This window comes from Solenopsis invicta, chromosome 9 (genome assembly GCF_016802725.1).
Source record: "Solenopsis invicta isolate M01_SB chromosome 9, UNIL_Sinv_3.0, whole genome shotgun sequence".
In the NCBI taxonomy this organism is placed as follows: Eukaryota; Metazoa; Arthropoda; class Insecta; order Hymenoptera; family Formicidae; genus Solenopsis; species Solenopsis invicta.
This window is the reverse complement of record NC_052672.1, coordinates 3993774-4137952: the sequence shown is the minus strand read 5'-3', so window position 1 is coordinate 4137952 and position 144179 is coordinate 3993774. Positions and strand designations below refer to the sequence as shown.

Below are 144179 nucleotides of genomic sequence, written 5' to 3'. Positions count from 1 at the left end.
CATTAAGCATATTTTCGCTAAAGCTTTCTGATCTCTTCGTTTCTTCTCGACTTCTAAAGTTGTGTCTTCTTCAGGATAACCCTCTATCGCAGCCCACAAATTTTCATGAATCAGGGTCATCTTCATGCCGAATTTCCAGCTATTGTAACTTTCGCGTCCTTCTAGCTTTTCAAAAGCAAGATGAATTGCCGATTCACTCATTTTAATGCTCGGCAGACGTGAATCTATTTAACTGATTAAATACGGCAAGATTAAACCTGATAGAAACTTAGATCCTGCTTGAACTTCTGTCTATCCGTTTTTGTGTCTGGTTTTCTATCCGTTTCTTATATTCGTCTCAATTAATCTATATGGGAGCTTCTGGGCCCATAACCTGTTGGAATTCTTGATTTATTTAATTAACGAATTACACTATAGAGAATATAAAAGAACGTATACAGAACACGCACGATCTTGATGACAGACATAAGACAAGTGACACATATGTAATACATAGCAACGATATAGAAATCATATTGAACATGTATCGTTAGCTTATTTCATACAGCACCAACACTCTTTTATATTTACTAGATTAAATTATTAATTCTAACATATATATATATATAACGTCTTATTATATATATAATATGGCAAATAAGTACATATATGTCCTTACATTACCATTTGTATAGCACGTCTCATTTTAGAAAATAATCTAGAAAACATTTGAGGTAAATGTCCATCAAATCACGCGCAAAAAGGAGTCCTATAGCGCAAGCAAAATCTTGTCCTAGTGCGTTATTATACAAGCAACAAATCGCCAGCATATTGTGCATGATGCTTTCATATATTATACGCATATTGCATGCACATGTTATTAGCGTATTGCTTGCACAATATATATGCATATTGCTTGTTGATTTGACATGCATCTCACATGTTTATGACAAGAGTGTTACAAGCAAAATTTGCTGGCGATTTGTTGCTTAAGTGACGACGCAGTTGAATAAGGTTTTGCTTACGTTGTAGGAATCTCTTTTGCGCGTGATTTGCTGGACGTTCACTCGCAAAATGTTATCTGGGACATTTTGAGCTGCCATCTCCGCGTAGTCTGCAACGCATTCTATCTCAAATTCCATTTGAAACAGGAATAAACAAAGTCCTTTTGGATCAATTAAAAATTAAAATAGACGAAATGCACGAACGAAATAGATATGCTTCACTAATTTTTGACAAAATGTCTTTGAGCAAATTAAGGTTATCATTATGAAGCTCACAAACAAATCATTAGTGGTTACGAGGATTTAGGTGAATTGGGATGAACTGTGAATGGAGCTAATCATGCACTTGTTTTCATGATTCGTGGTATACGCAAATCATGGAAACAAGTGGTAGCTTATTATTTTACAGCAAATAACATATCCTGCAATAATCTCAAATTTCTAATAAAACATATAATTGAACAGCTTACAGGATATTGGCGTTAAAATCAAGGCTGCAATTTGTGATCAAGGCTCAACTCAACGAAGAGCCTTGTTAGAATTGAGCCAACAAAATAACATCGTACAAACATCGTACACGTTCATGGTTCGATCCGAAGAAATTGTAATAATCTTCGATGTTCCCCATTTATTAAAGAACACACGTAATGCCTTACTCCGATCGGATATAAAATTTGATACACATAAAACTGCTAAATTTACATATATTTATAATGTTTTTAAAATTGATCAACAATTTCCATTTAAATTGCTATATAACTTGAAAGAAAGCGCCTTTAACTTTAAGGATTCATATTTAAAAATGAAGGTACGAGTAGCTGCACGCCAATTGAGCCGAAATGTTGCAAATGCAATTAACGTTTGGTCAGTTAGCAACATGAATGATATGTTCCCAGAAGCATTACAAACGGCAGAATTTGTTGAACTCATTGATAATCTTTTCGATTCATTAAATGGGTGGACCACATTACCAAAACACGGGAAAATTTACAACTGCTGTTTGCGAAATGACTCGCCTCATTTAGATTTATGGAATAAAGTTTTATTGCAAATACCAAAATGGGAGTTATTTGATAAAGTTACGGGAAAAAACGTTACAAACACATATCAATTCGTTAAAGGTTGGGAAATAAGCATAAGATCTATTATTACATTATGGAATTCTTTACAAACGGTCGGTTGTAAATATTTAAATTTAAGGAACCTCAACCAAGATTCCATAGAAAATTTATTTGGCCAAATTCGACAGCACGGAATTTCGAATACTGCTCCTACATGCCATCAGTTTATAGCTACGTTGAAAACTGTAGTATTAAATAATCTTTCAGGACCAATTACAAAAACTGCAAATTGTAAAGACGATTACACTGAAAATGTGTGCAGTTTTCGTAATTTTATAAAAAAATGTCACAATTAATTCTAAAAAAAAAATAAAGATGATGAAAATGAAAATTTTGAAAATATAATTGATTGCATTCCCGAATGGACAGAAAAATTTAACACTGATGCTGATCAAGTTCTTAGTTACGTATCCGGTTATATTTTAAAAAAATTCTCATTCCCGATAATTGTTCGCAATGTCGAGTCGATTTATTGGCTACAGAAAAATTACCACATCATTTGTTCACGACATTCAAAGAATACTCTCCTACTGTCGATGCTTTGTATCCAAGCAATAAAGTAATTATACTAGTACAAAATCTCCACGATAAATTATACAAATTTTGTGATATAAACGGTCATAAGAACAAACTGAAATTAATCTTTAAAGATGCATTTTTCAAGAACTGTGTGAGTACTTTTTGCTCATTTCACAGATGTGATAAAATAATAGTTGACAAAAGTTTACCATTTTTATTATTTAAATATGTTAAAGATAAACTTAAAAAAAACCACAGCAATTAAGTTCTGGCCATTTTGGTAAAGTTAAACATTTTATGGTAGCAAAGTGTTATTTATTTAAATAATTTGCAATACCAAAAAAGTCGCACAAATAGTGATATTATTTAGGCAACTAATAAAAACTGTTTTTATTTTTATTGTCCTTGTCACATTTATTATTTTTGTTTTGTGACAAGAAACTTTATAATAATTTCGTTTTTTTTATTATATATTATAAGTACAATTTTGAAAGGTGCTAATATTATCAATGTTAGTATTCTATGCGCTTAGCAGTCAATATTCTTATGATCTTTTAATAGTAATATTATTGTTTATATTAGGCAACTAACAAAGACTGTTTTTTTTATTGTCCTTGTCACATTTGTGATTTTTATTTTGTGACAAGAAACTTTATAATAATTTGGTTTCTTTTACTATATATTATAAAAGTACAGTTTTGAAAGGTGCTAATATTATCAATGTTAGTATTCTATGCGCTTAGCAGTCAATGTTCCTATGATGTTTCTTTAATATTTTTTTTACAAAATTTCTAAATAGTATTTAGAAATAAGTTATATCTGTAAGAATTTTAAGAATTTAATATTGTAAGTGAGCAATCGGTTCACTCGGTATAAATTTCGAATCGGCCGCCACTGGGGTGGCGTTGTCAGCGGATTGCTGCTAGAGTCCCTAGAAGTAGAGAGTCTGGACATCTCGGGGTTCCACGTGATTGGATGCACGTGATTGTGCACCTAAAATGGCAGCACCAATACGGATCCCTGTTTAATCTTCTTTAGCCAATGCGATAACAGCATACAACACGTTCAAGTGCACACAATGATAAACATTCACACACATAAAGCTCACGTACATACACTGACATATTCATCACCGACATTTTAGGGGCAGATGTCCAGACTCTCTACTTCTAGGGACTCTAATTGCTGCCTGCGTATTGCTTGCCTGATTGGCTGTGTGGGTCACGTGACCTTCTGTCTCGTGCCCCAATTGGTTTTGCGAACCACGTGGACATATACCGCCATGCGATTGGCCCTGCGGTCTCTCTCGTGGGTGTATCATCGCAAGCGTCAGACTCGTCGAAGCTCTCGTCAAGTGCGGCATGGCCGCCACGTTTTTCTGTACACGACCGGTGAATAAAGTCGGTTCTGCCATTGTACTCCTAGTGCGCAGTTAATTCCTGTTACCCTCCTTTCCGTGGGTACTTCCGGCTCCTGACACACGAGGGATCGTGACGAGATATTTCCTTACCTAGTATTTTCCGGCTCGCACGTTCTCCTCTCCTTTGTGAGGCGGGATTTTGAAATCCTTTCGGCCCGCTCTTACAATGGCCTTGTTTACACCAAGCCTTTGATACGCGTACTAACTAGTAATTTTCTATTAAATTATTTTAATTTCGGCAATAAATTTAAAAAATAGTATATTAAGTTGGTACAATATGAATCAAGATAATTAAATATATGTATTATGTATACACGCATTGTCGAAAGTAAGACTAATTAATAGAAAGTTACGAGTTAGTACGCGTATCAAGTGCTCGGTGTAAACTAGGCCAATGTAACGACTAAATTTTATTGGTCGTTACGTTAATCATAAACTGTAAGTATGTAGAAAGATAGCGACTTCTTAGTTTGGAAAATTTCCCCATGGACAGAATCAAATTCCGTGGGTGTACGATTCCACGGAATCATGTAACTCACTCATGAGCGGAAATATGAACTTTTTTACGTGAACTTTTTCGCCATCAGGGGGTCAATCATCTGTTTGTTTTCTGTTCCTGAACTCCCTGAATTAGTGTGCACTTAAAATGAAATAGGTATATATTTGAAAGCTAGTGAAAGCAAGATGGAACGTTCCAGTGCAGTCTAGTGCAGGAATAGAAAACAAGCCTCATGTAATTTCATGTGGAACTTTTCACGTTTCACTTTTCACTTTTCATGTTTCACTTTTCATTTTTCAGAGAGTTCACGTGAATCTTTTCACGCACAGCGATTATAGGCTTGTTTTCTATTCCTGCACTAGACTGCACTGGAACGTTCCTTCTTGTTTTCACTAACTTTCAAATATATATCTATTTCACTTTAAGTGCACACTAATTCAGGGAGTTCAGGAACAGAAAACAAACGGTATGTATGAATAATGCGCGGAAGTTTAGTTTGCGTTCCGAAATTCACCATTAGAGGCTCTGTCATTGCAACTGTGGCAGCACGCGCTGGACAAGCGCGTCGCGCCAAGCCACTAGTCCAATCACAAAACCGAACAGGCTTGCACATGCGCACCGACAAGAGCGCTGCGAAGAGGAAGAACCCGGCCAACGAGAACTCTCTTTCTTCGCTTGGCCTTCTTCGTGCGTGGATAGTGCTCTCACGTTGATATCGTATCAGCAGTATTAATATCCAAATTGTGTAACATTAATGACAATCATCCAAAGATCAACCAAATAAACATTACGGCGAGTATACAAGACTGAATAGTGATTGTATGATAAAGATATTGAATAAAAAGGCTATCGTTTTTAACCATATATATCTTTCCGCACTCCCGCCATTACGATCACGCCACGTGTTCTAAAAATATATATCCACGTGTTCAAAAATTATATGGTACGACGCCATATAAATTGGTGACCGCCCGACGTGATCGCGAGTGCTGAGGCAAAAATACAATCCGGGCGAAGCTTCCTACAATGCCAGTCGACCGCTCACCGCCACGGAACAACACGAGCTCGGAGACGACTACCCACGACGCACCAGGTCCATCGACGGAGGATCGTTTCGCGATGCCGCTCGCTAGCAATCATGATGTTAACGGAATAAGTGCCCACGCGCTGACGAACTTAAAAATACCGCCTTTCTGGAAAGACGACCCAGCTCTCTGGTTTGCACAGATCGAGATGGCTTTCGAAATATCAAGAATATCGAGCGATAAGACGAAATTCAACTATACGGTTCTAAATCTCGACCAATCTGTGATGCCCTTCGTGTCCGACATCGTGCGTAAACCGCCCGAGGAAAGGAAGTACGAAACCCTGTAAGGCTGCGTTCAGATTCTCCACCCGGTGAGTGATCTCTGGGTGACTGGGTAAATGGGCGGAGCTAATGAAAAGCTCCCTAGTGGTTTATGGAATCTGAACGCACTCTCAAACATTGGGTGTGTTTAGCAAATAACGCTGAGAAATAGTAACATAAATATCTCAGATTCAGAATAAATTACATAATAAATTAAGATAAACGATAAAGATAATACATAAATATTTTACTATGAATATTTTTATCAATATAACTAAAGTAGATGAAAATTAAATATTAGTAGAATAGGACGAATCAATTTAAACAATGAAAATAAATTTTTATTTTAACAAATTAGATGAAGATATATATTGCGCATATCATCTATTATATGTATAGGCTTGTTTTCTATTCCTGCACTAGACTGCACTGGAACGTTCCTTCTTGTTTTTACTAACTTTCAAATATATATCTATTTCACTTTAAGTGCACACTAATTCAGGAACAGAAAACAAACAGTATATTTTATTAGTATCAGAAAATATTTAATAATACTAAAAATCTTTAACATACTAATCTCAAATATAAATATTTATATAACGGTTTTGTGAGACTGTAGACCAAGAAACCTTACATTAATAGAATAAAAGATTAATATTTATTAATCTGTAATTACATAAACAGAATAATAAACAAAACGTTTAAACTTTACTTGGCTATTAACGTTTTTCTTTATTATATTTATACATTTTAATTTTTATTTACTATAATATTTATTTACTATATTTTAAATTAAATTTATTTTTTTATTTTAAATTTGTTTTAAATATACGAGCTTTATCACAAATATATAAATTTTTATAGCGATACATTTTGGAACGCACCTTTACGTCACCCACCCGTTTCACCCGGCTCAAGGACCCATGTGGTTTTTCCACTCTCTCGGGATAGACAGAGTGATAAAGTGAACGACCCACCTAATGTCCGGTAGGGGCACTCTAAAGAAATCTGAACGCTCTTTAGGTGCCTGGGTGCACTCGGGTGGGGAATCTGAACGCAGCCAAAGGTAGAATCATCTCCACATTCGACGAGACCTCCGAATCTAAACTTAGAAAGATGCTTCGTGGACGCGAACTCGGAAGCGAAAAGCCATCGCATTTCCTCCAGTGGATGCGAAACCTATCCGGTGACCAGATTAGCAACGACGTCCTACGCACTCTGTTCCTCGAGCACATGCCGCAAAACGTGCGTGGCATATTAGCAGCAGCCGCCAGCCAGGATTTAGCGCAGCTAGCAACGTTAGCCGACAAAGTCGCAGAAGCATTCAACACGACCAATCAGGTAATGGCAGTGACGGCATGCGAACAACAATCGACGCCCGACAGTGGAAGGCTAGCCGACGAGGTGAAACAAATTAAAGACCAACTGGAGGCACTGAGCGTACAGCTGAAGGAAAACAACGAACGAGGACGCAGTCGCACGCGAAGCAGGTCCAGGCCACGATACCACTCATCAAGGTCGAAGGGACGCATCGTAAATATCGGCACATGCTACTACCACCGAAAATTTGGCGCGCAGGCCTATTGCTGCCGGAAACCATGTGACTGGAAGGCACCGCTTCCGGCTACGTCACCTACGACGTCAGCGACAAAGGAAAACTAAGTGAGCCGACGGCAGTGGAAGCGGCGACCGCCGGCACGCACCAAAGCCGCAGGTTAATTATAACAGACAGGGTAACGTCAACTCCATTCTTAATTGATACGGGCGCAGACGTATCTATAATACCAAAGAGACTATTCGCCAAACGAGCGTTTCCAAGCGAACTAAAACTGTACGCAGCAAACAGCACAAGTATCGATACATACGGCGAGAAAACTCTCACATTGAACTTAAATTTAAGACGCCCTTACACATGGTCATTTATTATCGCAGATACCAAGCACGCAATAATCGGTGCCGACTTCCTTAGTCATCATAACCTATTGGTAGATCTAGCAAACCAAAGGCTGATTGACAGAGAAACTTCGCTCCAAGTATACGGACGAATTACCACAAATAACACACGAACTCTTTCGACCATCCAGCCAGCATGCAAGTTCAACGAACTACTTAACGAATTCGCGGATGTCACACGAGTTGTGCCGAAGAAACCAACACAGAAGGAAGTAATGCATCAAATCATTACACAAGGCCAACCAGTCGCGGAACGACCCAGACGCTTGACTCCCGAACAATATCGCATTGCCAAAGCCGAATTCGAGACTATGGTAAGAGAGGGGATCTGCAGACCTTCGTCGAGCCCATGGGCAAGCCCTTTGCACATGGTGAAAAAGAAAAATGGAGACTGGCGACCGTGCGGTGACTATCGCCGACTGAATGCAGCTACATTACCTGACCGATATCCTGTACCTCACATCCAGGATTTTTCGTCGAAGCTTGCTGGATGCAAAGTATTCTCCAAGCTGGACCTAACCAAGGCCTACCACCAAATTCCAGTAGCACCAGAAGACGTGCCTAAAACAGCGGTAACAACTCCGTTTGGCCTCTTCGAGTTCCTAGTGATGCCATTCGGATTGAGAAATTCCGCCCAAACGTTCCAACGCTATTTGGACACAGCTCTCCGTGGATTGACATGTTGCCATGGCTACATTGATGACATAATCGTGGCATCCGAAGACAAAGCACAGCATAGATCTCACTTAAAAGATGTTTTTGAACGACTTCGTAAGTATGGCTTAGCCATTAATCTATCTAAGTCTGTTCTAGGTACCACCAAAGTTGAATACCTCGGATACCTAGTAGACTAGTATGGCGTGAAACCGCTATCGCAACGCATCGAAGCCTTGAAGAACTACCAAAAACCCGCAGATAGAACTCAACTGCGCAGATTTCTCGGAATTGTCAATTTTTACAGAAGATTTGTTCCACACGCAGCCGAGGCGCAAGCACCACTGCATGCACTATTAAAAGGCGCGAAAAAGAGAGATCGCAGACCGATTAATTGGAACCAAGAAACCACCAAGGCCTTCGAGGAAGTTAAAAGTCAGCTAACTCAAGCAACGCTACTTGCACATCCAACGGAGAATACGCCACTCACGCTAACATGCGACGCATCAGATACAGCGATGGGTGCAGCACTGGAACAGAAAGTCAACGACAACTGGCAACCAATCGGATTCTTCTCTAAGAAGTTATCGCCTACACAACAGAAGTATAGCACATACGACCGTGAACTACTTTCCATTTATTCTGGCCTTAAATTCTTTCGCCACATGATCGAAGGTAGGAGCCTAGTGATCAAGACCGATCATAAACCTCTTATCTATGCATTTAGCCAGCAATCGAGCAAAGCTACGCCAAGACAATTTAGACAGCTAAGCTATATTGCACAATTCACTACGCAGATAGTCCATGTTGCAGGCCAAGAAAACGTAGTTGCAGACGCCCTATCACGGTTGGAGACAATCTCACTTCCTGTAATCGTATATAACCATATATATCTTTCCGCACTCCCGCCATTACGATCACGCCACGTGTTCTAAAAATATATATCCACGTGTTCAAAAATTATATGGTACGACGCCATACAACTATCAAGCGATCGTGAAAAAGGTTTCTACCTGCTTTTACAGTATAACTTTTACTGTAAAAATTTTATTATATAAAAAGAAATTGTAAAAAAATATTCATAAATAAATAGCAATATTTCTTAGTTATATTGCATAAACTTAATTTACAAATATAATATATATTACATTTATTTTTAATGATCCATATATTGTAACTATTTTATTATGTAGTAATCTAATACTCAAAATTACATTGTAAATTAATTCAAACATTGTTTTTTAAAATTAATTTTAATTAGTTTCTCATGTGTGCAAATTTTAAAGTAAATTAATTTCATTAGTTATTAAATTTAACTTTGTTTAATTAAAAAATATTGAATAATTTAGAATACGGACCTTGATCAAAACTGAATTCTCCGCTCACACATGTATTTTCCAAATTTATAAGTTATAAACACTTACATGATTGATTAATATTCTATTTCACAAGACGCATTTTTCTTATATCATTGTGTATCAAAACGCGTTAAAGTATATTTTTATCTAAATTTGCATTTGATGAAGCCTTATTCTATATAATTATCAAAATATCAATTTGTCAAATATAAATATCAAACCTAATTACATCACAAAAGCATTATTTTTATTTATGTTTGTATTACTTTATCCTATCAACGCAATGCAATACCAAAAAGATTAACCTCTTCAATAATACCTCTTCAAACCTGTTGCCACACTGTTACCACACTTTCATTCTTATTTCAAAATACATACAATTTATTAATTCTCTAAATTTTCACCTTTTCGCCACCACGGCTGATGGCGAAAAAGTTCACGTGAAAAAGTTCATATTTCCGCTCATGAGTGAATTACATGATTCCGTGGAATCGTACATGATCGTGCAGTTCACGTGAAACTTTTCACTTTTCACGTTTCCGCCCTAGGGGAAATGTTACATGATAGACCCCGCCGTGATGGCAAAAAGATGAAAATTTAGGGAATTAATAAATTGTATGTATTTTGAAATAAAAATGAAAGTGTGGTAACAGTGTGGTAACAGTGTGGTAACAGTTTGAAGAGGTATTATTGAAGAGGTTAACCTTTTTGGTATTGCATTGCGTTGATAGGATAAAGTAATACATACATAAATAAAAATAATGCTTTTGTGATATAATTAGGTTTGATATTTATATTTGACAAATTGATATTTTGATAATTATATAGAATGAGGTCTCATCAAATGCAAATTTAGATAAAAATATACTTTAACGTGTTTTGATACACAATGATATAAGAAAGGTGCGTCTTGTGAAATAGAATATTAATCAATCATATATGTGTTTATAACTTATAAATTTGGAAAATACATGTGTGAGCGGAGAATTCAGTTTTGATCAAAGTCTGTATTCTAAATTATTCAATATTTTTTAATTAAACAAAATTAAATTTAATGACTAATAAAATTAATTTACTTTAAAATTTGCATAAATATAAAACTAATTTAAAGTTATTTTTGAAAAACATTGTATTAAATTACAATGTAATTTTTAGAATTAGATTACTACATAATAAAATAGTTGTTACAATATATGGATCATCAAAAATAAATGTAATATATATTATATTTGTAAAATAAGTTTATGCAATATAACTAAGAAATATTGCTATTTAGTTATGAATATATTTTTTTACAATTTCTTTTTTTATATAAATAAATTTTTACACTAAAAGTTATACTATAAAAGCAGGTAGAAATCTTTTTCATGACGGTTTAGGCTGCGGTCCATTTGACGCTACAAATGTTTCGAAGCGTTTGATTAACCAATCAGAACAATGAATTTTACAAATTGACCAATCAAAGAATACTTTGAAGCATTTATAGCGTCAAGTGGACCGTACCCTTAATAGCGATGACAGAATAAAGCCTCTAAAGGCTGAATTTAGGAACGCAACCTAAACTTCCGCGCATTATCCATACATAATCGCTGTGCGTGAAAAGATTCACGTGAACTCTCTATGAGTGAAAAATGAAAAGTGAAAAGTGAAACGTGAAATTACGTGATTGACCCCCTGGACATCTGCCCCTAAAATGTCGGTGATGAATATGTCAGTATATGTATGTGAGCTTTGTGTGTTTATCATTGTGTGCATTTGAACGTGTGTATGCTGTCATCGCATTGACTAAAGAGAATTAAACAGAGATCCGTATTGGTGCTGCCATTTTAGGTGCACAATCACGTGCATCCAATCACGTGGAACCCCAAGATGTCCAGACTCTCTACTTCTAGGGACTCTACATTACGCCCCTCCACCGTGCCGCCACACTAGACCGAGCGGGAGGGACCCAGATGCTCACAGACCCAATTGGACACCACCAATCACGTAATCTAATCTAACTCAACCAACGGAAATACTCTAGGCATCGGCCGCTATAATTGGTGGTGTCCAATTGGGTCTGTGAGCATCTGGGTCCCTCCCTTCGTTTGCTAGTCGTTTTCTAGTGTTTGCATGTTTTTTTGTTTTGTTTGCATATTAATTAGTTTAAACAAAAAATCGAAAATAAAATTTGGACAAATTTGGACAAGTAAAAAGCTGTTTTAGCCTTTACCTCGTGATTTCCTGAATAATTCAGTGTCGAACCGTTTGCTAATTCCGAATATATAAGTATTATTCTAATTATATCGATAAATAATGTAATAATTCATTTATTCATAAATGGGATTTCTATAGTAACTTTAGCCCTAGTAACTTTCTAGGTGACTCGATGCGCATGCGCTAGTTTTATCCCCAGTAAAATCTGTGGGTGGCATACCTCTACAACTGCATAAGAATCCGGTGTGATTGTACTATCTTTTTCAAAATTGTTATATCTGTTAGAGCCAGTTTCACAACTTAGTTTAACCGGAGTTTAAACCTTTAAACTTGGTTTACGGTAAATATTGTGTCCCACAACTGTCTTAAACCTCGATTAACGTTGTTAAACTGCGGTTAAAGCATGAAGGAAGATTAAGGAGAGGGAACTGCAGAGATTGAAAGTGGTCACGAAAAATGTTCCGCGTTCTGCCATGTTTGTCCACTGGAAGAACTAGGACCATAGCGTCGCCATCTTGGACTGATTTTATCCTTGTTGTTTACCAAGTGTTAGATAAAGATAAAATTGCTGGCATTCGTCCTGGGCACGTATTACGCATTTGTTCGGAATCGATTCCGATCGGAATTATTCCGTTTTCCCCTAAATTTCTATTGTGTTTTCTAGGGAAAACGGAATAATTCCGATCGGAATCGATTCCGAACAAATGCATAATACGTGCCCTGGAATGGTTTTGACAGTTTTTTGTTAAAAGGTTATAAATACATGTTACAATATAAGTGGAAAATTTTTTAATGTAATATAATAAAAAAAATAATAGTATAAATGTTTTAAATGTAACACGGAATGTGTTGATAGGTATGCTAAAGTAATATATAAGTAAAGATAAAATATAAATAAATAAAAATTCTATAAACAATATATAATTGCATAGTATTTATTATAATAGTGTTATGAAATCTATTTCAGAGAGGAAATATCGCCAGAGTGTGAAATATATATATATATATATATATATATATATTGTTACGTCCGACGGTGGCACAATATACTCACGCGCACTCACGCACAATAAATAATTGAGCAGACTCTTTGAAAGAAACTGAGACGTTTATTAGAACACGTCTGTCACCGAAACGAGGCTCCAGACGACAGCAACATAACAACAACCGTCGTCAACGAGCAACCGTCAACTCATTACTATCGATTACATAAACTATACGGTGACATATTACAAATATCGCACGACCGTAACACTGCCCCCCTTCTTTAAAGTTGTCGTCCCGACAACCAAGCTGGAAGGCTTGTTCTTCCAGAGATCATGAAGCTGCGAAACCTCTTCTTCAAAACGGAACCTTCTTGCTTCAATCTTTGCTCGTACAAAACTCTTCATCTTAATTCTTGAGTGCTTCTTTCTTGATTCTTCGGACAAGGGGGGGAAAGAAATTAACTTTCAGGGACCCAACGCTCTAAAGGCTCCCATGTCCCCGCCTCGGCATTTGCCTCCAAGCCCACGGGAAAACCCTGAATCAAAAACCGGGGCGAGGCGGTCTTCTTAAAAAAAAAACTCGTTGACCTCCCTTTACGCGTCGACCTTGCAAGCCTCCAAACTGAAATAAAAAAAATAAAATCCGACAAGTGCTCAATTTACAAAACATTAGTTTGCCTCTCTCTCTCTCTCACCCCCCCCTCGATTTAGAAGAAAAATAATCCTCAGAATCCCTTCCCCCCAAGGCGAAGATTTCCAGAGAGGATTTCTGTTCCCCCGCTCTACCCTGGGCTTCTGCCTCAGGTTACCGAGCATCGTCCCTTCCTGTAAACCTTAATTGACGACCTTCTGCTCTACCTTGGGCTTCTGCCACAAGTTACCGAGCGTCGTCTATTCTCTCAATCAAAATTCCATGACGATCTCCCGCTCTACCCTGGGCTTCTGCCTCAGGTTACCGAGCATCGTCCCTTCCTGTAAACCTTAATCGACGACCTTCTGCTCTACCTTGGGCTTCTGCCACAAGTTACCGAGCGTCGTCCCCAAACAAATTTTCTATAACAGAAGTTCCGTAGAACTTCCATTATCTGAACGTAAACAAGAATAATTCCCCCCAAATAAATTTCGGGCCCTGATTCCCTATTCACACTCTAAACGTCTTTCCGAATACGGTGCTAATCTGTCCGCATGCACAACCTTTCTTCTATGTCTCAATGATTTTTGAATACTGAACACTACCTCGCTAAGTTTTCTTACTATTTCATAAGGACCTTCCCAATTCCTTTGTAATTTAGGAGCCTTTCCTTTTACCCTATGAGGATTAAACAGCCAAACCTTTTGCCCTTCCTGAAAAAGAACCTGTCTAACTCCTCGATCATATCTGTTTTTTATTCGAGAAGATCTAAGATCCATCCGCTCCCTAACGTTATTATGAATAAATTCCATTTTCCTTCTTAATCCACTAACATAATCTTCATTAGAATCTACTTCAGACTCTGGAAGACTACCCCGCAGCAAATCTAAAGGAAGTCTCAAATCTCGGGCAAAGCACAACTCGGCAGGAGTAACACCAGTGGCCTCATGCTTCGAAGATCTATAAGCTAAAAGAAACATTGGAACCCAATGATCCCAATCTCGTTGATTCTCGGAAATAAATTTTGATAAATAACCAATTATAGTTTGATGTTGTCGTTCTACTTGCCCATCAGACTGAGAATCTAAGGGAGTCGTTCTCGTTTTCTTAATTTCAAGCAAACTCATTAATTCCGAGAACATCTTAGATTCAAAATTTCTTCCTTGATCAGTATGGATCTCCATAGGAACTCCATATCGAGAAATAACCTCCTTAACGAGAACCTCTGCCATTGTCCTGGTCCTAATGTTCCTAAGCGGAAAAGCCTCCATCCACTTGGAGAAACAATCAACGATAACAAGTAAATACTTATTTCCAAAGAAGGTAGAAGGAAGAGGCCCAAGTATGTCCATCTGTATTCTCTCAAATGGAGCTCCCACATTGTAGACTTGTAAAGGGGATTTCCCCTTTCCGGAAGGACCCTTCTTGGAAACACAAATTTTACAAGTTCTACACCAATCTTCTACATCTTGCTTGCAGGTCGCCCAGAAAAACCTCTTACGGATTTTCTCTAAAGTCTTATTAACTCCAAAATGACCTCCAGTAGAAGAATCATGCGCTTCTTCCAAAATCCGCTTAATTCGCTTGCGCGGAACAACAAGTTGGAAAATGTTGAATTTTGAATTTGAAGATTCCCATCTTTTATAAAGAACTCCATTCCTTAAAACAAGCGCATCCCAATACGACCAGTAAATCTTGCAAGAAGGATCTTTAGAAATAATCTCCGTCCAAGAAGGTCGTTCTCCCGAGACCTTGCTTTGATAAATAAAAGAAATACCAGGATCCCCTTTCTGATCTTCACGCCACCCCTCCAAATTTTCTCCTTCTAGAATCAATCATCCAACAGTCTCTTTTTCAAATAAGGTGTTCTTCAATTCCACTTTAGTACAATATTGACATCTGTAATCCTCACATAATCGCCTAGAAAGACCGTCAGCATTCTTATGACACTGACCCCTCCGATGGATAATTTCAAATTCATACTGCTGAAGCCTTTCCATCCAACGAGCCAATTGACCCTCTAACTCCTTAAAGGACATTAACCATCTTAAAGAAGCATGATCTGTACGGACCATAAACTTTCGTCCATAAAGATAATGATGAAAAGTTTTTATTGAATCAACAATAGCTAATAATTCCCGACGCGTTGTACAATAATTCCTTTCAGCCTTAGAAAATACTCGGCTAAAATAAGCAATCACTTTTTCCTTTCCGTCTTGTGCCTGTGACAAGACTGCACCAATTCCCGTATTCGAAGCGTCAGTATCAAGAATAAATTCCCCATCCCCTTTTGGAAAAGAAAGAATAGGAGATGATGTTAATATTTGTTTTAATTTATCAAAAGCTCTTTGACATTCCTCGTCCCAAAAGAATCTAACTTGATTTTCAGTTAAAACATATAACGGTTTTGCTATGGACGAGAATCCTTTAACAAATATCCGATAATATGAGCAAAATCCCAGAAAACTTCGAATATACTTCTTATTATGCGGAACTGGCCAATCCCTCACAGTCACAATCTTTTCAGGGTCCGTTGCAACGCCCTCAGCTGATATAACATGACCTAAATATTTAATACTCTTTCCAAAAAGAACACATTTTTTAGGATTAATTTTTAAATTTGCAGAGCGTACCCGAAGAAAAACTTCCCTCAAATTCTTTATCATTTCCCCAAAATTTTTCCCGAATACAATAACATCATCAAGATAAACTAAGCAAATTTTTGATAATAAATTTTGTAAAATCTTTTCCATTAATCTCTCAAAAGTTGCGGGGGCGTTACAAAGACCGAAAGGCATAACATTAAATTCCCAAAGACCGTTACCGATAGAAAAAGCAGTCTTTTCTTTATCCCTTGGATGAATTTTTACCTGCCAGTAACCGCTTTTTAAATCCAAAGAGGAAAACAAATCGTTACCTGTTAATTGATCGAAAATGTCATCAATTCTAGGCAAAGGAAAAGAATCTTTCTTAGTGACATCCATTTAACTTCCTGTAGTCAACACAAAATCTGATTGTTCCATCCTTTTTTTTACCATAACCGCCGGCGAAACCCAGGGACTCTGAGATTCCTTGATAACTCCATGTGCCTTCATGTCCTGAATAATTTTATCTACCTCTCCTCGTAAATGGATTGGAATTCGACGAGGTACCTGTTTAATTGGGGAAGAATCTTTTACATTGATCTCATGTTTGACAACATCACAATTCCCTGCAACAATTTCATCAGAAAACACATCTCGAAATTCAAACAAAAATTCCGCAAAAATTTTCTTCTGACTGTCATTTAAATTTTTTGAATCTTTAATGAAAAGTTCTTTCAAAATTTCAGGAATCTCTTTAAAACAACTTTCCACACGAGAACATCTTAAAATATTTGTTTCACCAGATAAAGATTGACCCTTAAAAACGAAATCAAACACATTTCCTAAATTCATTTTTTTAAGAAAATCCACTCCTAAGATGCAATCATCGCTAATGTCCGCAATTAACATTGGCATTTCTACAGAAAAGATTCCAAGCCGAACTCTTACAATTGTTTTGTATTTAATCAAAATTCTTTCCCCCGTAGGATATTTCAAATCACCATCAAAAATCTCAACTTTTCGCTTACCTAACTCAACAAAATTTCTATTCAAAATTGATACATCAGAGCCCGTATCTATTTTAAAGATACAATGTTTATTATCTGCTTCCCCGGAATAACAAAATTCATCAAGATCACACTTAATTCTATTTAATTTAAAAAAACGTTTAAATTCTCTCCCCGTAACTTTCGGGGCTCCCCGTTCTTTAGTCAAACTCGCCCCGTCAAGTTCAACTATTCCGAGTTTTCCGATTTCCCGGGACATTCAAAACGTAAATGCCCCTCCTTTCCGCAAAGCCAACATTCCGTTCGATTTTTACTCACAAAATTCCCTCTATATTTATTTCCTCCTACAAATTTATTTTCACCTTCATTTTTACCTCGTTTTTCCTCGTTCCCAAAACCACCCTCTTTTTTTCTAAAATCAAAATTATTTCCTTTTCTTTTAAAAGAATTAAAATTACTTCCCGCTTTTCGTTCAAAATTATTTTCTTGAATAGATTTTATTGTCTTAGCTCTTTCTATCGCCACTTTCAAAGATGTCATTCCTTCTAACTGGAGGGTTCTCCTCACATACCCATCTGATATTGAAGAAACAAATTGCGCACAAGCAATCTTGTCTCGAACAGAATGTGGGCATTCAGGATATGCAAGCTGAGATAATCTCTCTATATCCGTTCCAAAGGCAGCAAAATTTTCCCCAAATTTCTGCCTTCTATTCGTAAATTGACAGTAGTAACTCTGTAATGAATGAGTTTCTCCGAATCGTAATTCTAATTTCGATTTTAATTCTGCGAATTCCAAACTTTCTAAATCTTGTATATTTTCTAACACCGCGCGAGCTTTCCCTCTTAAACATGACACAAGCACGGCAGTTTTCATTTCCTGATCCCATCGATTTGCCCGAGCGATAAGGTTAAATTGCGACAAGAATTCGCGCAATGAGGTACTTCCATCGTACGTATCCGGTTTTAATTTAAACGAAGTTCGTGAAGTTACCCGCTCTCCCGCGATCGCGTCAATTTCACTCTCAAGAGGCATATCATTTTGCACACTCGCATTCCCGATTAAATTCGCGGCATTATCATTAGAAAGACTTAGCTGGTTTTCCCGAAGATGCCGAAACTCCTCCTCTCGCTGTCGCAAGAGCGTTGCAAGATCTTCCTGTTGCCGTAATTGCAACGCGCGCTCCTCACGCATTTGCCTCAACTTCTTCAACGTCGTCCGGAGAAGCGTCTCCGCGTTCGATGTTTCACTACTAAAATTCTCCAACGTCCGTTCAACGACATCCTCTGTCGTTCGTTCGACGGCATCGCCCGAAGACTGCATGCATGGGCGTTCGTCATCTCGTAGAGATTGCTCCGCAAACGTTGTAGAACGCGTGCACATCCCCTTTCGTGGGCTCCGTGATATAAAAGCCATTGCTCGTCGTTCAAATCGGACGAGCCCCCAAATTGTTACGTCCGACGGTGGCACAAGACACTCACGCGCACTCACGCACAATAAATAATTGAGCAGACTCTTTGAAAGAAACTGAGACGTTTATTAGAACACGTCTGTCACCGAAACGAGGCTCCAGACGACAGCAACATAAAAACAACCGTCGTCAACGAGCAACCGTCAACTCATTACTATCGATTACATAAACTATACGGTGACATATTACAAATATCGCACGACCGTAACAATATAATATATATATTACGTAATCAATGAATGAATATTGAATGAAATTAGAAAATTGAAAAGAATATATATATATATATATATATATATATATATATATATACATAATTATATATATTGCTACAGAAAGAGGTAATTACTAATATCTTATATATTTATTTACACACCATTACATATAAATACTCAAATAATAATTTGTTATTTGTTATTAAAATAATATGAAACATGTCTCAAAATGATGATGACAAAAATAATGGCAAATTGCTATTTGGGTAGTCATATAAAATAAGCAAAAATAAAGTACTAATAAGTAAAAATATTAATATTACTTCGAAAATAATATGCTTCATTATTTTGTAGCTTTTGACAAAGAATGGAACTTGAAAAAGATGGACACAATAGTTTTAAATACTTGCAAGATAATTTGGAGTTGACTACACTTCCTTCTACAAAATGGAGTTATTCAAAAGGAAATGAAATGTTTTTTGGTTTCCAAAAGGTAGAAAGTGATTATAATGTAAGAAAAAGAATTGCTTTTTTTGCAAAATGGACAGATTAATATTTATATAGATGATAAGATTCATTTTCTTTCAAAATTTATTGTAATTTCAAGTATTGAGGATTTAAATGAATTATTACAAGTTCTTGATAAATTATAAAAATGTTATATAAAAATACACAATGTCATGCTATAACTTCAATTTAATATCATTTTAAAGATCACACATAATTAACATGATTTGAGCACAAAATATGATATATATATATATATATATATATATATATATGTATGTATGTATATTTACACATATGTAATATATAAATTTTAAGCATATATATACATATATACACACACATATATATATATATATATTAAATGGATAAAGATAAATATAAATAAATAGATTAAGCATATATATGTGTATGTATATATATATATATATATATGTGTATATATATATATATATATATATATATATATATATATATATATATATAGAATACAGTAATATATAAATTTTAAAGTTTAAACAACTTGATAACCTGATGACATATATATGTATTATTAAATGATATTTTTTTCTGATTATGATACGAGTAATGTCTGAGCAATGCGTGCATATACATTACATGAATTTTTAAAAAATGATATCAACATATGTGTATGCTGAATTCGTAACATGACATCAATTTTCTACTCAAAAGTCTACTACTTAGGAAATATTTCTGAAATCATGAAAAAAAGAGTTTGTTTTTATAAATATAAGTACATGTGTGTGTATATGTATGTATATATATATATATATTAGATGAAGACAGGAATTGAAATTGTAAATCTAAAAATATTGTTTGAAAATGAATTATATATATTTAAAATAAACACATTTTGAATGTAACATTACAATAAACTGTATTACATATATATAAAAAAATATAACAATGTATTTAGAAAATAAACAGTTTTATATTTATATTTTCAAAATTTTTATGTGTACAGTTTAATGCTTTTTGGTGAGTGCTTCTTTTTATTTTAACGATTTCTTCCAATTTTTCTTTTGTATCATAGTTTCAACCGCATTTGTTTGTTCAATTTTATTATTATTCATAACATTTGAGAGACTTTGTTTTACTAATTTGGAACATTTTCTTTTCTCTTTTCTTTTTCCATATTATCATTTTTGTTCGCTTGTTTGACTAAGAAGAACATTCTTGTAGTTAAATAGAAACGAATAATATTTTTAGTAAAATCATAATTATGTTCTTCGCATCCGAGAAAATTTATGGAAATTTTTTCTTCGTCTATTAAGTTTATTATGTCAAATAATGTGTTGGCATTAATTTCGCCACATTGTGTAGCTTCTATTATTCCTTTTTCTAAAGTTGAAAGTAAATCAAATAAGATTACAGAAGGATTTATTAAATATCCTTTTGATTTTAAGTAAATTAATTTATGTCTCTCTGGTATTTCATTATTTGATTGTATAATCAATGTTTTCAAACATTCTTCGCACTTGTTATTGTTTATGCAAAACCTGTTTCCTTTTCTTGCTACATATCCAGCAATATATGTTAGAACGTAATCAGAGGTAGTATACATATGCGAATCATGGTCATTAAGAAGCGATGGGATATATGCTAAAACATCAGTATTTCTTCCTCTGTCTAGAATAGTATCTATTTGACTTATCCATTGTTCTTGTCTTTCTTCAATATCTTTTATATCTTTAATCTTTAAAAGAATATCCATCAATTCTGCAGTAGATACATTAGAACCTTTTGGTGGTTTTACAAGAGAATAAGACGATATTAATCTGTACATTTGTATGAATAATTGAGAGTCAGGATGATCGTTGCAACCACAAGCATTTCTCATCATTCCAAAAAATCTCTGCAAACGTCATTATAAATTAGATTTTACAAATTTTATTTATATTTAAAAAAGATGCATTTAAAAAAAATAGTAATTTTACCTCCAAATTGTCTTGATTTAATCTAGATGTCATTAGAAATTGAAATTCTCATTTATTAATCAAGAAAGTACAAATTTCAAGAGTAGCTTTGAGAGAAATTTTTAATCCGTAGCAAGTTTGATCCGTTATAAAACTATAATTCATTTTTTTAGCTTCGTTTTCCCATTCCACTAAAAATGTTAAAAAATCTTCGATATTCTGAAAAATTAAAACAAATATTAATATAAGAGGTCATATACAATAAACATTTAAATTTATTACAATTTTGTATAATTAAACACTAAAAGTCATAATTACTACATCATACAATTACTTGCAATGTTTACACTTATACAATTACCTTATACATTTCGTTACCCGGTTGTAATGAATACTTAATACTTCGACTATTCATCGCAGTAATTAATGCATTTACTCTTTTGCATAAATTTATCGATCCATCAGCATCATTCAAATCATGATAAAGATTTGTCTCTTTGTATATTTGCATAGTAGGTGCCACTTTAAAAAACTATTAAAAATTGTTGTCATATACATTACTTTATTATGTTAAATTTTACATATTATACATATTTGAAATTGCTACATACGTACTCGAAATGCCATTGCTACATTCATTTTTTGATAATATTTAGGTTTGATATGGTTTTCATCCAAACGAAAACTAGATTTTAAATTAAAACCGTGAGGATTTTCATTAGTAAGTATTGCATACCAATGTTTTAAAGAAACTACTCCATCCGGAGTCTGTAAGTAACAAAGAGTAATAATATTAAATGTTAAATTTCAACTATGAAATGTGTAATTATTACATTATCGCACTAATACAAATAAATATGAACAATAAAATAAAAATATTGATTAAATATAATATTGATTTTTATTGCATGATAATTTTAATCATAAAATTAAGTAACAAAAAAAATGTGTATGTGCTGTCAATTAAGATGTTTTAATTATTCTTTGATATCAATTTTTTAATACAATTATTATGTAAAAAACCTATATGTACATCAAAATCTTAATGCTGAAATAATATCTTGTGTGGTTTTACATTTTATTTTTAATTCTTTTAAGTTGTGTACTTCCCGTTATTTTAAGTTGTAAATGCAGCTCTTAAATAGCTCTTAAAAAGAAGTAATAACACAAAACCAAATTTCCTCCCACTTCAGAACAATTGTTTATTGTATATATGTATATAATATATATATATATATATAAAAGTAAAAAACGTATATAGAATAATACGTCGCGTGCGTGCGCGCGCGCGCGCGCGTTGCAACTCTGATCCGCGACAAGAAAATCTGAAATCGTTTCGCTAAGCTGTGCAGTGTTGCCGGCTTGTGCAGTGTTGCCGGCTTGTAATGAGAGAAATCAAGAACGCTCGAGACAGAAGAGGATAGGTCGAGAAGAATAGACTGCTTGAGAAAGAAAAAGACAGTAGAACTCCTCACGCATCTTTCTTACTTGACGCTGGGTCGAGAGAGAAAGCATGATGTTACATAGACTTATGACAACCGCGGTGTCCTCGCCGTTACGGATGTCGATCGAGTACACGTGTATTGGTCGACGATAGTTAGTGTGCACGGAGCGCCGTTCTAGGCGCTTTGTTACATCCTATTAGGGTTTTTCTACTAAAAAATATTCTCGTTTTTGTTGGCGATGAGACAAAAATTTTTCAATATTGCGGGGACTCGGCGATCCCTAATCAAAAATTTCATGATTATGTAGTATTCATTCGTAAATTTACTACATACAGCAAAACCATAGAACCGGCTATTTAGACATTCTCGAGAAAATAATAAAATATTTCTAGCACCTATAGTAACATTACGAAGAAGAATTACTAGTTTGCATGCGTGGAAAAACATTGACTACCCAAGCAGAACAAGGAGTCATCACGACATCAAAATGATATCAAAGTGACTACATAATGATCATTAAAAGTCACTTTTCAATCAATTACGATTCATTTTAATGTGATTTTGACACAATTGTGTCAAATTAGTATGATATAAAAATTATTTTTACAACTTATATATATAACAATTTTTAAAAAATATTAGTAAGTTTATAAACGCTCTTTTATTATCAATTCAATTAAATTTTCTCAAGAATACAAAAGATATAGTCGCCATAAAAATTTACAATGAGGAACGTCAAAAAAAAGTATTAAAATTGTGACATATTTTTTGTGTCGAAATTGAAGTTAATATAATTGTAGAGAAGCATTTTTGAATTTATTGATTTTTTTTTAATACTACACTTTACAAAAAAAAAAAATCTTGTCCCGAGGAATCGAACCTGAAATCTTCAGCATAACAGTCAAGAATCATGAACATCCTCAGAGAGGTCCGTTTACAATTCTTTTTCCGTATTGATACTATAGCTGCTGAAAGTATTTTATCATTTTCTCAAGAATGCTTGAATAGTCGGTTATACACATGTGTAATAATAATAATAATGTATCTGTATTGAAAATATTTATTCATAAAATAAAAATATTTACTCATCAAAGTCGATAGAAATAAAAACTATGTATAAATGAGTTTCTTTCTTTATACTTTTCTTATTTTACTTTATGTTATCTTTAGCGAAAACTGTAGTCAGTATCAGACTATGCACCATATTCGGTTTTCAATTTGCCATTCGCATGAATTTACTAAGTAATGCGCACGGTGGGATCCTCGCAAAGTGTGCGTGCACTTGTCATATAGTATGTGCTGATGTATCAATCGTGCTCTTAGATTCTACGAAATCTAAGAGCATGAATCATTATGAATCAATCAATTCGTAATGATTTTTATTGTAATGAGATGCAATAATCTCTCGTACCAAGTATATAACGTTACTGTATACGATCCGCGAACTTTCGAATGGTAAGATTTCTACGGTACATATCTGTAAATGTATAAATGGTGCATAGCCTGATACTTAATTTATGATACTTTTGTCATTTACTCTTTAATTTTGTGTAATGAATATATTTCTTTTGAAAAATGGATGTCATAGATAGACGACAGGTTCTGCGTCCAGAGCAAAAAATTGATAGTGCACGTTTAAAAAAAATAAAGAGGGAATTTAAAAAATTAACATTTTCTAATAAGTGTTCTGTATAAAATGTTCAAGCTTTGACATGTGAAATCTGTATTCTAAAAATGAATAAATTTATGAGAAAGGTATGAGATCATGCAGTTGATGTTCCGAATCTACCCTACAAAATAATCAACCCTAAAAAAGTCTATCCTTTATTTATTTTTGTATTACGGTTGCGTTTCAAAATTCACTGTTAGTATTGTAAATCTACATTATAGGTAACGTCTACAGTATACGAAATTATAGATTTCTAGTACTAACAGTGAATTTTGAAACGCAGAATGCCAAGAAGTTCAAGCCAAAGCAGATAATCTGCTTGCAGAGTTGTATTTGACAGGAAACCTAACCTATTATCGCTTAGCTTAGATTCAATCCAATCGATCGATAAACAGATCGATTGCTTCGTCCGACTTGAACACTGCCATCTGTCAAAATACAGGGCAACTAATTGTCTGCTTTCTTCTGCTGTGATCACCTCAGATCAGCTGTGAGATACCGGCATCGGACGTACGTATTCTCACAAATTTTTGGTCAGGCTAATCTTTTATATTACACTTCTAAATCAAATTCCGAAAATTTTACGTTGTTCCGGCGTTTAATTTGCACCTCATAGTGCACTCATTTTGTAGGAAAAGGCTGTCAAATATTTATATTAAGCGAATATAGACACCCGTTGACAGCTCTAGATTACAGAGCCTGCTAAGATTAGATAAAAAAGATATTAATTTAACGTTTTTGGCATAAAGTGGAGCGCTGTGAGCTACATTAATTTTTATACTTTAATTGTGGAGAAGGATTTTGAAATCCGTAAATGCAATTAGAAGATAAGCACGACCGAAAATTAATCATGTTTTGTCGGTAAAAAAGGACTATGTTAAGCATCCCCTTAATACCTAATTATCGTCAACTCGAATATACATTTCTCACTTTATCAATATTATATGTAGATGTTAGTGTATATACTTATTCTTTTGGTTGATTATTTATTTATATATTGGAAGTTTATATGTGTATTTATGTGTTTAACCGTTTGTTTATTTACACGCATACAATTAATTTAAAATTAATATAATCATTAAAAATCAAAAAACAAGAACAACTAAGTTTCACAAAACAATTAATTCATGATATATAAATGGTGAAACTATTATAAAAGTAGTGTTATACAGAGTGGGATGCGTGGTTTACACCCAGTCAGCAAAATGTTAGCACTGTGTCGGCAGGCTGGCGGCAGATTCGATCACGACGTGTTGACAGACTGAACTCAACTGATCTCAAATTCTGCTTATGTTCTGTTAACAGAACCTGTTGATATTTTATGTCAGCAGAATGACAGCACCAGACGAGCACGCCGTGCTGTTAGCACGTGACGCCAGATAGGCGGCAGAGTGATATGCGCAACACAATTTGACGGCAGACTGCTAGCACAAATCGAGCACGCCGTGCTGACAAGTTCTGACGTCACGCTGGCAGCAAAAATCAAGCATTTTGTATTTAAAATTTTCAAAAATTTTTATTATAAAAAAGTTTTTTTTAGTTTTCTTGCAGATATTATTCTTATTTTTATTATAGGTTAATCTAATTTGCATATATTTTATTTTACTAATTACGATTACGCATTATTTTACAATTTTTAAAAACGCATTAGCGCCGGCGGGATTCGAACCTAAAATTTCGGGACAATAACCTAATACGCTAACACTGAGCTAATCGTACACTTGTAATATCATTAATAAAAAGTTATATTTAAAGTAAAGCTGATTTAAACAGGAAGAAACTTACAGTTACGTGTTGAGTATCGCACAAACATTCTCACTAATCCTTTGATTTAGTCTTAAATATTTTTAAAATTAATTATATAAACTATATAATTAAATAATTAAAACCCATTTTAGACTAATATAGTCAAGAAAACAACAATTGAAAATAGTACGGGAGCATGAAAAAACATTATTGACGTAAAAAGTATGCTGACAAAAATCAATTTTGCAACTAATTGTTATAAACAAATTACTAAAAATTGACTGTAGAGAAAAACTGATTACTCCAATCGATTCTTTGGGAAAACTGACTCAAGAAACATATATAACACTTTCTTAATTGTTATAAACAAATTAATTGCAAAATTTATTTTTGCAACGTTCCTTTAGTAATTTTTCCCGTAAAATCGATTGGAGTAATCAGTTTTTCTCTACAGTCAATTTTTAGTAATTTGTTTATACCAATTAGTTGCAAAATTGAGTTTTGAAAAGTTTTTTTACATCAGTAATGTTTTTTCATGCTTTAGTCCTATTTCCAATTCCAATTTTTTTGAATATTTTTGTTAGTCAGACTATGGCCAGGAACGGGTTTTAATTATTTATATATGCGGGCAGATGCAGATAGAAATCTGGACAAATACATGCGGATAGATACGAATAGGATTTCTATACGCAATCACGGACAGGTGCAGATAGAAATTGCGGCGTATAGAATGCAAACAGAAACAGACAGAACATATGCATAAAGAAATTGATTTGTCCAATAATTAAGCAAATGCATAAGAAAATGGATCAATCACTTTCTTTATGCATATGTTATTTATGCGTGCAATTATGCAAGTTTGTCTGAAAAGGCCCTTAATAAATTCATGAAGAGTTACGTCACAATTTAAAAATTAATATGCAGAACAGCACGGGGTGCTCGATTTGTGATGTCAGTTTGCCGTCAGATTATGTTACGCAGGTTATGCTTGAATTGTGCTGTCAATCTGATGTCACGTTCTCTTAGCACGGGGTGCTCGATTGGTGCTAACAATCTGCCGTTAGATTGTGTTGTGCAGGTCTTGCTCTAATTCTGTCGCATATCTAACATAAGCTGCTGCCAGTCTGCTGTTAGATTGTCACGTAGATCTGGCTCGTTTTTTGCCGCCAATCTGACGTCAGATCTTGTCAGCACGCGGTGCTCGATTTCTGCTACCAGTCTGCCGTTAGATTGTGTTGCGCAGGTTATGCTTGATTTCTGCCGCCAATCTGACAACAGTCCTGTCAACACTATGTGCTCGATTTTTGCTGAAATTAAATGTCAACAGTTTCTGTCCAATTTCTGACAGCAGTTTGCTGACACCGCAGATATTGCAGAGTCTGTGTGAAATCTGTTGCCTTTCTGGTAACAGAAGGTGATAGCAGACTCTCCGAATAATCTGTTTGTTCACGTTTGGCTGACGGGGCACACTTACGTGTCTAACATCTGATTAATACCTAATTATCGTCAACTCGAATAGACATTTCTCACTTTATCAATATTATATGCAGATGTTGGTGTAAGTACTTATTCGTTTGGTTGATTATTTATTTATGTATTGGAAGTTTATATATATATTTATGTGTTTAATCGTTTGTTTATTTACATGCATACAATTAATTTAAAATTAACTATAATCATTAAAAATCTAAATAAAGAACAATTAAGTTTCACAAATCAATTCATGATTTATAAATGGTGAAACTATTATACAAATAGTATTATACAGAGTGAGATACGTGGTTATGCACTCGCGTATTTAACATCTGAATATACACTTCTCACTGTACCGGTGTTATAGGTAGATGTAGGCTATATATTTATTTGTTTGGTTAATTATTTATTTGTATATATGAAGTTTATGTGTATTTATAGGTTTAACTGTCGGTTTATTTACATATATAAAATATAAAAAAAAAACCTTTTCTATCAGAATATACTCCACAATCGAACAACACATAATATCAAATCTTGTTCGGTCTCTGAGAGACCCGATTGCTGAAGTCGACTTTCCGTTTGAATTTGAGCATTGCTATTTTTTCGGATTGACCCCAAAATGCCGAAAAAAAAAATTATAATACCAATAACAAACACCTCAATTCAAAACACTCTACCCAGGGGGGAGGGAAGATGCGAGGCAGGAAGGCCTCTTCCTCCCCCCTAGAGGGAAAAAGCCTTAACAAAAAGGCAAAGAGCGGTAACATGAATACTGCTGGCATTACCCACAGTCGATCCCTTTCTCTTTCACCATACGAGTTAAACATTGAACTTTTAGATGTCCCAGAGGATGAGACTCGGGATCTCTCAGAAGCCAGACCTAACTCTACACCCTCTAAAAGGGATTTACAGGAAACAACTAATAAAGATAAAATTTCTACCAATAATGACTCTCCTCATCAACTACAATCTTCTGGTATACTGAGTGATGATTGTATACCGATGTCACGGGTTATTGAGATTGTGGGTGCTCCTGCCCCTCTGTTTTCTTCTCCTTCCTCCTCCATGAATCCAAATACTCTCAGAGAGCATTCTAGTCCAGCTAAGACTTCTAACCAAGAAGACGGTGCACGGAAAATAGCAAATCCTAAAGATAGCAACTTATACAGAAATAACTCAAATGAGAAAGAGGTAAACCCTCCTTATCCTACCTCCTACGATCTTGGAAAACGGCGTTCACAAATTATTGAACAACAGCTGAACAACAAATACAACACAAACTATAGCTCTCCTTACGTGGTCCTCATTGAGGATGCTGATCCGGACTGGAATCTTGGCAACTTGCATCCGCTGGGGATCGGCAGAGAAATTTTTGAAGCTGGGGCAAGGGATGTTGAGGGGATTAGAAAGACGGGACGTCGTACAGTGGAAATTCGGTACAGACACCTTGAGGATGCCAACAGATTTGCAAAAAAGAGCCTCATCAATAAACCTGACTGGATAGCCTACATTCCAAATTACAGAATATTTAGATTTGGGGTAATTAGAGGAGTAGACCCGTCTTTTGACCTCGAAGAAATCTCAGACATCATTAAAACACAAAATACAGCTATTAAAATCGGCTCCATCGAGAGACTAAAATACTGGGACAAAGACAATGAAGTCCTTAGAGACTCCTCCTCGATTAAGATAGGATTCGCAGGTGATCTATTATCAGAATACATTTCTGTTTATTGGAATAGACTCAAGGTCTCTCCATTTATCCCTCCCATCAAGAAGTGCAAAAATTGCTTGCGCTGGGGACATTTAAGCTTCGCCTGTAGGAATAGGAACGCCCAGACCATCGTTGACAATCTAGTGACCTCATGCAATGCATGTCAGGTCTCACATTACATTTGGGACACCAAATGTCTACACTTCAAACGACTTAAATTAATCAATACAGTCATGGCACACTGTAACACCAACAATATCACGGCCAAAAAAAATTATCAAAAATAGAGGCATAACCGAGATCTCGCAAGTCAAGACGGATTTAAAATCCTCAATTTATTCTAGACAAGTATCTAGTATGGGAGATTTTCCAATAAACAAACACAGACGGAAAACGAAATCCTTACCGGAGATCCACCTGGTCCGCAAGGACCAGAAAAGGACCTCGGAACATAGGGAAATAAGATCACTTTCTTCCAAAAATAAACTCGCGACTTCTACCATCTCGAGCAAATTACGAAATATAGATACGAACACACCAGAAGAACGATCTTTCGGGAATCTTGCCCACTCAAGACAGGGTCCTTGCACATCTTACACAGACCTTGAAGGGAATTCTAATCTGTCCTCCTATTTTGAAACTAAAACTAGCATAGCATACCAAACGAAGAATACAAATATTAACACACAGTCTCTGGACTATATAAACGATAAAACATTAATCGAGTCTCTGCCCAATATCTGTGGAGGACAAATCAGCTCCCCAGACGATATCAGAGTTCTAGAAGAAATAAATAAAATGATCCAATGGAAGGAGTTAATCCTCTTAGATCTCATCAAAATTAATCTAGAAAGAACACGCTCGAGTAAGGAAAGACTATTAACCAATTACCTCAATAAAATTTCCGCAAATATAAACTTAAATAAATATAATTTAAATTTAGATTACTTGAATTAATCAATTTATATCACTATTACAACTTATAACCTACCCAAATCATAAGCTTAAGTCTCGAGTCACAATAAGCAAAATGATTAAATTACTCCAATGGAACTGTAGAGGTATCAAAAACAAATACAACGAATTTAGCAATATTCTATTAAACTACGATATAATCTGCCTTCAAGAGACTTGGCTTCACTCAAAAGATATTCTAAGATTTAATAATTATGTCACTTTTAGAATTGATAGATTGGACAACTTCCAGGGAGGAGGGGTAGCCATAATATGCAAAAACGTGCTAGATCCCATACTACATAAAACAGAAAGTACCACAAACCATTCGGACCTGGAGGTGGTATGCATATCATGTCAAATTGATGAGTTCTCTTTGGATAGAATATCTGTTATATCTATATACAGACCACCAGATATTTGCATCACTAAAAACATATGGACAGATCTATTAGAACTAACGGGTACTAACAATATCCCCACCCATGCGATCTTATGCGGAGACTTCAACGGGCATCATCCCGCATGGGGATCTTCCAGACAAAATGGAGTGGGGAAGACTCTGAGTGAGGTCATATTTTCCTCTTCATTCAGAATACTAAACGACGGACAGGCTACCAGAATTTTGGTGAACTCTGAACATAAAAGCACATCTGACCTCTCTCTTTCTAACATCGATTTCATGGAAATAAATTGGAACATTTGTGAGAAAGTGATGGGCAGCGACCACTTTCCCATTATAATAGATCTGTATAATCCACGGAAAAATTCGGCTCTTAACCACGGCGAAGGCCTTTCCCCCAAAGGGAAAAAAGGTAAATTGATACTCAAAGATTTCGACACTAAAAAATACGCCAAAGTATGGCATGAGACAAAATTAGACCTCAACAAAGACAGCCTCACGGGAGCAGAAGCTTATACACTCTGGTACCAAAACATGCTAAACTGTCTCCTTAAAGCAGGAGCCACTACAATAAGTGAACAAAATATCAAACAGGTTTTTGATCCCGCAAGTAAACAAATCGTAAACATAAATCTGAATAACCAATCTATTTATAAGTCAAAAAATAGGGAAAAAACAATACGGAAACATTCCAAGATGTGGTGGGATGAGGAATGTGACAATGCAGTAACGATAAGAAAGGAAGCATTTATCAACCTAACTTCTAACTCTTCCAGAGAAACCTTGAGAGAGTATAGAAAAGTCTCAAACGAAACCAGGAAAACATTGGCCAAAAGGAAAAAAGAGAATTTTAGAAATATGGTTAACGACCTCTCTAAAGGGCCGTCGATCCAAAAATTTTGGGATAAGGTCGGACAATTCAAGAGAAGTGCTATCTTGAACACTTATCCTTCTCCCACAAAAAGCAAAAGAGAATTTATTGATAAGTTTATCGAGGAATTTGCTCCTCCTGGAGTTGCTCACGACTTCAAAACTAAACAATTCAAAGGGGTGGGTGCCGATAGCGCACATCCCGATAGCCCACCAACCAATCATATTGACTTATCTAACCCAACCTACGGAAAATCTCTACCATTGTGAGTGGTTTGTGTGCTATCGGGACCCACCCAATTCAAAGTACCTTCCTCTGAACCTCTCTCTCAGAGTTGCCGTCAGCCTTTCACAGTCCGAGAAACGACAACAATTATCAACAACAGTAAGATCAAAAGTAGTCCTGGCAGAGACCTGGGGGTCGATTGTGTATCATGTAACTAGAGTGAAAATTACAAAAGTGAGCGAATTCACTAGGTATTGACCAATAAAATAATAAATACTCTAGTAAATTTGTTCACTTTTGTCATTTTCACTCTAGTTACATGATACACAATCGACCCCCTGATCAGTTACCACATCCTAAAAAATTCGCCTCATGAGGCAATTGCTTACCTAACAGAGTGCTTTAACAAAATTATCCGAGACGGATCGTTCCCTTCTCAATGGCATGACTTCTCGATTACACTGATTAAAAAACCGAACAACAACAGTTATAGACCTATCGCTTTAGCTTCATGTACACTAAAAATATTAGAGAAACTAATCAAGATAAGATTGGAGAGACTCGTGGAATTGGACTTCGTTCTACCAAAGTGTCAGTTCGGATTCAGAAGAGGAAGATCCTGCGACAACTGTCTAGCACTCTTAAACCTTGAAATATACAAAGCCTTCTCAGAAAACAAAACAACCGGCGGTCTATTTTTAGACATTAAAAGGGCTTACGACAACATCAACCCAGCAATACTAATAGAAATCATAAATAAATTACGATTATCTAGGGGATATAAATCATTCATCAGCAACTTACTAAGCCCCAGGTCTGTCAACTTCTATTCGGAGGGGAGATTCTATGGCACTAGAACCATTTTTAAAGGAGTCCCGCAGGGTCTCGTTCTAAGTCCTTTACTTTTCAATATCTATGTAAAAGACATTCTACATTTTGTACTTCATAATTGCAAAACCATACAATTTGCAGATGATATAGCTATCCTGTGCTCTGATAAGGCACCAATAACGATCCACATTGACAAAGGCCTTTTCCAATCTACATAAATGGTTGGATTCTATTGGATTAACAGTATCTACAACCAAGACCTAACTCTGCTTCTTTCACAGGAAACGTAACACGACAATTCCTTCAAACATTACGGTACCTAGTGGCTCCATAAGTAATAAATTGCAGATCAAATACTTAAGGATATACTTGGATTCTGGCCTCAGGTAGAGACCTCATTTGGCAGCGGCAAAGATTAAGGCATTTAAGTTTATGAATATCCTGAAATGGCTTGCAGGGAAAAATTGGGGCATCACAGTAACGGACGCGATGAATTTTATTAATACCACTATTAGAACTCAAGCTCTTTGGGGCACCATCTGGTACAACAGCTCATGCAAAACCCATCTGAAGATAATCGACAACTTATTGGGATCAGCATATAAAATAGCATTGGGATTACCCAGATTCACCTCTACCAAAGTAGAATGGGCCATATCCAATCAATGGTCAACATCGAGATTTATCTCCACACAATGTGATAAGCGAATTCTAAAATCCTTTCAGTTGAAAAATATGGAAATAATTAACAAAATTGAGAATTTTGCCACAAAAATTTCCCTTACGAGAATCCCAGATAGAAACGTTCCATTCGTTGTGAACAGATGGCCGTCAGTTAAGCACTTCCTTTCCTCTTTATACAAATAGGAGGTCCATCCCTGTTTTGCATACCTTTTCCAGGTGGAATATCATGAGATTGATATAGACTACAAATCTGGTTTAGCAGCTCTCTCCGCGGGAACGTCAGGGGATATTAACTTGATATTTGACTGCGGGGTCTCCAGTCGGAGATCCTGTGACAATGAAATAGATATTTACACGGACGGATCTAGATCTTGCCTTGCGGAGGGCAGGAACATTAACTCGAATCTTCCTCAGGATAATTTCTCGGTGGGCTATTCCATTCATATCCCCTCGCATAATCTAAATTACAAATTCAAAATCAACGCTATATCATCCTCCTTTAGAGCGGAGGCCCTTGCAATCTACAAATCCATAGAGACAGCCATTGATTTGGGGATCAAAGCTATCAACATTTGCACGGATTCAAAGAGTACTCTGAATGCTCTGAAATCCTGCGCTGAGAATAAATATAAATCACACATTAAAATGTTGGATCCGACTATTCAAGATCTTTACCTTTTCATTCTAACATGCCAAAAAAGGGAATTATTGTCGGTCAGATTTACATGGTGTCCTGCGCATAAGGGCATAACGGGAAACGAGAGGGCCGACGAGCTGGTCAAGGAAGGATCACTCAGTGGTGCGTTACTGAAAAACAGGATCTTTTTTAGAGAGTGTATGAGCTGCCTAACAAAAAAATATAAATCTATAGATACAGAACACTTTATGGCTACCTATGATCATTCTGGCAAATACTATTTTCAATATTTTAGCAACATTAACTCCAGAAGACTTTTGAAATACAGACTAGACAGGGTTTCCTTTGGCAGGCTGACGAGAATAATCTCTAACTCGTGCTTCTCTGGGGAGGTACTGTACAGAATCGGTAGAGCGAAGTCTCCCGCATGCCCATGCGGATTTGAGAATCAAAACGTTAACCACATTTTTTGGGCTTGCCCTTTAATAATAACAGAAAGCAATAAAATGATATGTGACCTTAAAAGCATGGAGCTTCAGTTTCCCCTTTCTGTGGAGTATGTCCTCAATAACATAAACTTTAAGATTACTAGAGTTGTACAAAAATTTCTATCTATAATCTCAAAAGAATACAATATTTCACTCTAAGACGGATTGCAGAATCTGAACAGAATAGGGGAAAGAGAAAGGAAGTAGACGGTACGAAAAAAAAGGATAATATTTTTTCCTTATTCTATGTACTCACTTTAATACTCGATCTAAACTTAGTAAATTTATGCCAACATTTGTGCTTCTGGGAGTCCTCTCTGTTCCCAGATTGCCGGGGAGAAGGGGACAAAACGCGGATTGAAAAATCAAAACACTGGAGAACCTATTACTAGGATTCCTGGCCAAAATCCAACAAAGGAAGTAAAGAACTATTGGTACTTAGATTCCTCTGTAGTCTGATATCCAGGACCTCCTAAAGAAGAAGAAGATCATTGGCTTGCAAAGATCAGCAGAGAGGTTAGTTTAATTTCTTGTATTTTAATTATTTATAAAATAATTGTCATGATGTATTATTGATTAAAATATTATTTACTGACAATAATTTTGATTTTAAAATAGAAATTGAAGAGCACAAGAACTTCCAAAGATTGAAAATTATTAACTGCAAAGTTTGTTTGTAGGATAAATTTTTTGATATCGCCAATATTGATATTATTTTTTTATAATCTTACACTTATTTAATTTTGTATAAAATAAATATGAAATTATATTATAATTATATTTAATAAAACAATTTAACATTTGTAAGCATACCAGCTAAGCTACTGTAGCCTCTCTAACTACTTAAACAGAATAAATTTTATCATGCACTCATAGTGCACACAAATGGATATAATCTAATTTACTTACAATTAATAATTTACAATTAATTAAAACTTGCGATTTTTAGCTTTACGGAATTTTTGGAAATCTATCTTTTGTTTCCTATTTTAAAATAAAAATTATTGTTAGTAAATATTATTTTAATAATAGATGATTAGAATTATTTTAATAAATAATACGTCATTAAAATAATTTTATAAATAATTAAATTACAAGAAATTAAAACTATAATCTCCGATGGTCTCTGCAAGCTAACGAAATCACAAACTCAACTTTTATTACGGAACACAGGGTAGTTAGTTACAGTGTTACCAACTTTATTATTAAAAGGGATATTTTCGATAGAACTTTCGGAATACACCCTTATTGTAAAAAACCTGTATAGTGTAATTACATCAGTTACATTCATTAATTTAAGTTCCTAAAATTTGGCGATTTTCTTGGCGAGAATTCACACCAATAAAATGGCGATATCCAACCAATTATGTTCGCCGATCGATAAGCAAGTCTACATTCCAAAAACCATCAAAGAAAATGTGTTGCAACCTTTTAGCTCACGACTGTACACCCAAGTGCTGGATTCACACTGCATCCGACGTGCGTCGTACGACGCTCCGCAACCAATCAGAAAGCAGGATTTTGCTTCGTACCATCGGACCGCTTGGCCGTCCGTTATCATCCGACGTCGGACGAAATGTTGGTCATGATTCAACATTTGTCGTACGATAACGCAGCGCAACCCTCCAAATCTGGACAAAATTCGGAAAAAATAGTTTGCTCATCTTGATGCATTATAAAATTTATGTCATTAATGTTTTCATAGTATATGTTTTGCGAATGTTTTGTGAATATTATAATACTAAATTGACGAAATTGTATACAAAATGGATAACGAAATTGAGGTAAGCAAAATATATAAAACTAAAAATTAATATTATCCAATAATGTAAAAATAAAATATGTATAATAAATTAATACGTAATTATAATGAAATTAATTATGTTATAGAGTTATGTTTGCAAACTTTTGCTTTTACATCCTGTAACAAAGATCTATTAAAATAATTAATACAAATTGAGAATTTTTAATTGTTTTCAATCGTTTTAAATTAATTCGTTTAATTCTTAATCTTTAAAAATGCGAATTGAAATAAATTCTTTATTCTGTCATCTACCAATTTATATGAATGCATTTTAATGCTCTTATATTTTATATACTATCCAGACAACATAACATATTCAAAAGACATCCAGAGGATATCCTTTGGACATCTTCTAGAAATGAGTGCTGTTTGGGCATTAAAAATAAGGAAGTGAATTTGTATTTCATGATTTTCAGGAGACTTGTGAATTTTGCTTTCAAGCAATCCATTATGGTAGGGAGCATATATGTTATAGTGATGTGATAGATTCATCACAGCAACAAGACGTTAATGAGCCGTTAACGATAATTCAAGATATGGAAAGTTTTATTGAAACAGTGGAACAGACTCGAATACTATGGGATCATACAATTCCGTACGCAAAGAGAGGAGCAGCCAGTATTAAAAAGGCATGGGCTGATATAGACAAAATGTTTAGTAAGTTTTATCATGGTATTACAAATTTTTTTCCTTAAAGTAAATATAAAAAAAGTTGATTCAAAGTTTTTATCTGTTGATTATTATAGGAATATATAACAATTAAAAAAATTCAATAGTATAATTCTTAAACTTTGAATGTTGTTAATATAATAAAAATATAAAAAATATGTATTATTTAGACGTAGTATCTGGGACATCACAAATCAAATGGTGGAATTTACGGGATACGTATGTCCGTAAATTAACGGAACAAAAAAAGTATGTCGCAAGTGGCAGCGCTGCTTCATGCAGACCGAAAAAAGAAATGTGGCCTTACTTTGAAATGATGGCATTTCTACGTCCATGTGTGTCTTTTAAACGGTAAGTAATATTTATGACTGGTTGTTTGATTTGTAATGTAAAAGTATTTATCATATTATATAGATACAATAAAATGTGTATATTCTTTAGAACTTACAGTAATATTGAGGCTTCAATTGAAAATAGAAGTTCATGTTCAGAAAAACAGGGTCACTCGTCGTCAAGTGACAACCAAACGACACCGTTTAAGAAGCCAATAGAAAGATATTCTCAGGAATTTCTTCATGATAAAAGATATGAAAGTACGGTTTAAAATAAAAAGTTCTATAAAATCATATATTGTTTTATGTATTCAAAAAAGCTGGTTTGCTTACTGTTAAGGTGCTTTTTCACGCTGGACGCTTAATTTCAGCGTCAGAAGATATTATGCGATCAAAAATCACTGCAATAATTTGTTATTTTTCGCCACATGATGTCTTCTGATGCTGAAACTGAACGTCGAGCGTCAGCGTGAAAAAGCACCTTTATTAATGTATTTTAAAATTATATATTATAGGTTCTCACGGAGTACAGTCGTTAAAAACTTTATCCGATCGCGCTTATCCCCTGACTCCGAGTCCTACTGGCTCATCAACTAGTACCAGTGATTCTTCTGAAAAACGTAAAAATCTGAATTTACTAATCTATTAATAATTAATTTTCTTTTTGTATTTTTTATAAGTACTTTTTTTTCAGCAAAACGAGCACGTAAAACAAAAGTCTCAACAAGTGACCAATTATCACCTTTAGAGTCCAATTTGATAAATCAACTGCAAATAACGGATACGGCTCTTAGCAATTTATCAACATCAGATTCACTAGATCCGGTAATCACATTTACCAATTATTTAGGATCGCGAATGAAACAATTATCAAAAGAAAAATTTGATATTTTTCAAAGAAGAGTTTTAATGGAGTTGTTCAAAGTTGAAGACGAATGAATTACAATATAATGTATATATAATTCGTTTTCAACTTTAAACAACTCCATATATAATGTATTTTATTATATTTATATATTATATAATATCCGTCTTCATATATTATATGTATTTTATTATAGTATAATACTTTTAGATAACTTTTAATTTTTTGCATCCTTATAATGAATGATTTGTGCACCGCTTAAGGAAAAAAATAATTTGACAAATCCTAAATATACATTTATTATATGTTATATAAAATTACTAGACATAGTTACTTATTCGGTAATATCAACTTTACAATTCATTTTGTTTTTTTACATTTAATTATAAATATCCAGTTACATTTAATCAGATATAATTAGATAAAATTTGATTTGTATATATACATGACTGTGATTATATATAATTGTACAAGATCAATTATGACCAATTTTCTTGCATGACCACACGTGATGATCCATGTATTGTTTTGATAAAAATATACTATATAGATGAGATAAAGATCAGCCACTACTATGTGTGATTAAATTAATTAGTCTTTTTATAATATTATAATATCCCTAATTATGTTCTAATTGTGCAATATAATTATGTTGCCAATTTAAAGCACCTTCATTTTGAAAATATAACGCAAATGTATCTCTGATATTAGATGCATATTGAGAATGGGCATTTGCTCCTGCCATTCTTATACTATTAATATTAGCAACATCATGTTGTCTCCAGTGGCCTGGTACTATATTTCCTTCACTGTTAACATAGTCTCCATATCCTGATGGATTGTATTCTGATTTTGGGATTAAAAAATTGTGAAGACATACTGAAGCTTTAATTATTGAAATTGTTGTTTCAAGCGAAGTGTTCATTTGCCTTCTGAAAATTCTCCACCGTGCAGCCATAATACCGAAAGAGTTTTCAACAACGCCCCTTGCTCTACTGAGTCGATAATTAAATATTTCTTTTGTATCAGTTAATCGTTTGCCTGGATATGGGCGTAAAGTGTATTCGTTCAGTTGGAACGCAGCATCTGCTACTAACATATAAGGTACAGGCTGTGGTATGTTAGGGTGGAGTGGTGATGCAGTTGGTAAATCCATTTCCTTATTGGCAAATCGTTGTCCCATCACAGAATTCCGAAAAGTTCCACCATCACTATGCCGACCTTGTGCACCAATATCGACCATAAGAAAGCGGAAGGAGGCAGAAGCAACTGCCATCAAGACAACACTATACTGGCCCTTGTAGTTATAGTACGTTGAACCTGAATGTTCTGGTGCCTATGAATATTTTGAATTAAATACGGTTTTTTAATAAAACTAAATATTATAAATAAACTTAAAAATTAAAATTTAGAAATAATTTCAATATTGACACTTATGAAATCTTATTAAATACATTCCTAACAAAAAAAGTAATCAAGCAATAAAATATCATTCTTAGTATACCATTAATCAAAGTAAAATTAAAGAAAAATAGTATCAAATATTCTTATCGAAATAGAGATTTCGATTTCTTTATAAAAAAATATTTCATACATTCGGCTTATTAATTTGTAAAACTACATTATAAAAATCTCTATAAAAATTTTTTAAGAACTATTTCTTTATTCAAAATTACTTGTATTACAACATGTTTTCCATCGATGGCACCTATGCAATGGGGGAAGTTCCATCGGTTTTCAAATTCATTGGCTATCTCTAACCAGCCTTTCTCAGATGATTGGAACAATTCTTTTGGACTTAATGCAGTCCAAATAGCTTCGCAGGTTTCACGAATAATACATGTCGCTGTGCTTCTTCCTATTCTATACAACATTGCCATAGATGACAAAAGATCTCCGGACGACAAGTAACTGCAAGAGAATATAACATTTTGTCAGTCAATATGTTTTAATTGTCTGTTAATTATTTACAAACACTACAAATACGCACAGCACAACACCATGTTGGATATATTTTAATTTAAAACTTACCGAAGTGTTAAACTTAATCTCAAATGAGGAGGAAGTGGTTTTCGAAAATTAGTTGACGTCTTTGTAATCAATGGAGTAATCAATTCCAATAATTCATAAAACGTATTTGGTGACATACGCATATAATTATGATACCATTCCATATCATACAATGCCATTTCTAATACAAGGTTGGTTGCTGCTCCTTGTTCATTTCTTCTAGTATTAGTAGGGCGAATCCAGTACCGTCTTTTCCTTCTTCTGTTTTGCATCCGTTTATCATTAATATATTTTAGAATACTTTGCAATAATATTTTTCTTCTAATTAAAAGTAATTTTTTTTTATCCATTGAAAATATAGTAATATAAAAACGTTTATTAATAAAATTTTTCGTTGTTGCACGTTACGGCTTTAGCAGTTTGTTGACTTTTCAGGTTATGTGCGCATATGTCACTATTAGAACAACTCCAATATGATATTACCATTTAACAATTTACGCCATCTACAGACTTTCAATCGTATCAAACAACGTATGCAGTGTGAACAGCATTTCGCACGGCTTCGTATCGTCGGATGACGGACGACGTACGTCGGATGCAGTGTGAATCCAGCAAAGGACTTTGATTCTGTCCATGGGGAAATTTTCCAAACTGAGAAGTCACCACTTTCTACATACTCGCAGTTCATGATTAATGAAACGACTAGAGTTTATTGGTCGTTACGTTAATCATGAACTGTAAGTATGTAGAAAGATAGCGACTTCTCAGTTTGGAAAATTTCCCCATGAACAGAATCAAAGTCCTTGGGTGTACACCCAGCGATTTTGATTCTGTCCATAAGGAAATTTTCCAAACTGAGAAGTCGCTATCTTTCTACATACTTACAGTTCATAATTAACGTAACGACCAATAAGCTCTAGTCGTTTCATTAATCATGAACTGCAAGTATGTAGAAAGTGGTGACTTCTCAGTTTGGAAAATTTCCCCATGGACAGAATCAAAGTCCTTGGGTGTACATAGGCTTTGTTTACACCGAATACTTGATACGCGTAATATTTAGTAACTTTCTAATCAAATCTTAATTTTGGTAATAAATTTAATAAATAGTATATTAAGCTGGTACAATATAAATCAAGATAATTAATTAAATATAGATATCACGTATACATTTACACGTATTGTCAAAATTAAGACAATTTAATATAAAGTTACTTGTTAGTATGCGTATCAAGTGTTCGGTGTAAACTAGGTCATACACTACGGCTGTGTTCCGTTTTTACTGGCAGTGCAGTAAATGTGACGTCATGACAGTACACTGTCACAACTGTTCCAATATTACTGCATTACTGCCAGCACTGCTATAGCATCGTATTTCGGAACAGCATAGTAGCCATATTGCACTGTAGCTACCTCACCTTGGAAGCTGCAGTAGTCACAGTGGCAATATGGCTACCATTCATGACGTCATTGATGTTACTAGATGCTGTCGCAGTGCGCTGCGTACCAATAACGGAACGGATTTTTCACCACTGCCAGTACTGGCAGTTATATCGGAACACAGCCTACATATTCACCACCGACTTTTAGGGGGAGATGTCTAGACTCTCTACTTCTAGGGACTCTACGCGAAGGTAGAGTCCCTAGAAGTAGAGTCTGGACATCTCGGGGTTCCACGTGATTGGACTGCACCTAAAATGGCAGCACCAATACGGATCCCTGTTTAATCCTCTTTAGCCAATGCGATAACAGCACACACACGTTCAAGTGTACACAATGATAAACATACACACATAAAGCTCAGGTTCACCCAAGGACTTTGATTCTGTCCATGGAGAAATTTTCTAAACTGAAAAGTCGCTATCTTTCTACATACTTACAATTCATGATTAACGTAACGACCAATAAGCTCTAGTCGTTTCATTAATCATGAACTGCAAGAATGTAGAAAGTGGTGACTTCTCATTTTGGAAAATTTCCCCATGGACAGAATCAAAGTCCTTGGGTGTACATACACTGACATATTCATTACCGACATTTTAGGGGCAGATGTCCAGACTCTGTACACCCAAAGACTTTGATTCTGTCCATGGGGAAATCATCCAAACTGAAAAGTCGCTATCTCTCTACATACTTACAGTTCATGATTAACGTAACGACCAATAAGCTCTAGTCGTTTTATTAATCATGAACTGCGAGTATGTAGAAAGTGGTGACTTCTCAGTTTGGAAAATTTCCCCATGGACAGAATCAAAGTCCTTGGGTGTACTTCTAGGGACTCAACGCGAAGGCGATTCGCAGCGCCACTACCAGCAAGCTAACCCAAGCTACGGGTGCGTTCGTTTATGCAGTCACTGCCGCAGGTGTTGTTCGTTTACTCCGTCTGCGAAAGCGACTACAGTGCAGTTTATCGTTCGTTTATGCAGGGATGCATCCCATCTGCGCAGCTATTTACGAGGTCCAGGGGGTCGATCATGAAACTTTTTCCCTAAGGCGGAAACGTGAAAAGTGAAAAATTTCTCCATTAACTTCAATGGTAAAGATTTTCACTTTTCACGTTTCCGCTCTAGGGAAAAAGTTTCATGACCCTCTGCTCTGCTTAGAGTATGTATGTACTGCGTAAACAAACAATCGTTTATATGACTCTGAAAACTGACCGTATCGTCTCTGCATTGTTGAGAAAAGGAACGAGAGCCATAACAAATTAAAACCTGAGACTGCATTCGCGTATCCTGTGTATAATAAAAATGGTTTTTTACAATAAAGATGAAAAGAACACTGGAAAATTGATTAAAATTGATCTCCGACCACAAGTCAGAGTCTGATGAGCTACTATTGATGAGATCCATAGCACAATTCATAATTACTTTGATTTTCATTGTAACTTCTGAAAATTGAAGTTTTTAAATAAAATAAGCTTAAAAATAAAATTTACAAAGAATTACATCACTTAACCTTTAAATAAACTTTATAAATTAAATATTTTTAAGATATTTTTTGCTTAATTATTATTACTAAAATTTAATAATTTTAATAAAAATATAATTTCTTACATAATTTCAAAAATTACATTAAAATTATTCGAATATGAAGTTATATTAAAAATATTTTCTTTACTTACACACTGCAAACAGTTTTTAATTAAAATTTTGCTCACATTTTCTATTGGTACATATCTGACTAATACGATCCAAGCAGCCATTCACGCAGGAATCCGTTCGGTAAATTTAGGTCATGTGATCGGCAGATGAAAGAGCAGTGGCTGCGCTAACCACTGCATAAACGAATGCATCTAACGAGTTAGGTCATATAAACGATTGTTTGTTTACGCAGCACTGCAAGCAGAGCATCCTGAGCAGGATCCATGGTGGAAGGGATAGCATGGTGTGTGCAGTTCGGCTAAACCACGCCCACTTTTGCTCTGCAAGGGCATATATGTAATACTCCTATATTGCTAGTTCCGTATCTTCACAATGAGCGGGACGAGCCCCGTAAAAAAGAGATGCACGAATTCCAAATATGGGCATAGACGGTCAAGCCTCATTATGCGCAGGCGCGTCTATTGAGTGAGTGTGAGCGAGAGACAAGGATTAGGAAATGAGACGGAAAGGACGCGAAACAGAAAAAACATTACCCGGTCGCGACCGAATGCTTATTTGCAACTTCTAACGGATAAATGTTAATTAACGAATAATAATATTTGAAGAGAATGATTGAAATTATAGGTGTAGGGTTTTTCATTTTAATGGACATTCTAAAATATCTCGAGAATAAGATATGGAATAGGAAAATATAATCTTTTTAGATAAAAGCGTTTTTAATAGTTCAAGCAAGTCATTATTACTGTTTTAAATGGAACAATCTTAAGATTTAATTACTTCCTCAGAATATTTAGCGTAAAAAGTACGAGTAAAATAGAAAAAAATGGAATACAAAATATTTTATGCCTTAATCCGACGTTTTTTATTATGGATTTTGTTCACCATAGCAATGACTCTTCGAGTCCTTTTCGGTGTTGAGAAATCGGAGCTTACAATGTCTGATATAAACCGAGGTTCTGCAAATCTCCGTTTCTTCGGAGGAGTATGCAGCTGTTCATTCTCGTGACCTGTTATTAATAAATCAACATGGATTACGTTCAACTAAAGCTATAACAACTCCTTTCAGTATTTAGTACCCTCAAGAAAAATAGTTTAGTTTTAAATTTACGTGTCTCATCCATCACATTCTTGGATGTTGAAAATTCCAGTTCTCCTACATTTGAAACTGATGTGAAATCTGGAGGAACATCAATAGAAGGCACTGATTCTATAAAACAATATAAATAATGTTGAACCATAGCTGTAACAATTCTGTTGTCAGTATTTACTACCCTCAATAAAAAAAATTTGTATGTTTTCAATCTTACGTGTCTCGTCCATTATAATCTCAGATGTTGACTGGAACTGCAATTCGGCAGCTGGAGGATTTGGCACATTAACGGAAGGCACTGCTCCTGGTTTCAATAACCACTTTCTGCTACACAGTCCTATGCTATTTTTATAATCACTTGGTACAAAGTGATCGGAGCAAATGTGTACATGTATCACATTGTCCTTGTCAGATAATTTGCAGGCATGTAACCACTGTGCCCGAATGCTCACCTCTTTTGGAAATCTACAAATAATTATTATTTATTCCATCATGCTGTTAACTGCTTGATAATCCAATCATGTGTTACAGTAAATCTAGTGTAATAATGCTATGCAAATAAGTTGAATTAGAGAAAATAAGTATAACGTTTTATAAATACACATTTTACATGTAAGATATTTACTTGTGCATTGCAAAATTTCCATCCTTTGCTGCCTTTTTCTGACACAAAAAACAAATTCGCACCATTGTAAATTTTTTCTTTGGTTTGTCTCACTTGGGACGCTTATAATATGCGTTGTTTACCGTCGCACACACGCACAAATCACGAAAACAGGTTATGTGAAAATCGCGCCTAATGGTGTTTTAAAAAATGTAACCGCATGCGCACAAATCAGCTGGGCCGTTCGCGAGAGAGAGGCTATTATACGTCTGCACCGTAATGTTTGGGCTGACGGTCAACACTCTTCTAGCAATATAGGAGTATTACATATATGTGCAAGGGCTACAGTTGACCAGACAGCCAACTGTGAAAAGTAAAATTATTTAGTGTCAGCCTGTTGGTATGCTGGATCTACCTTCTTTGTTTCACACATGTTAGTTTCTCTTTCTATCCTTGTATGTATATTTCCATGGCTTGATTTACATACGTCAGAAGAAAAGTGTGATTTGCATGTAAGTGATACTTTTTAATATTTTACAATTGAACAAGTTTGTTGTTATATCAAAATTAAATATTAAATTGGAAAGGCTTAACAATAAGACAAGCAAATACAGTTATTTTTGCTCAATTAAATTCTGAGCGTCCTCATTATTGTATAGATTTTTAGCAATAAAAAATAAATAAGTAAATAAATAAACAAATAAAAAGACAATAAAATTAAACCTAAAAAACATAAAAATATAATAATACAAAAAGTCTTGTAGTCATTAAAAAAAAATATATATATATATTAACAATAGACGCCATAAAGTAGATATGGATGGGGCGCGTGTATAGCGATATAGATATTTTTAGTTTATTTCTGAAAAATGTGTCTTTGAACTATAACTTTATCATACATGTTTGAATTTGTTGTTAAATATGCTATAAGTTTTGATATAAAGTAAATTTTTAATTTTTCAGAAATTTAGAAGAGAATTTCGAAAAAAATGACATTAAAAAAAAATCTAAACAAAGTGTTATAAAATACGTAGAAATATATAAAACTTTTATTTGAAACTTTTTTTTATATTTTTTACCATTTTGACGGTATTACTTCAGAAATTAAAAAATCAATTTATTTCAAGAGCGTGTTTCATCCTCTTGACAATCATATGGGCTGTTAAACATATAAAAATACGTGTCCCATATTTTTATCTGTATTACAACATATTAAAGGCTTGTCAATTTCTTGCACACTCTTACGCTGTTTCCTATTTATTTCACACGTGTTCTCGCGATGAAGAGGAAATGGAGGAAACTAACCGAATGAACCGAATCTTCGGTCAAAAATTAGTGTAACACTTCATGTGCATCACTGTTCCCGATAGAAAGAGAAGCAGATACTTGAATAAGTGCATGAAACAAAGACAGATGACTCGGCATACCAACAGGCTGACGCTAAATAATTTTACTTTTCACAGTTGGCTGTCTGGTCAACTATAACCCACCGATAGACAAAGAGGGCAAATTGATTTTCCGCGTGAGACAGTCGAGCCGAACGGACGTGGTATTGTAGCTCTCTGTGATACCTGAGTGGGACGGTGCGGCGTGGTTGCGCGGGGGTGGCGTGAGGTGTTGAGTTGAGTTAAGTTATTTTAAAATAGCAGATAATTAATCAAGGGCCCAAGATACATCATGGCAAATGTTCCCCCGGCCGGACGGGGGAGCAGATTTAATCCCTATTCTAAGGAAGAGGTTAGAAGAGAAGTGGGTAAAGGAAATAGGAGAAGAAGCATGTCACTGAGAAGCCAAGATTCAAATGAGGCGGGACAAGAAGACGAAGATTTTGCGGCAGAGGAGAGCGACGTAGAAATAATGGATGTACAAAAATGCGCTAAAATATTAGGCATAGAATCGGTTGAGACCTCGAATTTGAAAAGTAGCGTGATTCAAAGTGAATCAGTAGCGACAAAGGAAAAATGTAGCGAGACAATGGACAAGATGGTTAAAGGGGGGAAAGGTCACGCCGGTATAAGTCAGGAAGTAAACAAGTTTACAGATAGCGAGGGAATAGAGAAAAGAGAGCAGGTAAAGGACAGGTCGATAAATATGAAATGTGATAAGATAACTAAACAGGGTACGTCGCAGGAACATAAGTCAAAAGGAATTGACAATGAAGGTAATATCTTGCAAGAGAAATACGTAGTAGTAGAGGGGGAATTAAAGGCAATGAAAGATATAGAAAAAAGTACCTATGATAATCTAGTGAAAGAAATCAATAGACGATTTGATAGATTTACCCAGGGAGAATGTAAAATTAAATGCAAGATATTACAGAGTCATTGCACTTCTAGCAAAGGAAAAAATAGCATTAAGATATCGTTATGGTGCAATCAGAATTTGATTCGTCCGATTAGTATTGATATGATTAAATATAACTTCGCAGTATTAACTTTCAAAAATGCGTTAGATGCGAATGCTTGTTTGGACAAACTTGATAAACAATCTAATGGTTGGCTACAAGGTTTTGTTGACTTTACAGATACCTTTAGCAGGGGTGTAATTACCGATTGGCCGTACGAAATTCCAGAGTTATGGGAGAATATAGTAGATAAAAAGGATATCTTCAGAATAGAAAAAATGAAGAAAAGAGTCTGGGATCAGGAGACAAAAAAGTTCCAGATGCAATTTATAAACAATTTTATAATCACCCTAAAAGGCAAAAGCAAGGATAGAATTAAGATCTTTGATAACTTAAATATTGGCTTGAGAATCAGACCGTATGTGGCTCCTGTGATTCAATGCTTTAATTGTTTTAGATTTGGCCATTTCAAACACCAATGCAAAAATGAGGCTAGATGCATAGTATGTGGGGACAACATGCATGGCGATTGTAATAAACCAGAGGCATGCAGGAATTGTGAAGGCGCCCACCGTTCTACCAAAAGGAGTTGCCCGGTTGCTCTTAGAAATAAGGAAATTAAAACAATCATGGCATATAACAACGTTACATTTTTCGAAGCAGAAAGACTACTAAAGGATAGTTTTGCAAACCAGAATATGACAAATTACGACAGATATACGAACCTTTCAGCGTGGCCTAGGATCGGGCACAATAATAAAGAGAGAGAAAATGAGACTGAAATAAAGATAAACGAATTTTCTCGTAATACAAGTAATGGCAATAATACTAAGGAAAACAAAACGACAGCAAACCATCAGGTCAACTATAGAACTTATTACAAAGATATAGAAAGAGATAGAGAAGAAGAGGAAAGACGTCGACAAGAGAGAAGAGAAATAGAGGAAAGGGAAAGGAGAAGACAGGAAAGAAGGGAGAGAGAGAGAGAAGCAGGAGTAAGACGGAGACAAGAACATATAAACTACTATAAGCAGTTTGACAACACAGAGAAGGAGAAAAGAGGAATTATTTTATGCCAAATGAGTAATGATGAGGTAAGAACTGAATACTCGAATAATAGAACAGAAGAGAATAGAGAGAAAGACTGGTCTACGAGTTTCGATTGGTCGCTACAAGTAGCAAGAGATATATGTAAGACATCTTATGACTTTCGTAAGGAATTTATGGAACTCCTAAAGCGGCATAGTTCTCAATCTAAAGGTAAAGAATATGAAGAGGAATATAAACAATTTGAGAGTAACTTACAAGTCATTGATAAGGAAAGGAAGATCTGTGATAGGTATCAAGAAGAAATAAACAGAGCGAAGCGTGCAAGCGCGGAGGCTAAAAGAAGATATTGGGACAGTGTGAGAGAGAGAGAGATGCTTTTAAATGACTAAAAATGGCTAATATCCTCATGTGGAATGCGGGAGGTATAAATCATAAAAAGGCTGAGTTTACTAATAATGTGATAAAATACGATATAGCAGTTGTAACAGAAACGAAATTGAGTTGTGACAAACCACTATATATATCAGGTTATAAGACATATAAAAGTCAGAACGTAAATAACAACGGAGGGGTTGCCATACTGATCAAGAAAAATATTGAATTCAAAGTAATCGAGGAATGGACTACTAAATCAAATAACATTGAAGTAATTGGAATCAAAATTTATGGCATAACCAGATGTTATAACCTAATAGCGGTATATAGAAAACCGTACGGGTGCGAACCAATGTCTGTATGGTATGATTTACTTAGGTTTAAAGGAGCGGATAATGAGGATTCTATTATAGTCGGGGATTTTAACGCCCATAATCACGCATGGAACTGCGTAAACACCGATAAAAACGGAGAAAGGTTATATATGGCCATGTTCCAGAGAGGATTCATTAATATTAATTATGACACCAAAACAAGGATGAACTATTACGGCCAAAGGGCATCGAATATAGACCTGATCTTTGCAAATAATAATCTGGCCGGAAGAATTAATTATCAACAGCTTCCAGACACTTGGGGATCAGATCACTTTCCGGTGGAAATAAACGTGGACGTGAGCTTTCTACCGTATAAGAAAATCACCAATAGAATATCAAATAAAAACACTGATTGGAAAATATATCATGATAAAATGGAAAATAAAATAATAACTGCACAAATATTTATCAGTAATATGAAGGCAGAAAGAAAAATACAAGACCTATACTCTTGGCTCATAAACAGTATGAAGAAGACCACTTTGATTGCCTCAGGAAAGGATCCAGACAAAGTTAACAAACATGGATGTATAAGATCAAAAAAACCAGATCAGGTACCTAAGAGACAAGAAGTTAGATGGTGGGACGAGGAATGCGCTAAAGTAAGAAAGGACAGGAAAAGCAAATTAAAAATATGGACACGCTCCGGTAAAATAGAAGATTTTGTAGAATATAAAAGATGTAGGGCTATTGCTAGAAAAACGATAAATAAAAAGAAGAAAGAAAACTTTATAACATTCTGTAACGGAATTAATAGGTATACAAGTCTATCATATGTGTGGAACACAATGAGAACTATGAAAAATGTTCAAAACAAAATAAACTGGAATACTTGGCAACATCAAGATAGAGAGGCTGAAATTAGAAGAACAATATCAGACTTGGCTCCACCGTGGGTCGAAGAAATAAGACAGGAAGATAATAAGACGGAAGAACGATCTACCAATGACATGAATGGTGAATTCTCCATGGATGAACTTTTCCGAGCTATGCATATGATTAGAAAAGATTCGGCCCCTGGGTTGGATAATGTTGATTACTTGATGTTGAAAAATCTACCGATAAGCGGAAAACAACTTTTATTAGATCTTTACAATATTATATGGAACGAGGATTATTTTCCTTTAAACTGGAATAAATATCAGGTTATCTTTATTGATAAAGTTGGCAAAAACAAAGTGAGACCGATCGCATTATCGTCATGTATATGTAAATTAATGGAGAGGTTAGTAAACGAAAGACTTATATGGTGGCTCGAAAGTAACAACAAATTGGATCCTATGCAAAACGGGTTTCGAAGAGGAAAATCGTGTATGGAGAATCTTACGAAGATGATTGCAGATATTAAAAGTGCCAATTTATCTGGTGATTACACCCTGGCTGCCTTCTTGGATGTTGAATCGGCCTATGATAAGGTAGACTTTAAAATAATGATTAGAAAATTAAGTGACGAGAATTGTCCCTCTGGCATTCTTAAATTTATTAGCAAATGGCTAAATCCCAGAGAAACTAGCTTCGTGATAAATAACCGAGAAGTAGATGTCAGAAAGATGTACAGGGGATTGCCACAGGGAGCTGTACTCAGTCCAATTTTATATGCACTATATACTAATAAAATCACTCAGGGAATAAACAACTCGGCCCAGATCGTACAATTTGCAGATGATGTCGCAGTGTATGTACAAGGCGAGGACAGATTTGAAAATAAAATTAATTTAGAAGTGGCGGTACATAGGATTGCAAAAAATTTGGCTACATTAAATCTAGATTTGGCTCCTCAAAAGACAAAAATCGTAGAATTTTCTAAATCAGGTTTCTGTGATAAAAAATTATATATTAGAGTTAAGAAACGTAGAGTGTACAATGACCGAGGGGTTAGATTCCTAGGAGTTTGGCTAGACAACAAGCTAAGATTTGATAAACATGTATTAGACATTAGAGGTAGAGTAAATAAAGCTAACAATATCATGAAGTATCTCAGCGGTATATCAAGAGGTATTGAAGTAAACACGGCTTTAATGTTATATAAAAGTATGGTTAGGTCGGTTCTAGATTATGGCCTGTTTGTTTATAGCCCTAATTTGAAATCATTACAGCTTGGCTTGGAGAGAGCACAATTCTTAGGAATCCGTACGGCCCTCGGATATAGGAATAGTACCCCTAATAATGTTATCATCGCAGAATCGAAAGTGGTTCTGATAAGAGATAGAGCGTTGACCTTGGCTAAGAACTTTTGTTGTAAAATTCATAAATACGGTGAGGATTCTATTAGAAACAGTTTAAATAAGTTAAGTCGCAAAGAAATGTTTGCTAAATATAAGAATCCGTTATTTAATAAGAGCGTGCTATGCGAAGCATGGGATTATGTCCAAAGATATAGAGATAAATTGGGTAATCAGGAAAATTCATATGAAATATGGAACTTAGAATATAATATGATCACTAATAGAATAGATATAGATGATGATATAGGAAGAAGGCTACATGGCCCTAATCGTGAGAAAAAGAACTGTGATATTGGACAAATCAAAGGATACGTACAGGAAGATTTAAGATTAATAAATGAAGTAAAAAGTAAATATAATTTAAATGATAGGACGCTCATAATGTACACAGATGGCTCAAAATCGCAACATTCTATTTCTACGGGAGCTAGCGTGATTCTGGAAGAACAGGAAGAGGGGCATTATTTTAGTTTGCCTAAAGAATGTTCTGTATTTACAGCGGAAGCGGCGGCTATATCGGCGGCTTTGAAAATAGCATTTAATAAGATAGATTCCTTTGATAATGTTGTTATTTTTTCTGATAGTTTATCGACATTGCAGGCTATTAATAATAACAGTCTTAATGTATATAGAAATAAGTATATTTTAGAAATTGTTAGATTACACACTCGGTTCAAAGATTTATACGCAAAAAATGTATTATATGTATGGATTCCGTCTCATGTTGGTTTTACAGGAAATGAACTTGCGGATCATTTTGCAAAAATGGGTGCCGAGGAACCGGTGGATGACAATAATAATTTGGAGGTACCTGTCAAAGATCTTATTAGTATATATAAAGAGGACGCATGGAAGAATACACAAAATGTTATAGTTAACGAATCCAGATATAAAGGAATATTCTATTTCAATAACTTCTATGACGGTAGTAAGAAACATCCGTGGTTTCACAAGTGTAATATGGAAAGGCAGTATGTGACATTAATTAATAGACTGAGATCGAACCACTACAATCTGAACGCGTCGTTAGCTAGGAAGAATTACATAGAGAGTGTGAGATGTGAATGCGGTTACGAGATGGAAGACATCAATCATATAGTGTGGCGCTGCCGTAAGTACGATGACCAGAGAATGAGGTTAGGAAGGAGACTTTGGAGAAGGCGACTTGAGAGGGTGGAGTGTATACACGATATCCTGAAGAGAGAAGACTGGAAAAAGTTTGAGATCATTTATGAGTTTATCAAGAAAGTGAAGAGAATCATTTAGAATTGGGACTCGCGAGTGCGAGCTTACTAATTAACCAACTAGGGCACTCAACATCGCCGCCCTCGCGTAGCATAACCACATATACCGTTCCGGTTCGGTTGAATACGCGTGTCCATAGTAGGACACAAAAAAAAAAAAAAAAAAAAAAAAGAGGGCAAATTTTTAGAGAGAGACACGCGCGAACTGCACACACCATGTTATCCTTCCACCATGGCAGGACCTCGTAAAAAATTGCGCAAATGGGATGCATCCCTGCATAAACGAACGACAAACCGCGTTGCAGTCGCTTTCGCAGACGGAGTAAACAAACATCTGCGGCAGAGTCTGCATAAACGAACGCACCCTACATGTTCTAAGATTACAACATATAATATTATTCTATTTCCTAACCATTAAAAAAAAAACATCAATTTTTTGGAATAAGTATTCAGATGTTTAGCAATAGGCTGAAGAAATTTTAAGTGATTCTAGATAATTAATAAAATAAGGGGAAAAAATAACAAAATTGTAAAAAAACTTTGTTTCTCAATTGTAAATATTTAAATATTCACATGTTTTAAGTACTTTTTACATGAATATTTAAATATTCTGAATTATAAAGTTAAGAACAAAATTTTGATGAATGATTTTAATTATAATGTTTAAATGTTTGCACATTTTAAACACTTTATGTGAATATTTCAATATTTATAATTCAAAAAACCTTGATTGCAAGTTTGTTATTCTTATTTTATTTAAAATTAAAAAAATTTGTGTACTTGTCAAACATCCTATATATAAAAATAAAAAATAATGGCAATACTGAGATGTTATTATATGTATATTATTTAATCTGATTTAATAATAATATAATAAATCTAATATAATTTAATGAATCTTATCCTTTTTGATTATTCATAAACATATTTGCACGTAATGTTACAGAATAGTGATTCACAAGAGTGGCTTACGTTGTGAGTAAAGCTACTATTTTGTGTCGACCTGTGTTTTGCAAAAAAATAATTTCTGATCCTATCAATAAAAACACTTTTGCAAGAAGTTATTAACGAAGTTACTAACAAAACGAATGCCTGGGCAGAGCAAAAATATAAACAAAAGGATGACATAAGCAACAGTTACCGGCTTGTATATAGGGAACATTCACTTGTCAACTTAGTAACTGCTGCAACGTGTCATGTTGGATGGCTAGGTTTCTTTACTAGCACATTCGGCTTGGCATATTTAATATATGAAAAACCACCGGTACGAGAGAAAGAACCAGAAGATCCGGCTGCTGGACAGAAATTTAGACCTCTGACTGCTGTAGAAAGAATACTCATGTTATTCGTTAGTTTTGCTTTATCCACACTACTCGTAGTAGGGAGTAGAACAATTCCGTTTAGAATTTATCACGATTCTGCGGAAAAAATTTTTCATTTAAGTACAGGAAGCAACTTTGGCTTTGTTTTTAGTTTTATATTGAGAATCAAAGGTGTATCATTCTCGGGACGCATCAGTGGTGTCTTAGATGTTTCGCCTTCAGCTTTTGTATCTTGTTTTGCCTTCTCTATTTGTTTGGCAATAAAATCCATCAATCGCTCCTCGTCGTCTTTGTCCATTTTTGCCTTTTTTATTTTTTTCTTCTGTGCAGCGAGAGTCTCAGGATCTCTATCGATGTATGTTATGAACCAACCTAAAACAATATAACACATTTTTTATGAAATTTAAAATTTTATCGATAAATCTGTTTCTAATTATCTAATTGTAAAGAATTTTGACAACATAAAAATTTAAGATTGAATAAATTAATATTTTTTAAACTAAATTGAGTTAAAATTAACTGAGAAATTAACATAAAATTAATTTAGTTATGTTAAAAGCTGCATGAATATGATAAAATAATTCAGTTAAAAGTTGCATTATGATTAAATAAAAGTTAATTTTGGAAAGCATGACATTAGAGTTGTAATTTAAAAAAAATTAATTACCCTAAATAAAACAAAACAATTAGGTACATTACCAAATAAATTTAATATATTTATTTGTAAATTAAGTTTATGAAAAATAATAAAGAAATATTGTCCTTTATATGGAAATGTACTTTTTCTCTTTTTTTTTGCAATTTTTTCTTTTGCACAGATAAAATTTCAACTTAAGAAAAAGGATTAATAAGTTAATAATTAAACATTTTTTAAATAACTAATTAAAGTTAAAATTAACTCATTCGAAATTGATTAACAAGAAAAGGTCCTCCACTTAAAAATTCAAAAAAATGATAAATCTTTGCTTTTGAAACCTTTATTAACAAATTTTTTATTGCTTGAATTTATCTTATAAAGAAGGGAAGTAAAGTCAATCCCTGAAAATTGACTCATTTTTTTGTTTCATTATTCATTAACAAAAGAAAAAAAAAGAAAATTTCATAGAGTACATTTATTTCTTTTAACGAGATTTATTGATTAGAAAATGTAATTATTTAATACAATAATTTGAATAAAATCGTGATGTGTGTAACAATTAAAATCGAGAAAAGGTCGTTATGAACTGTCACGGGTGTCCGGCGCCGATTTGATTTTACTTGAAATATGTTGTTAAACACGAAAATTAAAGACAGTTATATTTCTTTATATGGGCGGAATCTTATGTTTAGGGGGTGAAACACCCCTTTGAAAAATGCGGTATTTTTCTTTCAGAGCGAATATCGTCAAAAGTATAAGAGATAGAAAAAAACTTTTTTAACAAAAGTACGATTTAAAAAGTACTTTAAAGTTGTAAAGAAAAAAATGTTTTTGTTTAATAAAATACCCCCATCACTCAATGTTTCTTTTAAATTGAAAAAATTTTTTTTCAGCCAAATTAAAGGTTATTCTTTTCTAAATCCAACCATATCACTGCCCAGCAAAGAAAGCAGTATAATAAAAATTTACTAAACTTCAAACACTTGTAAAACAAGAAATATTTAAGATACAGGGATGTTTCAAAAACAAAATTAAAGCTTGAAGCCTGTACTTAGAGAAACTTTTAATGCCGATTGAGTGGCATAATTAATTTGTTAATGGCTGACAACAACAAAAATTTGCAAAATCGAATTGGTCCATTGGAATTGTCTATTCGCATTGCCTATTGTGTGAAATAACAAATGCAATTGGTCAATTCCAATGGACTAAGATTGGTGAAAGATTGGTTAGATTGGTGAAAAAGGCTCTAAGAGCTATGTTTTAAGAACGAAGGTAATGGTTTGCAGTTTGAAAAACTAGAAAATGTATATAAAATCACAGGAATATTCAAAATCTTGCTATAATCATTGTTTTCCTTTTCTTGATTTCAATTGTAATTACTTAATAATAAAATAAAATGGGCCAATTTTAGAAAAATTGATTTTCTCTCTCCAGAGTAAAATCAAACAGCAAAAAAATATATTATTGTTATATTATTACATATCAAGATTCTCTATGTATTGTCAAAATTGTATAATCTTTTAACTTTCCGAGTTAAAAATCTTCCCTTAGTAAGTTAAAAGTTGACTTTATAACTTCAGTTAATTTTTACTTTTTTAATTAGTTTCTATCAAGCTCTAAACAATGTGTACAAACCTTTTTCAGTCTCATCAACCACGCATTGTCCAGTACGTCCAAGCCATTTCACAAACGCAGTCAAAGTCAACCACTTAGTAGCGTTCATATGTATATGTCCTCTGTCAGAAATGTACTCTTGGTACACTCGATTTGCTGGCATTCGTCTGGTGCCAAATTGCCTCTTTAACAGATTCAAATATCCTTCTGAAAATTCTCGGGAAAATTGGTCCATGTACCGATGTGCGTTTTCAGCAAATAGCAATAGCTGACGATGATGTGACTCTGACATAGTATGACATTTGAAGCCATTCTCATCGCGACACTGTTTCTGGCACATTTGACAATACCATCGTAACTTTTGTAAACCTTTAGCTTTCATTTTGTTAGCAATATATTTGGGAGTCAGAATTTCGTGCTTACCCATTAATGGGCTTAACCTCACCACTTGTTTCACACTCAAATTGAAATTACTTACAGGTTAGAAGCGAAAACGATGTCAACATGCGATGTGATTTTATTCTTCTTCTTCTTCTTCTTCTTTATTGAATTGGCACCCGTCCCCAGTAACTAGCAGGACAGGGACGATTTGGCCATTAACCAGAGTAATTTTTTCGGGTAACAGAAAGGTATAAATGATGGGATGAGAGATGTAACGAGTTATGATAATAGAAAAGAATTGGTGATGGCGAAGGAACCGGAGCTCTGGGAGCACGGGCGCGCGCTCCAAACAGCTGCGGAGCCACTTAAAGTTAAAGTCACTAGATTAATAAAGTACCGCAATTCATAAGACTCAATGTATAAGGATTTGGAGCCAAAATGGCGTCGGAAAGTGTAAAGAGTGCACACTTTCATAATGTATGTATCTACACATTAAGTGCAATTATTTACCGTGAGACACCGTGAGATGCGCTAGATCTGTTGTGTTATTGTTGTACTTTGAGAAATTAAACGTTTAAAAACATGCCTAATTTTGAATAAATTAAAACCTTTAGACTGTATTGAAGTGTTTTTAAATAATTGTCGTACAGACTTTGTGCCATCATGCCACAATATTGTTGTTAAACTTATCAAAACATTTATTATAGGATGCATCCATTTTACCTTAAAAAATATATATTAACACATATAGAATACGCATATATAATATTAACGCATATTGAACACATACAGTAGTAAAAGCGTTGCAATAAAGTCATATGTGAATAAGAATCATTGTAAATAAAATTAATTTATATAGTTTATGATTTTCTTTCTTATTTAAATACATTTATACACATATGCACGTTTTAAATGTGCCGCATGTTGGAGCCAAAATGGCGGAATGATTGCGGTACTTTATAAATCTAGTGACTTTAACTTAAAGTGAGCATTAAGCGCCCTCCCCTTGAATCGCGTCGGAGACGTGAACTCGTGCTTGCACACGAGGCGGGAGGGTTCAAATGTTGAGTTCGCACGATTTGAAATATGAAAGTATGAGGCGACATAGTTTAGTAGTAGGATAGCTGAGGATAAGAAAGATGTTGATTTGGAATGAAGGATATTTGTCTTTAAGGTATTGTCTGAGATTAGATGATTTCGGAGTGGTAATAGGACAGTAAAAAATGATGTGGTTGGCGTCCTGCCGACCTTCCGCACAGGGGCAATTTGGTGAGTCTGACATATTTTTTCTGAATAGGCTGTATTTTAAGTTGTAGTGGTTGCTTCTGAGTCGGTTGATTATTACAATTTCTTCTCTGTCAAGAGGTTTGCGATGAAACCAAGGGCGTTTGTGAAGAGTATGTTGGTATAAAGAAGCATGTTGGGTGCCGTTAACTTGTGCCGCTTCTTCCAGATAAGCTCTGAATTTGCTGGTAGTATTACAGTTGATCTCGGCGAAATAGTCCGCGTATGGAATGCGAAACGGGGGAATGAATCCTTGGCGGGATGCAATTTTGGCAGCTTGATCTGCATTTTCGTTTCCTGGAATTCCTTTGTGTGCCGGGACCCAGCATAGTGTCAGGTTGAAGTTTACTTTATCTAGAAGAAAGAGCTTATGTTTAAGTCTGTATATAATGTGGTTGTCGGCCTTGTGGTTGTATTGCGAGATAGCTTGAAGCACGCTTAGTGAGTCGGTGAAAATGACGGAGTTGATCCAGTGGAGTTCTTCGATAATTCCTATGGCCTCAAGCAGTGCCCAAGCTTCGGCAGAGAAGATGGATGTTTCTGCGGGAAGTTTATGCATTATGGCTTTATTTAGATTAGGGATGTATATGCTGGCTCCGACGGCCAGAGAGAGTTCAGATTTTGAGCCATCCGTGTAAAGGTGAGTGTGTTCTTTGAAGAGTTTATCAGCTAAGTGCCGGAAACATTGGTTGACAAGGTCCTGAGAGGCATCTTTGTCCAGCTTCGTGAGAGAATAGTTGATTTGTGGGGAGAATGAGTAGGCAGAATAAGGGTATTGGAATTTCGGAGGAATAGTGCTACGAAATATTTTTGTTAAGTCTCCTGAAGCTTGGATGTAAATTCCAAAAATTGGGAATTTATTGATGAGATTGATTTTATCCTGTGGTGACACCACCAGATCCCTGAGGGATTTAAGGTAAAAAGTGGCAGGATTACTTTTATTGGCAAGGGCTTTGTAAATGTATTTAAAGGAAATTTGAGAGATTCTAACTTCTAAGGGGGGTTCTTTGGATTCGTATAGCATTATGTTGATAGGAGTGGAATTTCTATATCCGAGGGCAACTCTGATGCATCTATAAATAAGTCTTTTAAGTTTCAAAAAATTTGATGAGTTATTGCGAAATTGAAAGATCTGACCCCCATATTCAACAGAGCTTCTGAAGATAGCTCGAAAAATTTGCAGGAGTAGACGGGGATGAACCCCCCACCAAACGCCGGAGAGAGATGAAATAATGTCCGCTAGTTTCCTGCCTTTATGTATTAGATATTTCAAGTGTGTGTCTCCTTTGAGTTTTTCGTCAAACCAGATGCCCAAGAAACGGGCACTAGGAACTCTGGGAACTAGGGTGCCATTTATGAAGATGTCCGAAGGACCTTGCATATTTTGTGAAGAGGAGCGCTTCCGGGAGAAAATCAAAAGTTGAGATTTGGCGGGAGACAAGGTCAAGCCTCTGTTGTATGTGATTTTATTAATGTGCGAGGCTCTTTAGTAGGGCAGGGACGATTCGGCCATAAATCGAATTAATTTCAGAATGCAGAGAAGTAGAGTCCTATATAAAGAGAGAAGCGACATCTAACCCCCACCACAACCTTCAGTATCCAATTGAATCCTCCTCCGCCATTTTGGGACCGCTCTAACGTCATCAAACACCATTCGTATCATTCTGCAACAGCTGTGTTCACAATATGGCTGCTCGCTTAGCCAATCAAGTATCAATCAGATTACCAATCCAGAGCTTCGGACATCAATGTCGCTTCTCTCTTTATATAGGACTCTACAGAGAAGTATATGTAGTAAATTAAAATTTGTAAAGAGTGTTCGATGCACTTATATGATCTGTGGACTGCAGTGGAAATGAAATATAAAGGGCCTCGCACATGAAATGCATAACATAACATAAGAACACATAAAACCGATGGACCAATGAGCATCCAGCATAAAGTCGCCATATTGATTTACATAACATTCTCATTGGTCCAGAGACCTTATGCTATGTTTATGCTCTGTTATGCATTTCATGTACGAGGTCCTTGATGGCGGAGCGAACCGGAAAACAGGGTTGCCAGATGAGCTTGGACAAATATCGCCAACTGCAAAGTTTTTTGTAGCCAAAAATCGCCATTTTACTGGTGAATTCTCGCAGCTTTTCTGCGACGCTGTAACGATACCGAATTGTCGCTAAGGAGTTGCAGAATTCCGCTACTGTATATAGGACTCTACTTCTCTGCATTCTGAAATTAATTCGATTTATGGCCGAATCGTCCCTGCCCTACTAAAGAGCCTCGCACATTAATAAAATCACATACAACAGAGGCTTGACCTTGTCTCCCGCCAAATCTCAACTTTTGATTTTCTCCCGGAAGCGCTCCTCTTCACAAAATATGCAAGGTCCTTCGGACATCTTCATAAATGGCACCCTAGTTCCCAGAGTTCCTAGTGCCCGTTTCTTGGGCATCTGGTTTGACGAAAAACTCAAAGGAGACACACACTTGAAATATCTAATACATAAAGGCAGGAAACTAGCGGACATTATTTCATCTCTCTCCGGCGTTTGGTGGGGGGTTCATCCCCGTCTACTCCTGCAAATTTTTCGAGCTATCTTCAGAAGCTCTGTTGAATATGGGGGTCAGATCTTTCAATTTCGCAATAACTCATCAAATTTTTTGAAACTTAAAAGACTTATTTATAGATGCATCAGAGTTGCCCTCGGATATAGAAATTCCACTCCTATCAACATAATGCTATACGAATCCAAAGAACCCCCCTTAGAAGTTAGAATCTCTCAAATTTCCTTTAAATACATTTACAAAGCCCTTGCCAATAAAAGTAATCCTGCCACTTTTTACCTTAAATCCCTCAGGGATCTGGTGGTGTCACCACAGGATAAAATCAATCTCATCAATAAATTCCCAATTTTTGGAATTTACATCCAAGCTTCAGGAGACTTAACAAAAATATTTCGTAGCACTATTCCTCCGAAATTCCAATACCCTTATTCTGCCTACTCATTCTCCCCACAAATCAACTATTCTCTCACGAAGCTGGACAAAGATGCCTCTCAGGACCTTGTCAACCAATGTTTCCGGCACTTAGCTGATAAACTCTTCAAAGAACACACTCACCTTTACACGGATGGCTCAAAATCTGAACTCTCTCTGGCCGTCGGAGCCAGCATATACATCCCTAATCTAAATAAAGCCATAATGCATAAACTTCCCGCAGAAACATCCATCTTCTCTGCCGAAGCTTGGGCACTGCTTGAGGCCATAGGAATTATCGAAGAACTCCACTGGATCAACTCCGTCATTTTCACCGACTCACTAAGCGTGCTTCAAGCTATCTCGCAATACAACCACAAGGCCGACAACCACATTATATACAGACTTAAACATAAGCTCTTTCTTCTAGATAAAGTAAACTTCAACCTGACACTATGCTGGGTCCCGGCACACAAAGGAATTCCAGGAAACGAAAATGCAGATCAAGCTGCCAAAATTGCATCCCGCCAAGGATTCATTCCCCCGTTTCGCATTCCATACGCGGACTATTTCGCCGAGATCAACTGTAATACTACCAGCAAATTCAGAGCTTATCTGGAAGAAGCGGCACAAGTTAACGGCACCCAACATGCTTCTTTATACCAACATACTCTTCACAAACGCCCTTGGTTTCATCGCAAACCTCTTGACAGAGAAGAAATTGTAATAATCAACCGACTCAGAAGCAACCACTACAACTTAAAATACAGCCTATTCAGAAAAAATATGTCAGACTCACCAAATTGCCCCTGTGCGGAAGGTCGGCAGGACGCCAACCACATCATTTTTTACTGTCCTATTACCACTCCGAAATCATCTAATCTCAGACAATACCTTAAAGACAAATATCCTTCATTCCAAATCAACATCTTTCTTATCCTCAGCTATCCTACTACTAAACTATGTCGCCTCATACTTTCATATTTCAAATCGTGCGAACTCAACATTTGAACCCTCCCGCCTCGTGTGCAAGCACGAGTTCACGTCTCCGACGCGATTCAAGGGGAGGGCGCTTAATGCTCACTTTAAGTTAAAGTCACTAGATTTATAAAGTACCGCAATCATTCCGCCATTTTGGCTCCAACATGCGGCACATTTAAAACGTGCATATGTGTATAAATGTATTTAAATAAGAAAGAAAATCATAAACTATATAAATTAATTTTATTTACAATGATTCTTATTCACATATGACTTTATTGCAACGCTTTTACTACTGTATGTGTTCAATATGCGTTAATATTATATATGCGTATTCTATATGTGTTAATATATATTTTTTAAGGTAAAATGGATGCATCCTATAATAAATGTTTTGATAAGTTTAACAACAATATTGTGGCATGATGGCACAAAGTCTGTACGACAATTATTTAAAAACACTTCAATACAGTCTAAAGGTTTTAATTTATTCAAAATTAGGCATGTTTTTAAACGTTTAATTTCTCAAAGTACAACAATAACACAACAGATCTAGCGCATCTCACGGTGTCTCACGGTAAATAATTGCACTTAATGTGTAGATACATACATTATGAAAGTGTGCACTCTTTACACTTTCCGACGCCATTTTGGCTCCAAATCCTTATACATTGAGTCTTATGAATTGCGGTACTTTATTAATCTAGTGACTTTAACTTTAAGTGGCTCCGCAGCTGTTTGGAGCGCGCGCCCGTGCTCCCAGAGCTCCGGTTCCTTCGCCATCACCAATTCTTTTCTATTATCATAACTCGTTACATCTCTCATCCCATCATTTATACCTTTCTGTTACCCGAAAAAATTACTCTGGTTAATGGCCAAATCGTCCCTGTCCTGCTAGTTACTGGGGACGGGTGCCAATTCAATAAAGAAGAAGAAGAAGAAGAAGAATAAAATCACATCGCATGTTGACATCGTTTTCGCTTCTAACCTGTAAGTAATTTCAATTTGAGTGTGAAACAAGTGGTGAGGTTAAGCCCATTAATGGGTAAGCACGAAATTCTGACTCCCAAATATATTGCTAACAAAATGAAAGCTAAAGGTTTACAAAAGTTACGATGGTATTGTCAAATGTGCCAGAAACAGTGTCGCGATGAGAATGGCTTCAAATGTCATACTATGTCAGAGTCACATCATCGTCAGCTATTGCTATTTGCTGAAAACGCACATCGGTACATGGACCAATTTTCCCGAGAATTTTCAGAAGGATATTTGAATCTGTTAAAGAGGCAATTTGGCACCAGACGAATGCCAGCAAATCGAGTGTACCAAGAGTACATTTCTGACAGAGGACATATACATATGAACGCTACTAAGTGGTTGACTTTGACTGCGTTTGTGAAATGGCTTGGACGTACTGGACAATGCGTGGTTGATGAGACTGAAAAAGGTTTGTACACATTGTTTAGAGCTTGATAGAAACTAATTAAAAAAGTAAAAATTAACTGAAGTTATAAAGTCAACTTTTAACTTACTAAGGGAAGATTTTTAACTCGGAAAGTTAAAAGATTATACAATTTTGACAATACATAGAGAATCTTGATATGTAATAATATAACAATAATATATTTTTTTGCTGTTTGATTTTACTCTGGAGAGAGAAAATCAATTTTTCTAAAATTGGCCCATTTTATTTTATTATTAAGTAATTACAATTGAAATCAAGAAAAGGAAAACAATGATTATAGCAAGATTTTGAATATTCCTGTGATTTTATATACATTTTCTAGTTTTTCAAACTGCAAACCATTACCTTCGTTCTTAAAACATAGCTCTTAGAGCCTTTTTCACCAATCTAACCAATCTTTCACCAATCTTAGTCCATTGGAATTGACCAATTGCATTTGTTATTTCACACAATAGGCAATGCGAATAGACAATTCCAATGGACCAATTCGATTTTGCAAATTTTTGTTGTTGTCAGCCATTAACAAATTAATTATGCCACTCAATCGGCATTAAAAGTTTCTCTAAGTACAGGCTTCAAGCTTTAATTTTGTTTTTGAAACATCCCTGTATCTTAAATATTTCTTGTTTTACAAGTGTTTGAAGTTTAGTAAATTTTTATTATACTGCTTTCTTTGCTGGGCAGTGATATGGTTGGATTTAGAAAAGAATAACCTTTAATTTGGCTGAAAAAAAATTTTTTCAATTTGAAAGAAACATTGAGTGATGGGGGTATTTTATTAAACAAAAACATTTTTTTCTTTACAACTTTAAAGTACTTTTTAAATCGTACTTTTGTTAAAAAAGTTTTTTTCTATCTCTTATACTTTTGACGATATTCGCTCTGAAAGAAAAATACCGCATTTTTCAAAGGGGTGTTTCACCCCCTAAACATAAGATTCCGCCCATATAAAGAAATATAACTGTCTTTAATTTTCGTGTTTAACAACATATTTCAAGTAAAATCAAATCGGCGCCGGACACCCGTGACAGTTCATAACGACCTTTTCTCGATTTTAATTGTTACACACATCACGATTTTATTCAAATTATTGTATTAAATAATTACATTTTCTAATCAATAAATCTCGTTAAAAGAAATAAATGTACTCTATGAAATTTTCTTTTTTTTTCTTTTGTTAATGAATAATGAAACAAAAAAATGAGTCAATTTTCAGGGATTGACTTTACTTCCCTTCTTTATAAGATAAATTCAAGCAATAAAAAATTTGTTAATAAAGGTTTCAAAAGCAAAGATTTATCATTTTTTTGAATTTTTAAGTGGAGGACCTTTTCTTGTTAATCAATTTCGAATGAGTTAATTTTAACTTTAATTAGTTATTTAAAAAATGTTTAATTATTAACTTATTAATCCTTTTTCTTAAGTTGAAATTTTATCTGTGCAAAAGAAAAAATTGCAAAAAAAAAGAGAAAAAGTACATTTCCATATAAAGGACAATATTTCTTTATTATTTTTCATAAACTTAATTTACAAATAAATATATTAAATTTATTTGGTAATGTACCTAATTGTTTTGTTTTATTTAGGGTAATTAATTTTTTTTAAATTACAACTCTAATGTCATGCTTTCCAAAATTAACTTTTATTTAATCATAATGCAACTTTTAACTGAATTATTTTATCATATTCATGCAGCTTTTAACATAACTAAATTAATTTTATGTTAATTTCTCAGTTAATTTTAACTCAATTTAGTTTAAAAAATATTAATTTATTCAATCTTAAATTTTTATGTTGTCAAAATTCTTTACAATTAGATAATTAGAAACAGATTTATCGATAAAATTTTAAATTTCATAAAAAATGTGTTATATTGTTTTAGGTTGGTTCATAACATACATCGATAGAGATCCTGAGACTCTCGCTGCACAGAAGAAAAAAATAAAAAAGGCAAAAATGGACAAAGACGACGAGGAGCGATTGATGGATTTTATTGCCAAACAAATAGAGAAGGCAAAACAAGATACAAAAGCTGAAGGCGAAACATCTAAGACACCACTGATGCGTCCCGAGAATGATACACCTTTGATTCTCAATATAAAACTAAAAACAAAGCCAAAGTTGCTTCCTGTACTTAAATGAAAAATTTTTTCCGCAGAATCGTGATAAATTCTAAACGGAATTGTTCTACTCCCTACTACGAGTAGTGTGGATAAAGCAAAACTAACGAATAACATGAGTATTCTTTCTACAGCAGTCAGAGGTCTAAATTTCTGTCCAGCAGCCGGATCTTCTGGTTCTTTCTCTCGTACCGGTGGTTTTTCATATATTAAATATGCCAAGCCGAATGTGCTAGTAAAGAAACCTAGCCATCCAACATGACACGTTGCAGCAGTTACTAAGTTGACAAGTGAATGTTCCCTATATACAAGCCGGTAACTGTTGCTTATGTCATCCTTTTGTTTATATTTTTGCTCTGCCCAGGCATTCGTTTTGTTAGTAACTTCGTTAATAACTTCTTGCAAAAGTGTTTTTATTGATAGGATCAGAAATTATTTTTTTGCAAAACACAGGTCGACACAAAATAGTAGCTTTACTCACAACGTAAGCCACTCTTGTGAATCACTATTCTGTAACATTACGTGCAAATATGTTTATGAATAATCAAAAAGGATAAGATTCATTAAATTATATTAGATTTATTATATTATTATTAAATCAGATTAAATAATATACATATAATAACATCTCAGTATTGCCATTATTTTTTATTTTTATATATAGGATGTTTGACAAGTACACAAATTTTTTTAATTTTAAATAAAATAAGAATAACAAACTTGCAATCAAGGTTTTTTGAATTATAAATATTGAAATATTCACATAAAGTGTTTAAAATGTGCAAACATTTAAACATTATAATTAAAATCATTCATCAAAATTTTGTTCTTAACTTTATAATTCAGAATATTTAAATATTCATGTAAAAAGTACTTAAAACATGTGAATATTTAAATATTTACAATTGAGAAACAAAGTTTTTTTACAATTTTGTTATTTTTTCCCCTTATTTTATTAATTATCTAGAATCACTTAAAATTTCTTCAGCCTATTGCTAAACATCTGAATACTTATTCCAAAAAATTGATGTTTTTTTTTTAATGGTTAGGAAATAGAATAATATTATATGTTGTAATCTTAGAACATGTAGGGTGCGTTCGTTTATGCAGACTCTGCCGCAGATGTTTGTTTACTCCGTCTGCGAAAGCGACTGCAACGCGGTTTGTCGTTCGTTTATGCAGGGATGCATCCCATTTGCGCAATTTTTTACGAGGTCCTGCCATGGTGGAAGGATAACATGGTGTGTGCAGTTCGCGCGTGTCTCTCTCTAAAAATTTGCCCTCTTTTTTTTTTTTTTTTTTTTTTGTGTCCTACTATGGACACGCGTATTCAACCGAACCGGAACGGTATATGTGGTTATGCTACGCGAGGGCGGCGATGTTGAGTGCCCTAGTTGGTTAATTAGTAAGCTCGCACTCGCGAGTCCCAATTCTAAATGATTCTCTTCACTTTCTTGATAAACTCATAAATGATCTCAAACTTTTTCCAGTCTTCTCTCTTCAGGATATCGTGTATACACTCCACCCTCTCAAGTCGCCTTCTCCAAAGTCTCCTTCCTAACCTCATTCTCTGGTCATCGTACTTACGGCAGCGCCACACTATATGATTGATGTCTTCCATCTCGTAACCGCATTCACATCTCACACTCTCTATGTAATTCTTCCTAGCTAACGACGCGTTCAGATTGTAGTGGTTCGATCTCAGTCTATTAATTAATGTCACATACTGCCTTTCCATATTACACTTGTGAAACCACGGATGTTTCTTACTACCGTCATAGAAGTTATTGAAATAGAATATTCCTTTATATCTGGATTCGTTAACTATAACATTTTGTGTATTCTTCCATGCGTCCTCTTTATATATACTAATAAGATCTTTGACAGGTACCTCCAAATTATTATTGTCATCCACCGGTTCCTCGGCACCCATTTTTGCAAAATGATCCGCAAGTTCATTTCCTGTAAAACCAACATGAGACGGAATCCATACATATAATACATTTTTTGCGTATAAATCTTTGAACCGAGTGTGTAATCTAACAATTTCTAAAATATACTTATTTCTATATACATTAAGACTGTTATTATTAATAGCCTGCAATGTCGATAAACTATCAGAAAAAATAACAACATTATCAAAGGAATCTATCTTATTAAATGCTATTTTCAAAGCCGCCGATATAGCCGCCGCTTCCGCTGTAAATACAGAACATTCTTTAGGCAAACTAAAATAATGCCCCTCTTCCTGTTCTTCCAGAATCACGCTAGCTCCCGTAGAAATAGAATGTTGCGATTTTGAGCCATCTGTGTACATTATGAGCGTCCTATCATTTAAATTATATTTACTTTTTACTTCATTTATTAATCTTAAATCTTCCTGTACGTATCCTTTGATTTGTCCAATATCACAGTTCTTTTTCTCACGATTAGGGCCATGTAGCCTTCTTCCTATATCATCATCTATATCTATTCTATTAGTGATCATATTATATTCTAAGTTCCATATTTCATATGAATTTTCCTGATTACCCAATTTATCTCTATATCTTTGGACATAATCCCATGCTTCGCATAGCACGCTCTTATTAAATAACGGATTCTTATATTTAGCAAACATTTCTTTGCGACTTAACTTATTTAAACTGTTTCTAATAGAATCCTCACCGTATTTATGAATTTTACAACAAAAGTTCTTAGCCAAGGTCAACGCTCTATCTCTTATCAGAACCACTTTCGATTCTGCGATGATAACATTATTAGGGGTACTATTCCTATATCCGAGGGCCGTACGGATTCCTAAGAATTGTGCTCTCTCCAAGCCAAGCTGTAATGATTTCAAATTAGGGCTATAAACAAACAGGCCATAATCTAGAACCGACCTAACCATACTTTTATATAACATTAAAGCCGTGTTTACTTCAATACCTCTTGATATACCGCTGAGATACTTCATGATATTGTTAGCTTTATTTACTCTACCTCTAATGTCTAATACATGTTTATCAAATCTTAGCTTGTTGTCTAGCCAAACTCCTAGGAATCTAACCCCTCGGTCATTGTACACTCTACGTTTCTTAACTCTAATATATAATTTTTTATCACAGAAACCTGATTTAGAAAATTCTACGATTTTTGTCTTTTGAGGAGCCAAATCTAGATTTAATGTAGCCAAATTTTTTGCAATCCTATGTACCGCCACTTCTAAATTAATTTTATTTTCAAATCTGTCCTCGCCTTGTACATACACTGCGACATCATCTGCAAATTGTACGATCTGGGCCGAGTTGTTTATTCCCTGAGTGATTTTATTAGTATATAGTGCATATAAAATTGGACTGAATACAGCTCCCTGTGGCAATCCCCTGTACATCTTTCTGACATCTACTTCTCGGTTATTTATCACGAAGCTAGTTTCTCTGGGATTTAGCCATTTGCTAATAAATTTAAGAATGCCAGAGGGACAATTCTCGTCACTTAATTTTCTAATCATTATTTTAAAGTCTACCTTATCATAGGCCGATTCAACATCCAAGAAGGCAGCCAGGGTGTAATCACCAGATAAATTGGCACTTTTAATATCTGCAATCATCTTCGTAAGATTCTCCATACACGATTTTCCTCTTCGAAACCCGTTTTGCATAGGATCCAATTTGTTGTTACTTTCGAGCCACCATATAAGTCTTTCGTTTACTAACCTCTCCATTAATTTACATATACATGACGATAATGCGATCGGTCTCACTTTGTTTTTGCCAACTTTATCAATAAAGATAACCTGATATTTATTCCAGTTTAAAGGAAAATAATCCTCGTTCCATATAATATTGTAAAGATCTAATAAAAGTTGTTTTCCGCTTATCGGTAGATTTTTCAACATCAAGTAATCAACATTATCCAACCCAGGGGCCGAATCTTTTCTAATCATATGCATAGCTCGGAAAAGTTCATCCATGGAGAATTCACCATTCATGTCATTGGTAGATCGTTCTTCCGTCTTATTATCTTCCTGTCTTATTTCTTCGACCCACGGTGGAGCCAAGTCTGATATTGTTCTTCTAATTTCAGCCTCTCTATCTTGATGTTGCCAAGTATTCCAGTTTATTTTGTTTTGAACATTTTTCATAGTTCTCATTGTGTTCCACACATATGATAGACTTGTATACCTATTAATTCCGTTACAGAATGTTATAAAGTTTTCTTTCTTCTTTTTATTTATCGTTTTTCTAGCAATAGCCCTACATCTTTTATATTCTACAAAATCTTCTATTTTACCGGAGCGTGTCCATATTTTTAATTTGCTTTTCCTGTCCTTTCTTACTTTAGCGCATTCCTCGTCCCACCATCTAACTTCTTGTCTCTTAGGTACCTGATCTGGTTTTTTTGATCTTATACATCCATGTTTGTTAACTTTGTCTGGATCCTTTCCTGAGGCAATCAAAGTGGTCTTCTTCATACTGTTTATGAGCCAAGAGTATAGGTCTTGTATTTTTCTTTCTGCCTTCATATTACTGATAAATATTTGTGCAGTTATTATTTTATTTTCCATTTTATCATGATATATTTTCCAATCAGTGTTTTTATTTGATATTCTATTGGTGATTTTCTTATACGGTAGAAAGCTCACGTCCACGTTTATTTCCACCGGAAAGTGATCTGATCCCCAAGTGTCTGGAAGCTGTTGATAATTAATTCTTCCGGCCAGATTATTATTTGCAAAGATCAGGTCTATATTCGATGCCCTTTGGCCGTAATAGTTCATCCTTGTTTTGGTGTCATAATTAATATTAATGAATCCTCTCTGGAACATGGCCATATATAACCTTTCTCCGTTTTTATCGGTGTTTACGCAGTTCCATGCGTGATTATGGGCGTTAAAATCCCCGACTATAATAGAATCCTCATTATCCGCTCCTTTAAACCTAAGTAAATCATACCATACAGACATTGGTTCGCACCCGTACGGTTTTCTATATACCGCTATTAGGTTATAACATCTGGTTATGCCATAAATTTTGATTCCAATTACTTCAATGTTATTTGATTTAGTAGTCCATTCCTCGATTACTTTGAATTCAATATTTTTCTTGATCAGTATGGCAACCCCTCCGTTGTTATTTACGTTCTGACTTTTATATGTCTTATAACCTGATATATATAGTGGTTTGTCACAACTCAATTTCGTTTCTGTTACAACTGCTATATCGTATTTTATCACATTATTAGTAAACTCAGCCTTTTTATGATTTATACCTCCCGCATTCCACATGAGGATATTAGCCATTTTTAGTCATTTAAAAGCATCTCTCTCTCTCTCACACTGTCCCAATATCTTCTTTTAGCCTCCGCGCTTGCACGCTTCGCTCTGTTTATTTCTTCTTGATACCTATCACAGATCTTCCTTTCCTTATCAATGACTTGTAAGTTACTCTCAAATTGTTTATATTCCTCTTCATATTCTTTACCTTTAGATTGAGAACTATGCCGCTTTAGGAGTTCCATAAATTCCTTACGAAAGTCATAAGATGTCTTACATATATCTCTTGCTACTTGTAGCGACCAATCGAAACTCGTAGACCAGTCTTTCTCTCTATTCTCTTCTGTTCTATTATTCGAGTATTCAGTTCTTACCTCATCATTACTCATTTGGCATAAAATAATTCCTCTTTTCTCCTTCTCTGTGTTGTCAAACTGCTTATAGTAGTTTATATGTTCTTGTCTCCGTCTTACTCCTGCTTCTCTCTCTCTCTCCCTTCTTTCCTGTCTTCTCCTTTCCCTTTCCTCTATTTCTCTTCTCTCTTGTCGACGTCTTTCCTCTTCTTCTCTATCTCTTTCTATATCTTTGTAATAAGTTCTATAGTTGACCTGATGGTTTGCTGTCGTTTTGTTTTCCTTAGTATTATTGCCATTACTTGTATTACGAGAAAATTCGTTTATCTTTATTTCAGTCTCATTTTCTCTCTCTTTATTATTGTGCCCGATCCTAGGCCACGCTGAAAGGTTCGTATATCTGTCGTAATTTGTCATATTCTGGTTTGCAAAACTATCCTTTAGTAGTCTTTCTGCTTCGAAAAATGTAACGTTGTTATATGCCATGATTGTTTTAATTTCCTTATTTCTAAGAGCAACCGGGCAACTCCTTTTGGTAGAACGGTGGGCGCCTTCACAATTCCTGCATGCCTCTGGTTTATTACAATCGCCATGCATGTTGTCCCCACATACTATGCATCTAGCCTCATTTTTGCATTGGTGTTTGAAATGGCCAAATCTAAAACAATTAAAGCATTGAATCACAGGAGCCACATACGGTCTGATTCTCAAGCCAATATTTAAGTTATCAAAGATCTTAATTCTATCCTTGCTTTTGCCTTTTAGGGTGATTATAAAATTGTTTATAAATTGCATCTGGAACTTTTTTGTCTCCTGATCCCAGACTCTTTTCTTCATTTTTTCTATTCTGAAGATATCCTTTTTATCTACTATATTCTCCCATAACTCTGGAATTTCGTACGGCCAATCGGTAATTACACCCCTGCTAAAGGTATCTGTAAAGTCAACAAAACCTTGTAGCCAACCATTAGATTGTTTATCAAGTTTGTCCAAACAAGCATTCGCATCTAACGCATTTTTGAAAGTTAATACTGCGAAGTTATATTTAATCATATCAATACTAATCGGACGAATCAAATTCTGATTGCACCATAACGATATCTTAATGCTATTTTTTCCTTTGCTAGAAGTGCAATGACTCTGTAATATCTTGCATTTAATTTTACATTCTCCCTGGGTAAATCTATCAAATCGTCTATTGATTTCTTTCACTAGATTATCATAGGTACTTTTTTCTATATCTTTCATTGCCTTTAATTCCCCCTCTACTACTACGTATTTCTCTTGCAAGATATTACCTTCATTGTCAATTCCTTTTGACTTATGTTCCTGCGACGTACCCTGTTTAGTTATCTTATCACATTTCATATTTATCGACCTGTCCTTTACCTGCTCTCTTTTCTCTATTCCCTCGCTATCTGTAAACTTGTTTACTTCCTGACTTATACCGGCGTGACCTTTCCCCCCTTTAACCATCTTGTCCATTGTCTCGCTACATTTTTCCTTTGTCGCTACTGATTCACTTTGAATCACGCTACTTTTCAAATTCGAGGTCTCAACCGATTCTATGCCTAATATTTTAGCGCATTTTTGTACATCCATTATTTCTACGTCGCTCTCCTCTGCCGCAAAATCTTCGTCTTCTTGTCCCGCCTCATTTGAATCTTGGCTTCTCAGTGACATGCTTCTTCTCCTATTTCCTTTACCCACTTCTCTTCTAACCTCTTCCTTAGAATAGGGATTAAATCTGCTCCCCCGTCCGGCCGGGGGAACATTTGCCATGATGTATCTTGGGCCCTTGATTAATTATCTGCTATTTTAAAATAACTTAACTCAACTCAACACCTCACGCCACCCCCGCGCAACCACGCCGCACCGTCCCACTCAGGTATCACAGAGAGCTACAATACCACGTCCGTTCGGCTCGACTGTCTCACGCGGAAAATCAATTTGCCCTCTTTGTCTATCGGTGGGTTATAGTTGACCAGACAGCCAACTGTGAAAAGTAAAATTATTTAGCGTCAGCCTGTTGGTATGCCGAGTCATCTGTCTTTGTTTCATGCACTTATTCAAGTATCTGCTTCTCTTTCTATCGGGAACAGTGATGCACATGAAGTGTTACACTAATTTTTGACCGAAGATTCGGTTCATTCGGTTAGTTTCCTCCATTTCCTCTTCATCGCGAGAACACGTGTGAAATAAATAGGAAACAGCGTAAGAGTGTGCAAGAAATTGACAAGCCTTTAATATGTTGTAATACAGATAAAAATATGGGACACGTATTTTTATATGTTTAACAGCCCATATGATTGTCAAGAGGATGAAACACGCTCTTGAAATAAATTGATTTTTTAATTTCTGAAGTAATACCGTCAAAATGGTAAAAAATATAAAAAAAAGTTTCAAATAAAAGTTTTATATATTTCTACGTATTTTATAACACTTTGTTTAGATTTTTTTTTAATGTCATTTTTTTCGAAATTCTCTTCTAAATTTCTGAAAAATTAAAAATTTACTTTATATCAAAACTTATAGCATATTTAACAACAAATTCAAACATGTATGATAAAGTTATAGTTCAAAGACACATTTTTCAGAAATAAACTAAAAATATCTATATCGCTATACACGCGCCCCATCCATATCTACTTTATGGCGTCTATTGTTAATATATATATATATTTTTTTTTAATGACTACAAGACTTTTTGTATTATTATATTTTTATGTTTTTTAGGTTTAATTTTATTGTCTTTTTATTTGTTTATTTATTTACTTATTTATTTTTTATTGCTAAAAATCTATACAATAATGAGGACGCTCAGAATTTAATTGAGCAAAAATAACTGTATTTGCTTGTCTTATTGTTAAGCCTTTCCAATTTAATATTTAATTTTGATATAACAACAAACTTGTTCAATTGTAAAATATTAAAAAGTATCACTTACATGCAAATCACACTTTTCTTCTGACGTATGTAAATCAAGCCATGGAAATATACATACAAGGATAGAAAGAGAAACTAACATGTGTGAAACAAAGAAGGTAGATCCAGCATACCAACAGGCTGACACTAAATAATTTTACTTTTCACAGTTGGCTGTCTGGTCAACTGTAGCCCTTGCACATATATGTAATACTCCTATATTGCTAGAAGAGTGTTGACCGTCAGCCCAAACATTACGGTGCAGACGTATAATAGCCTCTCTCTCGCGAACGGCCCAGCTGATTTGTGCGCATGCGGTTACATTTTTTAAAACACCATTAGGCGCGATTTTCACATAACCTGTTTTCGTGATTTGTGCGTGTGTGCGACGGTAAACAACGCATATTATAAGCGTCCCAAGTGAGACAAACCAAAGAAAAAATTTACAATGGTGCGAATTTGTTTTTTGTGTCAGAAAAAGGCAGCAAAGGATGGAAATTTTGCAATGCACAAGTAAATATCTTACATGTAAAATGTGTATTTATAAAACGTTATACTTATTTTCTCTAATTCAACTTATTTGCATAGCATTATTACACTAGATTTACTGTAACACATGATTGGATTATCAAGCAGTTAACAGCATGATGGAATAAATAATAATTATTTGTAGATTTCCAAAAGAGGTGAGCATTCGGGCACAGTGGTTACATGCCTGCAAATTATCTGACAAGGACAATGTGATACATGTACACATTTGCTCCGATCACTTTGTACCAAGTGATTATAAAAATAGCATAGGACTGTGTAGCAGAAAGTGGTTATTGAAACCAGGAGCAGTGCCTTCCGTTAATGTGCCAAATCCTCCAGCTGCCGAATTGCAGTTCCAGTCAACATCTGAGATTATAATGGACGAGACACGTAAGATTGAAAACATACAAATTTTTTTTATTGAGGGTAGTAAATACTGACAACAGAATTGTTACAGCTATGGTTCAACATTATTCATATTGTTTTATAGGATTAGTGCCTTCTATTGATGTTCCAAATCCTTCAGCTGCCGAACTGCAGTTCCAGTTAACATCTGATTATACAATGGACGAGACACGTAAGATTGAAACATAAAAATTTTTTTTATTGAGGGTAGGAAATACTGACAAGAGTATTGTTACAGCTATGGTTCAACATTATTTATATTGTTTTATAGAATCAGTGCCTTCTATTGATGTTCCTCCAGATTTCACATCAGTTTCAAATGTAGGAGAACTGGAATTTTCAACATCCAAGAATGTGATGGATGAGACACGTAAATTTAAAACTAAACTATTTTTCTTGAGGGTACTAAATACTGAAAGGAGTTGTTATAGCTTTAGTTGAACGTAATCCATGTTGATTTATTAATAACAGGTCACGAGAATGAACAGCTGCATACTCCTCCGAAGAAACGGAGATTTGCAGAACCTCGGTTTATATCAGACATTGTAAGCTCCGATTTCTCAACACCGAAAAGGACTCGAAGAGTCATTGCTATGGTGAACAAAATCCATAATAAAAAACGTCGGATTAAGGCATAAAATATTTTGTATTCCATTTTTTTCTATTTTACTCGTACTTTTTACGCTAAATATTCTGAGGAAGTAATTAAATCTTAAGATTGTTCCATTTAAAACAGTAATAATGACTTGCTTGAACTATTAAAAACGCTTTTATCTAAAAAGATTATATTTTCCTATTCCATATCTTATTCTCGAGATATTTTAGAATGTCCATTAAAATGAAAAACCCTACACCTATAATTTCAATCATTCTCTTCAAATATTATTATTCGTTAATTAACATTTATCCGTTAGAAGTTGCAAATAAGCATTCGGTCGCGACCGGGTAATGTTTTTTCTGTTTCGCGTCCTTTCCGTCTCATTTCCTAATCCTTGTCTCTCGCTCACACTCACTCAATAGACGCGCCTGCGCATAATGAGGCTTGACCGTCTATGCCCATATTTGGAATTCGTGCATCTCTTTTTTACGGGGCTCGTCCCGCTCATTGTGAAGATACGGAACTAGCAATATAGGAGTATTACATATATGCCCTTGCAGAGCAAAAGTGGGCGTGGTTTAGCCGAACTGCACACACCATGCTATCCCTTCCACCATGGATCCTGCTCAGGATGCTCTGCTTGCAGTGCTGCGTAAACAAACAATCGTTTATATGACCTAACTCGTTAGATGCATTCGTTTATGCAGTGGTTAGCGCAGCCACTGCTCTTTCATCTGCCGATCACATGACCTAAATTTACCGAACGGATTCCTGCGTGAATGGCTGCTTGGATCGTATTAGTCAGATATGTACCAATAGAAAATGTGAGCAAAATTTTAATTAAAAACTGTTTGCAGTGTGTAAGTAAAGAAAATATTTTTAATATAACTTCATATTCGAATAATTTTAATGTAATTTTTGAAATTATGTAAGAAATTATATTTTTATTAAAATTATTAAATTTTAGTAATAATAATTAAGCAAAAAATATCTTAAAAATATTTAATTTATAAAGTTTATTTAAAGGTTAAGTGATGTAATTCTTTGTAAATTTTATTTTTAAGCTTATTTTATTTAAAAACTTCAATTTTCAGAAGTTACAATGAAAATCAAAGTAATTATGAATTGTGCTATGGATCTCATCAATAGTAGCTCATCAGACTCTGACTTGTGGTCGGAGATCAATTTTAATCAATTTTCCAGTGTTCTTTTCATCTTTATTGTAAAAAACCATTTTTATTATACACAGGATACGCGAATGCAGTCTCAGGTTTTAATTTGTTATGGCTCTCGTTCCTTTTCTCAACAATGCAGAGACGATACGGTCAGTTTTCAGAGTCATATAAACGATTGTTTGTTTACGCAGTACATACATACTCTAAGCAGAGCAGAGGGTCATGAAACTTTTTCCCTAGAGCGGAAACGTGAAAAGTGAAAATCTTTACCATTGAAGTTAATGGAGAAATTTTTCACTTTTCACGTTTCCGCCTTAGGGAAAAAGTTTCATGATCGACCCCCTGGACCTCGTAAATAGCTGCGCAGATGGGATGCATCCCTGCATAAACGAACGATAAACTGCACTGTAGTCGCTTTCGCAGACGGAGTAAACGAACAACACCTGCGGCAGTGACTGCATAAACGAACGCACCCGTAGCTTGGGTTAGCTTGCTGGTAGTGGCGCTGCGAATCGCCTTCGCGTTGAGTCCCTAGAAGTACACCCAAGGACTTTGATTCTGTCCATGGGGAAATTTTCCAAACTGAGAAGTCACCACTTTCTACATACTCGCAGTTCATGGTTAATGAAACGACTAGAGCTTATTGGTCGTTACGTTAATCATGAACTGTAAGTATGTAGAAAAATAGCGACTTCTTAGTTTGGAAAATTTTCCCATGGACAGAATCAAAGTCGCTGGGTGTACAGAGTTTGGACATCTGCCCCTAAAATGTCGGTAATAGGCTTGTTTTCTATTCCTGCACTAGACTGCACTGGAACGTTACTTCTTGCTTTCGCTAACTTTGAAACATCTATCTATTTCATTTTAAGTGTACACTTATTTAGAGAGTTCAGGAACAGAAAACAAACGGAATGAATATGTCAGTGTATGTATACCCAAGGGGGTCGATTCTCTCCGTTCGTTTTCTGTTCCTGAACTCCCTGCATTAGTGTGCACTTAAAATGAAATAGATATATATTTGAAAGTTAGTGAAAGCAAGAAGGAACGTTCCAGTGCAGTCTAGTGTAGGAATAGAAAACAAGCCTTCTAATTCAAGTGAGATCACTCACTTTTCGCATTTTCATTTCACGTGAGTTTGCTCGCCTTATTCTGTAACGTCAAAGTGAAAATGCGAAATCACTATTATGCCGGTATGGGGGAAAACGTTTTGTCAGGAACTGTACCTGGGCACGTATTACGCATTTGTTCGGAATCAATTCCGATCGGAATTATTCCGTTTTCCCCTAAATTTCTATTGTGTTTTCTAGGGAAAACGGAATAATTCCGATCGGAATCGATTCCGAACAAATGCATAATACGTGCCCTGAACAGCATGGTGTCTTTATACCGATGTGTTGAATAGTAACGAGGCCGCGGTTTAAGATTTTGCGTTAATTAGTTTTAATTTTTATTTCGTTTAAAATGAATGTTACCGAAAAACAGAAGCAAATTTTGATAAATTTTATGCGGGCTCATCCGGACTTTGGCAGAGGCCGAGTGCGGTATAACCGCGAGAATAAACGAAAAATGGTAAGTAATTTTATAAAATTTTATTATAAAATAAAATGTAACTTTTAAATAGATAGCTCCCAATTTAAATGAAAATTTGCTTAAACATTTTATACTTTTCAACTTATTAAAAAAATATTACCCTCTGCTTCATCCAGAAGTACTACGTTCATTAACATTTTTCTATCTTATAATGATATAAAAAATGTAAAACTATAACGTAATATATTAATAAAGTAAAAATAGAAATATAGAAATTTATTGGTTAGATAACTTACCTATATAAAGGTTAATATTACAAACGCAAACTATTAGAAATAATATTAAGTTGTAAATAAAAGTTATAAATGAATATAATGTATACTTTTCTTATAGGATGAATTATGGGAGGAAGTCACGATCAATTTAAATTCTGCAGGATCCGGCCCTCAAAAATTACCAAAAGAGTGGGCAAAGGTAAATATATATTTGTTGCAATTTTGATTGATTCGTGTTAATAATAATTTACAGTATTTATTGTTATGTATATAATTATCTAGATCAATATCTAGATGAAAAAATAGCTTTATTTTATTTTTATCTAAATATCTTCATTATCTTTATTAGAATATATGAAATTTGTCCAGAAAGTATCTGACTTACTTTAATCTTTGTATCTGATTGGTGTGCCATTGTATGAAACGAATATTCTACAAAAACGACTCTTCTCTTCAGTTTATTTTATTCAACTTTTTGACATTCTATTATTCAAGAGAATTAATACTAATCATATTATTGAATTAATTTTTTCAGATATTGGTAACAAAAAATTGAAGAAAACAAACGTTAAACATTTATTTCATCAACACACTGTAGACTACAATGACATTCAGGAGAAAATATTGGAAATAAAAAAGGAAAAATTGGCTCTACAGAAAGAAGATTTAGAATTCAAAAAGAAGTCACATCAGGAATGTACTGAACTTATGATATCATTAATTGGTAAGATAGACGAACTAAAAAATATTGTTCAAACCATTGCTCCAATTTATTTAGAATAAAGTACACATGTTCTTGTTTAAACATTTTATGTAAACATTTTATATAAATAAAAATAAATTTTCTTACAGATATTGTTTCTTATATACAATTGAAATGTACCATTTTTAATATTGACAATTAATATTGAATTAAAGAGTAATTGATCACTCGATTAAGTAAAATACCATTGAATCACTCGATTAAGTAAAATACCACTGAATCACTCGATTTCGTGTTTGTTCTCCACGTTCTTCATCAATACTATCATATGCTATCGGTGGTGCAACGTCTAGTTCATCGCGATGTATTTCATCACAAGGAATTCCCCATCTGATTGCCATGTTATGCAGAACGCAACAAGCGTTGACAATTAGAGCTGTACGACAAAATATTTAACCAATACACATTATAACTAAATTATGTATAATACAATTAAAATCGAGAAAGGGCCCATAGCAAGATCTTAGTGCTAAAATAATATTTCTTGTGTGATTTTATGTACAATTTCAAATTCTTCTGAATTGTACGCCGTTACTTTCGATTTGAAACATATCTCTTAAATTGAATCAGGAAAATAATATTACAACTAAATTCATAATCAATTTAGTGTTACTGATGCTTACTTTAAGACATCCGTACCTGCAATTGACGCCCACACGGAATGCAGGGAAATCCAGGTTCAAACCTTGCTAAGATAATTCTTTTCGCAACAGGTTTTTCACTCTCTACGGGGTAGGGGAGGATCTTAAGGCTCCTGACTCCTCAGCAGAGAACTCCGCGTTGACGGTAGCGACATTTCGTCGCGGACAAAATTAGAACTAATACACATGAAACGTGACAGATTGACGATGAAATGTTATCGTGCATGTCATTTTGTTATTATGTGTTTCATTGTAAAAACATGTCTTGTCTCGTATTTACCAAATTCGTAAAAATGGACCGCGAGTAAAGTTTCTTTGAATTTTATACATAAAAGTACATTTTTCACTCCTTTTAATAGCTATCCGTGTGTTTTCCTGTCTGAATAGACGTCACTTTACGTGCTTTTTACGACTATTTACTGACTGCTAGGCGAAAAAAGGATAGTCGTGACCGATATTTAGAAGTGTTTTAAAGCCATCTGATTAGTCTGTTTTATCCAAATTGGCATTATTTAGAAATGGCACGTCGGACAAAATTATGTACCCATGTGTTTTCCTGTTTCAATTGCTTCACTTTACATGCTTTTTACAACTATTTACTGATTGTTAGGCGGAAAAAGGATAGTCGTGACCGATATTTAGAAGTGTTTTAAAGTCATCTGCTTAGTTTGTTTTATCCAAATTGGCTTTATTTACAAATGGCATGTCGGACAAAATTACGTGTCATTTCACGCAATTTCTCGCTTCTGACGTCACGACTTCAATACCCGCGGCGAGTACTCAGGAGCCTTAAAGATGTCAGTAAACATCAGTAACATTAAATTGATGATCAATTTAGTTCTATGATATCACTTTTCTGATTTAATTTAAGAGCTGTGTTTAAAACCGAAAGTTGCAGTTTAGAAGAATTAGAATTGTAAGTAAAATCACACAAAAATAATATTTCAGCACTATCGCAGGGTTTCCAATACAGTCGTTACAATGTTACGATATTGTGACGAACCAATCAAAGAAGAAAATACATAATTTTTTCTTCTTTGATTGATTCGTCGCAGTCGTAACATTGTAACGACTACATTGTAGACCCCCGCTAAAATTTAGCACTAAAATCTTATAACCGTCTACGGGTCTTTTTTGGTTTTAATTGTATTATATACGATTCGCGATCTTGACTTTAATTAATTTTGAATGAATGAAATTTATTTCACTTCAGCTACAGCCAGGAAGCGGGACTTGGTTTACATATAAAAACTTAAACCCACGCATACTTCCACTCTCTCACGCATACTCTCACCTAAAATTCTCCGCCTTTCCTCACAGCCCCCTGCCCCTATCTCTCTAACGGTTTCTACCTCCCCTCCGTTCTCCTTAACTAAACCTAACTCCTAATTACATTTTTACATTTTTTACATTTTTACATTGTGGCCCTTACGGTATTTACACATTCTACTCGAGTAGGAACATTTTTACACAAAATATACAAATATAAAACAAAAGCCTATAACTAATTACCTAGTACTTACTATATATATAACTAACTACCTATTTTCTGAAAGAAAAAATTCTTTCTTCTTACATTTACTTAAAAATATGCGCATACTGTACTAGACACTCTGGCCTACATCACCATCTTCGATTATCTTTTTATACTTCTCTTTTTCCCTCCAGAACTTAATTAGTATCTTCTCCTTCTTTTCGTCTAAATCTTCACTTTCCAGTGCGCTTATTGTATCTTTGACACTGTCTCCTATTCCTACAAACCAGTCCCTAGCTATCACACAATCACCAATAAAATGCTCCATATTATCTTTCCCTATCTTACAAAAAATGCATCCTCTTTTTTCCTCATCTAACCAGTATTTATTATCGTTCTCCATATTACCGCATCTTAACCTAGCTAGCGCTCTTATTCCTTCACTGTTCTTACCCCCACTTGTGATTCCCTGTTCTATATATTTTGGTGTCCTACCCTCTCCATTAAACTCCCTATATCTTTTATTATATCTAGCCTCCCTTATTTTGCTATCTTCTAACTGTTTTTGCACATCTCTTTCTTTTTCTCTGATTTCCTCTATTAAAAGCCTCTCTTCTCTTGGCATATTATCTATCGCATTTAACCCCCAACCATTCCTATTATAATACTTTTCTCTTTCCCTACCATATGTCCCAATCCATCCTTCTCTTCTTTTTTCTTCCCAACATAACCCATCTTTCATCTCCCATTTCCTTTATCTTTTCTTCATACTTTCTGGCTCTAATACCCCACTCTACCTTTAGTTTACTTATTCCTAATTCCTTTGTTAACAAGTATCTTGGTGTACAAAAATCCAGTTTAAATACCCATCTCATATAATCTAGCCAGATCTTTTCTAATTCTTTCCTTTCTTCCCATCCCCATAGTTCTACCCCATAAACCATAACGCTCTCTACTAAGTATTTAAATAATTTCCATCTTCTTACAAAATCATTCTTGCATATTCTTTCTCCCAGTCCCCAGACCAAGTTTGCTGCTATTCTACCTTTCCTTTTTAGTTCCTTTATGTGACTACCGTAATCTCCTCTTTTATTAAATGTGAATCCTAAGTATTTCAAATTTTGCACCTCTTCTATTTCTCTCCTACCCCATTTCCATTTCCTTTTCTTCTCCTTTCCCTCGCTATTAAATATCATAATTTTCGATTTTTCCTCATTTAACTCTAATTTTCTATCCTTTAAAAATCTCTTCAGAGTGTCCATCATATCTTTCAACGCCTCTTCATTTTTAGCTAATAAGACTATATCATCCGCATATGCTAACGACCATATCCTTTCTTTTCCTAACTTTACTCCCCCTATCCCCCTATTTTCTAAATACTTATCTAGTTCCGCCATATACATATTAAATAATATCGGACTCAAAACGCACCCCTGTCTTACTCCTTTCCTTGTCGTGATCTCCTCCGATAGCCCTTCCTTTGTTCTAATTACTGCCTTTGTTTCCTTATAAATTCCTTTTAATCTGTCAATTAGGTCTCCGTTGATCCTCCACTTCTCCATCAGGTTCCATAACTTTCCTCTATTAACACTGTCAAACGCTGCCCCTAGATCCACGAAAAAGGCGAAAACCTTCCTTGCTTTGCCATCCTTTTCTTTCTCCTTTTCTTTCTCTCTCTCTCTCTGTATAACATGGGTCAATATGAATATGTTATCCATTGTTCCCCTTCCTTTTCTGAAACCTGCTTGGCTCTCCGGTATTATACATTTCTGATCAAACTCCTTTTCTATTCTTTTCCTTAGAATTTCTGCATATACCTTATAAGCCGAGCATAACAAAGCTATTCCTCTATAGTTCTCTACCTTCTCCGTGTCTCCTTTCTTATGCAGCGTGACAATGACACTCATCTTCCAGTCCTCCGGTATTTCCTTCTTCTGCCAAATTTCCTTCAACAGATTTACCAATCTTTTCTTGACTTTAGAACCACCGAATTTCCAGGCTTCCATCGGTATTCTATCAATTCCTGCTGCTTTGCCTTTCTTCAGTCTCTTTATAGCCTCTATTATTTCCGCTTCACTCAGGTCGTCCATATCTCTTGTTACTTGATCCCCTGGTTGTCTTCTTTCTACACCTCTTCTATCTTCCTGCTCAGTCTCTGATTCTTCGTTCTCACCTCCTATCAGCTTGCTAAAATGGTTGGTCCACTCCACCTTACTGATCTCATTATCGACCCAGTTTCCTTTACCTCTTTTCCTGTTTATTACTTTCCATACTTGTGCCTCGCTCTTTAGATCACTCAACTCCTCCTCTTCCTTCTCTTTCCATAGTCTCTTCCTTTCTTCTAAATGTTCCCTGAATTTTCTTCTCTCTTCTATGTATCTTTCTCTGATTAGTTTTCCTTTCCTCCAATTATCATAAACTCTGTGGACCAACCTTTTTCTTCTTGTGCAACTCCTGTTCCACCATTCTTTGAAGCCTAGTTTCTTTCTCGCTCCTCCTTTTGTTTTTACTTTTACCATTGACTTAAGTACTAATTCCTTTAAGACCTTCCATTTTTCCTCTATAGATTCCTCTATTATTACCTCCTCTTCCTCCTCTTTTTCCTCCGTCCTTTCTTTATATTCCACTATATCCTCTTCTCTCCATCTATATATTTCTCCTTCCTTTTCTTTCTTCATATCCTTCTTTTTCTTTCTTCCTATATTGTTCTTCATTTCCAAGACCAGGGGCATGTGATCTGAGTCCGGTCGGCCTACGATCACGAGATCGTTTACAATATCTCTACAGTTTTCATTTACTACTACATAGTCTATAACTGAGCTTCCCCTTTCCCCTACGTATGTGTATTCTCCTAATTTATCTCCCTTTGTTGTCCCATTCATGATATTTCCTCCAATTTCACCTACTAAGTCTAAGAAATCTCTCCCCCTGTTGTTTACTACTTTATCTTTACTCCTACGTGTCACCCCCCATCCTTCTTCATCATTTCCTCCTTCTTCACCTATTCTAGCGTTAAAATCTCCTCCTATTATTATATACTCTTCCTTATTTTCCTCTGTTATACTTTCAATTTTATTTCTCAAATCCAACCAATTCCTAGTTGCATATATTCCCATTATTATAAATTTTAATTTATCATCACTATTTTTAACCTTTGTAACTATCAATCCCTCCATCTCTTCACTATTTATCTTTAACTGTTCCTCACCCCAATCTTTACTTACCCCAATAATAAAGCCACCCCTTGCCCTACCTTTTTTCTTTTCCCTGATCGCGAAACTGCATCCCCACCTGTGAGTCCCTGGTAATTTCTTTCTAATTTTTTCCCAACCTTTCTCTTCTACCCATGTCTCTATTAAACATATATAGTCTATCCTCCCTATAAATTTCCAAAATTCCTCATCTTGTCTCCATATTCCTGCTATATTCCAAAATACCATTCTCCTTTTCCCCTCTCCCCCCTCACCTGCTACTTCCTCCTCAACTTCCTGGCTTAATTGAAATCCTGACTTTTATCCCTCTCCCTATCCCTTCTCTTCTCCCTATTTTCCTCATTCATTCCCCCCTTATCTCCCTCTTTCCTCGTATTTTCCTCTATTTCTTCCCAGCTTTTCCAACTATCCCCTATTTTTACTCTTCCTGTTCCTATTTTTATTTCAAATCCCTTCTCTCTTTGTTCTCTACACCATTTATGAATCTTTTCTTGCACCTTCCTCTCCTCCCATGTTAAATCGTTTTCTATGAATATTTTCCCACCCTTTAACTTGCTTTTTTTAATCATAATTTCCTTCTTTTTCTCTTCTCCATCTATTTTAGCAATTACTACTGATCCACTTAACCTACACATTACCACTTTACAATTGACATCTAATTTCTTTCCTATAAAATTCTCGGTCCATGCTTTCTTATCTTCGGCTTTTCCAAATTCCTCTATTCCTTCCCCTAATCCCCTAATGACTATGTTATTGCTTCTCTCCTCTCTTTCTCTACCAGACATCCATCTCTTTAACTTATTCACCTCTCTGTCACTAAAACCCTCGCTTCCACATGATCTGATACTCCTAACGCTACTCCCGAAGCTTCTAACTGATGCTCTACTCCCTCCCCCACTATCACTATCTTCCTTATTGTACATCTCAACGTCTCCTGCATTTCTAACCTCCTCTTTCCATTTTTCCATACTTTCTACGCTCTTCGCTACCTGATCCAGTTTGTCGTCCCTTTTTTCCTCTCTGCTCCTTACTAATTTTACTTCCGTCTTTAGATCTGCTATCATCTGCTTTAGTTCTTTTACCTCATTTTGCCAATACTTCTTTAACTTCTCTATTTCTTTTTGCCATGCAACCTTACTCACATTTTCCGTCTCCTCTAACCTAAAAGATACTCTCTTACCGTTGGATTTATCCTCTGTCACTAACTTTCTTTGCCTAAGATCTCTGCTTCCTTCCTTACCGACATCTCCCGCCTTACTCGCCATTCTGTCCTAACCTTACTTTTAGCCTGCTTCCTATCCACTCTGTTTTCTACCAATTTCTTGCCTCCCCAAATCTCCCTTCAATCGCCCTAGCTTCTCTCCCTCCCCTTTCCCTCCCTCACCTCTTTCCCGCCTCTCCGCTAACTTAATTAACTCACACGCTGTGCACTCTCGGCCACACACTCCTTACACACATCCGATCGCATGCGCGCCACCTAACCAAGTCCCACTTTAATTAATTTTAATAAAATTATAAAATAGCTACTTTAAATCTACATTAAGAATAATGTAAAGCAAAATAAAGTTAACCATCAAGAAAAATAATAAAAGAAATTTTAAATAATAAAAGAATTTACAAAATAATAAAAGAAATGAGTAAAATTATATGTACCAGCGAATTGTGGACGATAATGTAAAGCTCGTTCTTTCCGTAAGCAACGCCAGCGACCTTTTAAAATGCCGAAACATCAACAGCCACACGAGTCTGACAATGATGATCTGTGTACCTTGCACCTGGAGTTCCTTCTTCTTGATTTAATTTTGGTGTCAGCAAAAAAGGTAAAAGTGGGTATGCAGAATCACCTAAAACGTATAAATGTTTTTAACCAACGCTGACATCTTTTTTGTTAGATCGATGCAGATTTAAAATTAAGAAAGAATACAATCAAGAATATAAAAAAACACAAAATATCATTAAGTGGTTCTCTTCATGCAATTATCAATGCTCTGAATTGTGGACAATTGAACTTGTTTTCCAGTAACAGCTGACAAAATTGAAGAAATCAAACAATAGTAATAATTTATTAATTGTATGATATATGGACTTAATGTTAACCTAATTAGATATAGACTGTATGCTATAGACTGTGCTCAAATTATTATTTGTTAAAGAAAATTATAAATACTACAATATTAAAGTTTAGTAGAACATGAATACAATTGCTTCTATGTATCGATATTATTGGACAATATAATTACCTAGAAGCCAGCTATCAATTTCACCTTCTCTGTGTCTCCGTTCTAAATGAGCAAATATTCTCGATGATCGTAACACTCGAGCATCATGTGTTCGGCCACCATGAGCACTATTTACCGCGAGAATTTCGCAGTTGGAACCACAAATCTGAAATTACATCTATTAGTTAGAAATTTATTATTATTGCATTTGTACTATTTTCTATACAAATTACATGATTACATGTTTATATACTTACAACCAACACATTTAGTGAATGATAACTTTCTGTTTAGAAATAAATATTCCCTCTCAGCTTCGGGTGGAACAATGGCAACATGTGTACCATCTATTGCTCCAATAACGCCTGGAAAACCACCATTTATGAAAAATCTAAAAGAAAAAGATTTAATTTATTTTATCATTGTAATAATCTTTCTCCTTAAAAAAGCAATTAAAACTTTTATTTAATGTTATATAAAATTTATAGCTTATCATACATGTCTGTATCATGAATTAATTAGGTTAGTCTTGATTCCACACATATAATACATATATAATAGAATTAATAATTATTACCCTTGTTTGATTTCTTGAATTCTGCCAGCAGTTACTGGGAAACGAATCCAATTGTTCATTGCACAATTCAGAGCGTTAACAGTGCCATGAAGAGAACGACTTAAAGATGTTTGTGACATGCACGTCAAAAATTCTTGCCCAACTCTTCGTTGATATGACCCTGCTGCGAAGAAATTTAATGATGCCAGTATCTAAATAAAATAACACATTAAATTAAAATAGAGAAATCATTAAGAATTTAATGACACTAAATAAATTTCAAATTTAAAGTATAGTGTACCTGTAATTCATGAGATATTGCAGTTCTTCGTGATATCTGACGCATGAATGGCACCAATTCTCGAATTAGCATTCGAGTCGTATCCTTTGTCAGTCTAAAATTTATAAAAAGCATATATAATCATGCTGTAATATGAATCTTTGCCATTACTAAGGACTTTAAATACAAAATTTACCTGTACAACTTGCGAAATTCATTATCCGAAATAGAAAATGGGTCCGATACATCTCGAAGTATTCTTCACGTAATCCTCATTACTTGATTATGAGGCTCAAAAGCCTCATCCTCTTCATCAAGTAATAAGATTGCAGCCATGTAGATCCATTTCTATCAGCTTTTTCCTGGTAGAAAAAAATTTACATAATTCTATACAAAATTAAGAAATGCTACAAAAATCTACATGAAAATGCTAGAATTGAAACCTGTTCTAAACTTTTGTAAATTTTTGTATTTTTGTAGTACAATTTCTACAAATTTTTCAGTGAAATTACATCAAACTACAAATTATAACATTCTACACATTATTTCTAAATACCTTTGACGAAAAGAATATCTATGAATAAATTCAAAATTCTACTAAAAATAGAAATTTATAGAAATTATTACTTTTTTTATAGAAATGTATATTTTCTTGTAAAAATATTTTTTTTTCGCAAAAACATTTTTTCTTAATAATAAAATTTAATTACTAAAATTAATAAATGGTCCAATACTAGGATTTTCGATAGAATTTTATATAATTTTTGTAGAATTTTATATAATTTGTTTGTCAAGATTTACCTTCGGACTTTCAAAAATTTGTGCAAAACAGTAGTTAACCTAAAATTCTTAACTATCCCACACTAAAACGCGTCACCGGCGTCGCAGAGATGATTTCTCTTGCTCTATTTCTCAGTCTTTCTCTCTCGGATTTCACCATTCGACAAGAAATTTCTTGCCGAACGAATTCCCGTGAGATGGCTCACATTTTCACCATGATGAAAGTTACGGAATCACGCGGACTGTTCACTTTTCACATTTTCACTAGATTTTAGATAGAGAATCGACCCCAAGGACTTTGATTCTGTCCATGGGGAAATTTTCCAAAATGAGAAGTCACCACTTTCTACATTCTTGCAGTTCATGATTAATGAAACGACTAGAGCTTATTGGTCGTTACGTTAATCATGAACTGTAAGTATGTAGAAAGATAGCGACTTTTCAGTTTAGAAAATTTCTCCATGGACAGAATCAAAGTCCTTAGGTGTACATACACCCAAGGACTTTGATTCTGTCCATGGGGAAATTTTCCAAACTAAGAAGTCGCTATTTTTCTACATACTTACAGTTCATGATTAACGTAACGACCAATAAACTCTAGTTGTTTCATTAATCATAAACTGCGAGTATATAAAAAGTGGTGACTTCTCAATTTGAAAAATTTCCCCATGGACAGAATCAAAGTCCTTGAGTGTACAGTCGTGTTCATTATAGTTGTGACACTTTTTCTTTGATGGTTTTTGGAATGTAGCCTTGCTCATCGAGCGGCGAACGTAATTGGCTGGATCCACAAGTAAGAACCAATCATGTCCTCAGCTCTCGTTATAGTTGCGCGTTCAGAAATGCATCTAAGAAAAAGTGTCGCAACTATAATGAACACGACTGTACAGTCGCTTTCATTAAGGTGCCTACTGATGGACGCGGCAAATGCCGCGCGCGGCAACGCGGCAGTTCAGAAAGAACTAGATTCTAGGGGCTTCTGAACCACTGCGATGCCGCAAGTGAAGTTGGATTAATCCAACTTCACTCGCGGCATCGCAAAAGTGATTACTAGAGCGAAATTTGAAAGATTATAACGATGGCCGAAATGGAGATTCCAAAGGTTAGTAGATGTTTATATTTGTATTCTATATTTGTGTGTAATATGGAGTTTTATACAAAAATGTTAAGATAGCAATTAAGGAAGTAATATATTAATGCAATTAAGTAATATACATATGATTTATTATAATCATCAAGATTGGAGGTTAAATACATATGTTTTACATGTTTTCGAAAACAAAATTGTATGATAGTATGTGCAAATAAATCATCTATTTCAATTCTTATAAACATTTATGACTTGGAACCGAACTTTTGAATGACATTGGTGATATAATTAATATTTTTGTTATTATAGAAAGTATATACATGCGGAATGTGCGAGATAATTCTTGAAGAAGAAGATACACATGCCCATGAATGTTTAAAGAATTATCCCACAATTGTTAGCGATGAAAATTTGTATTTGTATTCGTATTTGTATTTGTAATTGAAAAAGAATAGTACAGAAAGAGAATAATACTAAGACCATACAATAATAAAATAGGATTCTTGTACTCAAATTTCTATTTTCTTTTCCTATCATCGTAGGAAGCTTTGATTATTAAACGACATATATATTTTTATATATTGTATGAAAATTATACAAAATTAATATTTCACTTGTTAGTACTATTACAGCTACATCAATTTTTTTTCAATAATGTAAAATGTATAAATTCTTTTATTTTCAGAAGTGAATAGAAAACGAAAAAAAGACAATGAACAAGACGTTATGAAACAGATAGCGGAGGCTTTGCAAACTCCGCGACCAGCATTACCAACTCCTCTTGTCCTCGATGAGATAGATAATTTTACTTCTATGATCGGCTGCCAGCTAAGGGAGATATTACCAGCCCGCAGACGCCACATAATGTTGAAAATTCATCAGCTTTTATATACAGAATTGCGTGACAATAATAGTAATAATACATAATAATAATAAATATAATAATTAAAAAATTGTATTTTTAGTAGCACACTAAACACACACACACACACACACATACATTTTGTTTGTGCTGAATTCAAATACACCAAATTTCTTCAAAAATCAATAGAAAGTTTCATGTGTAATTATTTATCGTTTTGCCATGCCACTGCGCCTTCATTATTAAAATATTTACAAAATTCATCTCTAATGAGCATGGCATTCCGAGTACTTGTGTTTGTGCTACATTTGGAGATGTCCACAAATGCACAACCATCTTCCATAATCGTCCTCCACGAACCTTGTACTTGATCACCTTCTGCCGTCTCTCTATCCAGCATGCCTGGTGAAATATAATCATTTTTTTCCATGTTATTCCTGCGGAGCCAGTTATGAATGCAGATTGTACCTTGCACAATTTTCATTGCAGTTTCCACGCTACTAATAATTGGTTTTCGGTAAACTCGCCACTGGCTAGCAAGTATTCCGAAAGAGTTTTCGATTACTCGCCTGGCTCTGCTGAGTCTATAATTATAAATGCTTTGTTCAGCGGTCAGGTTATTTTTGCCGGAGTATGGCCGTAGCAAATATGATTTTAGTGGGAAGGCTTCATCCCCGACAATGCAATAAGGCAAATCCGGTCCTCCTTTATAAAAACTTTTATAAAAACGATCTGGTTTTGGAATATTCATTTTTCCTGCATCGAATTGTTGTCCAAACCGGCTTTCGCGAAAAATGCCTCCATCACTTCGCCTGCCATATGCACCAATGTCGACGAATCGGAAAATATAATTAGCATCACAAACAGCTAATAGCACAATGCTATGACTGTTTTTGTAGTTGTAAAAATTGGAGCCAGCATTGTCTGGACACTGAAATTACACAAAGATTATCGTTTTTTACATACTGTAAGGAAATTGGATTTCGCTCATATCGTTTTTTCTATTTATTTTCCAATAGCTTTCGATATTTTAATAATGCCTAAAAACAATCGTAATAATAAAATTATAACTTACTTGATTACATGCTTTCCGTCGATTGCTCCAATGCAATGTGGAAAGTCCCATATGTCCTCAAAATCTTCTGCGATGCTCCGCCAGTCATCTTCGAGTAGTTGAGATGGGAGAACCAAAGGACACAGCTGTTCCCAAATAATTTGGCACGTTGTAGCAATAATATTGCTTACAGTAGTCAAACCTACCAAATATTGATATGTCATTGAAGACATGGAGTCATCAGCTGCCAGAAATCTGAAACGTGATAATTGATAACATATAGATGTGCTACTCTGTAATGCAACATTTACATTCATATAACTAAAGAAAAAACAAAAGATGTTTACCATAATGTTAACGTCAATCGTTCTGCTGCACTTATCGGCTCTCGCACGACGTACTGTCTCTCTAGATGTGGGCCTACAATGGTTAACAATTCTTCATATTGCACAGTTGACATCCGAAAATAATTATGAAAGCGCAAATCTTCCAATCGCAATGTTGGCAGCAAGGCATGGTAAAAACCATGCTCATAGCGTTTTTTAAAAATTGGCGCAACCCAGAAACATTTCTTTTTCTTGTCTCGTTTATTTTTTTTAGCTAATAACAAAGCTAATGATCCAAGCAGCTTGTCACATCGATCAGCTTCTGCCATTACATGAGTGCACTGCACTAACCACTCATGCATTTTTATTTTCACTGACATGATTTGCTGATTAAATTAATTACAATGCCGACAATGATATTAAAATTATAATCGAGATATTTTTCTTTGAAGTTTGTGTTGAAGAATAGAGGTTAAGGTGCCTACGATGGACGCGGCAAATGCAACAACGCCGCGTTCACGCGGCTGGCGGCATGGAATTAGAAGCCCCTAGAATCTAGTTCTTTCTGAACTGCCGCGTTTGCCGCGTCCATCAGTAGGCACCTTTATAGGCTGTGTTCCGTTTTTACTGGCAGTGCAGTAAATGTGACGTCATGACAGTACACTGTCACAACTGTTCCAATATTACTGCATCACTGCCAGCATCGTATTTCGGAACAGCATAGTAGCCATATTGCACTGTAGCTACCTCACCTTGGAAGCTGCAGTAGTCACAGTGGCAATATGGCTACCATTCATGACGTCATTGATGTTACTAGATGCTGTCGCAGTGCGCTGCGTACCAATGGCTGTGTTCCGTTTTTACTGGCAGTGTAGTAAATGTGACGTCATGACAGTACACTGTCACAACTGTTCCAATATTACTGCATTACTGCCAGCACTGCTATAGCATCGTATTTCGGAACAGCATAGTAGCAATATTGCACTGTAACTACCTCACCTTGGAAGCTGCAGTAGTCACAGTGGCAATATGGCTACCATTCATGATGTCATTGATGTTACTAGATGCTGTCGCAGTGCGCTGCGTACCAATAACGGAACGGATTTTTCACCACTGCCAGTACTGGCAGTTATATCGGAACACAGCCAATAACGGAACGGATTTTTCACCACTGCCAGTACTGGCAGTTATATCGGAACACAGCCATAGTTGCGACACTTTTTTTTAGATGCATTTCTGAACGCGCAACTATAACGAGAGATGAGAACGACTGCAGTTGTGGAGGTTAGCGCGAAATGTCAAATGTTGATATACAAGGTGTCACAAAGAAAATTTGGGCACCTTGGAGGAAATATAAGATAAGTATACTCGCAAATATTTTTCAAATAGAGTTTATAAAAAAATATTCGCACATTTTTCGTATAGGATCGGCTTTGGTCTAATTGAGCTTTATATATTCGTCATTACAGCAACGATGAGCTGAGATGCTTAGATGTAGTTAAATAAATTATAACTACAATATAAAAAATTAAAATTTTAAATATTTGTTACAGTTATAATTATAATTTATTTAATTACATCTAAGCATCTCAGATCATCGTTGTTGTAACAACGAATTTATAAAGCTCAATTAGACCAAAGTCGATACGGAAAATGTGTTATTTATTAATTAAAGCTAACTTTTTCTTATTTTTAGAAGAAGTAGAAGATACAAGGATGATATTGAAAGAAAGGTAAATAAGATTTTAGTTTAATTACGTAAGACGTAAGAAAAATTTTGTAATAAATATACAATTTATTATTTGCATAGGTATCACTTTCTGGTCCATTGATGCAACAAGCACGCAACATTTTGAAACAGATGGATGGTAAAGTGATGAAGAATGAATTTGATATTCAAATTCTTGATTTATTGGCGAGTTCTTGGCCAGACAGACCACCAGTTGAGAAAAGCTGGAACTATTGAAGGTAATATTATTTTAAAGTATGCGGCTCTTTATATTTTATTATAATATTTATCTATTGCATTATTTCTTAAAAGGATATGAAGACTGGTTTATTAGAAGAAGGGAAAGCTACCTTACTCACGAAAATGTCTTTGGAAGAAGGGAAGCCAGATCCTGTCACATAGAGGATAAAATATTTGTTGCACCACCGAACTTATGACAAGTGATTTATTTATTCCAATTATGTTTGCACCCATTGCTTGTGCGACAGCATTGAAAATATTACATTCTCCATGGAGGTAAAAAATGATTATTTCAGTGTAATCTTTAGCTTTATATATGTATACATAAATCTTTTCCATAACAATAACTGTATTACGTCCATTTGGTATTAAATCTCGCACATTGTTGACGCCAAATTAATTCACCTAGAAACAACGCATGTATTAAGTTAGAAAAAAAAAAATATATATATATTTTTCTAACTTAATAAAAAATATATATAAAAAAAAATATATATATATATTTTTCTAACTTAATACATGCGTTGTTTCTAGGTGAATTAATTTGGCGTCAACAATGTGCGAGATTTAATACCAAATGGATGTAATACAGTTATTGTTATGGAAAAGATTTATGTATACATATATAAAGCTAAAGATTACACTGAAATAATCATTCTTTACCTCCATGGAGAATGTAATATTTTCAATGCTGTCGCACAAGCAATGGGTACAAACATAATTGGAATAAATAAATCACTTGTCATAAGTTCGGTGGTGCAACGAATATTTTATCCTCTATGTGACAGGATCTGGCTTCCCTTCTTCCAAAGACATTTTCGTGAGTAAGGTAGCTTTCCCTTCTTCTAATAAACCAGTCTTCATATCCTTTTAAGAAATAGATAAATATTATAATAGATAAATATTATAATAAAATATAAAGAGCCGCATACTTTAAAATAATATTACCTTCAATAGTTCTAGCTTTTCTCAACTGGTGGTCTGTCTGGCCAAGAACTCGCCAATAAATCAAGAATTTGAATATCAAATTCATTCTTCATCACTTTACCATCCATCTGTTTCAAAATGTTGCGTGCTTGTTGCATCAATGGACCAGAAAGTGATACCTATGCAAATAATAAATTGTATATTTATTACAAAATTTTTCTTACGTCTTACGTAATTAAACTAAAATCTTATTTACCTTTCTTTCAATATCATCCTTGTATCTTCTACTTCTTCTAAAAATAAGAAAAAGTTAGCTTTAATTAATAAATAACACATTTTCCGTATCGACTTTGGTCTAATTGAGCTTTATAAATTCGTTGTTACAACAACGATGATCTGAGATGCTTAGATGTAATTAAATAAATTATAATTATAACTGTAACAAATATTTAAAATTTTAATTTTTTATATTGTAGTTATAATTTATTTAACTACATCTAAGCATCTCAGCTCATCGTTGCTGTAATGACGAATATATAAAGCTCAATTAGACCAAAGCCGATCCTATACGAAAAATGTGCGAATATTTTTTTATAAACTCTATTTGAAAAATATTTGCGAGTATACTTATCTTATATTTCCTCCAAGGTGCCCAAATTTTCTTTGTGACACCTTGTATATCAACGTTTGACATTTCGCGCTAACCTCCGCAATTACAGTCGTTCTCATCTCTTGTTATAGTTGCGCGTTCAGAAATGCATCCAAAAAAAAGTGTCGCAACTATAATGAAAACGACTGTACATGTAGTAATACATGTATTGGTAACACATGTATTACTTAAATATGCAGAACAAAATTGAAAGATAGATAATGATATCAGGGTAAATTAAGAAACAGTTTTATATCAAATTTATTATTTATAATAGCTATTCTGTAATAACATTCTGTCATATCCAACCTTCTTGCGATATATTGATACAAAATTTTAAGGTTATAGTTGTACATTAATAGATATGTCCGTGTTGCTTGAATTTCTTGCATGTAAAATGTTTTCTTTTTCTTAAATGCCTAACATATATTTATTTCGTTTTAAATACATAAATTTTTGAAAATTACAAGTAACAGGTATGTATGCCCGCACAAGTTAGATTTGCACATAGATGATTCACACATACTAGTGTGCAAAATATCAGTTCCACACATGGTGGAAGTATAACATGGTGTGCTCAATTTGGCTAAACCACGCCCCTTTTCACGGCAAAGTGTCTCTTATTCCTGAAGGCTGCCAACTGTGAAAAAATGAAATATTTAATGTCGGAAAGTTGCTGAACCTAGATGGTCGCATCTTTGTCACACGTACGAGTGCGTGCATTGCGTCTTTTTCTGTCATACCAGCGCCGCCAGCGTCATTGCTCCAATTTCAGTGTCTTTGCTTCATAGCGTCTATAGTAACAACACGTGCTTTGAGGTTATTTTTTAAACTTTATTGTAAAATAAAGTGAAAATGGTACGTTGTGTAGTGAAATCGTGTAAAAATTGCAACGAAACGTACTTGCCGGCGCAAGTAAGCTTTTTCCGATTTCCGGAAAATGCAGTAATGTGTGAAGGCTGAATTCAGAGAATCGGAGAGAGTTTTATGCCGAAAAATATTAAGAATGGTAAGTCTTATTAAATATTATTAGCCAATTTTTTGTAATGACATTATTTCCATTGCAATTTGTATTACACATACAGGCACACACACAACATTCCAATACTGTTCCAAAAGAAAATATTGTAAATATTCGTATCTTAATAGAGCAACCTAACCTAACACCAATTACTTGATATATATACTAACCAACAACTTTCTATTTAATTGTCTTAACTTTTGCAATAAATTTAAAGAATAGTATATTAAACTGATACAATATGTTTCAAGATAATTAAATGTACGTATCATGTATACATTTATACGTATTGTCGAAATTAAAATAATTTAATAGGAAGTTACATAGCACACATCAAGTGCTTGATGTAAACTAAGACAATTGTTAACTTATTAATTGTTAGTTAACTTAACTATTATTCTGTCATTTGAATTTTCAGCAAATATATGCTTAGCACACTTCACAGAAGATTTGTTTGTGAGAAGTAAAAAGATTCGACCTCCTATGGACATTCGAAGACAGTCGCTTTTGCCGAGTGCAGTTCCAACATTATTGTTACCAAAAACGGAAAATAGGTAAAAATGAATAAATAATAATTGATGTATTAATTACTGAAAAATACATTCCTTTTTTTGCATAACATTATCAAAGTAACATTTATATTTTCTATTTTAGTAACAATGAAAGTAATATGGACTTCAAAGTCATAGCCGAAGATTTTCCGCTTCCCGTCATCCACGAAAATGTACATGTAGTCTTCCGAGTTACTCGTCAGCCCTGATGATCCATCGAATATACAGGAATGTATGATAGATGCAGAATCACCGAAGGGTCGATTTAGAAGGTAAGAACAACATTGAACGATTACTGATGATAGTAATTTGCTATCTTAATTTGCCACAAAATTCTTGGTATATACAATAAACAATGATGTTTTGTTTTATTATTACAGTAATCGAAGGCTGGAGGAAACATATGCAATGTGTTGAACGCCACCAAAAACAAGAAAAAAATGAAAAAAATTAAATAGAATTTTTAGCTCTTAGTTTTTTAACTTTGAAATGTATAAAATAATAAATAATTATGTGTATCTAAAAACTGTATAATATAAGAATTGTGTATAATAAATTATTATATTTATCATGAAACTTGCATAAAAAATAATGACTTATTTCTTCACATTTTGTCGGTAGAGATTGTCTTAGTCAGTTCATTCAAAAACAGCAACACGTGGCTCAAGCATAAAATCAATGAATATTATTTAATTCAATTTAACTATCTTAACTATTTTTTTCTTTTCATTTTTAATGAAAAAATATCTTCAAATTTCAATAATTTTTTATTTACAAAAAATTAATATTCTGTAATGATTTGTGGACTTAATAATTCTATTTATTTCTTGTTTTGGAAAAAATTCTTGTATATCAATAGTTGTTTTTTAAATTTTTAAGAACTTTATTTTTTATTATTAAAATTACCGTAAAATTTATTACGATATTTATATTTGTAGTGTTATTTCAAATATTATTTTATTATTCAATACTATTAATCTTTATATTTTACACAAACTGTTTAATTTTTATTAATTTTTTACAATGAGTGCAATTAGTCTTTCGTGTCGTGTTGTATTTAATAACATTTATTTACAGCGGTAACTATCTGCAAGAAAAGAGATAGAGTGAAAATAGAAAACGTCCGACAAAGACAGTTATATCAGGTGTACAGACTTTAGAAAGTGAAATACTTCAACTTTTCACAGTTGGCAGCCCTCTGGAATAAGAAGCAGAAAAACGACGGAGAGCGCAGATTTTAGAGAAAGAAGGCTGCAAATTGAGCACACCATGCTATCCCTTCCACCATGGTTGGGGCTGTGTTCCGTTTTTACTGGCAGTACTGAAAATTTATAGTTCACGTCACGTTTGTTCGAGTTGCTTGAAATCCCCAAAAATTTTTGCACTCGAGATGAGATAAATATAAGGCACAGTATATCCAGTAGCGCAACTCCCTGTCGGCACCTTTGATCTTAGCGTGTACAAAATTGAACTGCACATGCGCGAGCTAAGTAGGTAACCAATCATAGATCTGCTCTTTGGTGCTGCACTAAAATGTTGTATCTCGCTTTCACTAAACTTGAAATGTATATGTATTTCATTTCAAGTACAACGGCTGTTCCCTTGTCATCATTTCCTTTTATCATTTCCCTCTCTTTTTCAAACGTATTATTTGCAAGTTGGTTATTATATTTAAGATATAAATTAAATAAAAACGATATAAATAAGTATTTAATCACGCAATATACTATTCAAACAATAAAAAATATGTAAATAAAGAAAATATATATAACAAAGGAAAAATATATATACAATTCAACAAATATTGATAAAAAAGAAAGTGTGTGTGTGTATATATATATATATATAGTTTCTGTAAAAAAATGCGTAAAATTTAAAAAAAACGTTGAGTGCAAATAAAGAGAAAACAGTACCTTTAAAACTCAACTTGTGTAAAAACAAATATTACAAGCACTAGAACAACTTATAATTCTTTATTTTATCATTATAAACTAAGCCTAAATGTTTAATCACCAGGAATATTCATTATAATAAAGATAAAGCAATAACTTATGATTTAAATTCAGTTTTGCGAAAGCGAAATACCTCTAAGACTCAATTTGTGTAATTAAAAATATTTCAAATATTAGAACAACTTATATTTTTTCATTTTATCATTAAAAACTAGGTCTAAATATTTAATTACTGGAAATATTTATTATAATAAAGATGAAGCAATAACAGTAATGATTTTGATTCAGTGTTATGAAAGCGAAACATCTTGGTGATTCTAAACTTTTAATCTAAATCATAACTGTTTTTGCTTTATCTTTATTTTCATAAATATTTCTGGTGATTAAACATTTAGACTTAGTTTATAATGATAACATAAAGAAATTTAAGTTGTTATATTGCTTGTAATATTTTTAAGTACACAAGTTGAGTCTTAGAGGTAATTCGCTTTCGCAAAACTGAATCTAAATTATAACTGTTATTGCTTTATCTTTATTACAATGAATTTTTCTGATGATTAAACATTTAGATCTAGTTTATAATGATAAAATAAAGAAATTTAAGTTGTTCTAATACTTGTAATATTTTTAATTACATAAGTTGAGTCTTAGAGCTTTAAATCAGAGAGCACATTCTTACAGTGAAAGGTGAAATTTACATGGGACAAATTAGAAAGGTAAAAATAAGTTTGTTTATACACATTTGGCTTAAATAACTTTACTTTGTAATCATATACATAATTTATAGATTTTTAACTGATTATAAAAATTTGATACGAAGTGTATTTAAGAGTGATACGTAAAATCTTTCTATAAATGTTTAGATCATACGGGGAATAATAGAAACTATCTCCTCGACAGTTAATATTAATTTCCACTCAGTCACTGAACACCACTGAGCACTGAACACTTCTCACTATCTATTTTTTTTGACACAGCTTTTCACTTTTCTATACAGCTGATGTACAGCTAAACGTCTGCTCCCGCCAATTCTAACCGAATTCTACATGGCATTTAAATGTGTGACAGAAAGAGCTATAGAAAAACAGTAAGAGAAAATGCGACAGAAAATCTGTTATGTGATTGGTTACCTACTTAGCTCGCGCATGTGCAGTTCAATTTCGTACACGCTGAAATCGGGAGAGTTGCGCTACTGTATATACTGTGTATAAGGCTTGTTTTCTATTCCTGCACTAGACTGCACTGGAACGTTCCTTCTTGCTTTCGCTAACTTTGAAACATCTATCTATTTCATTTTAAGTGTACACTTATTTAGAGAGTTCAGGAACAGAAAACAAACGGATATATTCGACCGTGAAAAAGAGAGAGACGACGAAGAAATTAATTCAAAAAGGGCAGCAACACGAACAGGCCTATATACTATACATTTTCAGTACTGGCAGTTAATATCGGAACACAACCTGGTTGCAGTGGTGGCTGGATAATAAGGTTATTTCGGTTTTGATTGGTCTTGACAGCCTTTGATCATGTCAAATTGTAGTTGATAAGAACAATTACATCATAATCTTTCTTATTAACAATTTTTGCGCTTGGAAAAATATTTATGTTCATATATGGGTTACGTTTCACACGAAAATCGTAATTTATTTTTCTCGGCGTTATTTCATTATTTTTTCGTTTTTTGCCCGTCTGTCTGCTCAGTGTACCTTGATCTACTTGTTATTTGACAATATGATGCCAAATACGGATGTCTATGATAGCCTGTACTTGTGAGTAAATTCTGGTTATATATCGTATAATATTTTTTTTACACGATATAAAATACACATGCAAAAAAATTATATACGCTGCCAATTTTATTGCTTAGTATAATTCAATTTTGTTTTGCCAAGGTATGCCACTCCAGAAAAGTTCTTTGTTGAGCCAGTTGGAACTAAGGTCTTGCTAGTGGTTGATAGAGTGAGTCAGCAGATTTATACACAAGGTAATTAATAAGCAAGTTTACAAGCTTAAGATAAGCTGACTAGTTGACAATCAGTCTGTGCTTCTTTTTGCAGTTGGCACTGCTAATCAGATTCCAACAACTGCCAGCCGTAGAAAGATATGGGGACTAGTGGGAACTATACGCCTTTTGGCATGTCGTTATCTCATTGTTATTACGGATGCACAAATGTGTGGGACTATAGCTGGACACAATATTTATAGGGTAGCCTTGACAGATGTGATACCCTATACCAGGTCTTCTCTGCATTTGACTGAGAAACAGGTCCAACATAATGCTGTGTACTTGGAGATGATAAAATCTGTATTGAACATGCCGTATTTTTACTTCAGCTATACTTATGATCTCAGTCATACTATGCAGAGGTTGCATAATACCACACCTGAATTTTTGCAAGTAAATATATTATGTGTACTATTGTTGTTTTTATATGCTTTTGTAAGCAGTTTTTTTTTTACAATAAAGCTGTGTTGTAATTTAGATGCCGCTTCATGATAGGGCAGATCCCAGGTTTGTATGGAATGCCTATCTCCTGCAGGATCTTAGCGCAAGACCAGAGCAGTATAAATTCTGTTTACCCATTATTCATGGCTGTATCCTTTGTATCATGTATCATAAACTTTTAATGTCGATTTACACCAATGTAGTTTAACTTTAATTTCAGTTTGTCTGTCTTCCTAGTTTTAAGAAAAGCGTTCTAGTTTTAATTTCTAGAAAAAGATAAAAAGTAAGTTAAATCGAGATTAAAGTTAAGCTATATTAGTGTAAATAGATCTTAAACTTTTAAAGATTTTTATGTTTCTGTGATAACCTTAACGATCGATTTACGCAGTTGTCTCTCTGAATACAATGGTTGTGAATGGTATTGCATTTAATTGGGGCATTGTCTCTAGACGTGGTATACATCGTGCTGGCACAAGACTATTTTCACGTGGTATAGATGCCACTGGGAACGTGTCTAATTATGTGGAGACTGAGCAGTTGATTGAGGTAAATGGCGATCGCAGTTCCTTTGTGCAGACTCGTGGATCCATTCCTCTCTTTTGGTGCCAGACGCCAAACTTGAAGTACAAGCCTAAGCCACAGATCAGTCTGCATGAGGATCACCAAAGCGCTTGTGCTCGTCACTTTGATGTTCAAATCTTTCATTATGGAAGGCAAATTCTAGTGAATTTGGTAAGTTCTTTTTTTCGACACTTGTCTATGATATTTAAAGATTAATAAAATTAAAATAAATGAAGGATTTTTTCTAAAAATTAAATGAGTCCAAAAAGTTTTCAAGAAACAAAAAGTTTTTAAATTGTTTATTGTATAAATATAATTTTTTTTAACATAGGTATGAGATAGGTATAAGAATAGGTATTTCTCGAGGTATTTCTCTTTGTATAAATATGATAATTTTTTTTTGAATATACAGGTAATGACCGCCGCACCTCTCGTGGTGAGGTAGAGTAAGTCAAACTAAGCAGACAAGTTCTTTACCATTTCGCAAAATTTGTAGTAATTAACAAAATATTAATTACTGAAAATCATCGACTTAGCCTCATATCGCCAAATGCAAACATGCGGCGAGATGGGTTTGCCCGGCAATAAAGCGCGTGGAAAGTTGTTATTTTTAAGCGGTACCGTGCTGTTCGTGTTTTGTCACTTATAATAAACAATTGCCCGCGCATTTCGCAGCTCTTGGCTTGACGGTTCTATCTCGTGTTTGTATTGGGTGGTAGACCGGACTAAGTCGCTGATTTTCAGTAATTAATGTCTTATTAATTACTACGAATTTTGCAAAATGTTAGAGAATTTTTCTGTTCAGTTTAGGGTAACCAACTAAGGGAAAAAGGGAGGAAATTCCTCCCTTTTAATCATATTTTTCCTCCCTTTTGTCATAAAAATTGTAGAAATTGCTCTCTTTTCAAAATTGTTAAATGAAAATAATGAATTGAGAATAGAGAATAGAGAAAATCTGTTTAATTTAGCTTTATAATACAGATAATCATTACTAGCCAATCAAAAACATTGTGACAAAGATAGATGTCTCACGATCATACAGTTTTCTCTTATTTAGATGGACTGCATTTGAAAATTATATGTACATACTCGTCAGGTAGAGTTACTTTGAGTGACCAATTAGGACGAATAGTTGCTATTGCGAGTTTAGCGTGTTCGGACATGTTTGTCCGTTACTGAAATATTTTTTTAACCGTCGATTGCATCACAATCGGCCATCCGGGACAACTGTTGTTGTCCTTTGTGCTTTGATTTCCTAACTGATTCTCTGATATTGACTTTGTTTTCCAATACCGACTTTTATCTAAACACGATTCAAAAGTTCTTGACTTTGCTTTCAATATTTTTTACTTGAGAAATGGCTGTAACGCTTCTGGTGCAGGATTCAGAAGCGGGTGCCAATATTACCTAAGAAGAAGAAGGATGAAGAAAAACTAAAATTTCTTGATACTGTAAAGGCTGTGTTGATGATGCAATACAATTTTAAAAATGTGTAATATTAGAACTTTTACAACAATGCTATAAATAATAAAAAAATGTTAAACTTTTGCAAAAGTTAAATATAAAGACAACAAAGAAAACAAATATTGAAAAGACTTTTTATTTTAAAAGATTTTAAAATTGTTGTTTAGTTAATTTTTTTGTTTGAAAGACTGCGAAAAAGTATATTAAATATGTGATTAAATATTACTTTCAGTTAAATTGTTAAACATAATTAACACGTTAAGTGCTACGCCGGTCCTTAGGATCCGGCGCTAGACTTTCCGTTTAGGCCTTGCCGGTCTGGAAAAGTTCGCTTACCGGATAATTGTGGCGTGAACGGAACGGCACGTAAAACCAGCGTGGCATTTAATGTGTTGATATTATAAATATTAACGAAACTGCAGAATCAATATTTGCACTGTTACTGATCTCTGATACTGATTTAACATGGAGATATCGCGAAGATCGCAGTTTTGTATATCAAAGAGGTTATATAATAGTATAATTTTAATTATTATAGATTTATTTACTTAAATGGTTTTACTTCATTGTTGTTAGCTATTTGGCTCGCTTGTTATATCTAGTATTTAATAAAGTAAAAGTTAAACGTCGGTTCGTGGAAACCGGCGCGATGTAAATGGAAAGTCTTAGGGATCGGCGTAGCACTTAACGTGTTAAACAAAACGTGTCAAAAAATGTTTTTGGATGCTTTTCAGCTACGACACAAGTCGACACTGTGTAACATAGTGTCCATTAGTGTAAGAGAAAAAATTTTAGTTGTCTTACATTAATGGATACTGTTACACGGTGTCGACTTGTGCCGTAGCTGGAAAGCACCCTTTATGTCTTTCTTCAGTTATCACCTAGTAAAATTGATGCCCCCCCCCCTATTTTCCTCCATTTTTACAAAAAAATTCTCTCCCTTTTCAATTTTGGAGTTGGTCACCCTAGTTCAGTTTGGCTTGCTTTATTAGCTCACGAGAGTTGCAATGATCATTACTAGACTTTCTGTATAAAAGATATGAGAACAAAGTTTTATTTTGACAAATATTTTGAGGATTAAAAAAAAAACCTTTGGTTTGGTAAAAATTTTCTATTTATTACTTAAGACTCTTGACTTTCTAAGTATGATATTGTTTATATGACATTAGAGGTGAGAGATAACGTGCAATAAATTCTTTGTTATGTACAACTTTATTTTTTAGATTTTCCTTAATTCTGCGTAGTCACAATTCTTGCAAGTTCTGTCTTGCAATGGGAATAAAATGACCCCAGTGTATTTAATGGGTTGCATGTTCACAGCTTTTGTTTTTTAAGTAGAAAATAATTATATACTTTAAATATTATAGAACACAGAAATACAGTGATTTTATAAAGGTTTTAATTGTAATATATGTTTAAAAAGAATCACGAAAGTAAAAATGTTTGGAGAAATGAGTTTTTTTACTCAAAAATATTACATTTTTAATTTTTATTTTGTTTTATAAAAATTTATGGCAATACTGTACAGATATAACACGTTCAGAAATAAATAGTACAATAGTTTGAGTTTGCCTTAAAAGAAGTATTTATTTAGTAAAAAAAAAGGGGGGGGGGATGTGACATTATTGCATAAAAGAGTATTTATTTAGTTTAGAAATTGAATTATTGTATTAATTCTTGTTTGAATTATCACTATAATTGAAATAATATAGAAACATAAAAAGTTAATTAAATGCATTAAAGTTTTAAATTTTTTTTTAGGCGAACCCAGAGTGACTTAAAAATATAAAAATTTCGTAATTCTGAAATCTGCAAAATATGCGATAAATTGTAACATCTGTTCAATATGTAAAGAAGTGTAAAGTAATTCTTGAAATAATGCTTCATTTTTTGATTGTCAACATTATCATAATAGGTTTTTGATAGATTTAGGACATATGTCTCAATTTACCATATATTTTATAGGTTTTAAGATTGCAAAATTATTATATTTTTAAGGGAAAACTGAAAAATAAAGCTGTATATAGCAAATAATTTATTGTTAATTTAGCACAGTAATCCAGATTTTAAAAAATTGTTTAGTTTTGTAGAAAAACTTTCAATTATAAAGAAAATTGGTATAAATTCTATTATATTATAAAGGTAAAAAAATTATCTCAGAAATTGTTTATTTTATTGAAAATATTTATTTTATTTTCTATATTTATATATGTACTAATTTTGAATAGATTGATCAACGTGGACCAGAAGCACTACTTGAAGATGCATATCGTAATTTAGTCCAAAGAATTAATAACCAAAATGTTCGATATGAGGCTTTCGACTTTCACGCGGAATGTAGAAGATTGAGGTGGGACAAATTGAACACATTAATGGATCGATTAGCCCATGATCAAGAACAAATGGGATATTTCTTGTTGATGAGAGACGGAGCATTGATCTCTGCTCAGGATGGTGTTTTCCGCACGAATTGCATTGACTGTCTAGATCGGACGAATGTTGTACAGAGTATGTTGGCGAAACGAGTTCTCAATGAAGTATTGAGCAGGCTAGAGATACTTAGAAAGGTGGAAGATCATCCTGCGTTTGAAAATCTTTTCAAACAGGTACTGAATTTTTTTAGATAATGGAAATTTTTTCAAAATTTAAATATTAAATAAAATATAAATACTTTTAAGGAGATTCTCCAGTCTTTTTGTAATATAAATAGGGAAAGGTGGGGCAAGACGTAATATTCCCGCTTCGCGCGATTTGAATGCAGGAATCGAGCTTACGTGTTGGATGTGATTTTTTGATGGTTGAAAGTTACCCACAAACTAGCAAAGTAGGCGTCTGCATTATTGAATTACATTATACTTTATATTTTTTTTGCGATTTGTTAATGATTTTATTTTTTTTATTTGTGACAGTATTAAATTATAGTAATTTCCTTGTGACTGCATGTGTTTTTGAGACCAAATTTAATAGATTATATGGTAAGAATGTTATTTTTTATTTTTGTAAACAATATTTGGAAAATTATTGATATCATTTTGATTAGATGAGAAGGGGCAAGGTAGAGCAAAGGAAAGTAGAATAGTGCACAGTGAGATTGTGCACATCTTGTCTAGCAATTAACCTCAGTCACTTGCAGAGAAATTTTTCTCTTTGAACAGTCAATTAGCGACATGGTCAATTGGGTGTCACTCGAATAGATTTATGTCTGATAATCTCATTTATGATAACTTTAAGGGGATTACCTACTTTGAAACGTTAAAAAAAAGATAATTTTTTTGAGATTTTTTAAAATAAAAATAAGACGGTATATCTTTTCAAAACATCTTAATATCACTCCATGTTCTGGTTGATAAGAAAGTTTATCTGCTAAAAAAAATAAATTGGTATTGTCTTCGGAGCAACAATCCAGATAAGATATAAGTCAACAAAAAGAAAAACGTTAATTCTTTGACTGTACATGTGAACTTGAGACATTCGACTTAATGGGTTCATTCCAAATTGCACATCAAACGCATAGAGCATAATTTGTTGTTCATCGAACGTTAAACAAGGATAAATGCTCTGTGCGTTTAATGTGCAAGTTTGTACCCAATGTAACATTTTAGGTTATGTTGTAAAAAACAATTATAATATTACAAAATATGAAATGTTATAAAAACTGCTATATCTGATAGAAGACACTTTCTACTTTGTATTTATATTTTTAAAGTGTACTCCGTTTTATCCCACCCTTGGAACAAGATGAAAAGAAATGCCTTTTTTTAATTTTTAAAAGTAAAGATTATAATGCTTTGAAGATTTTATTTAACGATAATTATATTGAAAGATTCATATCCAAAGAATATTTAAGGAGTAAAGATAATTTGTTGATTATGATAGCCTAGTTTTTATTCATCAAAATTTAACTATCCCGTCTTGTCTACTTTTCTCTACATAATTATACTCTGAGAATAAGTTTATGATTAATATAGGGAAGACCAGGGCACCATAAGCAAAAATTTAAATTCTCAAGAGTACTTGTGAATATAAGATTTTTGAAATATAATTAGTATTTATTATACATTTTAAACTTTATTATTAATACTATTAAGTATAATATACTATTAAGTATATTTAGTAAATGTTGATTAGTTTTTAAGGGGGTATATCTAATGAGGAAGTAAAAAAAGATAAATTTTTATGATTTAAAAAAAAGTATGCATATTTTTGTACGAAAGTTTTTGTATTCGAAAGAGTATACTTGGATAAAGATTTCATATTTTTTAAATGTAAAAATGTTAATAAATAAAGAAGCTTATAGCTAACGTCCGGAAAATCGTTTCTCAAAACGTGTTTTGCGGTGACCACTGCTGTATGGACTCAGGTTATCTGATACGAAAAATTTCAAAAAATTTTAATTAGTTAATATATGAATTGATCTAGTCTTTAATCGATCGAGATTCTGAAAAATTAAATTGTTACAAAATGGCAGCTGTTCAAAGTTAAAGGTTCATTTTTCACAAAAAATCTGTCATTTTTCATCTATTAAAAAAAAGTAAGTTGGAAAAAAATCCTTTGATTAAAGACTAGATTTATATATGTCTAAAAGAAGTATGTAAATTTCAGATTGATCAGTGCAGTGGTTTTTGAAATATTGTGGTCACTGATTTTAAAAACATAGTTTTGAGAAAAACGCGTTTAAAGTGTCGACGTCAACTGCTGTAGTGCCAATGTTTCCGGTTTTTGTATTTGTTGTTTCAAAAGTCCATTGAATTTGATGTTTCAATGTGTTAGAAGATCCTTTATATTTACTAATATTTACTAATGTAAGTATATGTTTTAGTAATGAACAATAGATATTCGTTCTTCACACAGCTACCGCGGATACGCTCCGACGGACGTATATTTAAGGCCGCGTATATCCCCGTAAAAATACAGCGAAACAACTTTAAATTTTGACGGAATATTTCTACATTATATATTTCAGGAAAATGTGATTTTTGAAAAATTAATTTTTTTCAAAGTTTCTAACTAGATATATCTCCTTAAGAAATATAAACACATTTTTTGAGGAGTGACACAAGGTGTTCCATATTCGGAGCATTATGGGTTCATTACAGGTCTAGTTTAAAACGTGCGTTTAGTTCACCACTATATTTGATCCAAACACGATAGATCACAATAGTAAACAGTTGTGAACTTGTGAATTATTTAACTTGTAGGTTAAATAATTCTGATCTATCTTATTGTTAGATGTTCTTAGATTGTATGATATAACGCGTGTAAACCGAGATAGACTAAGAAAGTGGTGCAAAATATATGAACCTGAGCCTCGATTCTCTAACTTATTCGTAAGAGAAACGTATACGAAAGTGGCAAAATATGATCTATAGGAGAATGTCATTAAATAATTCCATTGGCTATTCTGCCACTTTTGTATACGTTTCTCTTACGAGTGAGTTAGAGAATCGAGGCCCAGCAAATCTTGATGTGATATAAGGACTGCTACTTTTATTACAGCCAAAGGTATTCATAGTCCATAGAGCTAAATGTGGTAAACGTTTTTTTGATGACTTATTTTAGGTCAGGATATAGGTCAAGACATAGTTGAAGTCACGTGGTATAAACTAATTAGTTTACTGTGTTATAACCGAAAAATTTATTTGGCGCACAATTTAGTGAACTTGAAAAGATATATAAAATCACACAAATATCAACACTAACGACCTAGCTATGACCATTAAGGCTCCTGAGTACTCGCCGCGGCCATATTGAAGTCGTGACGTTAGAAGCGAGAAATTGCGTGAAATGACACGTAATTTTGTTCGACATGTCATTTGTAAATAAAGCCAATTTGGATAAAACAGACTAAGCAGATGACTTTAAAACACTTCTAAATATCGGTTACAACTATCTTTTTTTCGCCTAGTAGTCAGTAAATAGTCGTAAAAAGCATGTAAAGTGACATCTATTCAGATAGTAAAACACATGAATAGCTATTAAAAGGAGTGAAAAATGTACTTTTATGTATAAAATTCAAAGAAACTTTACTCGTAGTCTATTTTTACGAATTTGGTAAATATGAGACAAGTCATATTTTCACAATGAAACACATAATAACAAAATGACATGCACGACAACATCTCATTGTCAATCTGTCACGTTTCACGTGAATTAGTTCTAATTTTGTCCGCGACGGAATGTCGCTACCGTCAACGCGCAGTTCTTGGCTGAGGAGCCTTAAGATACTTTATTTATGTTATGTTTCAATATAATTTAATTTTTTTATAGATAAAATAAAATAATCTGTATCTTATCCAAGATACATTTACATGTAATTATTTTATTTATCCTTTATTTAGATAATTTTAAGATATCTAAGTATAATATTATCTATTTGATATATGATTGTTACCATCATTTGCTTAAAAAATGATTTCAAAATTGCTGAAACTGAATATACGATCATAAACAGTTTTTGACCACAATTTCTATGTAGTAAATGACGTTAATTTGATCAAAAAGTTCCTGGAATTACCACTAGGCGATGTTCTGAGTCAGCTGATTTGAATTCTGGTTTTTTTTTTATATTAGGTTGCCACATCTATCATTGACATTCTCACTAAATTTTATTGCCATAGCTTGATATTTGTAAAAGTTACACCGTCTTGAGTACATCTATCTCTGCGTGTGTTTTCGATTTTTTATAGTTTTAAAAATGGAGTTGAATTTGCAACAACGAATTTGTATTAAATTTTTCGATAAAAATGGATTTAATGGTGCGAAAACTTTGGAAATGTTGGGAAACTGTTTCGGCAATGATACTCTAAAGAAAAAAACCATTTACGAGTGAACGCTTCAGAAGTGATTCTCACGATGCTCACGGTTTTCATGGATTACAACAGGCATAGCCCACAAACTATAGCTTGAGCTTCTCCGCTTCCCCTTCCACACGCGCGAGTCACGTGCACATACTGTAGCATAGTAGGGACCGAGAGCGGTCGTATGGAGGGGATAGGTGGATTACGGAGTCAGAAGGAAAGACGGGAAGAAGCAACCGTGCGAAGAGGAAGCATGTTCTCCTCGCATGCTTCGTGGGCGCCCACGGGGCCATGCCTGGATTACAACGATATTGTACATCACGAATTTTTGCCAGAAGATCGGACAGTTAATAAGGAGTATTATTTGGGTGTTATGAGAAGTTTGCGTGAAGCAATTTGCCAAAAAAGAAAGGATTTGTGAAATAACTCGTGGATTTTGCAATGATAACGCACCGTTGCACAGTGCCAGCATTATCCGAATTTTTGACCAAGAACAAAACGAATACCATTCAACAGCTATCGAATTCATCTGATATGGCTTCCTGCGATTTTTTTTGTTTGATTAAGTCAAAAAACCACTACGGGGAATGCGTTTTAAATTTATCGTAAACTTAACGCATTGAAATAACTAATAATTTGAATTTTACCGAATATGAATCTGCGATATCCGCTTACAAAATCGTACAAATCAAATCAAGCTTACACATGATATGTCGGAAGCACCTTAGTCTAAATGGTAGTCTCAAGGAATGTGAAGAGAGACATCGTTTCCGAAACATGAATCTAGTGAAACAGCACAAAGTGCAACATAAAAACAATAGGTAAAAAATATAAAATTAAAATTAGACTAATTATATTTAAAGTCAAGATAATAAAAGATAAAAATAATAAATAAAAAAATAATAAAATATAATAAAATAAAAGCTGTACAAGTCAAAGTTGTAAAATTGTAAAAAAGAATTAAATAGCTTAAAAAGAAATGGTAAGAAAATAATACTGTAGATCAGTGCTTGCAACGATCTGCACATTTCGGGTCGATTCCTGAAGCGATACCCACTGCTTTCCCCACTGTTTGCCGCTCGAAGGTCGAGATCACAAACACGTGGCAGGTACTCTGCCTCAGAAGCGTTGCTAAGTGAAAAATACGCTAGTAGCGTACCTTTCGAGAAATTTCTTGTAAAAAATTTTTCTTTTAACTTAATTTTTATAATAACAATAATGTACGGTAATTAGAATTTAGGCAATAGTTTTCCACTTTATTTTACAATTAGACAATATGGATACGAACGTCATATTACAAAGTGTTTGAAGATGAATAATAAGGAACAACTGAAAGTCAGAACAGAACGATAGGAGTGGAAAGAGGAAGGGATAGGATGTTAAAGAGGGGAAGAGAATACGTTCGAGAATAGGAAGATAGACATCAGGAAGAAGTTCGGTATCACTTTGAGTCCTTTTCGTTGTTTTTTGATATGTAACATCTCAGATATTGATCTTTTTACAAAGGCTGGTTCTTTATCTAAAATTTTTATGTTCTCCTAATCAAAATTGTGATTATTCGTGATACGATGTTTTGCGAATAATAGAAGGAGAGCTAGATTTTCTAATATCCGCTTTATGTTCAGTAACTCGTTTTTAACTGATGTTTTAACTGATGTTTTACGTATAATGTAACATTCTATCTCGTGAATGACTGTGTTTTTCCGATTTAAACACAATGTTCTATGTATTTCCGTCATGTGACGTCATTTTAACGAGCATTATCGGATGTCTTGCCTCAAAAATAAGAAATGATGTTTGTTTTATTTTCTCCAAGCGAAAACAGTCTTTTTGTATCACCCTACTTTGCACTTCACTTGTAATATATGTTTTACTAGAAAATTATTAAAACCTTTCTAAATGGTTATAAAATCACTTTCATATCATGCAAATCATTAACGGCACGTGTGACCTGAGCTAACAGATTTTAACATTTTCTAGGTTAAAAATATGAGTAACACGGGGGTGACACTGCCTAGATTTACGCGTCTAGATTTTGTCTCACGGGAATATTAAGCCACTTGGTGGCACATAAGTCGACGTACATCCTTACAATCGATTTGAAAGTTATTGTTTTACTAGAAAATGCAGGTTAAAAAACACAATTCAATTTTACTAGACCGAATAGAGCTTTCTAACAGTTTTAATCGGACGTGTTCAGCAGGGCTATGTCAAATAAGTCAAATCTGTCAAATCAAAGGATGCAGGTAGGAACTAGCGCCTCTTGCGGATTTTCTGGTCGTAAGGAGACATTCGAGGGACGCGTAAAAGCATAGCGAAGTATAAGCAGTGTCACCTCCGTAGTAACAAAGTATTATTTGTATCAGTTGTACATACAACTCTAATTCTGGATTATTCTAAACAGTTGATGATACTCCGTGACTCACGATGCCCGATTTTCTCTATAGACATTCTATCATGAACTATGTTAAAATTTTTGACTGTAGTTTTTTTCAATTTTCTAAAATAGTATTGAGTCTTACAGGAAAGAATTTTAAGTAATTTAATCGTAATTAAAATATAATAATTTTAAAAAATTATAATTTATAAAAAAGAATAAAGTTTATATATAAAGAACATTTAGAAATTAAAAAAATTAAATTTTATTCTATTATTTTTGTGTAAGATTATGAAGGTTTATGAATTATATTATACAATTCTCTTTAAATATAACATTATATTGTGACATCATACTATTAGAAGATGTAATAACGTTTTGTTATTAAATTATTTTTATAAATTTTTTTTTAATGTTTCATGTCAATTTTTATTAATATTTTAAAAAAGAATTAAAATAATTCAGTTTATTATTTCAATTTGGTTCATTATTTATTATTCATTATTTATCATTTTGAAGATGGCGATGCCAAAAGCTTTTGTATCAAAAGATATATATGAATGAAAAGTCACGTGGTTTTTATTTTTGTAAGCTGAAGAACCTTAATAACATACATATATAATAAATAAATAATTATGTTAAAAATAATGTTATGGTATGTTATGGTAAAAATTATGTTAAATATACTAAATAATGAAATATTGACAAATAAATGATTTGGATAAATAAATGTTGATTTGTTTTAATAATAGAAACAATGTTGATTAAAACAAAATATTTTTATTGATGTTCTTAGGTTTGGGCCGATAATGCGGATGTTATAAGTATTCAATACTCGGGTACAGGAGCGTTGAAGACTGACTTTACGCGAACTGGAAAGCGCACTAAATTAGGTGCGATGAAAGACGGCTTAAATTCTTTGACGAGATATTATAAGAACAATTTCGCCGATGGATACAGACAGGTAAATAAATTGAAAACATTTTTTTCTTTTTCGAATATGTAACGATATTTTATGTTATGCAGGATTCGTTAGAGCTCTTTTTAGGCCGTTACATTGTCCAGGACGGTGAATGCACTTCTATTCAATGTCCCTTGGAATCTGAGCGAAACTGGCGTTATACTACATTCCCACTTGTTCTTTTAGTTGCTACTTCGATGTTGGTAGCTCACATAGTTTTACCATCGCGATACACAACGGAAATATTACTATACATGCTATTTTGGGGCGCCATGGTAGCTGGTACATTTGCCACTATTATTCATCACGGCAAGCAATATGTCGACAAGCCAAAATTACTTTAATAGAGTTAATTAATAATTTTATGAAATGTCAAATTATGTATATTGTATAATATGGATAATTGATAAGCAATTGTAGAATTTTTTGTTAATTTTGCATAGTTATTAAATGATCTATATCTCGGTTTCTGTATTATGGAAGAAAAATAGATTTCATTGTGCGATGCATTAATAACGCAAACTTTCATAAAATTTGTTAATTAATATGTTAATTTTCGGTAGTATTCGCGCTATATTAGTTACACAATTATAAACATTTGTATCAAAATGCAATTTTTATTTTGTGAAAGATGTATCTGTATGCATGATCTGTATGTTGTGTCTTTTACAGAATTGCCAGATTGAGTTTTTTTCTAAATTTCAAATTTGGGTTTTGTTATCATCATCACGGAGGATTTTTTAGGAAGATAAGTTTAAGGAAATTTAACAATCGATTTTTAAAAATTGGAATTAAATGTTTATTTTTCAAAATAAGAGTGGTAATATTTATATTAACGTTAGAATTTTACTTATTTTTCCAAATACATTTTATTTTGTTTATATATTATATATGTATCTTTTTTTATATTGAATGTTTATATTGTATTCTTTTTCTTAATTTTTTATATTGTATTTAAAAATTTGTTTATATTGTGTTTTATTTGAGCGGAAATTTTTTAGGACGGTAAAAAATTAAGAGGGATGTTTAGATAACAAAAATATAAAAATTTATAGTATTTTTATTTCCAAAAAAATCTGATGAAAACAAAATTCTAATTTGAAGGAAAATTTTTCAAACTTGCAATTTTGATTATTACAATGTATGATTATGATAATTTTTTCATTTTCTGCTTAACAGTGGAGTATATTCTTGCACGATATTTATTCCTTAAGATTGACATTTTATGACAAACTTTTTGGATGTATTGTAAAGGATTAAATCTTTAATCTTTGGTATAAATAGGGCGGCCATAAACAGAGCTAAATGATAGATTGTGCTTGATACCCACCGTCCATAAATAACCTGAAATATAAGCATGAAATCGGTTTCCGCAATTGAAAAAAATTCATGAAATTTTTAAAATTTTTTGTTAACTGTGTTGGAATCATTTCGTACAAGAAGTAATTATTTTGGTAATTATTTTTAATAATAGGCATCTCGTTTATCAGTTCGACTTTGACACATGTTTTTAAGGTAATAATGACTCTGAACAATATTTAAAAAGTTTTAGCTGTTGATTGTTCTTTATTAAAAAAGATTAAACTGATCGGCAAGTGCTTATTACTGTAAATAATTATCAGTATTTTCTTTATAATGGATGTTTTTTTTTTAAGTAAACACTCTAAATACAAAACTTTTATTATACAATTATATATTTTGTAATAAATATTTTTTAGTAAGACAAAATTTTTTAGAGTTAAAAGATAAAAAAATTAGCATTTATTGTGTTATTTAAAAATATTTAAATAATTATTTTTCAAAATAATTTTTATTATTAATATTTATATTAACGATAATTTTACTTTTAATTTATCAAATTCCGAATTTTTATTTATTGTTAATCTCCTTTTATATTAAATTTTATTATTTTTTATTATATTTTAATTAAACCCGTTCCATTTATAGATTGATTTCAATGAAAGTTATGAAATTTTATGTGCAAATTAAATCGATCACTCGGAACAAATAAAAACTTTATAAGAAACGTTTTTACAAAAGCTGTTTATTCGTTTACTTATTGTTCGAGTGTGGAACAAATGCCATTACGAAACTAAAAAGTTTTTGAAAATTAGTTTAGATAAATTCGTATAAATGAATCGAATACATCGCTGGCAACTTATTTGTACCGGGGCATACTGACCCGCGAAGTGCTTAAAGTAGGTTTAACAATGTAAATTAAATTATGTGTGAAGAACGTTTGAATTTCCATAAGTGTGTGGAACCTTGAGCCAAAGTATACATACCGTTTTTAGGATTTACACATGTATTAGGGTCAGTCAAATGAAAACGAGACAGTCTGTGTAACGAGCATGGCGCGGACGTTGGTAACCCTTTTTTGTTTATGGACGTGACTTCTATTGGGAATTAGGGGAGAATGGCGCAAATGTTCACCGCTGTGTTATTTGTTAGACGTGCTCGAAGTGAGGTCAGCGCGTCATGTGTTCGTCCGACATCACTATGGAGACCGGGAAAAAACAGCGAGGTGTAGTGCGGTTTTTGATTGCCCAAGGAGTGTCTGGAAGTACAATTCAAGCCCAAATGTCTTCTGAGTATGGCGAACACAGTATGTCACGCGCGCGTGTGTTTGCGTTGAATAAACAAATTTGAGAAAATCAATCATTCCACGCCAACACATGCGAACGTGACGTACTGTGTTTGCCATACACAGCAGACATTTGGGCTTGAATTGCACTTCCTGACACTTCCCGCAGTCAAAAACTGCACTACACCTCGCTATTCTTCTTTCTTGGTCTCCATAGTCATGTCGGACGAACACACAACGCGCTGACCTCACTTCGAGCACGTCTAACAAACAAATGAACATTCGCATCGTTTTCCCCTAATTCCTAATAGAAGTCACGCCCATAAATACAGAAAAGGGTTACCAACGTCCGTACCATGCTCGTTATATTGTTTGTCTCGTTTTTATTTGACTAACCCTAATATATTATTATATTTTATTGTACATCTGCGCAATGCGGTTACATATTATGTCTATTTAAATGTAGACGAGAAATATGGTCAGATTGAAAGAATATTTTTTAACATTTCAAAGAGACGTCTTACCGTTGCAGAAGAAAGAGTAGGAATACTTGCATAAACAACGGAATTTGCTAACGTCGAACTAACATTCATGATTTATTCTTTTTGCGAATATTCAGAATGTAATGTGATATTGAATTATAAATAGATGAATCATACGATTAAATGCGATGCTGTATTAGTATGATTTACTCCTCTAATTTAAACAATATGTAATTAAATCAGGACTCTCGAAATTTAAACAATAAAAAATTGAAAATAAGGCTAATGAGAGTCAACGCGCAATCACAATTATTAATGTTATTATAAATATTTATTTATATTAAATGACAAAATCGAACAAACGTTTTGACTCACTTTAGAGTCAGTCTCAGCGTATTAATAATGAAATATTGAAAATTATCTAGCCATCATCAATCCATGAAGCAGTCGAATCACGAATGGTTTGCCGAATTCGTAGTGGCATCTTTACATGTAACGATGTCAAAGGAGATGCTTCTCAATTGAAGCTGATAAAGACTAGTAAAGCCTTGAATAATGCTTGTCATTAGGAAATATGATAAATTTTCGGAAAAGCATCTTCGCAAAAATAAATAAAAATATTCAAATCTTATATATTTTTGCCTCCTGAATACGAATGTGAAATTTAAAAATGGCGGTTGAAACCGGGAATACCGCAAAATCTAAAAAAACTGAAAAACTCAAATTTTCACATGTGGTATAAAGAACGCGTGGATGGGAGAAGGGCTCCGCCCCTCCTGCATTTTCACCCTGTATTTTTCTTAACCCAACCCAATTTTATTTTAGTTACAATTTGATTATAATTTTAATCTAATATCGCAACGTGGTCAATTGGATATCCTTGGCCAAATTACAATTAAAATAAGGTTAGGTTGGGTTAGGAAAAATATGAGGAGGAGGTGCAAGGGGAGGAGCGAAGTCGCCCATGTTCTCTGTACCATATGAGTTTTCGACTTTCTATGCAAAACGAATTCCTCATTAAGTGTGTAGTAGTTTGAAATTTGTACGTTTCTACATGGCGCTTTTTTGCAATTTACAACAAAGCAAAAAAATGTTTATGTAAATAATGCATATAACCTTTTTTACAAATTTTTTTAAGATCTTCATTTTTTGTTTGAAACTTTTGCTTCTAAAATCAATATTTTTGGAGATAAAATACATTTTCAGATTGTTTTCTGATTTTGCGATATATCCGGTTTCGATCACCATTTTTAAGTTTTATATTCGTATTTAGGAGGCAAAAATACTTAAGAATTGAATATTTTTATTCATTTTTGAGAGGAGGACGCTTTTCCGAACTGTTAAAGATCATAAAAGTGTTATTAAAATTTGAATCACGCGCTTCAACTTAATTGTAAAAAATATTTCGGTATTATTCGCGTCAGAAAAGTGTATCAAACTACACAAAAAATCGAGTCCTCAGTGAATAATTACGTAAAACATTTAATAAGTCCGTTCGTCACTCGATAATCGGAGTGTAGTCTCACCGAGTCGTGTGAGTGAGTGCGGTGCGAACCAGTTTTTCTGGACATAACACTTTAATTTTAATTTTGTATCAGACAATTAACAACCAACTGTATTAAAATTATAAACTTTGTGACTGTGCAATTAACAGTGTTGCTTGACCAACCATCACCTTACTCGCTTATCTCATTCCTTCTTTCTCTCCCTCTCTCTCAACCTACTCCATCTCAAACCGCTCTTGCAGTCTCTCGCTCTCTCACATTCCTTCATTCTACTCACATACTCTCTCGCTCTTCTGCTAGCGCTTGCTACGGCGTTCGCTTTCCTGTCCACCACGCTCTGAAGCCGTGCCTCTCTTTCGCATTAACATCCCGCGTTCTCGCGGAACGGAACCAGCCGGTCGTTCCGCCGAACTCGAGCGAACGGAGTTCAGTCGCGAACACGAACGTTTACCGGAAATATTCTTTTGTCAAAATATACACGAAAATTTTTTGCTTCGCAAAGAAACGTGCTCCTTGTCTCATGTAAAACTGTTTACTCTAACTTATGCACATTTTATCCACGATAAAATTTTGATAAAATTCATTAAAAACGGAAAATCATATCCACTTGTTTTGACAGTTAGTCCTTTCGATATTTAGTTTTTAAAATTTTAATTCAAAATTAATTTTTTGATATTGCAAAGGTTTATCGAAAACTGTACTATATGTGGTAATTTACAAGATTTTATAACAATAAATAAAATCGAGATTTAGTAAAAAATAAAACATTCAATTCAGGAGAAAAATAGTTTTCAAAGCAAACTTTACTTATTTGGATTTCTGAGATTCGCAGATATTTTATTAATTTTTAAGGCAAATAACATAATGAAATTTTCGGAAAAAGAATGTAATCATTTTGGGTATATAAGGAGGTATCAGATGACCCTTCAATACCTCAAGATCTGAGATCGGTGGAGTGATCTTGGGGATTGGTTTCGGTAGATCTTCCAGTTCAGCTTTTTTTTTCTCAAGAATCTTTCCTGATTGCTTGTATTTTTGGTGATCAACGAGTTAGAACTCTTTCTCGACTCTGAACTTCAAGACTTTTCAGACCGCTTTCTTCGTCGGATAGTCAAGAGAAGCGAGTACAGACTTATCAGGATAAAGTCACCAGGGGAGTCTAGATTGAACCTTCTTAAGCAGGAACCATAGCCAAAGAGGATAACCAAGAAAGTTATTCACCAGGAACTTCAAATCTCAGAAAATTAGAGTAACTAAAACAAAGTCATTAATTATCTGGAGGAGGATATAGAAAAACTAAAATGGCCCTTTTCAGAACTTTGTTATAATTACAAATAACTGTATTTTTTAAAAATATATTGTGTTAATGTATTTCTTTACATTAGGGGTACACCTCATCGATGACCTTGATTTTAACGTATGTTCCCAGTAAACACAATTATAAAACAATTATATTAGCTTAATAAAACAGAAAGTAACGGCAATATAACGTGTGCGTTACATGTAACTTGCATGTTAGTTTTAATTTCCCACTCATACGAAATTGCAGTTATATAATATCCATATAACATGTTACTAAAACGTTATATTAATTGAACCAAATATTTATATAACAATTTTATAAATTTACTTTAATGTAATATAAATGTAGTATAAGTTGTTACTTTGTTATATAATTATTATATGATAATAAGGTAACTGTTGTATTTGAATTTACTAATGCCTTATTTCAGCTTATAACACATTGTTAAAAATACACACAAAAATACAAATATTACAATTGTTACATGTAATATATATTAGACATAGAAAAAAAATAATTATATTTATTAAAACAGAATACAATAATGTAAAGGTAATAACTGTTTAATTTACAAAAAAATATCTCTTGTGTTCTTTTTCCTTTTTGTTAAAAAAGATTTAATTTGAATTATAATTTTAATTTATGTTCAAGATTAAATAACAATACAAAATATTATTTACATGTAAAAATATAAAATTTTATGTGGAATAGTGTTCCACACACACGTCACATTGGAAAAACGAATCAGAACGAGTATTCGTCTCCAAATTACAAGCAACGATTTTCCTTAAAATCTCACTGAAGTATGAGCTAGTGAGTCGGCCGCGGTGGCGTCTAGATATAACACCTGTAGCTGCATTCGACTCACGAGAAGGTCTCCAGCGGCACAGCCACCTAGCGGTGGTGCCAGCATTCACTTGTTTGCGTAAAATTTTATACATACGGCGGGACCGCATAGCGGTTGTTTTGTCGTATGTTGTGACGGTTGGTGACCGAGCCGCAACATTATATACATTCATATAATTAATAAACATTGTAAAATATCTAATTAATGATAGAATATATGTAATTATATTTTTTAATAGAATTTAAAAAAAGTAAAGTCTAAAGAAAAATTTGTTTGAAATTTAATATTTTAATTAACTTGAAAAGCCTTTTACTGTAGAGTATAATAGTCTAATCAATATTAATGAATAAATTATTTTACAAAATAATGTACCGAGCAGTCAATATTAAATGACGTAAAAATGTATTTTTTTTTCAAAAACTTCTAAATATACCTTAAAATATTTGGACTTCCGTTTCCGGTAGCGAGAGTGACTGACGTGTGTGTGTGGAGAGTGCGAGTGATAAGCAGGTATTAGGGGATAGAGTGAGACGTGGTGGAGTGCGAGGAGGTGAAGGGAAAGGGAAGGGGCTGGTGGTAGAGGGTGAATAAGGGTAAAGGGCCGGGGTAAGAGAATAGGGAGACAGGAGGGATAGTAGGGTTGGGACGGGATTTGGAAGTTAGACGGGAGAGCAGGTTTAGAGTGTAGAGAGAAAGCAGAAAAGAGGGAGGGTAGCGACATCGGGCGGTAGAAGTGAGAAGCAGAGCAGGAGAGAGTAAGTGCAGTAGCGGGAAATTTTGAATTAGAATAACGTTTGAGTAACCGATTTAATATCTTAATATATGATTTTATATTTTTGCATTTGCTACATCGGTATAATAATGGTAAAAATAAACTAAAAATATTATTAAACTTGTTTAAATTGTTTTCTGTTTAGAGTAAAAGTGTGATCATCTTAAATATAAAAGAGTCATATTTTCTAGTAAATATTTTCTACAAAAAAAAAAGATTACTTAATTTAAAAAAAAGAAAAAAAAGAAATTTTTTGTTTTTTTATTTACAACCCGATTGCAAGTAAATAAACTCTTGAATAGGAAAGTTAGCAGGTTAGAGGAAAGACGAGATGGAGTAAGGAAAGGAGGGAAGGAAGGAGGGGGAAAGAGAAGTAGAGGAGGGGACAGGGGAAGAGAAGAGGAAGGTGGGGAGACCGAGCAAAGCAGAGGGGATGAGGGATAGAGTACATAGTATGTCGCTGATAGAGGCGTTTAAGAGAGGAGAGAAAAGGAAGAAGATAGATGCATTACAGGCAGATATCTTTAAGAAAAGTATAAAGGTAGTGAGATCGCCGGAAAAACAGCTAGAAAAGCAGCCGGAAAAACAGCTGGAAAGGCAAGAAGAAGGGGGGTTGAGTGAGATATTAAAGGAAGTAAGGGAGGGTTTTAAGGAAATTAAAGCGGAATTAAGAGAGGTAAAGGAGGGGAAAGCAGAGATGAGGGAATGGATGGAAGATATGAGGAAAAGATTAGACAGTTTAGAGAAAAGAGTGGAAGAGATTGAGAAAGGTAGGGGGAGAGAGGAGAAAGAGGAAGGGGATGAGGAAAGGAAGGAAGAGGAAGGGGTAAAGCAGATGGAGAGAGAGAGAAAGGGAGAGATGAAGGAATTAGAAGAAAGGATGAAGAGAATAGAGTTAGAGGGGAAAAGAGGAGAAGGGAAGAAAGGAAGAGAAATATAATAGTAAAAGGAGTGAAAGCAAAGGAGAAAGGAATAGAGGGGTTAAGAAAAGAGATAGAAGAGATAGTGGGGGCAACGAGGGCGACAGCGAGAGTGGAAGAGATAAGGAGTATAGGGAAGAAAGATAAGGAAGGGAAATGGTATGGGTAAGATTAGCGAGTGTAGGGCAGAAAATTGAAGTGATGAAAGGAAAAGCAAAGCTGAGGGAAAGAAGGGAGTGGATAGTGGATGATCTGACAGAAAAGGAGAGAAGGATAGAGTGGTGGATAAGGAAGGAAGCGGAAAGAGGGAAGGTAGGAAAGTAAGAGTAGGTTATATGAAAATATGGATTGAGGAGAAATTATGGGTATGGGATTAAGGATGAATTGAGGGAATGGCACGGAAAAGAAGTAAGAGAATGGAAGGGGGGATGGAGAAGGGTAGAAGGGTGGAAAAAAAGAAAGAGGATTTTTAGTAGGGAGGTTGACGGAGGGAGAGGGGGAAATAGAAGGATATATAGAAAATGAGAAGCATAGGAAAAAGAGGAGGAATAAGAAAAAAGAAGATGGCAAAAAGTATAAAATAGGCTTTTGGAATACGGCAGGCATGGAAAATAAAGAGAAGGATTTCAGGGAGAGACTAAAAGAATGGGTTTCTGAGTGAGACTTGGTTACAGAAGAAGGGATGGGAAAGAGTTCTAAAATTGCTGCCAAAAGGATACGTGTGGGAAGTGCAAGAGGCGGCAAGGAAGAGTAAGAAAGGGAGGGCAATGGGAGGAATGATTGTGGGGATAAGGGAAAGGATAGGGAGAGAAAAGGATGATAAGGAAAGAAAAGAGGAGGGATTACAAGCAGTAAAAATAAATTTAGGGGGAGAGTGGTGGAGACTAATAGGAGTGTATGTAAATAGAGATTTGGAGGAAAAAATGGGAAGGCTGAGAGAGTGGACGGAGGACAGAGAGGAAGGGGTGAGGGTGTTAATAGGAGGGGATTTCAATGCTAGGACGGGGAGAGAGGGGGGAAGAATAGGTGAGGATGAAGAGGGAGGGGTAGAACAGGGAAAGAGGAGCTCGAAGGATAAAAAGGTGAATAGAGAGGGAAAAAAGCTATGTGGTTATATAGGAGAATTGGGATGGTCAATATTGAATGGAAGCGTAAAGGGGGATGAGGAGGAGGAATGGACGTATACAGGAGGGAAGGGAGAAACCGTAATAGATTATGTGATCGGGAATGAGGAGACAAGAAGGAAGGTGGAAAAGATGAAGGTGGAGGATTGGGTAGACTCCGATCATCAGCCGATAACGGTATGGGTGGAGGGAGGAGGCCGGAGGGAAGAGAGGACCGGGAAAAGGAAAGGGAGAGGAAGAAGGGGGGTTTGGACGGAGAAGGGAAAAAAGAAATTTGAGGAGTACCTTGGGAAGAGGGATAGTGATGGTGAGGGGGTAAGGGAGATTTGGAGGAAAATGAAGAGAAAAGTAGAAATGGCATTAGAGAGAGTAGAGAAGGAAGAAAAGAACGAACGCAGAGGATGGTGGGATGAGGAATGTAGGGATAGAAAAAGAGAGGTTATGGAGGAATTAAAATGGTGGAGGAGGAGAGGGGGAGAAGGGAAAAAATATAAAGAAATGAGAAAGAGGTACAGGGAACATTGTGAGGAGAAGAAGAAAAAGGAGAGGGAAAGATGGGAGAGGGAAATAGAAGGAATAAGATCCGAAAAGGACGTGTGGAAGGTAGTGAATAAAAGGAGGAAGAGAAAGAAAGTCAGGGAAGGGATTGAAATGGGGGGAGTGGGAAAAACACTTTAGCGCGGTGCTGGGGGGAGTGGAGTGGAGGATAAGAGGGGAGATAATAGGGAGAGGAGTAGAGGAGGAAGAAGAGATTAGTAGAGAGGAAATGGGTAGGGCGGTAAGGAGATTGAGGGACGGAAAAGCGGCAGGAGGGGATGGGATTACGAATGAAGTATGGAAATATGGGGGAAAAGAAATAAGGGAATGGCTGTAGGTGATATGTAATAGAGTGTGGAAGGGAGAGGGATGGCCGGAAGATTGGAGAGAAGGGATAGTGCTACCGATAATGAAAAAGGGGGAGGGGGAAAAGGCAGAAGACTATAGGGGGATTACGCTTACGCAAACGTATAAAGTGTACGCAGCGGTTTTGGCGGAGAGATTGAGGGAAGAAGTGGAAAATAAAGGGATATTACCACTGAGTCAAACGGGGTTTAGGAGAGGGGTAGGAACGATAGACCACATATACGTATTAAATTATTTAATAAATAAGAAAATAGCGGAAGCAAAAGGCAAAATAGTTGTTGTGTTCGTGGATATGAAAGCAGCGTTTGACTCGGTGGATAGGGAAATACTGGTACAGACAATGAGGAGGAAGGGAGTGAGAGAGAGTCTGGTGGTGAAGTGTGAGGAAGTTTTGGAGGAGACAATAAGTAGAGTAAGGGTGGGCGAAAGAGAAGGGGGAAACTTTTGGACAAATAGAGGAGTGAGACAGGGATGTCCGTTGAGCCCATGCATGTTCACACTACTGCTAGCGGATTTGGATGAGGAATTGAAGAAGGAGAGATGAGGGGGAGTAAAGGTGAAGGGAAGAAAAATTTATTCCCTGGCGTATGCGGATGATGTGGCGGTGGTGACAGAGGATGAAGCAGGGATGAAAGGCTTAATAAAAACATTAGAAGAATATGTAGAACAGAAAAGATTAGAAGTAAATGTGGAGAAGACAAAAGTGATGAGGTGTAGAAGAGGGGGTGGGAGACAGAAAAAGATAATAACGAAATGGAAAGGAAATGAAATAGAGGAAGTGAAAAGGTATAAATATCTGGGCTACATGATGATGGCAAACAGAAAGAACATATAGAGGAGAGAGTCAAAAAAGGAGCGGTAGTGATGAGAGAAGTATGGGGAATAGGAAAGAGGAAATTTGGAAAGAACTGGGCTAGAAGGATGTGGTTATTTGATAGGTTGGTATGGACGGTGGTTAGCTATGGGGCAGAAATTTGGGGATGGAAAGAAAGGGAAAAGGTAGAGAGGATACAGGACAGGTATTTGAAATGGGTAATAGGGGTGGGAAGGTACACATCGGGGTACATGGTAAGGGAGGAGATGCAGAGGGAAAAATTAAGGGGAAGGGCAGGAATGAGGGCATGGAGTTACGAAAAGAAACTGGGAGAGGGTGGAGGGGAGGAGTTGGCAAGGTTGTGTTGGGAAGAGATAAGAGGTAGAGCGAAGGAGGGAAAGGTGATGGGAAAATGGGAGGAAGAAAGAAGAAGTTTCTATGAAGAAAAGAGCTGGAATATCAAGGAGATAGAAAAATTGAGAGAAGAGGGAGGGTTAAGAGGGGAAGAGGTGGTGGCAAGAGAGAGGAGGCGGCAGGAAGAGGAAAGGTGGGAAAAAATTAGGAGCTCGAAGTTCAACAGATGGTATAACAGAGTGAAGGGAAAGGGAGTGCCGGAGTACTTGAAGAGGGATTGGAAAGAGGAAAGATGGAAAAGGATTGCGAGGTTTAGGTTGAGAGATGGTATGAGAGGAGGTAGATACGGGGAAGAGAAAGAGAAAAGAAAGTGTAGGATATGTGGATGGGGAGAGGAAACGTGGGAGCATATATGGGAGGAATGCACGGATTGGGGGACGGAAAAGGGATGGCAGGAGATGGTAGGAGAGGTTTTAGGTGAGAGGGGGGAGGGAGAAGTTTGGATGAGAAAACTGGAGGAGATGCGGGAGGGAGGAGGGTGGGTGGGTATGAATGAGAGTGTGGAAGGAAGAGAGGAAAGTGTGGAAGAAAGCGGCGGAAACGGAGGTCCAAAGAATGAGTGTAGAGGTATGGATGGATGAGTGATTTTTCTCTTTCTCTCTCGTGCGTTGTAAAAGAAGCAATGAATAAAAAAAAAAAGGTTGAAACTATGTAAGCGGAGCGGAAGTCCGCAATGTACTCCGCAAGGAATAAAGTACCTACTACTACAACCTTAAAATATTTATTGCCCAATGAATAATAATTATGTATTAACAAAACTTTTTGTAAACATTTTCTTTAAAAAAATTTTTTATGATGAAAATTTTTAAAAATTAAAATCAATTTTTGTGATCCTGTAAAAATTATAAATGGCAATAAGACAAATACAAAAATTTTTCTGTAATTTTTTAATAAAATCATTTTTGATCGAGTTGTAAAGCGATAATTAAATTGATAGATTACATAGAAGAGCGTACATTAGTTTATATATACAGTTTAGGAATAAACTAAGTAAATACCTAAACTAATAATAAATTTAATTTTTTTTATTAACTTTTACTTTCATTCCACAAAAGGGCAAAGACATTATTATTTTATTTGTAAGTTGATTTCTTCTATAGGATACCGAAATTACCAAGAATATTATAAGTACTGAAAATACCTAATTAATCAAGGAGATAATGACGTTGCATTAATAAGACATAATAGAAACGTCATTTGACATTACCTTGTTCTTTGGGATTAAATATTGCAACAATATATTGCAATGATATCACTGGAATATTTTAATGTTATCACTGTGTAATATCACAGTAATATTTCTGTGATATTCCTGTGATATCACTAGAATACTTCAATGTCATTATCACTGTGTAATATCACAGTAATATTTCTGTGATATTTCACAGTAATATGTAATATTTCTGTGATATTTTACAGTAATATGTAATATTTCTGTGATATCACAGAAATATTACGTGCTATGTAGAAAATAATGAATATAACTATTTTACTAACATTTGTATTTACGCAGTAATAATATCAGGTAAAACTGCATGTCAAAACAATTATAAATTATAATTAATACTAAAACTACCCAGATAACAATTCGTGAGTTCACGTTTTTCTCACGGCGTGATAATCACGCTGTGCGTGCAACATTGCATCACAGTGCCCTCACAATGTGATGGGTGCACGCGTGTACGCGTAAAAGGCCGCATAGTGCAATCACGCGTGACAATATGAGATTCATGTTACCCTCACGGCGTGAGGGTAACGTGATAGTCCCGCCGTGCGCACAAGAACATATCACACTGCCCTCACGATGTGATGGGGGCACGCGTATATACAAGCGTAACTCTGATAAAAAATTTTTTCATAATTTTTTAAAAAATGTCTTATAATTTGTTTAATTAAAATATCTCATACAATTTATTTCACAATCCTCGAATTCTTTTATTTTATTTAAAAAAAACTAATTTTTTTTATCCAGCTCTGTAATTTGATTATAAGGTTTGAAAATTCAAAATCTTGTAAAATTACGATAAATTATAGATGGAAACAAAAAAAAATAGTTTAGAAAATAAATATACAAAAAAAATTGATACCATGTTTTTTGATTTTCTCATTTTAATTTTCCAAATTATATTTTTTTTTAATTTTTATTTGCAACTTATCGTAATTTTACGAGATTTTTAAGATCTGCAAGTCTTAAAAACCGTGAAATCACAGAACTGAATGAAAAAATCTAATCTCTTTTTGTAAGCGAATATAAAAATGTGAGGAAATAAATTGAGTAAATATGACATATTATCTGAGATATTATGACTTTTTTCTGATATTTTTTGATTTTTATTTGCATTCATTAATTTTAAATTGTCAATAAAGTCGCGCGATTTCCGCCAGCAAATCGCAGCAAAGAGATTCTGCGCATGCACTTCGACGGTATATGTTCTTCGTTGTCGCCGAACCGGTCATCATCGTAACAGTATAGTGCCTTGCAAGTGCCTCGTATTCTAATTTTAATATTAAATTGAATGAGTAGTTTGCCTCATATCGGATCATCTCGGCGGATGAAAGAAACTGCAGGTAATTCATTAAAATCTGAGTTTTTGAATTTGCTTTCATGTGTAGTATATTTATTACTCGATATAAGTGTATATATTTTATATAACCTAACTATTCTATTTGCATTTCTATTTCAATAACTTTTAAACGCTTTCTTCTCAAAATAGTTTATAAATACTAATTTTTTATTATTACGAATTTTTTACTTTTTATTATTATTATTACTACTATTATTAGTAAACTTCATTAAATTTTTGTAAGAGCTAATTAATTTTCTTTGTTTCTAGGAAAGTTAACGTAGAACATCATTGGAAAATTAGAATTTTTGTATAATGGTTGAACGGCAACAGTACATAAAGGTCATACAATATATAAAGATAAATAATTAAAAATATTTGTTTTCAATAATATAGTGTGGGCCATATGTCAGAGTTGTCACTAGCAATCCTTAATCCTTAGTTTTGACAACTGACTTAAGGCCCACCCTGTATGACAAGACTATTTAAAGCAATTGTAATAAAATCGATGAAGCCATTTCTATTCGTTAATTTTTTTTATTAATTTTACATTGACTTTTATTATTCATATGAATCGAGTGTGAAAAAAGAATTTAATTTCGTAATACAGTTTATTGTAATGTTAACTATAACGATGAAATGATATAATACTTGTAAAATTATCAAACTCGTTTTTCATACTTTGTAAATGTTTTAATTTTTGTATATAATATATATTATTCTTTACAATTTACGTTTTTAAAAATTTGTATATTTAAAACTTCAATGAAATGTTGATTGCCAAAAATAATACACTCTTGAATCCTTTTACACGTACTCAGATCTATATCTATTGCCCTAAAAATATGTACATATATACACATAAAAAAAAAAAATATATATATATATATATATATATATAACATATATTACATATATTACATATATTAGTAGGAAAATCTCGATAGGACAACATTTATTATATTATATGACAATAAAATCTTGCATAACAATTTTAATCAGCAATTATGTAGGTACATTTAGAAAAATAGATGTAAAAGTATTGATGTTTTGTAAAGCATTGATAACTGCTGATGTAATTTCAAAATAGTATTTTGACAAAACTATGACAATATATATCAATTTTATATCATGATATATTTACAAAATTAGGAAAAAATTGATAAAAAATATAGCTACGTTATGGATGAAACACTTATAAATATAATCCATATACATGTTTACAAAAATGCTTAATTCTTTCAAAATTACCGTTGTAAGAATAATGCAGTATGAAATATATTACAATTTAGTATTGAAAAAATAAAGAAATTAAAAAATGCTTTTTTTTATTAATTAAATGGAAATTGGACACAGAACATATGTAAAAATTGTAACACTTCTTTTGACGTTCAAACACCCATTGTAAATTTTCATGGCAAATACATCTTTCGTGTTTTTTAAATTTTAATTCGATTGGTAATAGAAGAGCATTTTTAAATTTTCTAATATTTTTTCATAATGACTTACTTAGTGTTAAATAATTAAAAATAGTTTAAAAAATACATGTAACAATTTTAAAAATTCCCACTAACTTTTATATAATTCTACGTACATTATAAATAATTATATGTACGTATGTATAAAGAATAATTTTTTTACAATTTTTACAATATCTGTGATTTTATTTGTCACATTCTTCACTAATTTATATATATATGAATAATTGTAAAAAACATTATTTTTGATACATCCGTAAAAACAATTATTTATAATGTATGTAGAATTATATAAAAGCTAGTAGGATTTTTTAAAATTGTTATGTAACGTATATTTTTTAAACTATTTTTAAATATTTAACACTAAGTTCGTAATTAAAAAAAATATTAGGAAATTAAAAAATTCTTTTTTATTATCAATCAAATTAAAATTTTTCAAAAACACGAAAAATGTATTTGCCATGAAAATTAACAATGAGTGTTTGAACGTCAAAATAAGTGTTACAATTTTTACATATGTTTTGTGTTCAATTTCAATTTAATTAATAACAGAACAGCATTTTTTAATTTCTTTATCTTTTTCAATACTAGATTTACAAAAAAAAAATTGTCCTAAGGGATCAAACCTGGAAACTTTCGGCGTATAAGCCACGCATTTTACTATAGAGCTACATGCCCAACTTGACACGTCTTTTTTCGTAACGGTACTATAGGTGCTAAAAGTATTTTACTATTTTCTCAAGAATGTCTGAATTGTACTACAATTTGTATGAAAATTACAATCCTACTGCCACTCTAGTAGTATGGCATCTGATGGCATCTTTGCGGTGTGCTTCATGCCGTTTGTCGCTGGTAGAGTTCTTTTTACACGTACGTCTGAGTACTCGTGAGTAACCCGCAGTGAAATAAACGTTCAGACAATATAGTTGTTATCGTTGCATGGTACGGATTAAGATAATTTACTCCGCGCGTACTCCTGCGCATCATCTCTTTCTCCCCCCCCCCCCCCTCTCTCTCTCTCTGTCTGTCTGTCTCTGTCTCTTTCCTGTCTTTCTTGTTTCTTTCACGTCTCCATCGTGACGCGTTGTCACTCGTGGTCACTCGCATTCACCGTATCGTTCCCGCGCAATAGTTTGAGGTTATAATGTAGAGGCAGTAGTCAGTTCGTACCACAATAGTGGGCGACCACGACAACGGTAGCGGTAGCGTCGTCGTCGTCGTCAGTGATAATAAGAATAGTGGACGACTACGACAACGGTAACGGCAACGTCGTCCTCGTCGCCGTCGTCGTCGTCGTTAGTGCTGGTGATAATAGCTAGTGAATGACTATGACAACAGTAGCGGCAGCGGCAATGGCGACGTCGTCACCGTCGTCATTGTCAGTGATAGTGATAATAGTGGACGACCACGGCAGCGGCGACGGCGACGTCGCCAGTGATAGTGATAATAATGGACGACCACGGCAGCGGCGACGGCGATGTCGTCATCGTCGTCGTCGTTGTCGTCGTCAGTGATAGTGAGAATAGTGAACGACCACGACAACGGTTGCGGCAGCGTCGCCGCCGTCGCCGTCGCCGTCGTCGTCGTCATCGTCACCGCCGTCGCCGTCGCCGTTGCCGTCGTCGTCGTCGTCGTCATCGTCATCGTCGCCGTCGTCATCGTCATCGCCGCCGCCATTGCCGTTGCCGTCGTCGTCGTCGTCGTCGTTGTCGTCGTCGTCGTCGTCGTCATCGTTGTTGTTGTCGTCGTCGGTCGTCCCTTGTCGGTCGTCGTCGTTAGTGCTGGTGATAATAGTGAACGACGACGACAACGGTAGCGGCAGCAGCGACGGCGACATCATCGTCGTCGTCGTCGTCGTCGTCATTGATAGTGATAATAGTGATCGACCACGACAACGGTAACGGCAACGTCGTCCTCGTCGTCGTCGCCGTTGTCGTCGTCGTTAGTGCTGGTGATAATAGCTAGTGAACGACTACGACAACGGTAGCGGCAGCGAAGGACAACGGGAAGCCGCCGTATCGTCTGCGAAGACGAACTACGTTATGTAAGAAACCTATAATGAGATATCAAAAGGTTTCTTTCTCCATAGACCGGTAAACCGTTCTAATTATAATTACATTTGTAATTACTGCCAGAGGCGTTTTGTGAGCTGGCTTGTTATAACAAAATGCCACAGCTGTAAATCGTGCTGTGGATAGTTATAAACAAATTTTGATTATTGCCAGAGGTGTTTTGTGAGCTGGATTGTTATAACAAAATGTCACAGCTGTAAATCGTGCTGTGGATAGTTATAAACAATTTTTGATTATTGCCAGAGGCGTTTTGTGAGCTGGCTTGTTATAACAAAATGCCACAGCTGTAAATCGTGCTGTGAATAGTTATAACCAAATATGGGAGGCGTTTGAACTAGCTAATTATGACACAATACTATAAGTGTTTATCATACGCATATAATTTTTATAAAACGCTGTACTTCATTGTACTTCTTCTCTTCTCTTTTTGTTATGTAACAAAAAGAAATAGAGTATCTGTCTAATAGAGCTCATGTGAAAATAGAAGAGAAACAACGCTTATATGATAAATGTCGATAAAAATGTTGGTATTATCGATATTTATCATTTTTAGTTCTGCAGAGATCCGCAGATGTCGCATTTAGTTCCACAGAAGGCCGCAGATGTCGCAGGACCATTAGAGTCTAGACCGACCTCGATTGAGTTCGCCGGTCACTTTAGCATCCCCTTAATCAGATGTTAGACGCGTAAGTGTATAAACCACGCATCTCACTCTGTATAATACTATTTGTATAATAGTTTCACCATTTATATACCATGAATTAATGGTTTTGTGAAACTTAGTTGTTCTTGTTTTTTGATTTTTAATGATTATAGTTAATTTTAAATTAATTGTATATATGTAAATAGACAACAGTTAAGCATATAAATACATATAAACTTCTAATATATAAATAAATAATTAGCCAAACAAATAATTATATAAACCTACATCTATATATAATACTTAGATAACACTACTTGTAAAGTGGTATCACAATTTATAGTCAATCACGTGGGTAATGAAATTTTGTTTATATTTGAGATAACGGTATATAGATAGTTATCATAAAGGCGGTGAGAAGTATACGTCTGTGTTAATATACAGTTTGTTAAGAATAAGGTTAAGGCACAAATATTTAGAAGCGTTCGCGTTTGAACATGTTGGTAAAGCTCTGAGTGATTATGAGGTAGTAATATAATTCTCTTTGCATTTCTTAAAATAGTTTTGGATGGAAATCTCAGATGTATTGCTTTGGATGTTTCTGACTAGTTTGTTATAAACTATTATATATGGGACGTTAATGATTTGGTATATTCTTGCGTTCCATGACTAGAGTGTGATGATATGTAACGACTTTTAATGAAAGGAGAGAATTTTACAACGTTTGGATGTTTATCTGGAGACAGGGCGGATGTCTTGAATTCCAGTATAATATCTGTAGATGTATATAGGACCATTATACCAGTTATATTTACCATGACAGGCCGCTACAAGGTCACATTCCTTGGGTAAGAAAACATCCAATGTCTTTTTTTTTTTAATATATGTTGGAATGTACTAGTTGAGCATTTATTTTGCAAATTTTGTAGAGATTATACTTGCAAGATTTTTTTTTTTTTTGCAAAGTATTAGATAATTATTTGATGAACTCGACAGTGTGCAAATTTATTGAGTATCATAAATTTCGTTACTTTGTTAAATTTAGCTGGATCTTGTTCCAAGAGTGAATGAGCTGTTCCTATATAAAGTTTCTATATAAAGTTTTTGATTATAAATTACTCATTGCGACTCGCTAATTTCGTGAATAGTTTTTGAAAGGCAGACTTATGAGATACGAGAATGGTGTATAATGATCCTGTTCAGATCAAGAGAAAGTAGTAAGGAATGTGGTCGTAGTCACACCTTATTGTGTTCTCTTTTTTTTTTCATAAGTAACCAAAGTAAATTATAGTTATAGATTCTTTCTAATTTGTAATTATATATGTATCTTTATGATTATTATTTTTTTTTTTTATAGCCAAGATAAGGTAGTCGAGAATACTCACTGGCTTCAGGATTGTCAAGGACCCAATATTGTAGCCCTTAGTGGGGTTCCTTTTCCTCTGGTGGAGGATTCTCGTTTTCCTTGTTTTTTGTGTTGATAAGGATGTGTAAGAGACTTCCGGTTTGTCGAGCGCTCAACAGTATAACCTTTAATAAAGTTCTTCCTTCTCTTCTGGAAGTGGATCCTCGTTTCTTTTTGCGGAACTGAATATGTAATTAGTTTTGTTTATCCCCCGCATAATATTCACAAACTCGGTGCGATAATTACAAATGGCGGCTCAGGCTGCCTCGTGCCGCATGGCGTGATATAGGTGGCCTCACCTTCCGCCATTAACTATTTCAGATTTTCATTTATCTCTCTCTAGTATTCCTCTGCGAGGAGATAATGTATATATAAATGCAACTTCTTATGCCTCTGAGCCGAGACAATGTAGGTGATGATGGAATTGTTTAGCTCAGCTCAAGAGGACGAAGTAATTTGTTCACTGATATATGTAAATTCACAAAAGAGGGCGAACGACCGTTCGCTTCAACGGTGCCGCACGGAATCCCAAGCCAATGATAATCACAAATTTAACTTAGATCTAGTTTACACCAAACACTTGACACCATAGATATATAGATTGCTGATTGCGTCGAATTTGTGACCCTAATTGAATATCGCCATATTAGAAAGACTTTGCATACGCATGTGCATTTACTCGTAGAATTGTTTCTTTTTTATGACAGTTTGAAAATCAAACTGTCAAAACCAGCGTCGTGAAATTTATATTAATTGGGTTATATAACACATCATCCGTAGAATTAGTTAATCTCTAGGTTAGCTTATGGGCGGGTTTTTTAATTCATCGATTGATTAATTGTATTATGCGCAAATACAACTTTGTTTTATAAAAGCCGCATTGACACATAATGCGATTGATCAATCGATGAATTAAAAAATTCGTCCTATTTATAAGAGTTCAATTAAGTTGACGACACGTGCCCGAAGTGAGACAAAATTAAAAGATTGTTTACAAAAGTATTTACAGCTGTTTATGCAATAAGTTTTGCTTCTGTAATTTAAAATGAGACGGTGCTGCTTTTGTAATAATACAAAAAGGCATGAATTTACATCATCATATCACAAGTAAGTATTGCATTATTGTATTACTTTTATTTATATATACTTTCTTTTTAAGTTGTTTTCCTTTAGATTGATGGATTATTGTGTCTTCATCTCACTTTTGAGAAATTCCGATACAGTTTTATATATTATATCTATATAAAAGTTATCTTTGTCTTATCTATAACAATCAATTTAAATAGCTCAAAATCTCAATATTATATCCTTAAACATATTGTAGGTTTCCTCTCAACAATCAGCAACTTCTAAAATAATAGCTAAATAATTATCCTGTTAAAAATTGGATACTAACCAACTCGACCACTTTATGCTCTGATCATTTCACAAAAGATTGCTTTCAGGATGTGTAGTACGATTGAAACTAAACAGTATTCCAACGCGTTTTGATAACCCTTATCATTATTTTATATATTGCAAACGGAAGCAAATACATAAATCAGAATATTCTTTTTTCAAGTAAAATTATAACAATTTTTTGTAATTGTAAATATAAATGAATGTTTACAAATTGAAATAAGAACTTCTCTAGCATCAAGATGCAAGGGCAAGATGCAAAGCATTGCTAATTATTAAATTATTTCTAATTTAAAAAATATGTTATTACTTGTTCATGTTCAATTTATAACTGCGTTCTGACCGGAAAAATAATTCGACGCGTAGTTAAATTTGAAAAAAAGTATATAAACATCACACAATTAAAATTTATAAAAAATACTAAGATCCAGTTTGACCGTACAAGGCGTTCTTATCTCAATTTGTAAATATTACATTAATGAAATTCTCCGAATATCTCCAATCGAATATCTCCAATTATAAATGAATATATTTATTTATTTTTGTTCATATTCTAAACTTTGATTTCCATTAGACAAATCAGATATTTTAAAGAAATGGCTTGATAATATGGGAATCAAGAATTGGATTCCAAACAACAACAATTATTTATGTTCAGAATATTTTGAGCAAAAATGTTTTCGCAAGATACGAGGAAAATATTGATTAAAAGATAATAGCGTTCCAACAATATTTAAGATTGAATGTTTTAACAATATAAAATCAGGTAAAATTTTTATTTTCATGTTTAATGAATATTTCTCTTTAGTTATTAAAATAAAAATGTAATACAATTATATTATTTTCAGTTGTATCAACATCACCAGAAAATGTTCTTCCGTGTGAAAGAGAATTGAATCAGAAGATACAATTCAACAACAATGTTATGTTTGACCCTCCACAACAAGCATCTTGTAATGAATTAAGAGACCTGATTGAAACACCCTCATCAGATAATTTTCATTAGTATTGTTACAAATTGAAGAGTTCACAAATTTATTTTTTTCAGATCAAACTATTAGTAAGACTTCTCTGAAAAAAAATATACCTATTTCTGAGGAATCTTTTATTGTCACAAATGGTAAGTAATAATGAATAAGATAAAAATTATTATTAAAAAATTTTTTCCATGCATGCGCGAAAGTTTTTTTTCATCTTTTAGATGAAAATGTTAATGGATTATCGACATCTAATAATTACATTGAAATTATAAATCATACTCTTTTAAGATAAATATCCTCTTTTCAGTATGTTTTTGTCAGTAATAATTTTCAAAATATAATAATGGCAAGTTTCCAACAATCTATTGGCAATAGACTTTAAACTCAGTTTACAGCAACTTGCTGGCAACTGGCGCGCAACACGTCAGGAATCCTTAAAATCTAAACAATGGGTAGAAAACAAGTATTGCTGTTAGGTTGCCCTCAGATTGCAGACAATGCAAGAAACTTGTCGGCAATCTGATGACAACGATTTTCAGCAATTTGTGAACAACTGACGTGCAACATATTGTGTTTTTAAATTGTCAACATGTTATAAACAACAGGTAAAAAGATTTTTAATCCTTTTCATATCCCTTCTATAAATACCATATAGATCTTGTTACAAAATCTGTGTCATCAAGACTTATGTTCAACAGATAGAGCAGATCGATGAGCGCTTAGTGAGTTAAGAGCAAAACTATGTTCCAAAACTCATCAAAAAAAAGTGTTGCAATCTTTTAGCTCATGACTGTATATACGCACACCGACGGAATCGGTATCCCTCCGCGCGCGACACGCGGCTTCTACACATATACGCGAAGCGCCCACATACATACGTACTAGTCTTCCCCTTCCATGCTACTAGTGTGGCTGCTAAAAGTCGAAAATGCATTGCTGACACTGGGCCATTTTGAATTTTCACTGGGTTTTATGAAACACACAACGACAAATGATGTACTTTCATAATAGGAGTAAAAAAGTAGGTTAGGCGATGCATGCGCAAGTATGCTTCGCTTTAGTTGGTCGCTTAGGTACTGGCGTTTACGTGCACTTCTCTCATTCAATAATAATGTACAGTCGTGAGCTAAAAGGTTGCAACACATTTTCTTCGATGGTTTTTGGAATGTAGATTTGCTCATCAAACGACGAACGTAATTAGTTCTTACCTGTGAATCCAACCAATTACGTTTACCAATTGATGACATCGAAGAAAATGTGTTGCAACTTTTTAGCTCACGACTGTACATCATTGTTAATTAAATGCTGAAAACTTTTCAGCAATTATTATTATAGTAGAGTTCCTATTCGGTTGCCGACGTGTTGCTCACAACTTATGAATAAAAGTAATACTCGCATGTTTCTTAACTTTATATTACCATTCGGTTGCCGACACGTTGCTCACAACTCATGAATGATAATCGTTGTTCACATATTGCTATCAGATTGCTATAAACATTGGTTGCAACAATTGTTCTACCGTTGTTTGACAATAAAACTCAGCATATTAATACTGAATTAACAAAAACATTTTTGTTTCATTAAATTATAAGCAACATAATAGCAAATGACGAGCAACTTAATTTCTGCAATTATTTGATTTAGATTGAGTATTCACGTTTGGCTCTCTGGGTAGTAATGGAGAATGTCAACCGTTACATGAAAAAACAATTATAAATTCCCAATCAGTACATCATAATCATCATTATTATGTTTCTCCATCAACACAACATAAGAAACTTATAAAAAGTAAAGAAATATTTAAAAAAAAGGAACGAATAATTAAAATTAAAAATCGACAGCTTCGACGTCTTCGAACTAAAATTAAAAGTTTAAAAGAAGTTATAACAGATTTACGAGAATATGGTCTCGGAAAATTGTTTGAGCTGTCTCGATACAATATCGGATCAGGGAGTTAAAGAATTTGTAGAACATGCTATAAAAAAATGGTAAGAAATTGAGCAAACGAAAATACCTACCAGCTTTGCGTAGTTTTGCACTAACTCTACATTTTTATTCACCTCGTGCATATAATTATATACGTGAAAAGATGAACATGGCTTTGCCTATACAAAGTGTATTGAGATCGTGGTACAATTCCATCGATGGAGAACCAGGGTTTACTTCGGAAAGCTTTATATCATTAAAATATAAAGTGGAAAAGGCAAATTTAGAAAATAAAAATATTATTGTTTCGCTTATAATAGATGAAATGGGAATAAAAAAAGGAACTCAGAGAAGTAGAGATGGTAAAGTATGTGGACACGTTAATTTTGGCGCTGAATTTGAAACAGACGATAATTTGCGAGAAGCCAAAAATGCATTAGTTTTAATGGTTGTAGCTATTGATGATAATTAGTTGCCCATTGCTTACTTCTTGATCGATGGAATTGACTCTAATACTTCATCGGGTTTAATAAGGAGTAGTTTAATTAAATTGCAAGAAATTGGTGTTGAAGTTGTATCTTTAACTTTGGATGGTACTAGTCTATGGCACTTATCTATAGTACAAAAACTAGGTGCTAAATTTGATATTGCATGTAATGTTATACAGTCTTATTTTCTTCATCCTGTAACTCAAAACTATGTGTACGTTATATATGATGGTTGTCACATGCTTAAATTAATTCGAAATGTACTTGGCGATTGAAAAATACTTTTAGATAGTGATGGTAACAAAATTGAATGGAAATATATTACTTTTTTAGCATACTTGCAAGAAACTGAAGGATTACGCGGAGGAAATAAATTACGGTTAAATCACATAAAATATTTTAAAATGAAAATGAAAGTTAATTTGGCTGCCCAAACTTTAAGTCAGAGTGTTGCTGACACTTTAGAGTTTTGCATGAACGATTTGAAATTATCACAATTTCAGGGCTGTGAAGCAACAATTCGATTTATTCGTTCCATTGATATTTTATGTGATTTTCTAAATTCGCGTAATTCTTACGGTCAAGGATACAAAGCTCCTTTGAAACGAGAGAATGAACATATTTGGCGGCCACAAATAGAACAAATTTTAATTTATATTTCGATCTTGAAAAATGAAAATGGAGAACTATTATTTAAAACGCGTCGTAAAATGGGTTTTTTAGGAATGTATTCAGCTACTCAAGCTATCATTGCAATTTTCGATAATTATATTAAACCTAATAATAGTCAGTTTCAATATTTATTGATATATAAATTTAGTCAGGACCATTTAGAATTATTTTTTTGCGCTATTAGAGCTTGTGGAGGATGGTGCTCAAATCCACATGGTGCACAATTTTCATCTGCTTACAAAAGATTAGTGATTCATCATGAAATTAAAACTAATAATAAATTTGCAATATATTTCCAGATTTAAACAATCACATATTTGATGATACCCAGATAACAAAATGCCTGCATAGTGAGTGCACGGTGCGCGCACGTGTGCGTAATAATCGTCACAGTGTGCCTGCATAGCACCATGCAGATATGTCCGCATTTGAGGCTCATATCGCCCGCACGTGTGAATGCCGCACGCATGCGGGTGACATGAATCTGATATGAGTACACTAATTGAGATTCATATCGCCTACACACGTGAGTGCCACACGCGTGCAAGCAATATGAATTTTATTTTATTGTTAAATTATAAAATAATAAATAAAAATATTAAAATTATACATAGGGTTATCTTAAAAAACGTACACTAATTATATATATTTTTTTTATTATTGTTATTAAGGTACATAACAAACATTATTATTATTATTAACGTGATATAACAAACTTCATCGCCATTAGCGCGACTTACAAGTATACGTTTCTTCCGAATATCTGACTGGCGAATCGAATGTCTTCGTAGTCAAACATTAGGTTAGATATCCTAACCTAAATAGTCGTCAACTTTAAAGGCGCAAGTTCACGCAGCGAATAAAAGCTGGCGTTTTACCCTTTCTCCATCAATTTGGCGAATCCAGCGAATAAACGCTCAAAGTTCGACACAGTCCAACTTTTAGCGACTAAACGCTGGCGTTTACCTCTTCTCAATTTTCATCAATGTGGCAAATTCAGAGAATAAACGCTCAAAGTTCGACACAGTCCAACTTTTAGCAAAACGACGCTGAAATTTAAATATTACATTCCAAATTAATTACCTTCCAAAAGTGAATATATAAGAAAAAAATTATGACTAAAAGGTTAAATCAATCAACATCACTTGAAAATACAAACAAAGTTAGTATATGTATACATATAGTAAGCATACTTTTAGGCTAGGTTGCTTTTTGTTTTTTATTTATTTATGTTAGATAGCTTTATTTGTTATATTTTGTAACTGTGTTTTTTATATTGTAGGACATTCTGTTATACCCTCATATACTTGTGGTGTGTGCAAAACAATTGTTTGTACCATACCAGAAAGTTAAGAAATATATCGGCACTCTTGTATGGAGGGATATAATGAATGTTACATAGATAAAAATTCATATTATTTTTATCCTAAAAGCGGTAAATACATTAGTAACAATTTCGGCCCGATGCAAAGAAGAAACTGTGCTCATTACGATTTACAAAAATCGGAGCTACTCCAAACTTCTTTTTTTATATCTATTTCTTTTTCTTTTTTTAACAAATACATTGCAACAATTGCAGCAGCTATACGTCGTCTTCTAATTTCAGCTATAACCGCCACTGTGTGTTTATAATATTTTACATACTTGATATATTGATTATAATATTCCAACTCCATTTTTGTCAGATTATGTACTTAGCAATTGCCGCTTTTAACGCTGCTTTGCGTTGCGGTGGAGTTGGGTAGAGTAAGGGTAAAACGCCAGCTTTTATTCGCTACATGAAAAGGATAGAGGCGATAGCGTTTAGCTTTTTAACGCTGCTTTGCGTTGCGATTGAGTGGGGGTAAAACGCTAGCTTTTACTCGCTGCGTAAAATTGCATCTTAACGCTTGAGTCGCGTTCGGACCGCCGTGGCGATCGGACGTGCGAAGCGTCAAGTGGCTATCCATTTGAGAGTTAGCAGAGGCAGTGTGAAGTGGAGGAGAGAGTTGGAGTGAATGAGATAGTAGGGTACCTTTATAAATTAATACCTGATTAGTATTAATCAGGGGATGGAAAACGTTCCCCCGATCAGACGGGGGAAAAGATTTACTCCATATGATAAAGAGACTGATAAGCTAAACAAGGGTAGAAGCAAAAAACGTATAACATCTCTAAGTGAAAAAGTGATCGAGATTATGGACGAGGAAGTAAAGTACATCTGATTCGGATGAGCAGCATGTAGAGCCGAGATCACAATTGGAAAATATTGATTCAGTCAAGAAAATCATCTTAGGTGAGGACCAGCAAGTAGTTTCAGCTATGGAATGCACGGAACATTCAAATATTAGTATCGGCCAATCACAATGCGAGAGAGCACCAGTACAAAGCAGTTCAAATGTGAGGACTAATAAAAGCAGCGTTACCAGGTCAGACGAAGATCAACCAAATACACAAATAACGAAAAGCGAATCTTACTTTGTTATCAACGGAAATCTTACAGAGGCGGATTCTCTGGATAAAGCGATGCAGGATAGCTTGCTTGGAATTAAAAGATTAGACTCTTCGATTAAAGGCTATTGTAATATTTTGGTTAAAGTTATTGATGATGATAAATCTAAATTTATGAATAAAAATAAAAATCGCACCAAAATTTTGGTATGGTGCAATAAAAATCAGATATTTCCTGCAGATCTCTTTATGCAGAGATTTAATTTGGCCTCGTTAACTTTCAAAACTGTAAAAAACGCAAATGACTGTTTAGATAAGTTAGATAGATTAAAAGATAAATGGCTTGCAGGCATTGTGGATAGAAGGAAGGTTACCTGCAGGGGAGTAATTGCCGACTGGCCGTATGACATTCCTGAATTGTGGAATAACATATTAGACAGGGACGATATTTTGAAATTTGAAAGAATGAAAAGAAGGGTGTGGGACGATATTTTGAAATTTGAAAGAATGAAAAGAAGGGTGTGGGACAAAACTGAAGGCAAATTCAAAATAGTAAATACAGATAATATTATTGTTACCATGAAAGGTGCTAGAATTAGAGATAAACTTACTATCTGTGATAATCTATGGATACATTTAAGAATTAGGCCGTATATTGAACGGGTCACTCAATGTTTTAACTGTTTTCTATTTGGTCATATAAATATAAAAGCGTTTTGTAAAAACGAAGTTAAATGCGTTGTGTGCGGGGAGAATGCCCATGGGCAATGCAACAAACCACTGTGCTGTAGAAACTGTCAAGGGGAACACAAATCCACGTTTAGGAAATGTCCCGTATTCTTAAAAAATAAAGAAATTAAAGTAATCATGTCACACAACAATATTTCATTTACGGAAGCTGTTAGGCTGATTAAAGGTGATTCCGATGAGCGTTTCTCTCGTGTATACGACAGATACACGAAACCGGACATATGGCCCGAACTTAAGAAAGTTGCGGAAAACAAAGATCCTAAACAAATAAAAGAGACAGTGAGTACTTTACCTTATAGGCCATTTGTCTCTACTAGAGAGCATAGTTAAAGCGATAAAATAAAGGATCGTGATTTAAATAAAAGTAAAGAGGAAAAACAGATAGCTGTTAATAGAAAAGCGTACACAGATTATTATAAAAACTTCAATCCCAGAGGATATACTTTTTTGCATGGACCTCGGGGGGTGGCGTATCCCGCACATGATAATAGTTTGGTAGAAAATTTATGTAACCAGGGGAATAGTACAACGAATGATAGAGAGTCAGGAACTTTTGACATTGATAGGGTGATTGAGTGTACAAAAAATAAATGTAAAATATCAAAAGATTTTAATAGAGAACTTGTCGAACTAATATATAAATATAGATTACCTCATGAGTCACCTTTAGGCAATAAGTCAGCCCAAGCTGACTATCAAAAGGAATATGATATAGAAAGATATAGAGTTAATATAGAAGAACATCGAAAAGAGTGGAGAAGGGCTAAATCGCTTGGCCTAGAAAGTAAAAGGGCATACTGGGACAATAGAAATGAAAGAGAAGGTGATATACATTCTATTTTGTAAAAATGGCCTCTATCTTACTGTGGAATGCCAGGGGAATTAAAAACAAACAAGAAGAAATAAGTAATAATATAATTCCCTATGACATAATTGTAATCACAGAAACAAAAATTAAGCATAGTCAAACTTTATATTTTTCAGGACATAAGACCCTTAAAACTAATAACTCGGATAATTGTGGTGGTATTGCGATCACAGTTAGAAACGGTATTGAATTTGATGTCATGGAAGACTGGAAATTTAACTCGTCAAACATAGAAGCTATCGGTATTAGTCTAAAAGGTACTACAAATAATTATAATCTTATTGCAGTCTATAGAAAACCTTACGGCGTTAACAATATTTCAATCTGGTACGAACTGTTAAAGTTCAAAGGTGTAAATAACAATTCTATTATAATAGGCGATTTTAATTCACACCACAGCGTATGGAATTGCGATAAGAGATAAAAATGGGGAAAATTTATACTTGGCTATGTTTAATAAAGGTTATATTAGTGTTAACAACGATACAAAATCTCGCTTAAGTTATAACAATCAAAGGGCTTCCAATTTAGATTTAATTTTTGCAAATAATAATTTGGGGTCATTAGATTACTATCAGTTAGAGGATACGTGGGGCTCGGATCATTATCCTATTGAATTATATATAGACGCGGAAGTCGTACCATACAAAAAATTAACTAATAGAATCACAAATAAAAATACTAATTGGCTATTATATAAAAAACTACTTACTATTAAATTAGAAAAAATCAAAGATAGATTCGGTGATACTAATGCAACAAAAGTACAAGAAGATTACTCTTTTTTTATTAGTACAATTAAAACGGCTGCCCTGCTGGCAACTAAAAAAGATCCTAAGATATCTTAAAAATATGTACAATCTAATAAGACATTTATTAAAAACAGACACCCAGTTAGATGGTGGGACGATGAATGTGCAGAAGTAATTTTGAATAGAAAAGAAAAACTTAAAACTTGGCAGCGTACGGGTAACCTTGAAGATTTTGTTGAGTACAAGAGATGTCGGGCAGTGGCAGAAAAGTTATCAAAAAAAAGAAAAAAGATGATTTTAATAGTTTTTGTAACAACATTAATAAACATACTAGTATGAGTTGTATGGAATATGATGAGGGTTTTCAAAAACGTACAGAAAAAAATTAATTGGAACTCCTGGCAACATAAAAATAGAGAGCAAGAGATTAAAAACACTACTACAGATGAACTTGCCCCTCCGTGGGTGAAAGAAGAAAATAGAATCAAATTGTTTAGTTACTCCACAGAGGACAATGATATGAACTAAAGTCCTATATAAAGAGAGAAGCGACATCGAACCCCCACCACAACCTTCAGTATCCAATTGAGTCCTCCACCGCCATTTTGGGACCGTTCTAACGTCATCAAACACCATTCGTATCATTCTGCAAACAGCTGTGGTCACAATATGGCTGCTCGCTTAGCCAATCAAGTATCAAT

At 34.1% G+C, this 144179-nt stretch overlaps 12 protein-coding genes, 4 long non-coding RNA genes and 1 other non-coding gene across 28 annotated transcripts; 10 read left to right on the top strand and 7 right to left on the bottom strand.

Annotated features, from left to right (window-relative positions):
• Window positions 1–5002: 5002 nt before the first annotated feature.
• LOC120358675 lies at window positions 5003–6814 on the top strand. Its single transcript, XM_039453657.1, has 2 exons — window positions 5003–5940; window positions 6755–6814. The coding sequence occupies exon 1, from the start codon at window positions 5569–5571 to the stop codon at window positions 5914–5916; it is 348 nt and encodes a 115-aa protein (XP_039309591.1). The 5' UTR covers window positions 5003–5568; the 3' UTR covers window positions 5917–5940; window positions 6755–6814.
• Window positions 6815–35972: 29158 nt separating this feature from the next.
• LOC113003458 lies at window positions 35973–38682 on the top strand. The gene is made up of 6 exons (XM_026132921.2): window positions 35973–36317; window positions 36754–36994; window positions 37177–37357; window positions 37448–37599; window positions 37854–37958; window positions 38033–38682. Exons 1-6 carry the CDS (start codon window positions 36300–36302, stop codon window positions 38275–38277), a joined length of 942 nt encoding a protein of 313 aa, XP_025988706.2. The 5' UTR covers window positions 35973–36299; the 3' UTR covers window positions 38278–38682.
• LOC105204994 (protein ALP1-like) lies at window positions 38478–40859 on the bottom strand. 3 transcript variants are annotated; one of them, XM_011174284.3, is made up of 4 exons: window positions 40697–40859; window positions 40235–40474; window positions 39880–40114; window positions 38478–39539 (listed from the first exon to the last, which is right to left on the bottom strand). In XM_011174284.3, the coding sequence occupies exons 2-4, from the start codon at window positions 40390–40392 to the stop codon at window positions 38823–38825; spliced, it is 1110 nt and encodes a 369-aa protein (XP_011172586.3). In that variant the 5' UTR covers window positions 40393–40474; window positions 40697–40859; the 3' UTR covers window positions 38478–38822. The 3 variants fall into 3 exon arrangements, with proteins under 3 accessions (XP_011172586.3, XP_011172584.3, XP_011172585.3); XM_011174282.3 differs by lacking the exon at window positions 40697–40859 and having other exon boundaries at window positions 40235–40690; XM_011174283.3 differs by lacking the exon at window positions 40697–40859 and having other exon boundaries at window positions 39889–40114; window positions 40235–40690.
• A 3149-nt stretch (window positions 40860–44008) lies between these two features.
• LOC120358674 lies at window positions 44009–45453 on the bottom strand. 2 transcript variants are annotated; one of them, XM_039453641.1, is made up of 4 exons: window positions 45027–45453; window positions 44619–44866; window positions 44420–44518; window positions 44009–44318 (listed from the first exon to the last, which is right to left on the bottom strand). In XM_039453641.1, the coding sequence occupies exons 1-4, from the start codon at window positions 45089–45091 to the stop codon at window positions 44152–44154; spliced, it is 579 nt and encodes a 192-aa protein (XP_039309575.1). In that variant the 5' UTR covers window positions 45092–45453; the 3' UTR covers window positions 44009–44151. The 2 variants fall into 2 exon arrangements, with proteins under 2 accessions (XP_039309575.1, XP_039309576.1); XM_039453642.1 differs by having other exon boundaries at window positions 44009–44053; window positions 44319–44518; window positions 45027–45450.
• A 1078-nt stretch (window positions 45454–46531) lies between these two features.
• On the top strand, window positions 46532–48852 carry LOC105207240. 2 transcript variants are annotated; one of them, XM_026141604.2, is made up of 2 exons: window positions 46532–47124; window positions 47530–48852. In XM_026141604.2, exons 1-2 carry the CDS (start codon window positions 46683–46685, stop codon window positions 48786–48788), a joined length of 1701 nt encoding a protein of 566 aa, XP_025997389.1. In that variant the 5' UTR covers window positions 46532–46682; the 3' UTR covers window positions 48789–48852. The 2 variants fall into 2 exon arrangements, with proteins under 2 accessions (XP_025997389.1, XP_025997390.1); XM_026141605.2 differs by having other exon boundaries at window positions 46532–47706; window positions 47807–48015.
• A 4592-nt stretch (window positions 48853–53444) lies between these two features.
• LOC105206665 (DNA/RNA-binding protein KIN17-like) lies at window positions 53445–56919 on the bottom strand. Its single transcript, XM_026141606.2, has 2 exons — window positions 56215–56919; window positions 53445–54314 (listed from the first exon to the last, which is right to left on the bottom strand). Exons 1-2 carry the CDS (start codon window positions 56618–56620, stop codon window positions 54055–54057), a joined length of 666 nt encoding a protein of 221 aa, XP_025997391.1. The 5' UTR covers window positions 56621–56919; the 3' UTR covers window positions 53445–54054.
• Window positions 56920–57566: 647 nt separating this feature from the next.
• Window positions 57567–61279, bottom strand: LOC120358672. The gene is made up of 2 exons (XM_039453638.1): window positions 60203–61279; window positions 57567–59142 (listed from the first exon to the last, which is right to left on the bottom strand). Exons 1-2 carry the CDS (start codon window positions 60387–60389, stop codon window positions 57632–57634), a joined length of 1698 nt encoding a protein of 565 aa, XP_039309572.1. The 5' UTR covers window positions 60390–61279; the 3' UTR covers window positions 57567–57631.
• A 1283-nt stretch (window positions 61280–62562) lies between these two features.
• LOC120358673 (DNA/RNA-binding protein KIN17-like) lies at window positions 62563–66035 on the top strand. Its single transcript, XM_039453639.1, has 2 exons — window positions 62563–63265; window positions 65166–66035. The coding sequence occupies exons 1-2, from the start codon at window positions 62860–62862 to the stop codon at window positions 65423–65425; spliced, it is 666 nt and encodes a 221-aa protein (XP_039309573.1). The 5' UTR covers window positions 62563–62859; the 3' UTR covers window positions 65426–66035.
• A 4590-nt stretch (window positions 66036–70625) lies between these two features.
• Window positions 70626–72946, bottom strand: LOC120356852. 2 transcript variants are annotated; one of them, XM_039453636.1, is made up of 2 exons: window positions 72354–72946; window positions 70626–71948 (listed from the first exon to the last, which is right to left on the bottom strand). In XM_039453636.1, exons 1-2 carry the CDS (start codon window positions 72793–72795, stop codon window positions 70690–70692), a joined length of 1701 nt encoding a protein of 566 aa, XP_039309570.1. In that variant the 5' UTR covers window positions 72796–72946; the 3' UTR covers window positions 70626–70689. The 2 variants fall into 2 exon arrangements, with proteins under 2 accessions (XP_039309570.1, XP_039309571.1); XM_039453637.1 differs by having other exon boundaries at window positions 71463–71671; window positions 71772–72946.
• Window positions 72947–74027: 1081 nt separating this feature from the next.
• LOC113002638 lies at window positions 74028–75655 on the top strand. Of its 3 annotated transcripts, none has more exons than XM_039453453.1 (5): window positions 74034–74451; window positions 74612–74859; window positions 74960–75046; window positions 75146–75244; window positions 75346–75655. In XM_039453453.1, the coding sequence occupies exons 1-5, from the start codon at window positions 74387–74389 to the stop codon at window positions 75510–75512; spliced, it is 666 nt and encodes a 221-aa protein (XP_039309387.1). In that variant the 5' UTR covers window positions 74034–74386; the 3' UTR covers window positions 75513–75655. The 3 variants fall into 3 exon arrangements, with proteins under 3 accessions (XP_039309388.1, XP_039309387.1, XP_039309389.1); XM_039453455.1 differs by having other exon boundaries at window positions 74037–74451; window positions 75146–75345; window positions 75611–75655; XM_039453454.1 differs by lacking the exon at window positions 74960–75046 and having other exon boundaries at window positions 74028–74451.
• A 2256-nt stretch (window positions 75656–77911) lies between these two features.
• Window positions 77912–79257, top strand: LOC120358624. Its single transcript, XR_005575512.1, has 3 exons — window positions 77912–78216; window positions 78571–78651; window positions 78988–79257. It is a non-coding gene; the product is annotated as an uncharacterized LOC120358624 (long non-coding RNA).
• On the bottom strand, window positions 79199–88636 carry LOC105204293. Of its 3 annotated transcripts, none has more exons than XR_005575514.1 (8): window positions 88399–88636; window positions 87794–87959; window positions 87619–87712; window positions 87339–87529; window positions 87019–87152; window positions 86783–86939; window positions 86196–86386; window positions 79199–79591 (listed from the first exon to the last, which is right to left on the bottom strand). It is a non-coding gene; the product is annotated as an uncharacterized LOC105204293 (transcript). The 3 variants fall into 3 exon arrangements; XR_005575515.1 differs by having other exon boundaries at window positions 86783–86927; window positions 87339–87501; XR_005575513.1 differs by having other exon boundaries at window positions 86783–86927; window positions 88399–88634.
• Window positions 88637–89970: 1334 nt separating this feature from the next.
• On the bottom strand, window positions 89971–92334 carry LOC105204430. Of its 2 annotated transcripts, XM_039453452.1 has the most exons (4): window positions 91731–92334; window positions 91405–91638; window positions 90798–91260; window positions 89971–90731 (listed from the first exon to the last, which is right to left on the bottom strand). In XM_039453452.1, exons 2-4 carry the CDS (start codon window positions 91453–91455, stop codon window positions 90535–90537), a joined length of 711 nt encoding a protein of 236 aa, XP_039309386.1. In that variant the 5' UTR covers window positions 91456–91638; window positions 91731–92334; the 3' UTR covers window positions 89971–90534. The 2 variants fall into 2 exon arrangements, with proteins under 2 accessions (XP_039309386.1, XP_039309385.1); XM_039453451.1 differs by having other exon boundaries at window positions 89971–91260; window positions 91731–92323.
• Window positions 92335–96814: 4480 nt separating this feature from the next.
• On the top strand, window positions 96815–97261 carry LOC120358662. Its single transcript, XR_005575574.1, has 3 exons — window positions 96815–96829; window positions 96930–97098; window positions 97207–97261. It is a non-coding gene; the product is annotated as an uncharacterized LOC120358662 (long non-coding RNA).
• A 2864-nt stretch (window positions 97262–100125) lies between these two features.
• Window positions 100126–113993, top strand: LOC105201789 (phosphatidylinositol-3-phosphatase SAC1). 2 transcript variants are annotated; one of them, XM_011169991.3, is made up of 9 exons: window positions 100126–100266; window positions 100480–100547; window positions 100671–100762; window positions 100836–101176; window positions 101262–101373; window positions 101613–101956; window positions 105478–105855; window positions 113220–113387; window positions 113450–113993. In XM_011169991.3, the coding sequence occupies exons 2-9, from the start codon at window positions 100510–100512 to the stop codon at window positions 113726–113728; spliced, it is 1752 nt and encodes a 583-aa protein (XP_011168293.1). In that variant the 5' UTR covers window positions 100126–100266; window positions 100480–100509; the 3' UTR covers window positions 113729–113993. The 2 variants fall into 2 exon arrangements, with proteins under 2 accessions (XP_011168293.1, XP_025997322.1); XM_026141537.2 differs by having other exon boundaries at window positions 100171–100547; window positions 100817–101176.
• A 13434-nt stretch (window positions 113994–127427) lies between these two features.
• LOC120358627 lies at window positions 127428–128505 on the top strand. Its single transcript, XR_005575523.1, has 2 exons — window positions 127428–127620; window positions 127887–128505. It is a non-coding gene; the product is annotated as an uncharacterized LOC120358627 (long non-coding RNA).
• Window positions 128506–131595: 3090 nt separating this feature from the next.
• Window positions 131596–137809, top strand: LOC105201791. Its single transcript, XR_005575524.1, has 2 exons — window positions 131596–135378; window positions 135461–137809. It is a non-coding gene; the product is annotated as an uncharacterized LOC105201791 (long non-coding RNA).
• Window positions 137810–144179: the final 6370 nt, after the last annotated feature.

What these genes read in the sequence shown, in the direction of transcription:
- LOC120358675 (XM_039453657.1), top strand. Translation starts at nt 5,569, where the DNA reads ATGCCAGTCGACCGCTCACCGCCACGGAACAACACGAGCTCGGAGACG.
- LOC113003458 (XM_026132921.2), top strand. An exon ending in TGATATAGACAAAATGTTTA is followed by an intron (nt 36,995 to 37,176) that starts GTAAGTTTTATC and finishes TGTATTATTTAG; the next exon opens with ACGTAGTATCTGGGACATCA. An exon ending in TCATGATAAAAGATATGAAA is followed by an intron (nt 37,600 to 37,853) that starts GTACGGTTTAAA and finishes TATATATTATAG; the next exon opens with GTTCTCACGGAGTACAGTCG.
- LOC105204994 (XM_011174282.3), bottom strand. Translation starts at nt 40,563, where the DNA reads ATGGATAAAAAAAAATTACTTTTAATTAGAAGAAAAATATTATTGCAA. An exon ending in AGATTAAGTTTAACACTTCG is followed by an intron (nt 40,115 to 40,234) that starts GTAAGTTTTAAA and finishes ATTCTCTTGCAG; the next exon opens with TTACTTGTCGTCCGGAGATC. An exon ending in GAAAACATGTTGTAATACAA is followed by an intron (nt 39,540 to 39,879) that starts GTAATTTTGAAT and finishes AAATATTCATAG; the next exon opens with GCACCAGAACATTCAGGTTC.
- LOC120358674 (XM_039453641.1), bottom strand. Translation starts at nt 45,091, where the DNA reads ATGGTGCGAATTTGTTTTTTGTGTCAGAAAAAGGCAGCAAAGGATGGA. An exon ending in GATTATAATGGACGAGACAC is followed by an intron (nt 44,519 to 44,618) that starts GTAAGATTGAAA and finishes ATTGTTTTATAG; the next exon opens with AATCAGTGCCTTCTATTGAT. An exon ending in GAATGTGATGGATGAGACAC is followed by an intron (nt 44,319 to 44,419) that starts GTAAATTTAAAA and finishes TATTAATAACAG; the next exon opens with GTCACGAGAATGAACAGCTG.
- LOC105207240 (XM_026141604.2), top strand. Translation starts at nt 46,683, where the DNA reads ATGGCAAATGTTCCCCCGGCCGGACGGGGGAGCAGATTTAATCCCTAT. An exon ending in TGATAAGATAACTAAACAGG is followed by an intron (nt 47,125 to 47,529) that starts GTACGTCGCAGG and finishes TTGACTTTACAG; the next exon opens with ATACCTTTAGCAGGGGTGTA.
- LOC105206665 (XM_026141606.2), bottom strand. Translation starts at nt 56,620, where the DNA reads ATGGGTAAGCACGAAATTCTGACTCCCAAATATATTGCTAACAAAATG. An exon ending in GGTTGATGAGACTGAAAAAG is followed by an intron (nt 54,315 to 56,214) that starts GTTTGTACACAT and finishes ATATTGTTTTAG; the next exon opens with GTTGGTTCATAACATACATC.
- LOC120358672 (XM_039453638.1), bottom strand. Translation starts at nt 60,389, where the DNA reads ATGTCCGCTAGTTTCCTGCCTTTATGTATTAGATATTTCAAGTGTGTG. An exon ending in CTTCCGGGAGAAAATCAAAA is followed by an intron (nt 59,143 to 60,202) that starts GTTGAGATTTGG and finishes AAAAACTCAAAG; the next exon opens with GAGACACACACTTGAAATAT.
- LOC120358673 (XM_039453639.1), top strand. Translation starts at nt 62,860, where the DNA reads ATGGGTAAGCACGAAATTCTGACTCCCAAATATATTGCTAACAAAATG. An exon ending in GGTTGATGAGACTGAAAAAG is followed by an intron (nt 63,266 to 65,165) that starts GTTTGTACACAT and finishes ATATTGTTTTAG; the next exon opens with GTTGGTTCATAACATACATC.
- LOC120356852 (XM_039453636.1), bottom strand. Translation starts at nt 72,795, where the DNA reads ATGGCAAATGTTCCCCCGGCCGGACGGGGGAGCAGATTTAATCCCTAT. An exon ending in TGATAAGATAACTAAACAGG is followed by an intron (nt 71,949 to 72,353) that starts GTACGTCGCAGG and finishes TTGACTTTACAG; the next exon opens with ATACCTTTAGCAGGGGTGTA.
- LOC113002638 (XM_039453453.1), top strand. Translation starts at nt 74,387, where the DNA reads ATGGTGCGAATTTGTTTTTTGTGTCAGAAAAAGGCAGCAAAGGATGGA. An exon ending in GGAAATTTTGCAATGCACAA is followed by an intron (nt 74,452 to 74,611) that starts GTAAATATCTTA and finishes AATTATTTGTAG; the next exon opens with ATTTCCAAAAGAGGTGAGCA. An exon ending in TTATACAATGGACGAGACAC is followed by an intron (nt 75,047 to 75,145) that starts GTAAGATTGAAA and finishes ATTGTTTTATAG; the next exon opens with AATCAGTGCCTTCTATTGAT.
- LOC105204430 (XM_039453451.1), bottom strand. Translation starts at nt 91,455, where the DNA reads ATGGGACTTTCCACATTGCATTGGAGCAATCGACGGAAAGCATGTAAT. An exon ending in GACGGAAAGCATGTAATCAA is followed by an intron (nt 91,261 to 91,404) that starts GTAAGTTATAAT and finishes GTGTAATTTCAG; the next exon opens with TGTCCAGACAATGCTGGCTC.
- LOC105201789 (XM_011169991.3), top strand. Translation starts at nt 100,510, where the DNA reads ATGATGCCAAATACGGATGTCTATGATAGCCTGTACTT. An exon ending in GGCAAATTCTAGTGAATTTG is followed by an intron (nt 101,957 to 105,477) that starts GTAAGTTCTTTT and finishes AATTTTGAATAG; the next exon opens with ATTGATCAACGTGGACCAGA. An exon ending in TTGAAAATCTTTTCAAACAG is followed by an intron (nt 105,856 to 113,219) that starts GTACTGAATTTT and finishes TGATGTTCTTAG; the next exon opens with GTTTGGGCCGATAATGCGGA.